Genomic DNA, 143,050 nt, shown 5'->3' on the forward strand with positions numbered 1-143,050 from the left:
AATTAGCTGAACCGTGCCGTGGCTTGAAAGAAAAAGGCCCAGTTCGATGGGCACGACACGAGTGTGTGCCTCTGAACGTGTGTGTTTGTGTGAATGTTCGTGCTTTTCGATGGACTAATCGGACCAGGAACAGCGAACGGCGCACGGGTGGCCGCGATTAGAAAAGAAAACGAATACATTCGTTTGCCTATGCGCTTTTACGCTAAAACATGTCGCGAACCTGAGCGGACGTGTCTGTGTGCTTTATTCGTGTGGGGTGGACCAGCCTGACCAGCCGAGCAACTAGTCTTATCAGTGGGGTCTATCTGTTTTCGGCAATGCACCGTCTATGGTTGTTGTTTTTGGACTGTGTAAAATGGTTTCCGAAAGTGGAATGTTTGAAGCACCGTGTAAATCAATGGAAACATGAAGTGTGAGGTTACTGTACGGGTTTGAGTACGAAAAAAGTATGTCATGAGCCGACGCCGGGACAAAACACGCGTCGTCGCGGCGTGTTTATGTTGCCCTTCTGTTTACACGAGCCGCTGATGACGCTACCGGCGACCGGTGCCCCGGAATGAGAAGCGTGGCAACCGTGACTGGGTAGATCGTACGATATTGCTGCAAGATGTGGCCTGATGTATGAAACGATATTACTGGCTGTTGGTGGTTGTGAGATACGACCCCCCCGTTTCTGTCTGATTTTCTCACTCTCTCTCGCACAGGGGCTGGATTTTGCAGTGCCATTACTGCAAGCAAATTACATTTAAAGTCCTTTCGTTCCTGCGAAATAGGACACAAATTAGGCCGGAGACGCTTAAGTGGTGCTTGAGCAGAGCGCAAGGCAAACGTTGGGCAGTTTAACCTTGACGACGGAGGTTGTAGATTGGATGGGGCAAAATTCATTGCCAAGGTTGCTGTGTATCCCCGCGTATCGATCGTAGATGGCTGCCAAAAAATGTTTGCTGCGTTGGGTTGGCGGCGCTATTTCGCAGCACAATTGAGTCGAACGTGTCCCTTATCAACAATAGCACCCCATTAGCGACCGTCCGCTGTAGATAGACAATGCAATTTGGAGCAAATTAATCTTCGGAAGCCCAACGACAGAGCCAGTATTAATGCTGCGCCATGCGCTCTTCAAAGTCTTCTTCTGAATCACTTGTCTTCTCGACGACGAACCAAGAGCTCCATTATGCAACCATAGATGGAGCGATGACGTCACTGAAATCGTGCCTTTCGACCGTTTTTATTGGTGGTGCAATGAAGTGGTTGGTTTTTATTGATTCGGGTATTCGTGCAAATCTCAACCGGGATCTTTCAGGTCGTTCTGACTGGCGCAGGTTTTCTTATGCTTTATTTGCATTCTTTCTTTTTCTTTCTTCCAGCGAATCGAACAGTTGCTGGTGTGAATGCCTAGATAAAAATAATTATATAATGAATGCTTGGGTCAAATGAGCGACAAAAGTTTACGGAAATGACGCCAACAACCGAAAAGTACATTCATGTGGCGAGTCGTTCCGTTCAGTTATCTTTTAAAAAGAACGATGTAGCCATCCGCCTGTAAAGAATGGAAGCTAAGTTATGGAAAGTTATTCTTTGCTCGTTTCGTGGAGAGCAATTTTTTCCAGTTCTCTTTTGTAGATGCAATTTTCATCAGCCAGCTCTCCAAGATGTTTAGGGTCGCCACCATTGCAAGGGTTATTGCGTCATGAGGACGAGTTCTGAGGAACAGTTTCTAGCGTCCGGCGATGCCGCCCTTATCGATTGACGGCATTGGATGAATCTAGAGGTCACGGGAAGGAGGTGTTGTTTGGAGAATGATAGTGAAATGCTCTCTATTCGAACTTTGCCTTTTTCTCCGCAGTCATGAGTATTTGCTACGTAAATCAACCTGCCGTGCGCACGTGGATACGATACGGTTACCTTTAGGAATGTCCGTGTGTTAGATATTGTTTAATAATGTATGCCATAGACCTGTTTTAATCACACCCAGTTCCGCGTAGCTGCTAATGCTCTAACGGTGCTGACCAACACTTTCACTCACCCTAATGTAAGGTGTATGATGTTCAGAATCAACGTTAATCGCGCGCAATCGGTATCAGCCAAGCAGGAAGAACTATGGCAGCAAATTACATAGAATTAAAATTCATCAGTGTTCTTGGGGTTAAAAAGAACTTACTGGTTCCTGCAGTCCGGTGTGTGCAACCTTACCAACCTGAATTGGACGAAGGTTACTCCCGTACAATCGCCACCAGTTCCTAGACTCCAGCTGGCATGTAAAACAAACACACGCGCACACTTCACCTGCCACTGGGTCAAACGCAGGGGACACACTCAAGGAGCATCCGTCCTTGACAGTGTCCCGATGGGGTATTAAATGGCTCGTAGGTCATAGCGCGTTGCACGCCAGTATCAGTGTTCGTGATTAACGCATGCTGGACGCCTCACATGACTATGACCACCGACACGTACCGACCACCGACCCGTGGGATGATGCTCCTTTCGCTACGATTGCGCGCTGCTAGGCGTTTGCAAAACTCGCGTGGAAACCAGGCGGACCAATCGCCGGCATCAGCTGAGGAGATAAGCGAGGAAATGAGCAATGGTCAGCAACGGGGAAGTAACGCGCGCCCGTCTGTCCAGTGTGGAAAGAAGAAGCTTCCAAGACGGCGGAAACGAAGTAGAAAAACCCTCCCAGCACCGCGAGGCAGCGACCCGTCGTAGCCCAAAAACCGCCGATTCGCGCGCCTCGACCCCGTTCGAATCAGTCAGTCGTTGTTGTACCGTCGATCCGGTTGGTCGATCGTTTTCTCCTGCTCCGGGTCCGCATGCGAGAGGCGCGTTTCGTGGTGGTTGGTTCGGTTTTCGTTTCCCTGTCTCTCTCTCACGTCGTGCCCTTTTCCTGGCCGCGCGGTTCCTTGGCGCGTTCCGTCCAACAATCCGCGTAACCAGTGAGTTTTCCGTCGTCGTCGTTGTTCCGTGAACTCTCTCTCGTTTCGCAGGTGAGAAGAACAGAGAACAAACGTCTCGCGTATTGCGTTGTGCGGTTCCGTTTCAATATATTTTTGGTAGAGAAAGTTGCCGCGTTGACTGCCGTAGTTACTGCTGTGGTGCCTTGACTTGAGTCGGATTGGCCAGAGAGAAAACAAAACAAGATCGATATTTCTGGTTCAACAACGCCGAAACTCCGGTCAATTGATATGGTTTCATTTCTCCCGAAAACCCACAAATATTCCACTCCAGGGCGGACTGCTAGCCGATGGGCCGATGCAACACACCTTAGAGTGGCCGGAAGATTGGTTGCGGAAGAGCTGCAGCAAATGTTAATATGTGCGTGCCAGGAACGCTTATCGCTTTATCTTGGTGGGTGATGTGCTGATGGCGGGGTGGGCAGTCGCCGTATAAACATGCAACCCCAAGTGGCCAATCGAATGACTATCGCGGTTTCTAGGGTCGCTATCTGGGAAGTGTGCTAAACAAACTTGCCGTGGAGGAGAACCGATTCGTGTGTATTTGGTAGCGTGCCCGGCAGACAATATTTATTACACCGATTTACCTGCCCCCCTGCCTGCCTAAGCATGGCTCATTACGGGCTGCATTCGGCAACCTGTCGACCGTCGGGTGTGGTTATTACACTCGAAGGCGATCGGCAAAAGAAAAAAGGGGACGGATAGCGGTGCGCCACGTACGGGGTCGGGAATCGCTGATTATCCTATGCAGTGTGCCGCGTTCTTCTCGCTGCTCCGACTAATCGGTTTCTAAGCGAAAGACATCGGTTCGAACCTAACAATAAATTAATGATATCCTATAGTACAATTGCATTTCGTCTAAATCATGGAATCACGGCTTCTTCATAAATCAAAACCGTCTCAAGCTTCGTTCCACGGCGCAGTGGCACAATAGGATTGGATTGATAAAAAACGGCCCGTTTGAATTGTATTATCTTGTCGGGCAAAGGAACGTGAGATGCGCGCGATCCTCGCGTGTGATGCTTTCCTCGGGAATTTTGTAATCTTTATCGTTCGATGGTCCACCTTCGACACACGTAACCAGCTACATGTTGCTAACCGCGAGTGGCCACCGGTGGCCGCCTTGGCAGACCGCCTTCCATCGATGTAATCACCAAGTCGATGGAACAGTCGCGCGATCAGGCGGCTCAACAAACACCCATCCGAAGCAAACCTCAAGCCAGCCGCCCGCCAACACCAAACATACGGCGGCCTTTCGGAAGACAAACTTCGAAGGCGCGCACCGCATTGTTGTGTCATTAGAGTGAAAGTGAGTTCTCTCTAGGCGTCGCTTAGTCGCTGTCCGGACTGGCCTGCCTTTTCGCTTTAACGTCCGTTGTGTTACGGTAATGGGCCTTTTGGGTGGTTGTTTCTGGTGTCCGAGACATCCGATGCAACCGACGGCTCAGACTGGTTTTGGGCTGTACCCGTGTGTTGGTACGAGATTGTCGCTTTGTAGTAAAACTATCACCACCAGCACTAGGCCTTATAAACAACAGACAAGATATCTCTTCGCGGAAGAAGGGCCCTCCGAATCTGCTTAAGGGTTGAGACTTTGGGCTGCCACAAGGGGTTCCCCTTTTTGTTGATGTAATGCGGGTTTGGGTGCAATACACACGACAGCAAGTGCAAGGGTGTCGGATCACACGTGTGGCGCTTTGCTCGGTCGGGGATGTCGATTCCATCACACCTTGAATTAAAACGGAACCCTGAGCGATAAAGGCTGACGAGTTTTTGTTAATAGACCTCGTTGTGTAATGATTATTTTTCTGAGCGGAATCCACTGAGTGAGGCAATCGCGCGAATCGACAATCGCGAATTAAGGTGCAGCAACCATTATCAATGACATCACTGTCAATTATCTTCGAGATATATTGTAAAAAAAAGATTATTTCAACCGCAGAAAGTAAATTTAACGTCTTCATCTCTTAGGTTGTTTTTAATAAAAAAAATAGATAAGTTATTCTGGATTATCCAAAAGGTTTACAACGTTTGAAAGGACGCACACAAACTGTCTTTCGCTCGACGGACCATAAAACAGGTCATCATAACACTGATAATAATATTTTTTTCCGTTCAGCTTAGGAAGTAACATCACTAACGCGAACCAGTTCATAAGCCCTTTGATTGTCCACGATGTCCGCAAAAGCGATACGCGAAGCCACCGGTAAAGACATCATCAATCGCCTCCTGGAAGGCGATCATGGGGCGGCCAAGTGTCGCTTTGCGACCGTTACTGAAACAACACAGTGGCAGCAGCTGGTGCAGGACAATCCCTGGCTGGAGAAATCGGTGAGTGAATTGGTTTTATTCGTTTCAATAATTTAACAACACATCCTTGATCGTTCGCCCTAAGCACTGCTTATGAACAGAGCATAATTAATTTGAAAAGATGAATAATCTTCAACAGCCATTTTTTAAAAGCTGCATCCCTAAATTAATCAGCAGCTAGGAGGTGTCTGTCTGCCTCCAATGAACTTTAGACCCAGTTCTCGCATACTGTGGTGTTTCGATAACAAAAAACGGTATGCCTTTTTGCTCACCACCACCATCGATTTATGATCTTCATGGTTATTTCTCGTAGCGACGGGTTTGGTTTTTTTCTCTCTGGCCTTCATCCGACGATCGTTTTACGTAAAATGCTTATTCCGTCACACCCCAATGGGACGGAGAGGCACAGTGGTGACGTAAAATGGTACAAACCGGAGTTTCTCCAAGTATGTTTATATACTGGACGATGATTTGCTCTTGGATCGACGCAACAGTGAGAAGATCGGGTGTGTTTGTGTGGATTGAAGAATGTAACGCAAATTCTGCTGATCGTACAGAAGCAACCAGCGTTCAAAGTACGGTATATGATCACGTGTTTTGTTGATTGTCTAGGCTCGCCGAATACCGAATACCGAAACAAATGATCGTATTTATTGTGCTAAATTACACGCAACACTGCCCCGTCGGTTACTGGACTGATGATTGTGGATTAATTTTCAATGTTACAAAAAGAGCAGTGGCAAAATGTTAATGTAAAAATAACACACAAAATGAATTCGCTGCTAATTTCTATCATTACTTTTCCGATTTTTAGCCGCTAGTCGTTAAACCGGATCAACTGATCAAGCGCCGAGGCAAGCTTGGATTGATCGCGGTGAACAAAAACTTGTCCCAAGTGAAGTCATGGATTGCCGAACGGCTCGGCAAGGATCAGAAGGTTGGCAACGCGACCGGCAAGTTGCGCAACTTCATCATCGAACCATTCATACCACACAAAGATGTAAGGCTGTCCCTAGAGGAACTGCGCGTCATTTAGGATCCTAATCCGTACAGCAACTGGACTCGCTCCGTTTCCTTTGCAGAATGAAGAGGCGTACGTCTGCATTTATTCACACCGAACGGCAGACACGATACTGTTTTATCATCAGGGAGGCGTTGACATCGGCGATGTTGACTCGAAGGCCCTGAAGCTGGATGTACCTGTCGGACAAGATGTCTCACTGGGGGACATCGAGAAAGTTTTACTTACGGAAATATCGGGCGCTAAGAAGCAGTGAGTGTCGTGTGGAGCGATGCCTCACTTTTGGCATTGGGTGTCAAAATTGCTTAAATCGTCGTTTCGTTGCAGGAGAATTGCCAAGTTTGTTTACAACCTCTACCGGCTGTACGTGGACATGTACTTCACGTACCTGGAGATCAACCCGCTGGTTGTAACGAGCGATGCGATCTACATTCTCGATCTGGCCGCAAAGCTCGATGCGACCGCTGACTTCATCTGCCGGCCAAAGTGGGGCGACATTGACTATCCTCCGCCATTCGGACGTGACGCATTCCCGGAGGAGGCCTACATTGCCGATCTAGATGCGAAGAGTGGTGCCTCGCTGAAGCTAACGATCCTGAACCGTAATGGACGCATTTGGACAATGGTGGCTGGCGGCGGCGCTAGTGTCATCTACTCCGATACGATCTGTGATCTCGGTGGTGCTACCGAGCTGGCCAACTACGGCGAATACAGCGGAGCCCCATCCGAACAGCAGACCTACGAGTACGCAAAAACCATTCTCAGTCTGATGACCAGCAGCCCAAAGCATCCGGATGGAAAGGTGCTCATCACCGGTGGTGGTATTGCTAACTTCACCAACGTGGCCGCTACGTTTAGTGGTATTATTACGGCGCTTCGCGAATACCAGCAGAAGCTGATCGATCACAACGTGTCCATATTTGTGCGTCGCGCTGGCCCCAACTACCAGGAAGGGCTGAGGAAGATGCGCGAAATCGGCAGCAGTTTGGGTAGGAGTTCACGAAATTTGCAATGCTGTGCGACACGATCTTAATACGAGATCTCTCCATCGTCCCAGGTATTCCGCTGTATGTGTTTGGGCCGGAAACGCACATGACGGCCATTTGTGGTATGGCGCTTGGAAAGAAACCGATTCCGAAGAGTTGCAACGTACACTTTGCCACCGCCAACTTCCTCTTGCCGGGTGGGCAGCAAGCAGCAGAATCGTCCAAGAAGTCATCCTCCGCCAGCGCCAACGATGTCATGAATGGTAAGCAAGCGATGCGACCGATATGGTCCGTGTAGGTGAAGATGGTTTTCGCATTGTGGGTGACAATTTTACATCATCTCGTAGCTGTGCTCCCCGCTAACGCTTTTCCCTGCCTAGAACACCCAATTGGCGAGTCGTACAAGGTGCCACCCATCGGCGCTCCTTCGGAAATTTCCATTTCCAATGCATCATCATCAACATCATTCTCGCGCTTGACGATGGTTGGTTTTCGAAAGTATTTGTTCAAGGTTTTGCTCAGTGCCACATCTTTTGCCAATGCCACCAGCAACAGTAATGCCGCCGAGGGAGGTGAGAGCTCAAGAACAATATTGCTGTGTACTGGAGTGCTTACCGCGAAACCCGCGCATGTTAGCATCTTTGTTTTGCAAATTTAACATATTTTTGGGGGACGCCGGGAAGGACTTTCTTCTTGCTTTCGCCGCTTAAAGCGCGCTTCGTTGTTGGAACGCACATTTATCTAAACTCGCACTCCTCTACATGTAATATTGTTGAGTTCCTATTTGTTGGGCAACTGTTTAGCCGGGGCTGTGTGTTTGGTATTGAAAATGATGGTGGTCTAAGGAGCACCAAATGAATGTCGACCACATTCAAAGTTTGATCGATTTCAAATGCAGACGTAATATATCCCCAGACCATACCTGCAACAAGTATGGCAATTGTTAAATAAGCTTACAGCTTACTGTTGTTAACTGTTAACAGTAATAATAGCCTATAAACTTAGCAAGATCGACATTCAATACCAATTCGAAACTGCTAGAAATTGGGCAAGTCAAACTATGGCCATTTAGAAGGTTTCATCAATGGTATGGACTACAGCTCAACGGCAGCATTAGTGTTCGACTTTGGACGTGCTCGCATGTAAAATTTCCCCGATTGCCACACACCATCATCATCACCAATATCGGTATCGATCACCTATTTTAAACAAATTCACATAATCCATGCTCTGTTCCTTTTTTCTTCTCTTTTTTCCCTTTCCGCACGTCATGCTGTTTATTCGTATCGCTTCATGTGTGCGTGTGTTATTGTTTGACTATTGTTTTGTTGCTAAACCCTACACGCTCACCACCTCACCATATCATGAACTTCCCCTTGATCGTAACTCGTCGATCGATCACGCATGTGTGTGTTTAGCCTCTGGCAGTAGCAGTAGCGTTAGTAAGAAACTTACTTCACCTCCCGGTGCTTCCCCGCTAGGCGGAGGGGCGGTCCGATTCTCGCAGACCGACGTCGCATCGGCCGCGGAGTATCGACAGATGTTTACCAACCGAACGAAGGCACTCGTTTGGGGCATGCAAACCCGGGCCGTCCAATCGATGCTGGATTTCGACTTTATCTGTCGGTAAGATGGCAGAGAAACGCCCGAGAAGTGATCACTGAACGTTAACCCGTGTTTTGTGCTTGTGCTTCCCTGTAGCCGTGACGAACCGTCGGTCGTAGCGATGGTGTACCCGTTCACCAGCTACCACAAGCAAAAGTTCTACTGGGGCCACAAGGAGGTGCTGATTCCGGTGTACGCTAAAATGTCCGAAGCGATCGGCAAGCACAAGGAAGCGGACGTGCTGGTGAACTTTGCTTCGCTCCGGTCGGCCTACGACAGCTCGGTGGAGGTGCTAGACTATCCGCAAATTCGCACGATCGCCATCATCGCCGAGGGTATTCCGGAAAATTTGACACGCAAGCTGAACGTGGCGGCTCGCGAGCGTCAGGTATCGATCATTGGGCCTGCCACGGTAGGTGGCGTAAAGCCGGGTTGCTTCAAGATCGGCAACACTGGTGGCATGTTGGACAACATTCTACATTCCAAGCTGTACCGTGCCGGTAGTGTTGCGTACGTCTCCCGTTCGGGTGGCATGTCGAACGAGCTGAACAACATCATTTCACTGACCACGGACGGTGTATACGAGGGCGTAGCGATCGGTGGCGATCGCTATCCTGGCACGACGTTCATGGACCACATCCTGCGGTATCAGGCCGATCCGGCCGCCAAGATGCTCGTTCTGCTCGGTGAGGTCGGCGGAGTGGAGGAGTACGAGGTGTGCGAAGCGCTAAGGGATGGCCGCATCACGAAGCCCCTGATCGCGTGGTGTATCGGTACGTGCGCTTCCATGTTTACGTCCGAGGTGCAGTTCGGTCATGCCGGTTCTTGTGCCAACTCGGATCGCGAAACGGCTTCGGCCAAGAACCGTTCGTTGAGCGAAGCGGGCGCTCATGTGCCAGATTCGTTCGATACGCTCGGTGATTTGGTTGGCTCGGTGTACGAGAATTTGGTGCGTGAGGGACACATCGTGCCAGCGGAGGAGGTTCCCGCACCGACGGTGCCGATGGACTACTCCTGGGCCCGCGAGTTGGGCTTGATCCGCAAGCCCGCCTCGTTCATGACGTCGATCTGCGACGAGCGAGGTCAGGAACTGCTGTACGCGGGCATGCCGATCAGCGATGTGCTGCAGAAGAACGTTGGCATTGGCGGTGTAGTATCGCTGCTGTGGTTCCAGCGTTGTCTTCCGCCGTACGTTTGCAAGTTCTTCGAAATGTGTCTCATGGTCACGGCCGACCATGGACCAGCCGTTTCCGGTGCTCACAACACAATCGTGTGCGCCCGAGCGGGCAAGGATCTGGTGTCGTCCGTCGTGAGCGGTTTACTAACGATTGGCGATCGCTTCGGCGGTGCTCTCGACGGTGCTGCCAAGCAGTTCTCCGAGGCGTATGACTCCAACTTGCACCCGATGGAGTTTGTCAACTCGATGCGAAAGAAGGTAAGTAGGTGGTGGCTTACACCATACGACTGAAAATCACGGCTACAACCGAGAACCTTTTCACTGCAGGGTCAACTGATCATGGGCATCGGCCATCGCGTGAAATCGATCAACAATCCTGACGTGCGCGTGAAGATCATCAAAGAGTTTGTGATGCAGAACTTCCCGGCCTATCCGCTGCTGGAGTACGCTCTGGAGGTGGAAAAAATTACCACCAGCAAGAAGCCGAACCTGATCCTCAATGTGGACGGAGTCATTGCGACCTCGTTCGTCGATCTGCTGCGAAACTGCGGTTCTTTTACCAGGTAATTTGTGCTGCAAAAGTGTCCGTTGATGGTAGACTTACACGACGACTCCCTTTCGATATAGCGAGGAAGCTCAGGAGTACATCAACATCGGGGCGATAAATTCGCTGTTCGTGCTGGGACGTAGCATCGGTTTCATCGGGCACTTCATGGATCAGAAGCGCCTCAAGCAGGGACTCTACCGTCACCCGTGGGATGACATTTCGTACGTTCTTCCCGAGCAGTACAACTAAAACCGTGCGCTCAAAGCGACAACGGCTGATGCAGAGAACAACAAAATAAGCTACAAAAAACCACAAGCACAACCCGACAGCAGGCAGAGTGTGATGAGGGATGGTCGAGATGCTGCAAGCTCCGCGGATCCATCACGGAGAAAAGGGCACGAAAGTTGCAAAACAAAACAGAGCACGTTAAGGGAGAAACGGAGCAAAAGCAAACCAAAATCGTTAAACACTAGTTGTCACTTCTTTCGATGCAGCATGCAGGGTGGCAACTAGAACTCCAATGAATCTCCTTCTTTCCCTTGTTCCCTCTCTATTTCTACGATTAACGTTTCGGGGCTTTCCTTTTTGCTGTTTATTGTCGTCGCGTGTTGTACCATAACTGTTCGATGTATTTTTAGCATGGGTTGAGCTGTCCATTTTACTCGCTCGACGTGTGAAATGCATTTAAAACGGAGGCAAATAAGCACATCCGGTTCGTTTCCTATTTTCTGCTTTGCGGCGACCAATCAATCTGTTTCATTTTTTCTTACAAAGCAAAAATCTAACGCAAGCCTCATCCTGGATGAAGCGAACGCCACGCGGAACAGAAGCAAACGCAACGTGCGAACTAACGCAAAATGAGAACAAAGGAGAAGAAGGACACAGAATTGAGACCGTCTTTAATTTATTCAGTGCTTTATAACCTTTCCGATCTATCGTGATGAGGCGTTTGAGGCCATTTTTACAACAAACACCAAACGGAACCTGTTTCAAGCGTACTGGCCACAACGGAATGAAAAGCGGCACGCTGTATTCCATGAATATTCTTGACTAAACGAGCCAGCAGTGCGTAGAACAAGAATAGAAATATGTCACAAGTGCGGCGCATTACACTTTAGGTATCAAATTTATGACAAAAAGTTCTGTCTTTATTTTCGATTGTGTTTTTTCTCATTTTTTGACATTTCTGTTAGAACCTTTTTCATTGCGGTTTCTGTTGCTAAATATAAGTTTATGTGGATATGTTTCTTCTATTTTTTATGCGGCCAAAAGCCACACAAGGTTGAGAAATAATAAGGAGTTTTCATTGATTGATTTTGATTTATTGCCTAATTTAACCCATATACATTTTGCATTATTTTTCGTTAAAATCTAATGATGAGACGTTGTGCAGAAACGTTTGCCACTAATACACTAATCATGTGTGAAATTGCACCGCATCAATTGTAGCAACAAACAACATGGTACCCTATTGGGCACTGGCTGCTAAACATACTGCACTTGTATTTTGAACTTGTTGATGGTAGCGTTAATTGATAAGATTGGCCACAGAAAAGATTGGCCACAGAAAAGATTGGCCACATGGAGAGATCACACCATACTACTAATGGACTGCACCGTGTAGCTTGCACTGATTAAAATTACGAATGTTTTGTAAAGGGATATATTGTGGGGTTGTTTTCTAGGTGAGCATAAAAGAGCATAACTGCCGTGGTGGCGCACTGCTGTTCACTTGAACTTGTTGCTGTTGATATTTTGTTTGGAGTGAACCACAGGCGCACAAGAAGTAACATACTGATACTGTGGCACGTTGGACGCGCCTTTCCATCGAATGCCCTACAATCGAAGGTCTTTCGTAAGCGTGGGAGCGTGTGCGTTTGACGGGCAATGATATCCCATTTTTGCACAGCACTTGCACTGTTCTTTCTGCGCATAGCTCCTGCTTTGGCAGAACATGCACCAATATCACAGCTTGACTGATAGCGGACAGTAGTAATAAAAATGAACTAAACCGTATACCGTTTCCACTGCTCTTTTTTATCTCTTTTGTTAGCAAACCTTAACCGTGTTCTGTTGTAGTGCTTTCAGAAAGATGGAGACATTCTAATGAATGCGAATGGTTTTTTTATTTTCTAGAAGAAATAAGATCAACCGACGACGTGCTCAAATTGGTCCCGGCCGGCAATTGTGTCTAATATTAAAGAAACTTTTTGTTTGTTGCGTTCAAATATTTGACAATATTTCCACTTTTCCACAGAAATGAGTTTCCGAAAAAGTAATTAAAAAATGTTCGTTGGCCGTTTGGATTTAAAGAGGCGAGCAACTGCTCGATTGTAGATGGCGCTGAAAGTGCACTGCTCGAATAGCGAACTTCTTCCATTTTTGTTTCTTTGTGTTTTTCACGAAGCAGCAAGTTTCCAAATCCAAAAAAACAAAAACAAAATTAATGCCTCGTTCGAGATTTCGTTCTGAAAATATTCATACCAAACGACCAATCACTAGAAATTTTACAGTAATTTTGCAACTTTCCATGCAAAAAGTTTGATACTTTTATAAGCACTAATGTGTGATGCATTTGGTTGTATAGTTTATGAATTCTTTGAGGCCTGTTAGTGGTTGTATTATACTCTCTTGGAGGAAGTTTAGTCCAAACGACGTTTTAGAAAACTGCCAACCTATTTTCTTGTTTTGTGTGTCTTGTTTGTGCGGAAGCAAAGGCACGCTGAAATCTGTTTTAACATTTTAAATCTTTTTTGAAAAATAGAAACACTCAAAATAGCTCAATATTGAGAGAGAAAAATGATCAAACACCGGGAACCATGCTTCAGCAGCTCTATTCGACTACGTTCGTAGTAGTAAATATTGTCATAACCCGCAGCTGTAAATTATGAAGCAACTTACGTTATCTTTTTCAACTTTAATTATCAATCGCAATGTGGCCATTTTCGTCGGATAATTATTGTCGGTTTTAGTATCGCTCTTGATGCAGTAACATTAAGGAGTGGTAAATATTTTTGATGTCCATTCGCTGGTGTAATTCCGATGCCGGCTATCGGTTTACTAGAGAATGCGACACCAAACATGGTTTTTGCACTCCCTGCGGTGAACTCGATGAAACTAAATTGAACCGATTTTACGAGGAATCCTTTCACCCACGGGGGTGCGTAGGATTGTTAACACGCTGATAACATGTGCGTGACTTTTTGCTTCCGCTATCTGCTCGGCAATGCAGGTCAACGTGATCGGTTTGCCATTTGATTGTCTAAAAATCTTCGAATAGTACTCTCTGCGCGCAGCAAAAAGAGTCTGGCGGGATACACGTGGGCAAACATCAGAGAGATGTCGCTGGAAATGCACGACATATTTCTTAAATTATACCTTGTCGGAACTGGGTGCGCCATTCGACACTGCACCGATGGCAAAGTGCAGCCACGGCATATGTTCTGCCGCATGTCGATTTTTCCTCGTCTTTCCCTCAGCTCATGATTACTCTCCCACAACGCCACAGCGTAGCAGCCGAGATCAGCAGAGGACGACCCCGTCTTCCGGGGGGTGTCGTGAGAATTGAGATCTTAATATGGAGTACCGTTTGTCCGGGCATTGAAAGCACTTTCATGTTCACAGCGACAGGAGGGCGCTTTCCGATTGATGAAACGGCTTAATCGGGTCCACTTGCATTCCGGTCCGGACTCGAACACCGCGGAGCACCGAGCGAGAGGCGCCTCGCTCTTATGGTTTTATTTATTCGCGAGACTCGGCTGGATAACGAAACATTAACTATGCATTTCCCGGCCCGGGAGCGCGGGCGTTTGTTCAATGACCCCCAAATTAGGCATATGTTTGCAATACGTCCTACTAGGTGCCGGAAAAATTCGGAAAGGTCCACCAAAGATGGGCAGCGTCCTGACATTGACTTACTTTTCCGGTCACGCTGCGTCTGGCAATGGCATAGATTTTGGTGGCCCCCCTAATCAAACCACTAGCCATCGCTATTTGATCTCTAGTTTTGAATGGAATTTGGCGGAGCTGGAAATTTTTCGGCCCCTCATTCTTTTCTAGGTGGCTATCACAACGCTCTGCGCCGTTTCTTCTCAGAACCGACCTTAGGACCTTCTCTGTAGCCGGTGTCTGCAAAGTCACATAAAAGGTACGCCCCCAAAAGAAGGCCCCAATTGACGAAAATCTAAGCACTGAATAATTGAGGCAGACCCCGGTGAATAATTAATTTTCCGTTTTACCAAATCCTTTCATGTTGGTCATTCTTAGCCGCGAGCCGACTTCCATAAAGCCCACAGTTATTTCTCGAGTGCCACAGCAACGCAGGGCATGCCTTCGTCTTCATCTGGGCACTGTACAATGTGATGTGCAATGATAGATTCTCCAAGGACAACTCATACTTTTGTTAATTTGAAAAAGTTAATCATTAATTTAAAGTTAATTCAAAGACTCTCTCTGTTAATCTAGCCAATCGAAGGTGATAAATAGCTTCAGTTTGGGAGGTTTATTTCCGAAAGTATCCGCGTGCCAACCTGTTGCTGGCTGTGCAGCGTGGCATTTCAGCGTCAGCTACTACCGTCACCAATACACCGATACACTCGGTAGTACCTAGTGTACCGGATGCCGCCTTCCGATCCAAGTGTGCGTGCAACCGAATCTTCGTTGGAGTTGAAACGGCGAACGCGGTTCAGTCTATAAAAGCGCCAGAAGTGTGGCCGCAGACGAGTAGATTGGTTTGCCAGACGATCGAGCTCAGAGTAGCGTCACTCAGAAGTAGAAGTAGACCGCGGGCCGGCACTTTCGACTGCGATCTCCAACGAACGAAACGAACAGGGAGTGTAGAGACACGAGGGATCCCTTCGCAAACACCGGCGCCGTGTCCTTGCTGTAACATTTCGGTTAATATCACACAGCAAACAGGCCTCGTGGTGACATCGTGAACGCTGCCAGCGGCCCACCGGTGCCACTGATCCTTGCCCACTGATAGCATCCGTGCGCGAAAACCGTGTCGCGTATGATGGATGCGGTCGTCAATAATTGATTCCGCCAAAGGTGTTCCGGCGATTGGGGCGTGATTGCGGTAAATCTCACGAGCCCGCAGGTGAGGTTCAGTTTGCAGGCGCAGTGCATAAAGTGATACCGCCGAATCGAGTGGTGCCTTCGAGCAGGACCGGACACTAGCACAGCAATAGGAAACCGTGCGAAAATGCGACGAGCCGTTCTGCAGATAACGATCTGTTTGTTGCTGATCGAAACGCCCAACGTGTGGTGCAGGCTGGCGAACCTAAAATCCGTGGTGCCACCGCCAAAGTTAGTCAAATCGGACGAGATGGCCAAACTTTCGGAAGTAACCTACGACGACTATCCGGTAAGCGCTCAGTTGGGGTTTCTCAGTTTTTTTCTGAAACCAAAGCCTGGTTATCTGAATGTGGGTTGAAGAATGTAAATAGGACATTTCCAGGCAAACCTACGCGTTGAGTAGCTGTTGAAGGTTATCCATGGTACGTGTTTTCAGTTTCCACTAAACGTCCGGGCTGTGTAACGCATGCTTATTGCATCGTGCAAATTGAGAAACATGATTTACGGTCTTATGCCGATAATTCTGTACAACTCTGATAAGCGCAGATATGGTGCACAGCTTTAGTGTTGTCTCATCGCTGGCTTTACGGCACAATCCGGCTTCCTCCTTACGTTTCTGTTCTGTTGTTGAAAAAAGGAAGATTAGCCGTGTTTTCTGGTCATTCTGATTTCTGGTCTGGTCTATTTTCTATTAATTTTTTTTAAACAATTATTTTTTTAAAGGGGCCGTGGCGCAAAGTTGGATCGATTGAGGTCAAAATCCTGTATTAATCAAAATCCTGAAATTGTTAAAGTATGGCGTTAAATGAACGATGATGAATTTTAAACGCATTAATGGGTGATGCTATTTTTGTTTTTCATTGCCAAATACAGCCGATTCCAGGTTAAATTCGACCACGATCTGGCAACATCAAACTGTACACATCATTGCGCGAAGGATATCTGATCCTCAGCTTCAATACCGCGGAAGAATCCAATCAGCCAAAAACCCGCACCAAACAGTCACTCGTTTTGGCTGTATTGGTTTCTCTTGCACGACTTGTGGGTTTTTTGAACCCCAAAAACGACAATTATGTTTATAAGCCACTGAGGTGAAAATAATCTTAAATGAAATGTGCTTTTCAAGTATCGTTGCGTTTGAGTTGAAGACCTACCACTTTGGCAATAAGTTTTGATTTGAGAATTGTATACATAAATGTAATGAATGAACCTTTCGAATGAATGTTTAACCATCGAAAAATATTCAGCCATTTATAATCAAATTAAAAACAAATATCTTTAATGGACCACCCTGTATTAAGCACCAACACTCAAAGTTTTGCATTCAAGTTGTTGCTCTATCAGGGTTTGAACTGCCTTTCGCTTAGAAACCGATTAGTGGGAGCAGCGAGACAGATGCCCTACGGACGGGCCACATATCCCTGTTGACCGTATGAATTAATATTTGAATTTGAAAGGGTAAATCTCGTGGTACTTTTGTGATGCTTTATCTTGCCACGTGCACTGCAGAATACTGAAGTAAAAAAGAAAAATGTTGCCAAGAATGCAGAAGAGTTCCTTCATTGTAGGAGCGAAGCATTTGCACAAATAAGCGTGAGATTGAATTGATCAAAAGTCACTTTGGCTCCAATCCACAGAAGATGTTGCTGTTAGTAATTAAAATATGCAATCTTTGGGCCTTTCGTTATTTACTTATTTTCTTTAACTGCTCCAACAACCTCCTTAATTGGTTCTAGATCTATGATTCTTATTTTACTTATTCCATTTTCAAACAAAAATTAAATATGTACATAATTTTTTAAACATTGCTAGCATCTTCAATCACAATCAACTGTTACTGTTCTTCTATTAACAGCGTTAATCATAGAACGCTTTCAGTTAGTAAAAGTTATGAAAAACTTGTCGCAAAACTGAATTTACCTGGCGGCAACCACAACCGTGCTGTAAAACCCCAATCCAACTACAGCTTAAACTATCGTTTACTCGTCTATCGTTAGATGGTGGTTCCGAAGCGGGCGGCGATGCTCCTGGACCGGCTAATGGTGGCCCTGCACCATGCACTGGAGAAGGGCGACGGTGAGGACGGTGGTGGTCGGCCTATCAACAAGGTGTATCGCGATGGCCGCTACACCGGCAAGCCCACGTTTTCGTTGGCCCCGGCCAAAATACCGCCTTCCGCAAGCAAAACGGAGCAACTGATGAAAAGCTATTACGCCGGTAAATTGGCCCACCATTGGCTCGCGGTCCGGTGACGTGGACCAAGTTATCCTTTTTCAATCATGCCGCGATTGGAACTTTCCCTGGGACTCTGACCGTGATGTTCTTTTCTTGTCTCCCTACTCCACCCCAGAAGCGGACGCGGATGCGGATGCCGAAGACAGGGTGGCCAACGTGATTCCGGACGAGATTGATGACATTGAAACGCGGAAAGAGCTGCTGGATGAAATGGTAGGACTGGAACACTGAGAAGCCGGAGGCTTTGGGCGCGTGTGACCGTTTAATGATGAGATTGTGCACTTTTTCACTTTCCCCACAGATGGACATCCAGACCAGGGGCACCGAAGATAAGACCAAAAAGGGTCGGTACTGGAAGTGTTACTTCAATGCGGTCAGTTGTTTCTAAGAGCGTGCGCCTAGTGCCGGGAAATGCATCGGGGACTGTAAGGACCTTAAGGCCCTTTGGATTTCTCCCTCCTGGACACTGCACAAACACGAACCCGAAAGCAATGGGGCATTTTTGTTTTGCGTTGATGAAGTCTTTTGACTTGGAAGCTGTCTGTGCACCTCCGAAAATCCTGACTGGAATACACGGAGCATCAACTAGTGGCGTGCAGGACAAGCTCGTATTACTAAAGGACAATGGGCGCCGCAAGCCGTAGGTACAGCCGCAGCCGTGTAACGGGTGCACGTGGTGCCGATTATACTACTACGATTTAATAAACTAGAAAACAAGTAAAATACAATATTTCGCTGTTGGGTGTTTGCAGCGCGTTACATTTCCCGCACCATGCTGGATGACATTAAAAGTTCGCGGAGAAGTTTATTTATTTCCAAACAAATCCAAGCAGCCCAAAAGAAGCCTCTGTGTTGGGCAAAATATGTCCCTCGTCTACTGATGAAATAAAAAAACATAAACACAATACACACATAAATAATGTGCCGTGTTTAATTTAAATACATGAATAAAAGGACTACAAATTTCAACTACTAAATTCAGTAAATGTACAATCGAAATGAAGTGTTCAACTGCTCTACGATCCGACATTGTTAAAATGAAAGTTTGTGGTGGTCAGTGAATTTTAATTAACATCAGAGTATTAAGATCAGTTAGAATTTCATATGTTTTATCTTAAACTTGGAACTTTATAAGACATAAATGCTTGATTACCTAAAAGGTTTAGAACCAGATTTGTTGGTGTTCTCAAGTATAAATTAAGGATCATTTTGAGAATTTTATTCAGTCTGACTTGTGTTGACTGGAAGTTAGTTTTGGAGCATTGTGACCACAGAGAAGAGGCATAGGTTAAGAGAGGGAGCAAAATTGGAAGTTTATTTGACAAGTTTAGTTTTTATTTTCTGTTGATTAAGGGTAAAGCAGTTTGATGAATATGTCTAGTTTTCTATGTAACATTTCCAAGTGTGGACGGTAGTTATGTTATCTAGTATGATATATTTTGACTATCCATAATGATATTTGCCCAGGTAGGTAGATAATTCGCTTGCTGAATTTATATGGAAAATAGCCTGTGCTTTCGAGTGATTGATTTTTATCTTCCAGTTATTGGAAAAAAATTTCAACATTAAGCAGAGCAGAATTGCATTAAACTTGAACCCCATAATTGAGCCGTAATAACATCTGCTTCATTACCCTTTTTTCCACATAGCAATGTGGCGATCAATTGCCCAACCAATGATAAGTTTCAAGTTGATTCCATTGCGAAAAATTGAATTACCGATTTTAAATTATTCCTAGTGACGGTTGTTTTAATTCAAAAATGGTTCACACTTTGGTTGTACATTTATTTTTATATTCATAAAATGATCGCTCGATTTGCTCGATCACTGACAGTGCGTATATTTTAACACAGAAAAAAAATGCTTTTTTTACGGCTCGGTCCGTTCTACCGGACAAGATAATTCAAAGACGACCTGTGTCCTCATGACGACCGTGCTGCTGATTGTAAAATTCGAAACCAAAACCAAACATGGAGGCGCCTGGTCATCGGTGCACTTTGCGGTCCCCAGCTGCCGAGATGCATTTATTGTATGCAACTTTCGTTTCCGTGGACTTTCGCTGCTTGAAACTAGATTAAAGTGATCCCTTCGCTACGGCCCAAAAGCTCCATCCAAAGCTCTCGTTCATTTTGTGACGAGCGAAAAGCACTTCACGCGAAAAGGCGGAAAGCTTTGCGAACGCTTTCTCTCAACAACGCCTTAAGGCGCCGTTCGATGGTGGCGTTTGCAAAATTCAAATTCCCAGAACGGGTTCAATGTTTGCTGCCGGAGGGGAAGTTTACGAGTACTGCTGAAAGGCGAGCTGCTGTCTCGCCCCCCGGCGCCCTTACTGAAATTTTTGGTTTAGAAATTTGTTCGCTCGAAAGTTATCTTCTCAATTACAAATCGAAAACTGTCCACAAATGCCGTTGGCCATTCGCGTGACCTTTGGTGGTTGGGTTGAGGACGAAATCGACCACGTCAGCAGTGTACCGGTTGGGCGGGTGTTGTTTTCGTTACAGTACAATCCACACGGTGACAATCAGTTCCATAAAATTCAATTACAAGATTATAAAATCATGCTCTCCTCGCGCTGTTGCCGGGCGGTGGCCAACAAGCGCTGCCACCGGCAGTTCCTGTTGATGGTGGACAGGATATTTTTTCCAGGACACCCTCCGCAGGACGTTTGCTCGATTGTGCCGCATCATCCCGGGTTCGACCTCGGTTCCTATCGACCCCCAGGAAGAAATGGATAGTTGCGTGTGCTCTCCGTATGTGTGTGTCCGATTGACCACACGCATAAGTGCAAGATAGAATTTCAGGCCAGCTGTTCGGGCCGCCCTGCATCAGAGATTGTTCCGTTTGATGTGCTCCGATGTGTCTTGCCGGCTCCAATGTCCAAGGTCCGTTGTGTAATGTCCGTTGATTAGCAATTTATTTTACGTAAGCAGCTTTCGGTTCCCCCGAGGACGGCACCGAACGGGGTACCCCGGTGCTAATGCCATACGACGGCCGGTGCCAATTTCGGGAAAAATCGAATTCATCACTTCCGGTACCGCCGGTGCGTGAAGCGTGTATCCGTTACATCGGAACCATAAGGCCTGGGTGGTGACTGTAAAGTAAGATAACATTCGTTACGTACCCCCCAACCCCCCACGGCGGCGAGACCGAGGGCCAAAGATTTGCTGCGATAAGCACCTGGAATTGACGAAAGCGTTTGATCGCCGATAATCGGCCAGTGCCTCCCCCGCCCCAGGCCGGGCTGGTACATAAATTATCGGTGCGTATTAATTAACTGCTGTCTCATATAACGCACGCGGCCCGGCCCGGCCCAGCCGGACGTTCCCTGGGTGGGAAAATCCCACCCAGCACCTTGTGCGGCTGTCGGCGCACGAGGTTTGTAGGCATCGAAAAGCTTGGCGTAAGATTAGATAGGTGACTAATCGGGGTTTTTCGGAAGAACTGCGCTTCTCTCTCTAAATAGGGTCCCCGACCACCCGAGCGAGTGCAGCTTTTTGCAACACTGACTCGGGCCGGACCTATATTTCATATCCCCGAGACCCGTGGGGATGGGAAAATGAAAGAGTTGTGTTTCACGTTCATTATCCAATAAACCCGGTCCCACGGTACATGCACAGGCGGGCCCCGCGGCAATCGTGGGCAACCGTGTGACGTCACGCTTCTAAATTTATTCCCTTCGAATCGGCGGCAGCGGAAGAAGGCTGAAGTTGTTTTGCACAAACAACACGCCGGAACAGACGAAGACGGATTTCTTTGGAACGTGTACCGAAAATATTTGGTGCCATTAAGCATTTAGCAACAGCTAACCCGGCGCAGACGGGCTGCTTCGGGGCCAATTAAAATCATCACACCGAGAAACTCATTCCGAGTTTTGATTTCTAGTTCCGCCGGCGGGCCTGTGGCGAACTGGCTGGCGAATTTCAAAACTTAGCCCGCACCCGCGGGTCAGAATAAATTTAATTCGACTTCACGACTCCGACTCAAACTTCAAATACGAACGGGATATCGCTAGGATCAGCGCAGAACCTGTGCTTGAAAATGGGATGTCACGAAGCCGAGTTCGCCGAGTTTAATTGGGAGTGTGGCCAAGACAGGGCCCTCTGCTCGGGTAGAGATACGGGAAGAAAGCGAGCCACAAAAAGGCTACAACTTGCACAAGAGAGCCCGGGGGTCCTGGCTGCCAGCGTCCCCGTTGGCTTCTTACATTAATCTAAATATCACCAGCATAATTTTGAAAAAGACCAACGTCACGGCCGTGTCCATGTGTTTGCCCCACATATTGCACGACGGCACTGGATGGAAAGCTGGGCTACTCAATCGGAAACATCCAGTGGCAGCGATTCCGATTATTCATTGGCGATTGTTGGAAAACGTCAAAGTCACGTTCCCGCGCGCTGCACTTCCAGGCGGAGTGAAGAATGCAATCGAATCGCTCGTGACGCTCGTGGCCTTTTTTGCCAAACTAATGACCCGACACTAAACCCCCAGCGAGAAGGGACCTAAAAAGGGAGGGGCCCTTTAAAGAGTTGCGCCAGCTTCCGTGGGCGCTTTCTTTGATCCCTTCGAGCTCCGTCGTATATCTGTATGCTAATTTGTTTGCCTGGCGTGCGGTCGGTTTTTACCCGCGCTGTCGTTATGACACGTTCGTGATGAATAATGACAGTGCCAGTGCCGAAAGTGAACGGTTCGCTTCCTATCTAGATGTTAGATTAGCGTGGCGGAGTTTTTCATGGCACACGGTGCGATAGACGAACCAGGGATTCCATTCCATCGTCACTGAGGGCTGCTCTCAATTTACGGCCCATCAGGACGGGACTTCCTCAATGGCTCAATGGTCCAACTCAATGGGCAACATATTGACCAAAAAAAAAAAAACAATCGGACATTGTTGTTCCCCAATTAGCAGCCGGAACACCCCCGAAGACAGGATATTCTGACCCTCGTATCTCCAAGTATCACTTGTTGATTGCGGACCGCTTTTCGGCGGAGAGCTTTCCCAAGCCAAAGATGGTGCGAAAAAGGCGCACCATCATCGCCCGCAACCGAAGGAAGCGCCGTTTTGCGCGCGTCACTGACACGATCGTGTGGCGTGGCGAGCGGATGAGCGAGATGCCGACAGTGCGCGTAGGAAGCTTTCTCCAGGACGCCCGACGGGGGTAAGCGAGAGGCGAGACCCGGGCGAGAGAGTGAACCAATCGAGTGCGTGCACAAACACACCCACACGCAGACAGCATGGCCCTTCCGGGGGTCGCTATAAAGGCTGTACCGGCCGCTTCCGGGACGCTCATACCGCAACAGGTTCAGTGTTGGAGCGCCACGGACGTCGACAGAAGTCCCCGTTATCGGAGCCAGCCTGCCCCAAAGCCCAAAGTGTGTGCGAGAGTCAGTGTGGTCCGGTGGTCGGTTCAGAAGTCGGTGAAGTTCTCAAGTGGATCCTGCGTCGGAACTGTCAACCCTTGAGGCGTGAGTAAAGTTGGGCCGAGGCTAGAACGGGCCCGCATAATGCGCGCTGCCGATATGTGGTTCTGCTTGATGCACAAATGATGTACAGGCGAGAGCGACGCGACAATTAATGCCGACAAGTGCCGAGGATTATTGTTTCCGGACCCCTCCCCCCCCCAGCTAGGGAAGGTCCTTTTCCCTTTTGGGGCGCCAGTTGACACGCACTAAAAACGACGGTATTGAGGGCACACGCTGGAAGGCCGAGCCGGGCCCGGGGCAAGGCTAGTTGATTGATTTGTTTGATGTGTTAATCATAAAAACGGCATCAACGGCCGTTTTATGGCCCACGTTGGCCACGTTTACGATACGCTCGAGGGTGTCCCGACCGTGAGTGACCGAGGTTTAGAAGGTGCCTAGGGCCGAATAATTACATTCCAATAGTTAGTAGTAGCCTTTAGGACTCGGTTCCGTAGATTTTTCGCTTCATCGTGTACTAATATTTTGGTAAATCAGAGTCCGACGGCTGTGGCCGTTTCTTGGTCACCAACACCGTGGGTGAATATTCTAAATTACAGGCCACCGTGTGTATGTGTGTGTACACTACCGTATCATGTGACAGGCAAAGTAAAATATTAACCCCGGAAGCAGTCGCTTCCTGGGTCGTGACCCGTGCAGGAACCATTGTGCCACATACGGAAGGAGACGCTTACGGCGATGTCAGGTTGGGCAGGTTTTTAGCCTTAAGGCCTGCCAGTGTTTCTACATACTGACCAGGACTCGTGTCTTGCAGGGGACCCCCCACGGGAAGACATCCTCGTTGTGACATTTTCTGTAACAAGCAATCAAGGTGCAGGGCGAATGAAGTCACCTTCGCCGAGCGGGCGGAGCTGATTTCAATTGTCTCCAAAATGGCCCCATCACTAGGCCCGTGGCTAGAAAAAGGAGCTGGTCCTTCGCCAGTGTACAACCCCCCCGGCCAAGCTGGTCACTGACGCTTGCCCGCGTGGTTTATCGACTTTCCGGCCGCCGAGACAGACATTTTGACAGAAAAATAAAACATCCAAACCCTCGTCAATCATTATGACAGCGATCCATAGCGCGATTTAATAAGCGACCGAAAAGCCGGCCATCATGTGCGGGGCCGTATGTTTGTGTTTTTCATTGCAATAACGAAAATGGTGGTCCGGGTGATGTCCCGGACGATGGGCGTCAAAAATATCGCCCTCTGTTGGTTTAGTTTTGATGGCTTTCAACTCACACGATTGACCCATGAAGGATGTTGGCACGTTTTTTCGCGTAATTATAACACGATTTAAATGCTAGACAGGCAACGAAATCGGCTAGTGAGGGTAACTGCCGTTCCAATACTGGGGAACGGTATCAAAAATCGATGTTTTTTTAGCAGTTAATCCTTAAACAATCGAATCGAAAATTTGTCAAATCATGTCCAACCATGTTGAAAAGAAAGGAAGCTTTGAGGGAGTTAAATAGGGGTGTTAGTTAGGATGGGCTTTAAACCTTAACCCTTAATACTAGGCTGTTCAATAAGTTCGTAGCCTCGATCAGAAAACACATTTTTTATGGTACGATGTACACTTTCGTAATCAGTATGGCCTTCCTGAACATCGATACACTAGTTCCAACGAGACTCCAACGTATAAATTCCATCCCTGAAGTGAGAAACTGGAAGGGCTTCGAAATACGCTTCCATTGATGAAAAACGCTTTTCACGCACGATTTTTTGAGTCTGAAAACAGATGAAAGTCACTAGGGGCCAAATCTGATGAACACGGTGGATACTCCAACAATTCGAAGTTTAATTCATGGATTTTTGCCATTTTCAAAATGCTCTGAGTGACAGAGTGCATTGTCCTGAAGAAAACGCACATTTTTCTTCTGCAAACCGGGTCTTTTCCTACGATTTTTTTGTTTCAGTTAGTCTGAAAGGTTATAACAATAATCAAAATTCTTTTTGTACTAGTTGCCAAGTCAAGTTGTAGTAGCTGACAAACTTCCATACGCATTCCAAAAAAACGGATGCTAATATCTTCCTGGCCGATTCCAGGAGCCGAACTAGTTTCGGAGACGAAGAACCGACTTCACTCTTTACCCTTTTGTTTTGATCCAAAATCATGGTGATAAATTCAAGTTTCAGTGTTGATTCAATGCACAAAATTCACTTTATCTTTTCGAAAAAGCTCAAAATGTTCCCTAGAAACTTGCATTCGAATGCGCTTTTGTTCCATTATTAGCGAATGCGTCACCCATTTTACAAACAGCTTTTAGAAACCCAAAGCTTCCCTCAAAATATTGGTTATACTGCTCAATGAGGCATTATACTAAATCTCTTTTAGTGATTCGACAATTTTCCAATACGATATCCTGTAATTTTTCTACGATCTCAGGCGTTGTGTCTGTTTTTAGGCGTTTTTGACATGCATCGTCTTGAGGACGAGTACGACCACGTTTGAATTCAGAAACATCCCTTTGAGGAATTGAGGACGAAGAATTCTTATACACTTTCAACATTCGTCATTAATTTCCTTTACCTTAAAAAATAAAAATTCTATCCCCTCTCGATACTTGATTTTTTCCGTTGTAAAAATTACTGTGACGTGTCGATACTAAATGGCTTGTAAAAAAAAATTACTGATCGATTGAAATGAAACTTTACATACGTTCATTTGAAGAGTATACCAACATAACTCAAAAAAATAGCCTCGTAGCAATACTCTCTGTTATTTAGAGTACGAACTTATTGAACAACCTAGCATAAAACAAATCGATAACAATTGGTCGAATTAAGCGGAAGAAATAGCCGGAAATGTTGAAGGTTAGTTACAAAACCCAATTACGAAAAGGTTTGTTTTTGAGCGAAGATACGATGTTCCAATTTGCAAAACTGGCCAAGAAAATACTAAACTATCCAAAGAATGTCAAAATAGTTATCTTTGCAAAACTATCCAACCATTGCACGTGATCAAAGTGCCAGGCTCATTGAAGAAAATCATTGATTGCTTTGATCGACCATAAGCTTGTTGGCGTGATTTGACAGATAGATTTTAAAAACAAATTTATGTTTGCCATAAATACATCAACCGTCTTAAAGGACAGTAAAACTGTGTTGCTAATAAATAGGAACAGAATATTCTTTCCCATAATCCACAGTGTTATATTTTCTGTCAGTTCTGTTTCATACTTACTGAAGCATGGTTACAAGTATGTGATCTGGAGTAGCTCCACTAAATAAGTTTCGTTCTGCAGCTTCTTACCACACACGTCGACCATCGTTCGTCATGGCGGTAATCGGTAGGAAAAGTTTCCGTTCCGAATTACGTGGAAATTGGCAGCCAATCTCGTGTCATTTTCCGGGCTGATTATATGCCACTTGCGGACGGGATGCCGCACCGTTTGGGAATAATTACCTCCCGCTCGTTGGGCCACGGAGATAATTACAGCGTTAAAATAGCGAGATAAAGGTCGCTCGACGGAGCGACACGGCGGTTCGAAATGATTCTCCCGACGAGTGCCGTTTCGGTCACTAAATGATTCTCGGGTATCGGGCCGGCGACACAAAGTTTGCCCCTCATTTCACGGTTTACTGAGTTTGAAATGGCTTCCGGTAGCGGCGCAGACGAGCGCACATCCTGCAGCCACAGGCACACACGCGTTCATGGCCTACTGACCAAGCTTGAGGTTTTCGTTGCATTGCAAAAACACGAACCGGGCGACTAGATGGAGGCGCCTGGTGCCTTCAGCCTCTCGGCCGTGATTAATGAAGAACGTTCAAGGGTCGGCCCGTCTTTTTGTCCAACTCCTTGGTCCCCGGCGAAATTAGCATTCCGCCCTTCCGCTCCCGCTTCTGCTGACCGCGAAAACATACCGGTCCACTCTCCAGAGGACTTGAAAAAACCATCGGGAAAAGGAGGCAAAAAGTGCCACGCAGAAAGAGTCGTTTCGTGACACAGTGTCGATGATGTCGACTGGTACAATCGAACTGTCACTGACAGCCGCCGGATGCTGTAATCGACAGCCGGTGGCAGAGGGCTTGCTGCCACCGGACGGACGGATGAAGTCAGTTCTGTTCGCGAGTTTTCTGCCCGGTGGCCTTTTGCCAAAGAAAATATTTGTCTTTCAGTGCCTTTTTTGTGTGTGGCCTATGCAGTGTACGAACTAGCACCGGTCAACCATTTTATGACACGTGTGTGAAACAAGAAGCGAAAACCTGCAGCTGATATGTGGGATGTAAAATAATCAGGTTTCAGTTTGTCGCTGGACAATCCTTTTTGTGGGTTTCGGCCGGAGGTTGTATGTTTAGGCTCGCATGTGTTTTCACAGGCACGTATACGAAGAATTGAATTTTTTTTAGCACCGTGTCATGTCCGGATGCAGTGCGACCTGCCGAAAGAAGCAGCATGGAAGACATGATATGCTATAAAAAATTATTTTGCTAAGTCTTGGCCCTATTCTCTTAAAATAGAAAAACGCCTCGATAAGCTCTCCAAATAATAATATAACATTTCTATGGCTTTTTTTATTGAGCCTAAGTTATTGAATGTTGTATTACTACTATTAATTAGTATTAGTTGTCAATGTCGTGTTATTAAATGTGCTTGATTATACCAAAGTTGAAAATTTTTAACTCTTTAAAGGAAATTTAAATATTCTTTAGTGATCTTGTTATTAACATGTCATAATGCAACAATTTTACAAAGAAATGGTAACGACTTTCCCTTATCTAAAACATAGTTTGTAAACTCTACTCATTCGTCAGATAGATTTAAATTCTATAAGTTTATGCAGGGTGCATAATCACGACAGGGAATATTAAAAAGTTAGACAACTCCGCTCCGTTTTTCAGTCAATTTTGGCAAATGAGCAAGATTTATTTAGGATATAGAATGCCGTTTATTGATAATTTTCTCAAAATACAATACCGATCAAATGATTGCCTCCATTAAATACACAAAAAGACAGAAGAAATTCGGCAACAATAAGCACGCATAGTTTTCTCAGTTAAATGATTATTTTAAGTGTGGAACAACCTCACTTTTTAGTGTAAATTGATTTAGAAATAAAACGGCATAGAATAGCATTTCAAAATCTGGTTGATTTGTAAAAATCCACTGACAGGTGGCGAAGTTATTCAACATTTAAATATCCCTTGTCGTGATTACGCACCCTGTACGTTGGCTAACTTTTAACTAAATTTTATATAAAACAAGTTTAAGAGATAAACTCTTCATCAATAGTAAACGCCTTTTCCATAATAACATCAGGATGTGAAGGGCGTGTAATAGTTGATAAAAAATGTTGGGGCCAAAAATACTGCAATACTTTCTGATGTTTTATGTATCCGCAAATACAATGGTTTGAAGTAGTTATCTTAAAGAAAGCAATAAAAACTCTGGTACGCGAGTTTGTCTTTGCTCGCACGATGCTAAAGAAAAACACGAAGCGTGATGGTTTTGCTGCGGAAACTAGTCATCGGATGCCCGCACACTTCCGTTGCATTATTTACCATCACGAACGGGGGCCAGGGATAAGGACAATCTTGTTTCACAATCTGCCCCCGGCGGGCCGGTTTTGCAACGCTTACAGCTGATAAATATTAATCTTAACTTTTTCCGCGGATCAGCCGGCCGGGACGAGGACAGAATGTTCAATCCATCGCCCGGTGGGGTCGATGATGATATCGCCTTTCCTGCGCGCAGATCTCAAGACACGGCCCTTAGGGCATTCCTTCAAACCCCTTGGGGAAGGTGCTAATTGTATTTCATTTTCATAACACTTGGCCGTGCGGTTTTGCCTATTTACAGCCCCGTTTGACCGAAAGCGTTCGTAGCGCACCGTGAGCAACGTGACCGCCAAGGACAGCCCAGGGAGCTCGTCCTGCCACAGGTGCCAACAGCCACCGTCTTCTGCCCGGCCGTTCCCGTGAGTTGCAATGGCTGCATCGGCGACATTCTCGCGACAGGTCCTGTTCGCCCTGGCACTGCTGTGCGTCCTAAAGCTGGGCGCTGCTCGACCGCAAAATGCAATCGATAATCAGGTAAGCTGCTTGTGGTTAGCTCGGGAGCTTATTGGCCGGGCCAAACCAGCGAACCCATCCAGCGGTTACACACTGGGCAGTCGGTCGGTCTATTGTTTTTCAATTTGTCCCCTTTTATTGTGATCCGTCGAGAACCGCTCGAATGTAACGTGTAACGATTGTTGACTCTCATGTTATGTTTCAATTTCACTGCGACAAACTTGCCAATTTAGTTGCGTGGTGGCCAACGTCCTTTTTTATGCTTTACCTCGGACCTTTTAAACTATCGTCTGGCACGTGATGCCCATTTTTGCTTTGAGTGCCACGGCACGGTCAACCAGCTGTTGTGGGCCCATCGAACGCACCGATGTCAGGCCACATTCCGAGCACAGCGCCCTGGCAATCAGTATGGAAAGGAGGTAGAAATTGGCCGACAAGTCCCACAGGATGCACCTCGTTGCTCCAATCGGGCACAAATGCTTGCAGTTTGCGTTCTTCGGAAGATGGTCCAGGGGCTTCGGTTCCACCGTTCGTGGTGATTTATCGCGTTTAGCCGGCGTATGTCGCCGAAGCCGAGAGCTAACGCGATGTGAATCGCATTTTTCTGCTTCCCTTGCCGTCACGCGCAACAGGTAGGACAAGAAAAGCTTTTATCTTGTCGACAGATATTATCGGGGATCTTTGGACAGAATATGTAGGTTTTTCAGGATCAGCAGCAGCAGAAAGTGTGGGTAATATTTGTGGAATAAAACGAATCTCCATTCCGGCGACATTCAAAGCAGTTTAGGAGGGTCCTATCGAATGTTTGTCGAGAAACGAATAGAATCGAAACTTCAAAGGAGAGCTCTATCAATCCCTTGTAGAGTTTTTGGAGTTTGTTAAATTGAATTACTTATTACAATTATTATCGAATCGAAACTCCATCTTTAAATTTGTTTTTAATTAAAGAAAAAGGCCATGTTATCGAGTAAAGTAATAACAGTAAAGGCAAAACCTGCTAAATTTTCCCAAATGTTATTTCCAACTGTTGTTTGGAGTTAGTTTGAAACCTCCGACCTTACAATATGGGTGGAGCAAACTTAAAAACAACCATCATTTGTTAATAATGTATTATTTATTTAGTAAAACAAAGATTTGTTCTTTCGACTAGAAACTCGAACCCGATACCACAATCATTTTTTTTAATCTTAGAAGAAAGAACCAGGTTGTATTTATATGAGGCTGGGGAAAAAGTAATCCATTATTTTTGGGTGAAATTCAAAACTTTAATTAAGATGCTTCCGATGTTACGATTTACGTCAAATATGCACCGTTTTGTTGGAAAATTTGTTGTCTTTTCAGAAGCAGGCTCATGTCTCTCTTGTGGTTAGTTTTGGTTGTTGGTGAAAAACTGTAGCAATCTTTTTCACAATCATTTTTCATTTCAATTTCATTTTTCTTCCGGATTCGTTTCTGGTTAACCGCTAGCTAAAATGGTCCAATCGTTGACAGTAGAGATCGGAAGTCAGTGTTTGTCCTTACGGAAGCAACTCATCATAAACGGTTCCTTTCAAGTTCCACCATATACCATAGTGGAAAAGAAAATTTCACGTAATTCGCTTTTACAGTATCGATATCATTAGCACCATTCACAATGTCAGGGGCCTAGCTTCAATTTTCGCCATTGTCAAAGAAAAACGGTTAAATGTACTTATTTTTCCGTTAGTTGACTTCCATAGTTAACAGCTGAAAGAACAGTGAAAGCATTTGCAAGCAAAACAAGTATGAAGTATTAGCTTTAAACTTGAAACTGTACAATCGATACTTCACGAGATATCGATCCCTAAGGGCATCTATCTCGAAATTAATGGATTACTTTTTCCTCAGCCTTACATTTATTTACTGAACAGTTTTTAAAAAGCTTTATCTGCTCGAAAGCTAAACATAAACAATCGAAGCGTTTGCCTCTGGCGTCTGCTAATGATTGATATTTCTTGACTGTTTTGTATGCCTCCAAGTGGTTGGATTGATGTCAATTAACTAAAATCCAAACCAGCAAACCGTTGTCCCCGGGCACACCGGTAGTCCGGGTCCACGGATTATTTCCCCGCGTTTGATGAGTTTGGATGTCTTTTACACCGGATGAAATTCTAGTCACCTGAATTCATTTGACGGATTGCGCACTTAAACGAGTTCATCTTAAATTGGATTCACAAATTAATCGTGAGACGTAGGTGTCTGGCGTGTGGCACAATCCGTTTCCATCCCTCTTCGGGAAGCCTTCACAGCTTTCGAGTCGCGTTCGGTGTTTGACAAATTAAGAAAACCCTCCTGAAAGATGAACCACGGCCTGGGCCACACCATTTTCTCAAGGTTCTCGACGCCTGGCCTGGCTCGTCTTCCGACCCGGACGATGACAAATGGGGACGATTATTATGTAGACCGGCTCCCACTAGCACCGGTATTTAAAACCTGCCGATGCCGATGTTTTCTTTTCAAAGGATCTGCCCGAGATAAACCCGAGCGAACTGCGGAAGCTGTACTCGAACTACAACTCGTACGTCTCGAACCAGCTGGACAACTATGGACTGGATCCGTTGCAGCTGCAACTGTTGGCCCAGTACGCCCAGAGCAAGTAAGTTCTCGCCACGCCGCCGTTGTCCGTTTAAGGTTTGTGGTTTTATTTCCCTGTTCCCCGGTTTCTAGTGCCATCAGTGGCGGTGGCGGTGGCGGATGGGACCAGCTGTACCGGGCGCCGGAAATGAAGCGCCAAATTCGGTACCGCCAGTGCTACTTTAATCCCATCTCCTGCTTCAAGAAGTAAGCGTTCCGGCCCCCTATTCTAGGAAGTAAGATCGCGAGCGGTGTGTTTGAGAATGCTGCGTAACGTCGGTGGCGGTGGTCCGGACTGTCCCCAGCGGGTCCTTCACATTTCCACCCCGCCATCAATGCCCCCCTCCTAGCACCCGGGGGGGAAATACCGGGAACCCAACCTCCTCCCCGATCTCCGAAGATGCTGCTGGTGGGTTTGCCGAGGCTGAGCCTGCTGGTGACTGGAAGGATGCGGAAGGATCCGTCATATTTGTGGATTAGAACAAAAAACACTATAAGCACAAGAGAGAAAAATTATCAAAAAAAAAACACAAAAAACATTCCTAGCAAAAACCCACATACACGTATATTTGCGTGAGTGTGTGTTAAGTCTTCTCCGGCGATCGGTTGCTGCTAGCCTAGTATTGGATGTGGACAGGGACTGGACGTTTATTTGCATGTTTAAACGCAAACCGAACATATTTTATTGGGACTGCGCGCATTTTGTGTGCGTGTTCGAGCAGGAAACATAAAGAAATCATAATCATAATGCGCCCAGCACGACGACCGCGCATCCCAAAGCCCTATTGCCATGTTTCTCACCTCACTGTGAACCATTGGAAAATACAATGAATGAATGTACTAACCCGTAACTGTTACCTAGTTGTCTCTTGCGAAAACCGAGCGGTGACCAATGCTTACCATTTTCTCCTCGTTCTCCTCGTTCGGCGACGGAAAAGGATCAGACGGACAAGTCAGGATGATTGAAAGCGATCCCTACATAACCCTATGAGCGTGGTGACGGCTCACGTTTCGAAGCGGAAGCCGAGCTTCCAGAAAGTTAGGAATCAAACTATAATCGCACACATGCATACACACAGAAAGCATGATCGAACGACGCGACCGACCGGACCGACAGGATCTTTTGAATTCCCGAGAGCACAAGCATTTATGTTGCATGCCGCAGACACATATATTTATCGCAAATCTCAATAAACTAGAACTGCTGTAAAAAGGACGTGAAGTATGAGTTGGTACAGGACGAAACAAAAACAAACACGGGTTGTATTTACTACTTACTGTTGTCCTGTTTTCCCGCCTATGGCTTGTAGTGGAACTGCGGAGAAATCAATCAGTGTGTCGGGTAAGTATTCGAGAGTCGTGATCGTGAGAATGGCATTTCTTTACACACTTGATCTTCGAGCAACGTCAGCACTCGTTCGGTACTTGAAACTCGATAGCTCCTTACCGTATTGAGCCAAATCAACTTGCGGCTGATTCGAGGTTTTTCGTGGAGCCCTGCGTACGTCATATTTTCACTGAACTACTGTACTTGTTTCCCAAACAACGTCACGAAGGCGATGTTTGGACAAGTCTCTAGGCCCTCCGGTGCCCCGGAGAAAAGGCCAAAGCTTCACCGTGCATAATTCATCCCACGTTCGTCACGGGTTAGCCTCGGTGAAGTTTTGGCACACATTTTGCCAGCGGAAGCCAGCGGATGTTACGGGACGGAGAATAAGCATTAGAAAATCTTACCCTGGCGTACGAGATTGTCCCTATCAAAGGAAAACTGTGACGTCGTACCAAGAGGGGCGATGAAACGGAACGCTCCACCCTTCGATACAGGTGTTGATGAAATTTTTGCACCGACAACGTTAACAAAGCGATAACGAGCGTGTCACGGGGCGAGGGAGATGGGACGCGCTCCAGACGGCGTGTCTGGTGAATGCAAATATTTGCCCATCGCATCTTCAAACGGCCCGACGGCGTTTGATAGGCTGATGCGAAGTCAGGATCCGGTCAGGTCCGGTAAGATTGTTGGTGTCACGAGAGCTTGCCACGGTTCTTGAAACCGTTTTTTTTTCGCAATTCGAAAACCTCGCGACTCTTTCAGTCGCAGTTCGTTGAAACGGCCTTAGACGGCAAGCAATCGATCGGCATGCGATGCGAGATAAATGTTACTTTTGATTAAGGACGGTCGATAGGATGAAAATTTTTCTTTAGTCAATCAAAGTAAATAATTGCTTTGACAGGCTTAACAAATTTTGTTAAATTAAGTGGGGTCTTTTCACGTACTCCAAGGATCATGGATGGTTTTACATGCTTTCAATGGTTGGCTGGTGTGGAGAACGATGTTGATAGTTCAAAACCAAGATAGTTCACGAGGTGCTGCCTTACTACTTCTGGCTATCCTGTTGTAAGGTGATATCTTCAACGATAAGGCTTGTTGCTTCTTGAAAGATTTTTTCTTTTTTCAAGCTTACGAGTCCCCATGACCTGGAAAGACCATCAACTAGTAAGTTTCATCAATGAGATCCCTGGAGCATAATGCCTTGCGTAATTTGTTTCCTAATGTTGATTTGGACCCCATATAGCAAAGAATTTCAAGAACTCATTTGGCTAATGGAGGAGGTTCAAAGGGTTTGTGGAGGATATATTTGCTATTTTTTTATCAATACGTTTTGGTGTTGATTTCTTGCGCCCATGATCTTTACTATGATGAACACGATCTTCGTTTTCATAACCCTTGATTATTAAGATTTAGTGGAACGGCCTAATGTCTTGGGAATTCTTCACCGTGCGTTTTTCAGTCTGAATTTTGCATTTTGAATATGAAAACATTAAAAAAAATCCCGTCATTATGGTTCATAAGTAACAAAATGTAAATTTGTTTATTATCCTGCAAAACGAAGAAAATTAAGAAAATTGGTATGAAATAGTGGAATCTATGAGCTTCCAAATTCAACTGAACTTGCTTTCGCGGTGCTCAAATTCACAAACGAACCCCTTCACAATTCGTCTACGAGGTTAAATAAAAATATCATGTAATCCTTAGAATTTTACCCTGTTCCCGTCATCCAATGGGTGACAGACTCACCGTCCTTCCGCACTTTCTTCCTACCAGGTTTTATATTCTCCATTATCGATATCGATATATCAATTTTTCTCCAAACCAATCGGTATGAAATTTTGCACAGCGTAGTTTTGTGACACCAGAAAGTGAATACAGAACAGTGCGGCCCTCCCACACCATAGGGTAGGGGGGCTCCCATACAAACATAACATAACATTCAGCATAATTCGGGTTGTTTTGGAACAAATCGAACCAAATTCTGCAGATAGGAGTTTTGCCTTGCATCCAACGGGAAGTGAGAAGGGAAGTCAATCGTATACGTCACCAGAAAGTCCAATCCTCTGAAACGCCAGATAATTGGATAATTGAACAAATATGTTTTCTTACCTTTGTAGATCATTTACATAAATAAATGTTTTGCCTTTAAGAAATTGAAACACCACAACTTTCTTGGTGTAAAAATAGTTTCACATTCGCGATTATGGCTTATTTGGGTTTAGCTGCTTCTTGAAACTGCCACTTATGCTTTATCATGCAGACTACGCCGGATGACATACACTGCAGAGACTTTTCCACCTTCTAACCACCTTCTCGTCTAATTGAAGTTATTGGTACATAATTTTGGCGGATAGATGAGATTGAGCAATTCAATACCAGCTGAACAACAAAATAATGATGTATGAAAAAAATTGCGCAGTTTTAGTTTACAGTGTACGTGAAACTACCGATTAGCCGAGACCCGAACCGTTGAAACCGGTTGTGGATTGTGCCTTGGAAAACATCGCTCACGAAGCGTTTCTCTCGCTTCGTGCGTTTGCGTTTGCTATTCGTTTGATATTTGCTATTCGTTTGCGAGCGTTTGCTATTCGAACGTTTGAATTTGAATCTGAATCACGTTGCTATTGTTTCACTTTCTTACCTTCTGTGCATCGAACAATTTGTCTACATGCCCGATGACGAGTCTGCCTTCAAACGCACAGAATAGAGTCTCTTGACCATTGGAGAATTGGGACAATTTCGAAGGCTCATCGTATTTGATGCAACCGCAACTCAAAGCAATTAAGAAGAATAGAATAAGAAATATTTTCCAAAAGACGTCAGGACATTCAACCTTGCTGCTCGGGTATCCTAAGGCACCCCAAGTGGCCGCACTTTGGATGCGCTTCAACTTACCGTCGAGTTTCCCAGGAATAACGCAACACCCGGTTGGTTCTATTTGATATGTATTATTTCATTGAAATGTCTTTATTTTCCTATATACTTTCACGACCTCACCGACCATCCGCTCATTAAGATGACGATTAATTGCACCGTGCGCAAGAGACCTTCGGAGAGGCGGCACACGTATCCGGTCTATCTAGATTTGCAAAAGTTTTCTTAAGCTCGCATTTTTAAATACTGATACAATTTAAATAACATACTCGCTAACGTGTACTATGTGTCTACCTATTTATGCTGCCTGTTTGTAACGTCTATTCTGCTCGAAGCGCAGAGCAGAGCGCAGAGTGAAATAACCACGTCGTTCTCCTGTGCACGGTGCACGGGGAACACAAATCGAATGAAATCGCCGTGTTTTCGATGAAATCCGTTTTTCTTGAAGCGGGGTGCGCTGCGATATCTCCTGGGTGTGCGCTTAGCTTAGTGGAATTGTTGGAGAGGGACACGTGGGCATTAAGATTGCACTGCCTGCCTGCCTGGCGATGGCGATGAAAGGATGGAAAAAAAAGGATGCCGAAGCCAGCAGCAGCTCTCGGTGCACTTTCGGGTCGGGTCTTCGCACCGGCTTCGCTTGGACCAACGTAACAAAGTCTACTAGCTACACGATAAACTAACAGAATAAATAACGACAAATTAACAACTTTGAGTCGCCGCATCTTACTAAACGTGTCTGGGTGTGTTTGTTTTTCCCCCCTTTGTGTGCTCTATTATCAAGATGTCTTATTTCGCTTTCTTCACCCTTTCTTCGGCTCAGCTTTTCCGTCTAAACAATTCACCAACCGATTGAGGGGTTTTCCAGAATCCATTATCGATCCATTATTGCGCTGGAGAGGATGATTTTGGAGCATTTTCCGCAAAACGAGCGCGCCACACTCTGCGCCGTGCGTCGGTTTCTTTGGCTAGGAGAGTACATCACCGTGACGTTGTGACGTTGAGTTGCCGAAAGGAGAGCCAGCCAGTGGGTCTTTGCCCATCCCGGCTTGATGTAACGTTAAAAAATAAACGTAACTTAAACGTAGGTATTGTACATGTCCCGGCTTGCTTGTGGAGTGTGTGGGTGTGTGTGTGTGGATGATGTGGAGGAACCCCCACCCCCGCGTGGGCCGCCCATCGGTGTGTAAGTACGTCGCGATCGCTTCTGTTTCGATGTGTTTTTTTTCGGGGCCCACAGGCAGGGGCTCCTGAATCCAGAAGGAGAGAAAGCCCGATCTCCCGATTAACCGATCGAGCCGTTGCTCGGGGGCCGATTGGTGGGAGTTGTGTCGCCTTTGCTGCTACCGCTGCCACTGCTGTTGGTCCGTGTCGGCGGCGTCGGAACGGCACAGAGCGTGCAGGGACAGGGACCACCCAGCTTTTTGGCCAACATCGAGCGCAGCTTGAGCGCCGGGCCCAGCTTCATGCCGAGCGAGTTCGTCAGGTGTTCCTCGGTCAGCAGCGGCAACCCGGCACCGTCGATGCTTTGATCACGAAAGTTCTGCAAAGGAATAATGGAACAGGACCAAAAAAAAAAAAAACGGAGTTTAGACAGGAGGGCCAAACATGCGCAACGATATCCGGCTCGCGATCGCAACGGTGCCCCGCGTGTAAACCAGAAACGAGTCCGATGTTTCGAGCTCGGTGCAGATCGTGCAAATAGAGAAATAATCGGACTCGGTGACAGGAAAACAATCTCTCCTCCAACGGGCTGCTGCTGGGTGGACTACCGGGGGGAGTGGACACATAAGTATATATTTTCCGATAGTTCACGATCGACCTTCGAATTGGCAAAGGGAACCAACGAAACATTCGTTTCGCTCTCGCAACAATCCCACAAAATCCGTTACCCATCGCCGGAGACCCACTTTCCAAGGGGCTACGGAACATAACGGAAGGACAGGTTAGATGCCGACCGCCGTCCTGTAGGGTGAAGCAAAGTTGAACAACTTGCAGGCAGGAAATCAGGGCAACTTGGCTACGCGGGGGCGATTCCGCCATTTACATCGCTCGGCGCTAGATTCATCGGCCCCGGCTCGAGTCCTCATTTGCGCACTGCACCGGACCCGGGGTAGGACTCCCTCACTCGAATAAGCCCACGGCCAACGGCGCGAGAAGGGAAGCAAGCAAAAAAAAAAACCGGCCACAAGATTATGCATATCAAACATCAGGCTCCCGAAAGATGCAAGGAGGCCCGAGGTTGGAGTCATGCAGTCAAAACAAGCTAAAACAGAGCCGGAGAGAGAGAGAGAGACTCATGGCACGCGCCCCCGGGCTGGTGCCGTCACGATCCTACCATTAAAGTTTCGTAATGATGGGCTGCAGCAACCGGACCCGGCCCGGGACCATTGTGGAGAGAAGGCCGCGCGGCCCTTCAGGGACGCGGGCCCTGTTGCGGACGGCGGAGGTGGGGGGGGGCACAGGATTCGCGGCAAGATTCTAATGTGGTTTTGATGAGTTTCGTGAAAAGGCGGATTCGTTCGAGTTCTTCGCCTCTTCGGCTCTCCGGAAGGTGATTCGGGAAGGATACTTTGCGAAAATCGGACCCTTGTCAGTGGGCAACTCGTGGATGCGAATCTGACAGTCATCAGAAATTTGATTGGCTCGGCTCTTTTCGATGCTAATTTTTAGTGATATTTCTATCAAATTGTTTTTTAGACGCTAACATTCGCTAACCAATGCTCCGAATTCACCGAACAGTGTCCAAAAATGGGCGGAAAGTTAGCACAGGCTCTTGCGAAGGGCTTCAGGCAGCTGATGGATATGTTTGGCTTTGAAGAAATACATTATTTTCTATGTAGATGTCTTTAGTGATCGATGTCTCGCGAAGTATCGATCATACAGTTTCAAGTGAAAACGAGCATTAAAGCTGACGCTTCACACTTAAAACAAATGCTTTCATTGGTCTTTGTTTGTTCCATTCATTTATGAGTTACAGGGTGTTAACTATGAAAGTCGACGAAGAGAAAATTCGATACATTTTACTGTTTTTCTTTAATTTTTAATTTTATTTTTTTTAATAATAAAGTCTAGACAGGCTCGTCGTCGAAAATGTCGCTAAAATCACAGAAATAATCAAAGTTAATCGGCACGTTAGTAATCAGAGCATCGCCAAGGAGCTAAAGGGTAACCATCAAATAGTTTTAAGCTATTTGAGCAAAGCTGGTTATTAGAAAGAAGCTCGATGTTTGGGTGCCACACAAATTAACAGCAAAAAACACGATGGAACGAAGTTCGATCTGCGAAACCTTGGCCTAACAAAAAGAACCCATCGACCCATTTCTCAAACGGATGGTGACTGAAGATGAGACATAGGTTACATAGGACATAGGTATATTGTGCGAGAACAATTGTAGTGAAGCAACTCAAACGGTGACCAAACCAAGAGTATCGGCCAGGAAGGATCTACTGTGTGCATGGTGGGACTTGAAAGGAATCGTTTACTACGAGTTGCTTCCGTAAGGACAAACAGCGACTTCCGATCTCTACTGTCGACAATTAGACCTTACGAAGCTAGTGATTGTCGAGAAACGACCAGATTTGACCAACATAAGAGGTGTTATGTTCCAACTCAAGGGCACTCACGCCTGTAGTGACTGACCAAAAACTCCGGAAGCTCCGATTGGGAAGTTTACAATGCATTCACCGTATGGTTCGGACCTTGTACCAATCGATTATCACCATTTTTGTGCATTGCAAAACTTGCTGAGTGATAAGAAATAGATTGCTACAGTTTTTCGCTTATAAGGAATAAGACTCCTGTAAGGGAGGCATTATGAAACTACCTTTAAAATGGCAACAAATGTCATATAATAGATTTCTTTTTAGCCAAGCATATACGAAAAAAAAACAATCCTGCAATTGGGCGGTAAGTATAGGAAAAGGAAAACAAGACTCGAGTGCTGAAGCAATTAATTTGACAGCAAAAGAGTGAAGTATGTGCCACCGTAGTGCCTAATTGAGTTATTATTGTTGTCCTAACAGTCGAAGACAATTTCATGCCATACTCCACATCACGACGAGCCCCATTTCCACCAAAACGTGTCGTCTTACAATCGTCACGGCGAGGCCTTCATTTAACGCGCCTTGTTCCGCATCCGAGATCACCTGTTATTTTTTTTTTCTGAGTTTTTTCTGAGCCAACTAAGAACCCGCCCGCCGTAGTGCACGATTCGAAGTGCGGATAAGAAAGGCGCCCTTGAAAGAATAAACTCTCTCAAGGCAAGCGCAGGGCAGGGAAATGAATTTGATTTGAAGCATAATTGCCCCCTCGTTTGACTACCGGCCGCCGACACGTAAACCCGGACAGTGTTTTACTATCCAGCAGGCAGGCAGCAGCAACACTCCAGTCCGGTTCCGGCGCACTGCACACTGCACACTCGCTGGAAGCGTTAACGAATAGAGGAAGCATAAACCATAAAGTGCATCGGTAATGATGCTCCGCGCTAGGCACGCGCGTGCCCTGGATGCGGACCGCGCTCTTCGACATTATCTTCAGGCTCATCGCCGGCAGTGTGTGGGCATGATACAAAGTGTAGGGTATAACTAGCGAGGCCGAGATCAGATTGCTTGTGATTTAAGAGTTCCGAAAAAATGGCGCCACGAAGGCCAGTTTGAACGGTGTCCTTTCCGTTCTCGATGTTCTCGAGTGAGAGACCTCACACAAGGTCCAAATGAAGCTGGCCCAGGGTCCAAGTCAACCATTCGGACCCCAAGCTAATCCTTGCGGCCACTCCGAGCTGATGGTTGAAGAAAGTAAATAAAACTAACGAGCACTAAAAATAGCAAGCAGCAGAGTCCACCGTCGGAACACTACAGGGTGCCTCATCGGGACACATACTGTTAAGATGTTAAATAAGTCCGCCACTTTTCACTCGATTTTGACAAATCAACCAGATTCGGAAACATCAATCTACGCCGTTTTAGACGTAAATCAATTTACGGCAAAAAAGAGCTGGAACGCTGTACATTGAAAATAATCTTTCAACTGTGAAAACTGTGCGTGCTTAGTGTTGCCGAATTTCTTCTGACTTTTTGTGTATTTAACGGAGGCAGTCATTTGATCGATATTGCATTCGGAGTAAATTGTCAATATACGGCATTCTGCACGCTAAATAAATCTTGTTCATCTTTCAAAATCGACTGAAAAATGGCGGAGTTATTTAACATTTCATTGATATGTGCCATGATGAGGCGGCACCCTGTAGATTTCTAACTCCCTAACCCAAGACCCCTGGGGACCTCAGGATGGTGGTCGACTGTGACAAATGTAACCGGAGTCCCTGAGTCACTTTGCAATTGATTACCTCGGCACGGGGGTGTTGTTTGGCAGGATGGTGGGCCAGCCAGTCCGCCAACCCGACGGATGCGCCGTAATTAACGCGCGTTCACCGTCCGCGGACGAGTTCCGCGTGGAACCGTTCCATCAATTTGCGAAGGCCAGTGGCAGCGGTGGCGGGGGAGGAATTGACACCAAGCCGGGCCTAGCCCGGGGGGGGGGGAGCCCCACGAGGAATCAATCTTAGCGCCCGTCGCATTCTAAGACCTTGGATCCGCTCAGTGGCAGTATCGGGCCGGGCATTTCTTTTCCGGCCGGAGGACCTGGTGAGGCCGGGGGACGGGTCCGGTTGGGGGGCAGGTGCGAGCACGCGCACACGAGCGCCCTTACACACGCCACACGCCTGCACTGCAAACGGCAATTATGCGCGAGGTCTAGCGTGCAGCCCGCGCATCGGTGCGCCGAGCGCCACCGGCTCATTGAGTATGAGTGATGGCCCGGGACCGGGTACCGTTTTGCGGTGCGGACGCGGCCTGTTTGCCTTCCCTCCCCAGGCCCCAGGGGGCGCGTGTGTGTGCAGGATAGCGGAAATTCCCTTCACCCTGGCCGCGGCTGCGCGGGTTCCTTCCAAAAGAACACGCGGGGAAAAAGGCACCAACAGCAACGCCCCCTAAAACGGCGGCCCCGGCCAGGGAGCGACGGGGAACGACGGGGAACGACGGCGAACTCAATCAACCGGTTGGAAACGATCCTCGCCGACTCGCCGGCCGCATAATTTCCCGCCCGGGCGTAGAAAACCGGGGGCCTCCTGCCTACGAAAACCGACAATTTGTGCAATTGAATGCTTACGCGATTTACTCAATGAACCCCCACGGGACTGGGGGCGCCGGGCGAGGGGAAGAACGTTTACTATCGGCCCACCCCCCCCTGCCCACGTGGGGTGGGTGGGTTTCGTTCATAAATCTTATCTCGCACGGGCCATGCTCGGCGGTGGCCAGTGTTACAAATTGCACCGCGCGCAATGCCAGCAGCCTGCGGCAGCCCGGAGCCATGCAATTTGGAGCCCTGGCCCGATCCTGGCCCCGTCTGCCAGCGAGTGCACTTGCAGCAGCAGCAGCAGCACCAGTTCAACGGCTAATCGTCAATTATCGTAATAATCATATTCAATTCGGCTGTTTGTCTTGATGGGCGAACCGATCTGCGCACACGCCACCTGAGCTTTGAGGGCGCGGCTTGTCGAAGAAATCAATTTCGAGCGATCGATCCAGTGGGCCTGGGATTGTTTAACAGGACGTTCTTTGTGCGCGAATTGTTCGTGCTCTCGTGACTTGATCGGTAGCGCGCGTTGCTGCTCGACAGGTCGCTGGTTCGAATCCCGTCCGTGACAAACAACCCACAGAGAAAAAATGTATTTTAGGTGGATGAATTAATTCGTGCGGTTTTACAATAGATGGGCATTACACTCACTAAATGTCATTTTTGTTTTTAGTGTAAACAACAACTTGTTTAAGCATGTCATGTTTTGTTTCTGGTAGAGGTAGAGTTTTTGCGGGCAGTACTTTTTCATTACTTCAATATGAAGAAAACTGCTGACGATAGTCATCAAATTTTAATGGTAGCTTTTGGTGAACTTGCTCCTACTGACAGAACGTGTCGGATGTGGTTTGCACGGTTTAAAAAGTGGCGATTTTTGCTTGCAAGACCCAAAAGTGACCTGCACAGTCAAAAAAGGATGATGATGAAGGATTGTCAACAGTTTTCCATCGTCTGACTGCCGTGCGAATGGTAAAAAAATGTTTTCTGGGTTGAAAAAAAAAACAAGAATTGAAAAGAAGAGACATTGAAAGACAGAAAACCATTTGCGAATTTTTGCTTGCGCGACAGAAAAGAAAGAGCTTGTTGTACCTAATTGTCACTGGTGATGAAAAGGGGAGTTATTACAAGAATCCTAAACCCAAAAAAGCCTGGCTACAAACTGGTGAGCCAGTTCCATCGCAACCAAAGCGAAATATTCATTGCGCTCACGGTTATGCTGTGCATATGGTGCGATATGAAAGGTGTGGTGCACTATGAGCTTTCAGAACCTAATGAAATTATTGATGGATTATCCTATCTATCCCAATTAATGCGTTTGAATCTAGCTTTGGCCATAAAACGACCAGAATGGGATAAAAGACATGATAAGCTGATTTATCAAAATGACAACTCTCTACCCCATATCGCGGAACCGGTCGAAACCTATCTTTAAAATGTCGGATGGGAACTTATTTCTTCTGTTCACTTCTTTTGGAGGTATTGGAAAAGAGGGGTTCTGTGGGTATCGCTGATAAAGATAAAATATTCTATTGACACGGAATCGAGGAACTACCTAAAACAAGGCAGAAAGTAGTAACTAACGATGGACAATACTTTCATTAAGGTGGCCGTACGTTTTGTTGTTAGATTAGATTTAGATTTTAGTTTGATTAGATCCCAAATGTCGAATGACGAACCGCAAGAATTAATTCATACACCTAATATCAGATCGTCTTTTCTTCTTTACAGGACGTGTTGTTGGCAGTGATCATCGACCATCGTCAAAGAAAATGGCGGCGTTTGGTCGTAGTATCGCGATCCTGTCACCCCACGGAAAGGAAAATGCTTGCGTGAGCTCTCGTAGCCCCGACGACGGAAGTCTCTTTTAATGTGTTTCGTTTTCCCTCCACCGTGCTGCACTTTGACGCCTGCGGGTCAGGGTCGCGAGATGCCGCGCCTGATTCCGAACCAGCCGGAGGCAACAGACTAATTTATCATTCCCCTATGAAGCTACGCGCGGGCGCCGATGCAATGTTGCAGTGTGCCTCTCGGTCGGCCAGGAAGATTAGAGCCAAGACGGATCGGTTCGCCATTTTGTAGTGCTCATGTGGTAGCGCCCTCCGGTAATCAGCCCTTTGATTGAGGCTCCCTCTTTTTGTCCCTCTCGCACACACCCATTCGGTTGGCATCGGTTAATCACCGACCGTTTCGCTATAAAAAGCAATAAATCAAAGAGCCTCAATGCAACGACGGCTGCCGGCGAAAAAGGACACTCTCCGCGGATGGATCCAAAATGTGTTACAATTCAACGCACACACACACACCAAGGCGTTACAATGTTGTACGGGGTTCGAAACATGATACACCTCGGCGATGGCAAGATGTTGAACATTGTTTCATGACGCTCCACATTACGCGCTGCTCGGTTGATTTCGAGTTTTACGGTTCATTAGGCGCCCCGGTGCGAGGTGACGGCTTCGGCGAACGGAATTATTATGATTAAGGCCCCCGCGCGTGTGCCATATACACATAAAAGATTATGTAGCATCGCGCGTCCTGTTCATCGATGCAACGGGGGTCCCCTCCAGGGCTCTCGCAGGTTAGAAGCAGCCCCTCGGGAAGGGTGGCCTGGTGCAGTTTATTATTTTTATAGAATGGCGACCATCAAAGCTGCTTCTGCCACGAAACACCGAGGATCGAGTTGCTCCTTCTTTTTGAGGTCCAGCGTCCAGCTCGGGTCGATCGAACACGGAGTGCAACGAAAGTGTGTGCAATGTATATTTGTGCCTGCTCCAATCAAGACAAAAACGCAGCATTAAACATTGTTTCGGGCGAGCGAGCGAGAGAGAGAGAGAGAGAGCGAGAACGAGCGAGGACCGGAGAAGAGCAGACCAGCTCCCGTACCAGACCCGTGCGCCTGGGGGGCACATTTTAATTCCGGCTCCAGCGCCCCTGTGTCGTCCCTGCATCGTCCTGTTGCTAGAGGTCGTAAAAGGTTAGGATCGAACGTCTAAATTGACCGTGATCGAGCTGGCGGGCATCCAACGCTGCTTCGGTGGCTGCAGCGGACGATCCATGCGGGGCACAGTGGTCGCCGCTCAGCAAGGCAGGTGGCCAAAATGATGCCGGACTCACTGAGCTATCGTTCGCCTTAGTCTATAACATTCTAAGCGTTGGTCTTTTACATTCTACTTCAGATTGCGCTCTATCATTTGTTCAAAACGCACTCACTTAAGACCCCTGCGTCCTAGGACCTAGAGAGAAGCATAGTGATCAATGTGAAGCTCCGATGCTTCCGCCGGTCCGCAAGCAAATCACAATCCGCGACAGCGTGGACGCGGCCTGAAACATTATCGATCGCCCGGGTCGCCCGCGAAAGGTGTAAAGCCACGGCACGGTACGGCCAACCCGCGGCCAACACTCCCGGGTGCACTCCTCAGGAAGCATAATGCCGCAGTAATTCATCGGAAATTACAATCACCGGAGCATACATCCCCACCGTGTCGGGGCATCGCTGGGTCTGCACGCGAATCTGGAGCTGGAGGAACGCAAAAACCGGCGAAGAGTTGCGTGTGTGTCTTGCGCGGACCATGGCCGCAGCAGCAGCAGCAGCAGCAGCAGCACCGGGCGAAATAATTGATCCCCGCGGCTACTTGAATAAAATATTTGCTACACATTTCCCTCCACCGTTCCCCGGTTCCCGGGGCCCTGCTTAGTATCATCATCTCGGGGGGGCCGGTCAAGCCCTTCCTGGGTCCTCTGACCCTCGCGGTTCTTTCGGGATTCCTGGAATAGCTGGGTAGCCTCCTGCCTCTCCCTAACCATGGGGATAAAATAAGAGTGGCCAGCGGATGGCCTCGGTCTTGATTAGAATCCCCGCCGCCATTTTTTTGCTTCCTTTTTTTCTGGTCCATTTTGCAGCCCATTTTCTCCGGACCTCTCCGGAGATCCGCAGCGCACTCGGCGGCGAGACCTTTGGCCCGGGGCCAAACGGCCAACGCCGACCCTGCAACTCTGCAACACGCTGCCTTTTTCAGGATCGATAGAATTTTTAATGATCGTCCGGAAAAGAGCGTCCCGTTTTTGTTGCCCCGGGTAGTTTCGTCGCCGAAGATTGACGACCTTGGGACGAGCCAGGCGCGGTTTGGGCATCGCCAGGTCCAGGTTCTCTGGAGGCGACGCCACAAGACAACAAGACACCGGGGCCCCGTCTGGGTATCATTTTCGGAAACGGTCCATCGGTTGACGGATTTGGTGGTCCATTCTGCCCGCCCGCCGTTGCTTAGGAGCTTCTGCGCGACGTCCAAATGGACCCTACTCCAACCAGAGGTCCAGCAGAGAAAGGAAAAGAATGGATCGCCCCAAAAACCAGTCCCAAAAAGGAACAGTTAGAACACCGGCGAGCGTTTTATGCTGATAATATGTTTCCGATGCTGGGGCCAGCGATGCTGTAGTAGTGTGTGTAGTTGTGTGTGGCGCCCGAGGACATTATTAAATTCGCTGCCGCCGCCGCTCGCCACGACGGCGCTCGGAGAAGGATGCGCGAACCTTCACCATTCGCGTTTTGCTCGACTTTATTCGACTCCACAATCGAAAGACTCGCGAACGAGAATTGGGTCTCGCGGGATCGGCCCTCCTTTTACTTTCTGGTCGGTTGTCGCCCGGGTTTTTTGGTTTTTATTTTCGGACTCTTTCCGGGGGGGACTCTTCTTATTTAACGCTAACGAAATAAGAAAGTTAATCGCTCGCCCCGAAACGGCTAATGGAAAATCGGATTTCAGGACTTTCGGCCCGGTGCGTCCCGATTGCGCACAGTTGAATCGAAAACAACTTAAGTTCTTAATTAACTAGCCGACGCCGAGCGAGAGACGTCGAGTTCGGAGTCGGAACGGTCGAGTTCTTCGCTTCGCGTCGAAAAAAAGCAATGCACCCGACGAAAGGGCTCGAAGACAAGCAGCAAGCAGCTATGTGGAGCGCAACAAAAGCGTTGCCTTTCCTTTTTATTTGGGAAAGCTCTCCTTTCGCGCGGTCGAGGCGTGGTCCTGGGGCTCCTGTGGCTCCGGAATATGACCGGGGTCGCCCCGACATGATAGCCCTGATCCCCGTCCACCGATGTTTGTCGTCTCGTCGCTTGCACTTTGCTCTTGGCGGCTTCTGCGGTCGGTTGCTTAATTAAGGTGAGAGCAAAACACTTGTTAACCCGTCGAAACGCATTTCGGTAATTAACTTCTCATTCGCAGATGATGGAAGCGAATTAACAGTTATAGCTCGGCAGGGAGAAAGAGAGTGGTAAGTGCCCGGTGCTGACCGCGCTTCGCAGCTCATTGTGTCCAATTTAATAAATAAACATCTTAACGCACCCGAGGACAGGGGACCGACACCGGCTGGAAAGTTCTTGTTTAACCATCGTCTGCCGAGGGCCCAGCAAAACCAAAATAACGCACAACTTTATGAATACTGATTGCACAGCTGGGGTGCGCCACTGCCACCCGCCAGGCACACCAACCCGTTTGGCTGCAAGTAGTGCAAAAAGGAACCACTCCCCGATTCAATCGTAATAAAGAATTCGGCAAAGTGGTTGTGAGTTTACCGAACGGTCTCGACCAACTCAAGGGAAAAAAGGAGATTTAAGAATGTTTTTTACAGTGGCTCATCAGTTCGATTCCTGCACAGTGCACCGAATTTGAACTTGGTGTTTGATACAGCCCTGTCCGTTCTATGGTAATAATAAAACCAGTAGTAGAATATTTTAAAATATGTAAAGGATCGCAATACGAATCGAATTTATGAACTCAAACGACTCACTGCTTGAGTTCGTAAGGCATGGACAGAGTAAAACTTAGCACAGCACAGCGATGTGCTCTGTAAGCAATGTCTATGGAAAGTATGTCTTTTGAAGAAGAGATATTTTGTTGTCTCAAATATAAAATGCAGCCATAATTATTAGTCAGTAACATGGTTTGAAAGATATGTTCTTCCTCTTTCAAACACATCCAGATTCATGCAAATCGGATTAAAAAGATACGCGCGTTCCAGTGTTACGAAAAAGTAAACATGGAGCTCATATTAAATTTAGTTTAAAACTTAGTGAAACATTTGCTAAGGCCTATAATTTAGTTGCAACAAGTTTATGATGATGAGTTTATCAGTAGAACAAGAGGTTTTTTGTGGTATAAACGATTTCAACAAAACCGTAAGGACTTGGAAGATGATCTGGGTAAGGATAGAAAGGCCTGGGCATCCACAAGATCGAAATCATTCAGAATTTTTGAAAAAAGTTCGTTAAGTTATTGCCGAAGATGAAAATTTCACTGTAAGGATGATGCTTGAGGAGTGTAATAAATTAGGAAAATTGTACGTAATGATTTGAAAAAAAGAAAAGATTGTACTGGTTTGGACGGCTGAACGACCAAAAGGACGCTCTTATGGCACATTCGAAAGACATGATTAAAACAATCAAAAAGGCCAACAATTCTCTGTATTCGCCTGATCTATCAGCATGTATTTCCTGTTCCCTAAGCTCCAATTTCCCATGAAAGGATCCTTCTATGAGAACATTCCAGCTATTTTTGCGGCTGCAACTTTATAATCTATCGTCGGTCTAACTAACAGATGGAACTGCACTTATATATTTTAATAATACAATTTTGTTATTTACATAAATTTATAAAAAATAAGATGGTTTTGAAAATGGAGTAAAATAAAAGGGCAATTAAATTGACCAATTCTGCAGACAAGTTTTAAAAACGCTTTTGTGTTCCTCACTATGACCGTGCAAAGTCACTCGGAAGCGCTCGATCGCTGCTAAGTTTAGAAGAAGCCTCCAAAAAGTTGAACATGTCCCACTTTGTTGGTGAAAAAGTAAAGAAAATTGTAACAGTATAGCTCGTATACAGTTTTTAAGGCAATGAATCCTTACGATAAGATGTAAACTACAGCAAAAACATGCGCACACGTGTCGTGGAATATAAATTCGACTACATTCGACTTTGTGAAGTGTCGTTCGTCAATCATCGATCAGCGATCATTTCCTAATCCTAAGAAGAGTGAACATAATTATCAACCATTTATAGCTTCGCTCAATTCGAAGAGCTGAGCCAAACACTTCAACTAAAAACATGATGAGAAAAACAAAGTACGGATAGAGGAGGAAGTTAAACATGACAAATTAACTGGTACGAGTGTAAAATAAGGGGTGCAATATGCGAACATGACTAAAAAAATTACTAAAGATGAATCCTGGTTTACAGATAAATTGGATCTAGCTCGCGCACAGATGAACTGGGTCTGGGATCTATTTGGCTAAACGCATCGCTGTTGATCCGCTCTATCGATTGCATAAAAGGTAGAACTGCCCGCAAGGCCCGCAGGACTCACCAAGCCATCGTTCGGTGCGCGGCCAATTACTAAATTCATGATAATCACAACCCCCACACAGCATCGGCGATTGGCGGAGTTGCTCGATTCGACACGGAAGCATCACACCCTGCCCGGTAGCATGGCGCTCCAAAGGTCAGATGCAAGCGCCGGGCCCTGCTGCTGCGGCCGCCGCTGGCCAACGAACAATTACCTCCGTTGACGGCTGACGGCTGCGCGGCACGAGGGACAGATCGGCGGCAGTGAAGAATGCAGCCCTTCTAATATCGCCGCAAGATATCAACGCTCGCCTCTCCTCGATCTCCGTCTATCGACGGCTTGAAAACCGGCACCGACCTCCCGGGTCCACCCCGTCCAGGTGCAGCGCAAGGAAGGAGCAGCGGCGGATGGTGTGTGCGCAGTAGCCGCAAGAAAAATGAGAAGCGTACTTAACCCGGGCCCCGTTCGCTGCCAACCGGCGGACCTATCGCTAGTTCCCCATCGCGGGCGGAACGATCGCAGCCGGGGCAAAGGTGGATTGCCGGTGGTCTGCGCCCCAGAAGGTAGCTGATCTTTGTGGCCACCGAGAAAAGCCATAGAAATATAATGAATCTGTTATGCGTATCTGCTGTGCCCGTCGACGCCCGTCAGCACCACGGCCCACCACCAGTTCGTGGGCCGATCGGATCGGAGCAGCCACCAGGCACGGCACAATGCAACATAATACCACCTCCCGCCAGCTGGTCCACCGGGTGGGGTGGCCCAGAGGAGTCCGGGTCCGGGATTTCGGAGTCTGCCACCTAGATAAGCGCTGCTCATCGCAGGGCGCACAATGCAGCCACGCAAAATAGTTCATTATGGTCGGCCCGGTCCGCTCATCGATCGGCTCGCAGGCAGGAAATGAGATAGTTTTGCGGATAGCACACCATTACGGTCAGGGCGGCGGCGGTGGCGGTGGCGATGGGCAGAGCACAAATTGCAGCTGCCCAGATCAGCATCAACGGCCACACTCCACTTCGACGTCTTTATCCCGTCCCGAAAGGTTCTTCCGTTGCAATTCTACAATTCTTCGAGGGAAGCGAGAGATGCGATTCAGACTGGCTTGGATGGCTTGGGACATGACAAATACACTGACAACATCGTAAACCAATAGCCTCATGAACTCTATTCAATGGATTTATAGACCGATCAATGGTGAACAAAATTTCAGAAATCAATACGTCAAATAGCCTGTTCAAAAAGCATCACGAAAATGTGAATTTCCGTGGTCTACGTATTTTCGCTTCTTTTTGTGACATTATGCTGATATTCATGTTCCTTAATTACTACCGACAAGTTCGGCCATTTTGTATGTTCAGTCAAGTTATGGCAGTTGCTTTTTTTGAATCGGGTCTCAAAGTGACGGATGATTGAAAAAACAATGATTCCAAGAGCGTACCGGACGCCCGAGCATGTCATCAGCAGACGAAAACATTTATGAAATGAAGAAAATGGTGTTGGCCAACCATCGAGTCTCCGTTAGAGGCTAAGACCTTAACATATTGGGGCTAAGGAGCTGTTTGGACTCTTGCTCCACATGGTCTCCACATGGTCATAACTAGTGACGAATCATGGATTTTTGATCTGGCTTCTTATGACTTGATTTGATGAGAAAATGATTTTTTGAAATGCTTCGAGGATTGAAATTAAATCTTCGGCACAAGTGTATGATATGATGCGAATTATTTTGAAGGCGACAAAATACTGGACTATTGAATAAGTTTGTAGCCTCGAGTATTCGGCCGTAGTCCGAACTGAGGGCGCTGCTACGAGCCTATTTTTTTGCTGCTGTTGGTGTTAGTTTTTTATGTTGATACACTCTTCATATGAACGTATGTGAAGATTCATATCAATCGATTACTTTATTCTTATTTTACAAGCCATTTATTGTAGAAGTGTCACAAATCAAGTATCGGGAAGTGATGGAATTGTCTTTTTTTAACGTTTAAAAGCAAAGGAAATTTATGAACGAATGTTGAAAGTGTATAAGGACTCTTAGTCTTCAATTAGTACATAAAATGGTGGGTTTCTGAATTTAAACGTACAAGTCTAAAAAACGATCCACGTCAAAGACGCCCAAAACAGACAAAACACCTGAAATTGTAGAAAAAAACACAAGGTACCGTATTGGGAAATCGTCAAATGACTGAAAGAGATTTAGTACAAGGCTGAATAATAAAGTGCACTGAATAATAGAATGTGTTTCAAACCACAAAATTGAGTTTTTTTTTATCGAGGCTACAAACTTATTGAACAGACCAGTAGATATTCATGAATGAAACAATAAATTTTGGAAAAAACACAAAAATTGGCGATACTTTTGGAACGGACCGCGTAAGTAATTTGAAGCGGAAATCAATAGTAAATCAACAGCAATATAAAGCGGGAGACTTTGACAGTTCAGCTAACGGTACGTGGAGACACTTATGGGGTTGGTTGATTCCTCGCTGAAAACAACACCAGCGCCAAAGGTTCTTCAATATTTACTTCAACGGAAGATGCATCTTTCTTCGTCACGAGATAATTATGCTACAACAGCATTGAAATTCCTTTCGGGCGAAACCTACTTGTGGACACTTCATAGGGAAACTTCACTTCAGTCCCTCCGCATGTTGAGGATCCGATCAATGGCGCAACTGAGCCGGAGTAGCCTTCGCTCGTCGGGCGGACATACCAAAATAGCATAGAAAGTGAACAATGAGACGGAATGGACCGAGTCTTGTTGGGATAAATAAAACATGAAAATTTGAGCAATACAAGGAAAAGTGACAGATGATGGTTCAACTAAAAGTTGATCACTTTAAGTAGTTTTTGCTGAGCTAAAGCGGAAGGAGTTGCGAAACTAGCGTCAACAGTCGCCATTCTCTCTCCAGCGCTATGCTCCAGCGCATATCTGGCTCGGTCCATCACGCGATCACCAACGAAGAATGGGATTTTTTTCCGTTGATTATGTTAATAACTTCACCATCTATCCATCTTCACTTCTATCCATCGCAACAGTTTGATTGCCGTGTCTCATTTGTTTATATCGCAGGATGTAGATGCCGCAGGATGTAGAGGCCAAGTGTCGTATCGCAGGATGTAGAGGCCAAGTTCCGGGTCCGGACATCAGCCAGTATTTGGCTAACCGCTGGCCCATTCCGCAAACCATCCTAATTAAGTATTCCAGCATAAATCAACACATCGGCATCACACGACTAACCCACTTCTGGATGCTCCTTCTTTCCGGCCCGTTCGGAGCATCATCTTGCGCCGATCGCGGACCAGGGGATCCCAGATCTGGGCGAGTTCAATGAACAGTTCATTGGCGCAGGCGCACCCTAAACTCGGCTCGCCAATCGATCGCGCTGATGACTTCTCGGACTGGCGCGTAACACCCCACACAAACATGACACAAATCCCCCGATGCCCGATGCCCCGTCCCCCTGCGTGCCTCGGCTGGAGGCTGATGACCACCTGACGTGGTTAAAATAGCATTCCCAGCCAATAGCGAGAGAGCGACGCGGGAACGGTTTTCCCACCAGAGCATCCCACCGGCAGATTTCGCCCAAATCACCCCGCAAGGAACAGATGTTCCGAGGAACCGTACCGTATTTCGGGTGTGTCTGCGTGTTCTTTCTTCCTCCCGACCGGGCCTCTGGCCGGTCAGTTTGCTGGTTTTGTTTTTATTTCTCCGCTCCTCGAGGCCGCCAACGAGCCGTTTTTCCAGCTGGCGGTGCGGTGCGCGCCGGCGATCGGAAGACGAATTACTTACTTTTGCCTCATATTCTGTACCGTTCTAATTTCCCCCAATCACCCCCCAGGCGGCGCTGCGCACACATTACACCCCGGTTCCCCGTTCCGTCCAGCCCCGAGCCCCCCCGGGGGGAAAAGCTTGACCGGAGTCAATCAAGGTTTTTAAGACGAAATCACACCGTTTCGCTACCATTGACGACCTTTGACGGGCGGTCTGGTCTGGAGGGTGGGCAGTCTGGGTGGGCGAGGTGTCCTCCTCCCGGGAGCGCCACTTTTGTTTCCCAGGCCCCGCCCCGGCCGGGGGGACCCCTCGAATCGGAGGAATTCCCGGCACCGTAACGAATCCAATTAATGAGAACTAATCCGCCGCCGGAGTCCGGGGTTGGCCACGGCAGGGAAGCGGCAGGCCGTAGACCACCGCGCACCGAATGGATCCGAATGGTGAATTAATAACAGGAAACGCTTTGTCGATTTATATTTTGTCTAAGCGTTGGCCACGGAACGGACGGAATCCCTTCTCAGGAGAAACGTCGGACCAGGCTCTCTACTCCGTCTCGGGAGACCGCCCAGAAAGCCCACAGAAGTGTCGCAGAAATGGAGCGTCCGGAGCGTTCTGAAGTCTCCTCCGAAACCGCTCGCCCGGGACCGTGGACCTGTCGCGATCGCTGTCACCTGCGCCGCGGCGCGGATCGCCCGCTAGGTCAGAGGCTATAGGCACGCGCAAACCTGTTTCACTCTGCGCGTAGAACTTATTTCGAGAGCTGTTGAATTATTCAACGGCTCTCGGAAGTTATTTTCGACCGCGACGAAGCCGTCCAGCGTTCTGATTCCGGTCTGCGACTACGCCTGCGATAAATTAAACATGAAACCCCGCAGCCACTCGGAGTGCGTCATAGGTGTCCGCCGCGGACCAAAGAGCAGAGGTTAGGTTGGCCAACCCTACGTGAGGTAGCTCCGAATCCGGATGGCCTTCGGCGAGGTTCTAATCCCGCCCGTGGCTAATGACCTCCCCGGTCGGAGGCGCCCTCGACCTGAGAATCGGCCCCGGGTTGTCGTGTCCTGTGACCTGCGCCTCTCTCACCAAAGCAAAGACCCTGTGTCTAGAGGCCACCGAACTGCCTGTGTTGATTCCAATCAAGGTTCACGACTATTTTCGCCACGGATTATAATATTCCGGAGTAAGGCAGACCCCGAGTGTGGCCGGGATTTGCATCATGACCGAGACGATGGCGGGCAGCGACGACCCGACCACAGGCGGCACCGAAACTGGTTAACAATAAATAGCGAAAAAGGTTAGCATTTGCATAAAACTGTTTCTAAAACACGGAATGGAACCAGAAACAAAAATAACACGGGTCACAGCGCGGCTGAGGGGAGACGGGCACCGCCACCACCACCACCACGACCGGCTGTAGTGTTTTGTGAATGGGTCCCCCCCATAAACCTGTAGCCAATAATATGCTGCGAACCAGTTCGCGAGCGTTGGGATCGCGCGGATCAAAGGTATTTTGAGGACGCGTCTCTCTCTCTCTCTCTCTCTCTAAAGATAGAGACACGATACAGGATGGGCGGCAGATATTTTGAGGCGGTTTCGAGAGTTTAGTGTCGTCCATTCGAGGTTCTCCGTAAGCTAATGTCCTAATGCCAAACAAAAATAAATGGGTGATCCGTCAGGTGATTGGATTTTAAACTACATTCTGGAAATTGTAAACGGCTCCGTAACAACACTTTCATATTTACGAAATGGGACGCTCTATGAAATTGGGGAATATTATAAGCTTATTTCCTGCTGGTTTAGCTGTCGTTTAGCGATCGCGTCCCTGGCACCGGCACTACTATCACAAGCAGAAGACCGTCGCCTCGAGCCAAACAGGGATTCATGAAAACACAATTCTCATGTCTAGTTTCTCCCAACAGAATAACCAGTGAAGTCACTACCAATAGAATCGCTACCATTAGCTACTGAAGAAACTACAGGGTGAGCAATTTAACGTGTACTTTTTCATTTGGTTATAAAACAAAAAAGGGCTTAATGTTTTTCGATGCTTGAACTTTTATATAACTTTATCAACCTTTCAATCTTGACATTTATGTATGAAATACAATTTTGGTTGCAGATATGATAGAGATATGAATTTATTTCGAGATATATAATTTATTTCCAAAGTGGTAGGACGTTAACTAATTCATCAAAAGCACATTTAATTCAAGCTCATTTCCCCCCTCGGTGGCTACATTCATAAGCAGAATAGTAATTCGGAAAACCCACATATTGTGCTAGAGAATCCAATGCACCCAAAACGAGTGACTGTTTGGTGCGAATTTTTGCTGAGTAGTTCTTCAGCGAAATTGAAGCTGAGAACTTGGGCAGCATTTGATTTCAACGGGACGGCGATACGTGCCATACAGCGTCAGCCACAATCGATATTTATGTTAGGCGAACATACCAGAAACTATTGGCAACATAAAGAACCAAATTCAAGTTGCAATTGACGAAATAGAATTAGATACAATCGAAAATGTACTCAAAAATAGGTCGACCGATAGGCTACTGTCAAGCCAATCGTGGTGAACATTTGACCAAAGTTGTTGTACATAAAAAATGTTAAAAATCAACCTTTCAAATAAAAGTTCAAAAATCGAAAAATATTCAGCCGATGGAGCTTTCGTCCACCATCATACAAAATTAGTTATTGGCTTTACAGAACTTGGCACCCATTGGCAGTAAAAACATCCACATTCGGGCAACGGCAATAATAATATTACAACCTGAACCGACAAACGTACAATTACAACCGAGTTAGCCCCCGGGATAAGGCTATTCTGGAAGTGGAGTAAATGCCACATATTGATTAAGATAGATTAACTATTAAGTAAATTTAACCCAGGTCCACAGTATGAGAAACTTGGTAAAAATGTTTGGCAGGCCAAGAAACTATTCATCTTTTGCTAGAGTTCCGTGAGTTACTTTGAGTTGCTTTTGAGCGCCTTATGTTTACGGGATATTTTCCCGTTTCGGGGGTATTTTTTTTCAATTTGACAGTTTACTGCAAATTTCGGCAAATATTTTTTGCTTTCCAAAAATATGGCTAGTTTTTCGACAGCAGATCAAATTTAGACAAAAATAGCACTAGAAGGAGAAGGAAAGGAAACTGCAAAATCAAAGCATAAACAAACGAACTGTCATTTCACTCACTGGAGCTCACGGAATTTTTCGCCCAAAAGCTACTAGTGTGGACGCTAGCATATCAAAAAACCTGTAGAGAAAACTCATACTGTGGACGAGGCGTAATAAATACGACCCGGTCCGTTCTTCTAAGATTAAAGAAGAAAAAAAACTTTCAAGCCTAGTGAGCTTCAACTAGAGCAGTACAAAATTCCAAAAGCTCATATCCCACATATCGTGCAAGCGAAGCCAATGCACCCACAACGAGTGACTGTTTGGTGCGAATTTTGGTTGGGATTGGTTCTCCGGCGAAATTGAAGCTGAAAACTTGGACGACATTTGGTTTCAAACAGGACGCTCTCTTCTGGGAATTCGGCTCTCGAACTCTGACGTCTGTCCAGCTTGCGGTCGGTCCAGTATGTTATTGGACAATAACAAACTCTCGGCGCGGTCGTCCAGAGACGGAAAAAAACGCGACCAGATAAAAGCGCGACCAGGTCGTCTTAAGCTCGGGTCCAGCTACTTCTCTCTCTCTCTCTCTCGCATCTCGATCGCTATCTTTGGAATCTGTGCTCCCCTGCGCCCCTCGATATGGACGCCTGCATAGAACAGGAATGTAACGAGACTAGTAGATCTCGAGAGCCGGCGAGATCCGGCGGCTGTGGCGGCGGCAGCGGTGCAGTGTCAACGGTAAAACGGGATCATGCGCCGTGTATGGCGATGGCTTCTCGCGCACGGCGAAGATCATGATGCTTGATGCTGTTGCTGCTGCTGCTGTTGCTGCTGATGATGATGATCGTCCGGAGAAACAAAAAAACTATCAACAGCGATGCGGAGCGAAGGGAGGACCAGTCCAGCGAGCCAATGCTGAAAACCAGGCCCTGAAAACGAGATCAAAGTTCTCGCTCCACAGCGCCATCACAGCCCCGGCCCGGGTCCTACACCGCAACAGCTGCACCAACCACCGGCGCACCAGTCAACCTATCCTTGAACTCGCGCCACCGTCGCCGCTGCACTTCCACTTCCTCCCTGCCGACCGGGTTCGACCTATCCGCGCCCCCGGGAAGTAGAGTTGACTTCTCTAGCCGGAGCCTTCAAAACCGAGAGGCCAAACGGGCGGAACTTGTTCTCATTCTGGCCTGCCTTTCCTGGGGCTGGGGCTGGCGGTGGGTGCGTGCGGCGTAGCGTGGCGGGCGAATCTTGGCCTAGCGATCTACGGACGGCAGGTTGGAGCAGGTTCGCCTCTCGCGCGACCTGCCTTTGGGAGCCGGGAGCGCGCGCGCGCGCGCAAGATCAAGACGTGGCCATAGTTCGAGACGGGATCAATGACATCTATCGTGACATCGAGATCTGGTGGATCTTGTTCTTTCTCCTTCCGCCGCTTCCTCCTTCGGGTTGGCCTCCTCTGCCTTCGCTCCTTCTTCGCTTCTTGGGTCGAAGAAATGGGGATTTTTTGCCCTCGGACGTGCTCTCGCGCACGCAACTCGCGATCCAATTCTTCGCCCCGGGAATCAAATCATGCGACCGGTCACAACCGGAATGTATCTCTTTCCGCTGTTTAACCTTTGGAACCCGCCGACCGACCGGACGGTCCCATCCCAAATTAGATAGGGAGGCTCTTTTTTCCCCCCTCCCCAAAAAAAAAACGTTGGGTCGAAGTCGGGTGAAAGCGAAGGGGTCACGCAGCGCGGACCGGTCGGTCGGATGTCGGCTCGGAGCCAGTCCCGGCCCAGGGAGTGGCCTTTCGGGTGGTTTCGGTTTGGCCGTCGTCGCCGATCGACATTTTATCATCCGCCCGGCTCTAAATGGACATTTAAATTCATTCGCACGCGCAAACCTTTCGTTGCGTCGGACTGCGTTGCGAAATGGTCAATGGGTCGAAAGGCAATTTGGGCGACCGAAAACCGGACCACCGGTGGCCGGCGAGCTGCGGACGATTTATTTGGTGAGAAAAGGTACAACTTACACACCAAAGAGTGCCCAACAAAAAGGGGCGGTTGCGAAGTTAATTGACGCGTTTTGAATGCCCAACGGCACACGATAAGATAAGCGTGGCGAAGAGATATGCGCGTCAGTACCTATTAATGGGTCGAACGCAGTAGCGAATGGGGGGTCAACTGGGAATGTAAATTTTGCAAACTGCTTTGGCAAATCAAACAACCTTTTCGCGAGCATGCTGTAAGCTATCAAATCGGATCTCAGAACTCCTGCAATCGAAGACCCTTATTACCGAGATCATCGGCGATTCAGAATGGAGCGTCCAGCACAGAGATGCGTCTATTGATCGTACGTTTTATCATCTTTATCAAGGTTCTTCGTCTTGCTTAATTCTTCATTTTCACGAAGAGATTCTGGCTCCATTTGGATCCTCTACGCGACGGATTGGGAATAGAAAACCCCAAACTAAACCACTTGCTTTGATCCTTCAGACCCCTGAACAAGGTATAATACAGCTTATTACACTAATCTGATGGTAATGTTGAACCTAAACAGTAAATAATCATAGCCTAATGACAGTCAATGATGGACCTGCTTGATAATCAAACATCAGATGTAAAAGTGTCCATTGATTGTATATACAGATTGCTCTCCTCCTAATTATGCTTTTTGGGAACATTACCTTCCTCTGACATCAGGCAAATGTTTTCATGTTGATTAGTTGGCAACTTATCTTTGAAAAAGTTAGACCATGCTTGTCGCTTGTCGAGGTTTGCTTGTCGAGGTTTGCTTTTAGAAGATTACAGTGCTCTAAGCGGTTTTAAAAAAATACAATGGTGATTTTGACTTTAAACGGTGAAACAGAGAGCGTTGGAGAGAGAGCCAACATAATCTAAGACGCTAAACTACAAGAACTTGGACGAAAATGACACTTAAACGCAGCAACAACTAAAGGATCAGCTAAATGTGTCTCAATACGCCATATCTCTACGTTCAAAAGTCCTGGGAAAGATCAAGAAGATTGGAAAATGAACCGAACGAAAGACAGCAGGAAAGAACGGAAAAAGCAAATGTGAAATTCTGCTCGGCGTGTACAAAAAGGAAATCATTTCACCATCAGATCGTGATTGACGATGAAAAGTGGATTCAATATTAAAAAAAAAGAAAAAAAGGAAAAAATCATGGATCATCAACCGTGAAAACCATCAATTCTTAATGCAAAACCACATCGGTTCGGCAAAAAGACAATGCTGTGTGTCTGATGGGACCAGAAAGGTGTGGTATACCATAAGCTCCTAAAACTGTGTGAAACCGTTGATTCAAATCGCTACTGACATCAGATGATCAATTTGAACCATGCATTGATCAAAAACCGACCAGATCTGCCCAGAATACACGGTAAGGTAATGTTGCTCCATGATAATTCGCCTAGACACAAAATAAGACTGCTTCAAGATACAATCAAAAGCACTTGCTATAACTTGGCTATATTCACCAGACTTGGCCCCTTCCGATTATCAATCATTTTCATCAATGGAACACATATTGGTTGAGCAACACTTCGATTCCTACAAGGAAGTCGATAATTCGATAATTAGTTGATTTGCGTCAAAAGATGCAGAATTCTTTCGGTGTGGCATCCACGATTTAGCAGATAGATAAGAGAAATGTATATTTAGCGATGGAACATACTTTGAATAAAATTGATTTTTAAGCGCTTAAAGATATGACCCAACAACCAATTGTGCATTGCGAATACCTAGAACCCACTAATTGTGCCCTAAAAGAAGGTAGTTAAACGAAACGACATCCTCCAAACATCTCTGCCCACTTACAGCTAGTTTTATTGCCGCACTCAAAACTGATAAGCCGAGGAGGGTGTAATCCACCGGCCCAAGGCCCTCCGCCGTAAGCCGATTGGGAGCACGTGTCGAGGACTCAACACCACCCGGCCACCGGTTCCAGCAGGCGTCGTAGCCCAACCTGCCAAAAGAGCTGTGCCCATGCCCATGCGCGATAATTACATTTGACAGCTCCGTGTGTCCGATCGGCGCACAGGAGGTGCCGCCGGTCTCCGAGTGGTCAGCCGTCTCGAGTGGCGTCAACTGCCGTTCGTGATCTACAACGGCCGCCCGCACCCGGCCTATCCAGGTCCGCCGGCTGTAAATCATGTGCAGGCGCTAATCTTCGCCGATTAATCTCCCTGCGGCTTGCGACTTGTGTGACCACGGAACCCCAGAAGGTGCAGTCACTCGACAGCGACGACGACGACGACGACGACTGCACGATGGGAGCGTTTGCTGACAGGAGCCAATTTTCCGACTTCCAAAGTGTCATTTGTTTACGACACCGTGGCCTTGCCCGCGTCGTCGTGAGCGTGTGCGGAGGCGGACAACTCGCCCGAACCGACTGGCCTGGCCTGGAACTGGATCGACGACGGCGACGACGACGACGCGGAGGAGTTGCAGGAAATGTAGTGCACGGCGCACAGCGCGTACGACCGGCCACACTTGGGCCGAGGGCGACATAGCATGACGAGAGACGATTTTCTGGTAGCTCCAGCCGAGGAATGTGCGCGGCCGCGGCCCGATCTAGGCGATATCATAATTTTTCCCTTTACTGGCTATCGGCCAGTCGCCGGGGTACGTGCGGAGACCACAACATATACCGGATAGGGCAGAAATGATTGGTCCGAACTGGAAGCGCACCGGGAAAAGGCTACCACGCAGGGAAGCAGAAAAAATACGTTGACCGACTGCGTGCCACCATAACGTCATTTGCGGGCTGCGGTCCGAATGGAAAAGTGCATGCCGTGGTCACAAAGTAACGGCTTCTGCTACTTCCCACGAGAGCGCGGCCAACCGACGACGGTACGGGCAGGTCGCCGCATTTGTCATCGATGTGCCCTCATCAGTGATCGATCGGCCGCTGGTTATTAGGTGGACCGGTGGACAGCTTGGAAAAGAGGAATTGCTTGAAATAGAGTGCTCAGCGTCAGAGCCACCAACCGTATTCTTGGCCGTAAAAACCTCAGCCGTCAAATAGAACCATTAGGTGGACAAATGCTTACCATCAAATCTCAGCCGTAGCTGGATTGTTGTAACGAATATTTATAGACATATTGTGGTCTAAAAGTCGCAAATGAGACTTTTTTCAAAGAAATCAAATGTCTATTATTTTCAGATAAAATACCTCTATTTTATTCAAAGTATGTACCATCGCTAGATACACATTTTAATCTTCCTTCTGCTAATTGTGGTCGTGCTTCGATTCAAATCAAATCAAATCACGGTTCAAATCGATCATTTGTTGTCAGTAGCAATCTGTATTAACGGATTCGCCAGGTTCAAGGAGCTTATGATACAACACACCTTGCTGATCTCATCAGACACACAGCATTGTCTTTTTGCGGAATCGATCTTGTTTTGCAATCGAAGTTGATGGTTGATCTGGACTGTACCTTGTTTTTCTTTTTAATTTAAAAAATTAATCCACTTTCCATCCTCAACTACGATCTGATGAAGAAATGATTTCCTTTTGTACTTGGCGAACAGAATTTCACATTTGAGTTTTCGGTTTTCCTGCTATCTTTCGTTTAATTCGTTACCCAGTCTTCTGAATCTTTCCCAGGACCATCATAAGGTCGAAGAAGACCAATGATATCCGCATTTCGTATTTTTCAGGCACAACAGAGGACATGTGCAAATGTCCTCAAACGTAAGTTAAAACTAAAACATGTTTCGTTTTAAGTATAAATCTTTTGCCAGATGTCAAAGCAAGGTAATGTTACCGAAATAGACTAATGAGGAGGATTTTCGACTTAGAAGAATTAGAACTGGTTGCGTTAACAATAATAATTACGTGATGAATCAAAACGACAGGATAAGAATGAAGAATGAAACAGTAAACCCGAGTGAATCCCAGACTCAGATTTGTGGAGAGACAATTCTTGGTTCAAATTCCTCGGGATGGTTTCGCTTCACATTTTCGTGATCATTTCTCAGATTCATAGAGTAGCGATTATTGTAAAGGTAGAAGAACAAAGAAAGATTTTTCGAGTTATAAGCAAATTCCCGACAGTTTTTGTCCACCGTAGTATATCTCAAGTACCACTTCAGCTGCGCTTGACCGACGGTTGTTGGGGCTCTTAAAGAGCAGAGCCAATCGCAAGAATGCCAGCACTGCTGCCAACTACGAAATGGTGTCTTTACCGTCACACTATCATCACCGGCCCCTAGCCCTCGACTGCCGGTCAACCGCCATTCGATTCGCGTCGGTTTCGGTAGCAAGTGGTCTGTGGCGTGGCGTGATAAATTAATACTGTTACCCATGGCACGGCATTCCATGGTGGCGAAAAGCCGCCCGGTGCAGGAGATCAAACCACTGCTACCAGCTCTATTTGTACCTCATTTCCTTATGCTGACGGCTCGGAATGATCCGAGATTCCAAGGCGCTACACAAGGCGGGGACATGGGTGGGATATAATGCGTGCAATTAGTCGTGCAAAGTGCAGCACGTGCACGCACCCGCAATGCGCCTGACGCCCGGAGCTCACTTTGTAACGCACCGGGCGCGCCCGGGGGTTCATAAAATTTGAAATTCAAATTCGAAAATACCAGACTCGGCGCGCTGATAGCTGACCCGATAATTAATGTAATCCGAGCCCGGTGCGACCAACGGCTCATTTAACGCGACCGTGGCGCTCAGTGATAAGAAAACGATCAAACCCCAATCAGTGTCATTACCGAGTGCATTATCACTTTATAATGGAAGCCCTTTCGATTATCGCGCCCAGCATCTCGCCAGATGAAAAGCTGGTCCGCGCAAAAAACGCAGTGAATTAGATAATTGAAAAAACGGCCACTATGACGGGCTATTAGACAGCGGTACCATTTTTAGCTAATTACATTCATCAAACATTACATCAATTTATCAAACCGTGCCCGCCTCGGACCGTTGGGACAGCTTTTTGTGTAAAGGGTGTGATCGCAAAAACTTGTCTCCGAGGGCTCTCTCACCACGCTGTTCACGCGGCCAGTAAACAAACACGGCGCAGTCACGGGCAACTCTTTTCCGTGCAACTTTTTTATGCTCCTAAGCGTCAGTAATTGGTTGCCCGCGCCTTCAACCTGTGCACGTAAAGCTCATATGGAAATTTTCCAGCTCGCCACCTCGGCGAACCAGAAGCGGTTAAAATACAATTTAAATTGAGAGATTAACCGCCACGGTTCGGAGAAGGCTCCGAGTCTCGACCGAGACCGCCTTCGTGTGAAAACGTTTCACGCAGTCCCCACGATGGCCCCCACCAGCCAGGCAGCCAGCCAGCGAATGTTAATCTTACAAATCGATAATAAATGTGGTACGAACGAGAGTATAATGGTAATAATGCTGCGGCGATCGTAAAACGGGTGAAACGGGCACGACCGAGCCGGAGCTGGGCAGCTTTCGAACGGCTCCACATTCATATCGAACCACTGCGGATAGCAGTGGCAGTGGTCTCTCTCTCTTTGCGCTGCTCATTTGGGCGTTGCATTGGAAAGAATTAATACAACGTGGCTCCTCTCATTTGGTTACGGGAAAGTTTTGGGTGGAAAAGGTGCTCAATTACAAACAGCTCCGCTGTAGATGGGTAGAATCCACTTAAGTATCATGTTGCGATCGTGTGCAAACGGGTAATAAACATTTATTAGGTAAAAGGTATCGTTTCGACTTTCGACAACGACCGCCAATGACGGCGGTAATAATATTTTTTGTAACCTCTGCTATGGTTCTCAATTTGATTCGATGATCGTCTAGCATCATATGATGAACTTTGACGAACGTTTTCATCGTCTCCCAAGCTCTCAAGGCCACGTTCAAATTTCGTTGTCCAAAGTATCACATTAGCAAGGGACTCCAACCACATTATAAAAAACGTTTGGATTTGACAAAATAGACTTTACATTTAATTCCACGAGGGAAGGTTTAGTTTTTTTTCTGTCTACTACCGTATCGAATTGAGCCCTTCATCTCGTATGCCAACATCCTGTTTGAAACACGGTTGTTACATTGAAAAATATTTTTAAAATCTCTTTAAAAAATTTAAAATACAAAACTCAAAACGCCATAAATGATTGCTGATTATCTTGTTTGTGTGTCTTTTGTTAAATGATGTTTGTTTGTTTACAATACTCTTAAAAACTGAGCAACTGTAACAACATTTGAACTCCTTACAGATCTTTAAAATCATCATTGCTCAAAGGAATATTCCAAAGATGGAAATCACACACCTCGACGAATGACGAATTCTATCGAAGCTTGTGAGCTATCAGGCGATGTAGTGCACACGGTAGTGGGTTTGAAAGGAGCAATGTCAATCTGCTGTCAATGGACCCTATTCCTTTCCTACAAAGTGTCACCATACACAAAACCCATCTCATCTCGGATTTTCGTAGGTGCGTTGCCTATGCAAAAACAAATATTTAGTGACTCCCCGATACTCGATTTTGTTCATTTTCTAACATCAGCTTAGTGAACCAATTGTTACATAAAAACTGTCCATCTAAATTGGCTGAAATGTTTGTGAATAACAGAAAATAGACAATCAAATTCACTAGCTTTCATTTACCAGTGTTGCCATTTTCATGTTGAGTTCGGATTTCCATGATTCCCTTCCTTGGTTCCGACTCTGACACTCAAACTTCAATGGAAAAAACTTCTAGATACCATAACTTTTTCCGTTCTCATATGTGACATGTTATTAAAAATGTTTAAATTGGGTTCCACGATACGTTATATGGCTATTGGCTATTATTGGCTTAGGGAGTTACGAGCATTTAAAGGTCTGAAGTCTGAAACTCCTTAAGGGCAACTATAAGGAGCAACTATTTAGAAACGTTAGACAGAAAGTCCGTTAATCAAACGATTTGCCAACGAACCTTTACAGCTCCTTATATGCTAGGGTGATAAATTTCGTCCGGTCGTTTCAGGTTTATTAGCAATCACGTGTGATTGGGACAGTTACATCCGTAGACCACAGTTGATTTGGACGTTCACGAACATCGATGATCAAATCAACCTTCTAGCGGACCCGACCCTTAATGCTCGATAACAGAACAACTGTTGAGAGTAATGAACGGTTGCCGTTACTTCCCAAAACCGCCAGCTTTCGGCAGAACCCCCGATTGATGGCCCTGTGGGATCGAGAAGAAAAAGAAATCGGCCGCGAATCGCCACCGCCAGTTGTCCCCAATTGGCGGTGGCTCACGTGCGGGGCGCGCAATTGCGCAAAGCCAAGAATCACGAGCATCATCGATCTTCGCTGAAGCTCGCCTGTGGAAACGTGTCGAACGTGTCGTCGTGTGAAAGGCGTTGCGGCGGGTTGCCCACTTCCTCTTCGAGATGCGCTCGACTCAGCTCGGCTTGGCGCATCAATTTGCAATGCAGCGTGCGCACACGCCACGGATGCAACGGATCGATTGCACCAGGGAACTCCGCCACGCGGCGGAGGGGCACCCGCGCGAAACGCGCCACTTTTTGAGGTCAGTGCGCGAGAAGGAAAAGCAAACAAATAACAACCGAGCGAACCGCACACGGCGGGGACACCGAAATGGGAACAATTGGGCCAGGGCACTTGAGAAGGCTGGCCGAGCTGGGCTGGGAAACAAAAGGTTTAACCGGGGAGGGCGCCGGTGTCGCAAATCGCTCCTAAGCAGCGGCCCAAATTGCCCCCCCCCAAGAGAGATCGATGCCCGAACGGAACGATTTCCACGGGCCACTCACGATCAGAGGGCCGATCGATGACACTCTCGGCTTGATGATCACGAAACGTTTCTCAACGATCGCTCTCGCGTGTCACGAGCCGCGCTGTGAAAAGCGGGCATCCGCACCCCGAAATGAACGAAAGACTTCAACGGTGGCGCAAGACAGGAACCCTCTCAGAACAAACAGCGCCATGAAAGGTGTCAAGGAGACCAGCTACGGGTGCCGTAAAAACGGCCAAATAAACCTGTCCGCGCGGATGGCGAGCTAATTGACTAACTAGTTTTATTGCTCCCCCCGCGATGCCACCAAACCGTTAGACGGTCACTCACCTGGACGTACTCGGCGCAGATGTCGATGCTGGCGACAAAGTCGCACACGTGGTCGACGGTCCAGGCCGCGATCTCCTCGATCCGTGCGTGACACTTCCGGCTCAGCGTCGGCTTCAGGTCGAGCAGCGAATCCGAAGGCTGGCTGTTGGTGGAGCTGGGCGCTGGCGACGCTTCCCGGTGGCGGTTACTCGGCGACAGCTTTATCCGCTTGCTTGGCGGGGTCGGCGTGGAGGCGCTCAGGTCGAGCGGGAACGTCGTGGCCAGGGTCGGTTCCGGTGCCCGCGATGGGGACTTGAGTGAGGCACTTGCCGACGGCGGCACCACCACCGGCTGGGATGGGAAGCTGGCGGCCAAACCATGGTGGTGGTGGTGGTGGTGGCTGGGCAGCAACCCCGGCAGGTACCCGCCGGTGGCCGTGAACGGGAAGTGATGGTGAGCGCCCGCGGAAGGGGAGGAGCTGCGCGACAAGGACACCGGTTTCCGGTTGAGCCCACCGCCCGTGTCCGTCTTGAGAATGTGGTGAATGTCGGACTCTTTCGCTGCCCGGGCCTGCCGATCGAAAACAGGAAGGATCTTAGTATGGAACGGTTCCCTGAGGAGCGAACTGCTGAGGGGCCAGGACCTACCAGCGTGACCAGTGCCTGCGTGCTGCTCATGTCGATCAGGGGCGGGAAGACGGCCGATTGGAATGGAAGTCCCGAGAACAGTGACGTCATAATACTTGGATTAGGTACCTGTGGGGAAGGAGAGCCAAACAGACGACGGGGGTCAATCAATCGAAGGACCACTAGGTGGCCAGGTGCGAACTTACTTGAGTGGAGGTAAGTGGGCTGCTCTTCTTGCCGCCGCCGCTCAGCGAGCCCTCGATGAACGATTTCGGCTGAGGGAAGCGCATTTTTGGTTCAAGAAAGGAATTTTTCATATTCTGCGATACACTGCGGAAAGAAGCGTGGCAAAGGGGGGCCGTGTTACACAGGGGTCTGGATCTGGCGCCCCGCTGCTGTGCACTTACTCATTAGAGTTGTTGTTGTTGTTGTACTTGGCGGCCAGGCTGCGCATGAAGTCGGAATAGTTGCGCGCCTGGAATTCGGGTCGCCCAACGGTGCTCAGCGAGTTCGGCGACGGAAGTAAGCCGCTCGCGCCCGGGAACCCGTCGCTGCCGCCGCTGCCGCCACCGCCCCCGGGGTGCATCGTTTGAGGTGGCGTCCCGGAGAAGGACGACGGGGTAGCGCTACGCGACCTGCCGCCCGATGACCGGTGACAAATGGGAGAGAGAGCGAGAGGGATGCGGGGGGAGAATCGTGGAAAGAAAAATATAAATTACTTGACTAATTACATCAATCCCCCCTTCGGTTGGGTTCCTTGGCAGCCCCCGGGGGCCTTCATCAAGATAAACAAACGAAATCTGGAGGAACTGTAAACAAATTGATAGCCCTTTTCGCGGACAAGATAATCAGCCGTGGAGCGGCGGAGTGTGCGAAAGAGGAGGCAAAAACACGCTCTCTCTCTCTCACTCGCACACACCTCTTTCCTTTCGCGGTGCACGATGGGATCGAGAAAAATTAATTTTGCCCCCGTGGCGTTATATGGCCGCTCGCGGATGGGAGAGAAGGAAGGGCACACACACCGACACACAGAGACACCCATGCCCATAATGGGTGTGTGTGTCAACTGACAAAAGAAAAACATCGACCACCAGCACCATCATCATCATCATCTCCGGAGCGCCGAAGAACCGAACAGCCTAATGAAATTAACGATCAAACTTTCAAGTTCAATAACCGAGACTGATGGGCCAATGTGACACCGCGTGCGATACGGTTCGGCGGCGGAGTGGCGTGACGTTCCTGACACCTGCGCTGTGGTCGCGATCGCGAATGGGATTTGATACACTTTTAATTATGTGTCACCCTTAGTAGGTTTTGGCCGCAGCATAGTTATGATGGGGTTCGCGTGACTGACTGACAGCGGCGTGCGACATCGGGCCAGGCGTGCTCGAAGAAGAGATTGGGAATGATTGGGCGTTTCACGCCACGGCCACTCGAAATTATAGGCCGCATATGCCCTGCTGCTCCAGTTTGACACGTACAGCGCAATTAGTTGAGGTCAATTAGCGAACATGTTGGCATGGACCAAGGAGGTGTTGGCCATCTAACAAGACTTTGCGAACTGGTTCGTAATTCGCCAATTCTCATGACATGATCAGCCCACCTCAGTCTGGCGAGGCGTATACACTGTTGTAGCGACTACTACTTTGTTCCTCTCCACGTACGGGTTTAAAAACGAATCTGAGGATCTTCCTATACGACTTCAAAAAAAGTCTCGTCAGTTTTGGACAGAGTTCATGTCTCAGATGCGTATGGAGGTACTTCGATTATAAAGGTTCTACAGGATGTCCAAAAAGCGTTCTTTTTTTATTTGGTTATAAAATAGAAACGGCAGAATATTTGTTGATGCTTGACCATTTATTTGAAAGGTTTATTCATCAGATTTATGTATGAAATACAATTCTGGTTGCAAAAAATTGGGAAATATGAAAAACTTATTTCCAAAGTTGCAGGTCTTCAACTTAAAAGGTGCGCTATTTGAAAAGCTCATTTAATTGAAGCTCATCTCCACCTCGGTGGCTGTATTAATCAGTAGAATTGTCGTTTTTGGGGCTCGGAAACCCCACCCGTCGTGCAAGGGAAGCCAATGCACCCAAAAGCAAGTGACTGTTAGGGACAAACTTTGGTCTGCAAATGTTGCGCCTTAATCGGCTGCCGTATGAATTAATGAACGCATCTTTGGACAGCGAATAATCAGCAGAAATGGTGTTGTGAGTGGTGGCCTCTAAAAAGTTGCGATTAAACACCATAGGACTTTTGTTTTTGGGGTGCGGTGAAAGATTATTATTGTTCAAATTTTTCATAAAAAAAATTAAGAATCAACCTTTCGAATAAATGTTTAAGCATCGAACAATATTCAGCCGTTTTGTTTTGTAACCAAATAAAAAAAGGGCGCTTGTTTGGACACCCCGCAAGAAACTGCTCAGTTATGCCGCTAGCAGTGGAATGAAGGAACCTTCTACTTACCTCAGGAACCTTCAAGTCCAGCCAGATCCTGGCCTATGCTGAAGACATAGACAATACAGGTCGAAGACCGAAGACGAAAACAAGACCAACAAGTCCAACGAAGAATTGGCAATTAGTAATTTCAAAAGTTTCAAAGTAATTCAAGACGAAGACCCAAACGTTTGGTTTGTAGCTGCCGCTCTCTACAGCCCCAACCTACTCGATCGTGCGATCGAGTTCCGTTCGGTTCACATTGATTTGGTTTCCAACCTCGGCACACGCGATCGTAAAGTGAACGTAGGCAATATCTTGTAACGACCGGCCATTCCGCCGAGTTTGCACAATAAATCTGATTATACGGCCGTAGAGGTTTATGACAAATTTTCGAAATCGCCGAGGCGCTCATTAGGCCGCGCAGTGTGGCTGGAGAAGGATGGTAGATTAGCCCAACCACACTGAACAGGGCGAGGACATGCGGCCAGGACTCGCGGCTTAGAGTTGGTCCAGAAGGCAATGCTCGATAAACAACCCACCCAACGTTGTTGGCGGAGGAAGTGAGCTTTAAGCTTCACTTTGGTCCGGGCGCCATTCCGGTGGAAAGCAGGAAGTAATGAAAATCAATCGCACCCGCGTTCAGGCGTGCCCTCAGCACTCCCTGCTTCCCCCCCCGGGGGGCACATTACTTCGAGACGAATGCAAGATAAATGGCCGCCCGTAACATGGTCTGCCCGCCACCGTATGTGGGTCTTCAGTCCTGTCCCCACTACTCCGGTAGCTCCAGACAATCAGTGCGTCAGCGAGGTACTGGAACCACCTGGCCAGCCGCCTGCACTCAACACGATGTAGTGGGAAAAAGGGTAAAAGTAATCAAACATGGCCATCGCGCCACCAACCAACTGTTGACGATGCAAACAGCACCAGCGCGCCAACCCCGCTACTGGTCCGCTCTGGTCCACCGGAAAGGTCGTTTCACGCATGTCCGTGTCAAGCTTGTAAATCAAATTAGTCATAAATTTAACAGTCCGGGCGTGCGCCAGTGGCTGCTGCTGCTCAGTCGACTGACACCAGCGGCAGCCGGCAGCCAGCAGCAGCCGGACGTCGGACGGATATGGACACTGCCCGGGCCGATCGTTCAGACCACGGACCGTTCGCTGACAAATGATGTTAGAGTGCTGTCAGGAGATCGGTGTGTGATGGCGGACCACGATCCACGACGGACGGTGGCGTAACTCAGTGGGGTCAGTACGCGTAGCTCGACCCACTCCACTCGATGTCTCCTGGGTTTGAAGCGGTCCTAGAGGCTCACTGGCGCTACCGAGAACGTGATGGTCCAGATGACAGGCCGGGCGAGAGAATAGAGACCCCGGCGCAGCAGCCTAGCGACGTGTTTGATCTTGCGCGATCCTTCCGCACCCCTGCGATTGAGCTGTCCTCGAGTCCCCGTTTTATGCTCGAGTTGGGTTAATTATGCATAACACATGGAATGAAGAGTCCCAAGCCTGACCTTCAAAGGAAAGCTGCTCAAAATTCATTATATTCTTCTACTAATAACTGGGCGAGTAATTGTGCTAAGAGCTGCACTTTTTTTGTTATTTTCCAAATCGCCAATTTTTCGATCAAACACAATTTCGTGTTTTAATTGAATGATTTGCTACTGATGGGGAAAAATCCCTTTCAAGCGAAACGATGGCTTGAAAAGGGCGTTTAATTTGCTGACTTCAAACGTGATCCGATAGAGACACCGATGATGCAGAACGCAGTGGACTTCCAAATAGGGTGGTTACACCAGAAAATATTAAAAAATCCACAATATTGATTTGAATGATCGAAAAGTGAACTTACAGTTAGCTGACATTGTAAAGATATCAAAAGAACGTGGGAGCTTTCTATTGTACGAGCATTTAAGAAACTCTGGGAAAGCTCTGTTCAAAGTGTCTGCGTTGGTATGTGACAATGTACAAAAGTTGGATCCATCTCTTCAATCTGGAATCAAAACGATCGTCATCTGAGTGGACTACAACTGGCGAACCTCGTCCAAAGCGCTGGAAAGCATAACAATCGGCTGGAACGGTTATGGCCTCGGTATTTTGGGATGTTTGTGGTCTAAAATCGACTATCTTGAGAAAGGACTATCAATAGTGGCTATTATCAATAGTGACTATCAATAGTGACAATACTATCAATAGTGAATATTATATAACGTTGCTGGAACGTTTTAAGACCAATACTTGACCAATACTAACAATACCAATACCTTTTAAATTGTAACTTTGACTATATATCACATTACGCTCGTCGATTACCTCTCACTGGAAACTGCTGTGAGCTACAAAGTATATCTAACGTTTTTTTCTAGCTTAATAAAATTGAAATAAAAAAATTGGTACTTCACTCCGATAAGTGTTCAAATGCAGTTGTTTGATTTGTTTTAAATTGTTCCGTTTAACACATGGGATGCAAAGTTTTGGGCCTAAAACATAGATGGGTCTATTCTTATAGCATTTTTCACTTTTTCTGCTAGATTGCTACCTTCAAAAGAAAGCTGCTAAAATTTTAAGATAGAGTAATACTACTTTTGTGATTTTCAAAACAGGCGGATCAAAACCAACTTCGTGTTTTAGTTTCACACTGTGGCTTGATGGGAAAAATACCGCCGTTATGTGCATGGTAGAATATTCTTGGGAAGGGAACCAATTAAGACCAATGGCGGAGTCCATCATTGGGGAATACCAATTCAGATTGGGAAGATTAACAATTGATCAAATATTCTGTGCCTAAAATATTCTCCAAAAATGCTGGGTCCAAAGTCGACGTCCATCAAATTTTCGTTGACTTCAAACAAGCCTATATAGAGAAACAAGCAGCCCATATAGAGAAACAGGCTCGTAGAGTTTGTTAGTTAAGTTAGTTAGTAAAGTTAATTAGAATGATTCAGCTTTGTTTGCACGATACCTCGGCGAGCATTCGAATCAACGGAGAATTATTGACGAGCTTTCCGACAGATAGCGGGCTGAAACAGGGAGATGGCCTTTCTCCTATATTAGCCAACCTGGCCCTGGGACGAGTGATCTGCATAATTTCAGTGGACACAAAGGGGACACTCTGCACCAACGGAGTACCAATCGGAGAACTGGGACCGGATTCAGTCTCAAGAACGCAGATTAAATGCTTTCGAGAGAAAGATCCTTAGAAGAATCTTTGGCCCAGTGAAAGATGGGGAATATTGGAGGATCGGATATAATAGATAAATTTATGTAGTATTTATGAAAATGATGATGATGATGATGAAAAGGGAACCAAGATCTTGGGAAGAGAATCAATTATCTTGAGGAGGGGAAATACCATCAACAGTGAGTATTATGTAGCGTTATTGAGGCGTTTGAAGGCCGAAATGGCAAAAAAAACAAATGTTGTTTCATCAAGCCAATCCACCCCCATCACAAGTCAATCAAAACAAAGGCAAACATATAAGCACTAAACCTCAAATTGCGCCATCACATCCACAATATCGGTCAGATTTGGCTCCCAGCGAGTAATGGCTGTTCACAGATAACTGGTCACTGCTACAAAATTTCGCTCCAATAAAGAGGTTATCGCTCAAATAAAGCCATATTTTGAGGCAAAAGATAAAGATCGTTCTCTAAAAATGGTATAAAAATATTGAAGCAACACTGGAATGATTGAGTAGCTCTTGATGGAGATGCCGTTGAAGAATATAGCCAATTTTGAACAAAATCAAAACGCAATCGCGTCCTCAGCTTCGAGACTTGTCAGCCCACATGCGCTACGTCACTCTCCCTCCCTCCGCTGGGTGTGTCACGGAAGTGGCCAGGGAGCTAATCCCGGAGTGGTGTGCGGCCCCAACAACCTACCTCGACGCCATCGAATGCGCATCGGTGTTGGGAGGGCTGAACCGCTCGCTCTTGATGCTGCTACTGTTGCTGTGTTGGTTGATGCACTGCCCACTGCCAATGTTGTTGTTGCTGGCGCTACTGTTGTTGTTGTTATTGCCACTAGGTTTGTTGCTAGTAATTTGGTTAGTGTTGCCTAAGCTGCCCCCGGCACCGGCGCCATTACTATTGACAGCCGCCGCCGCCGGAGCGACGTCCCCGGGGATGCCGCCACCGTTCCCGCTGCTGCTGCTCCCATTGCTACCGCTAATGATGCTTGCCGCTATTGCACTGAGATGGGCACTGGAGCCCCCCACACCGTTTATGCTGCTTCCACCTCCACCTCCGCCTCCCCCGGGCACCGTTCCGTTCTTGATCAGACTCAACTCGATGACGGCGTCACCGCTGCTCCCGTTGCGATGGTGGTACTTCTCGTAGAACCCCGTGCGATCCCCGCCATGCGTTCCCGTGGGGCTCCCGGCCGTACCACTCACTCCCCCACCACCCCCGCCGCCGGTGGGTGAGTTGAGATACTTCTTCCTGTCGTAGATCCGTTCGCTCAGCATCTTGTCGAGTGAGTGGAGCGCCGCCCGATGCTGGCGCAGGACGCGGCTATCGATAGCACCGAAGCGATAGCACTCGTTCTCCTCCGCCGTCCGGCCCACCGCCTTCCCACCGTCGCTGTCGCTCGATCGGCGTCGTCCTCCGCGGCAGCCGGTTAGCAGCTGCAGTGAGGCGGCAGCGGGGCTACAACGGCCATCGCCGTGGTGCGCCGGCGGCAGCAGGCTGGTGGTGGTGCTTCCGCCCAGCTCCAAGGAACTGGCGGCCTCGAGAGCGCCCCCACCGACGGGACTCCCGCCGAGTGGCGTCGTTCGGGTGATTGATTTCCGCTTTCCGCGGCCAACGAAGACCGAAGACGGTGGCGACGGTGACGACACGGACGCCGATGATGACGAGCGGCGATTCGATTGATTCGATGACGCTCGCTGCTGATGGGCCGACTGAGGCTGCGGAGGCTGCTGTCGCCGTCGTCTTCTGCGGCGACGCTCCTTCTGCGTCGATGGCGCAACGGTCGTTGTGGCTGCTGCTACTGCTGCCGCGGCCGCCACCAGCCGTTGCGGTAAATCTTCATTAACCGTTGTTTCCCCTGTGCGTGATGCGTGCCCAAAGGACCGCCGATGTGCCGATGATGCAGATGGGCCGGAGGGCCGCGTGGAACGGGAAAGGGAAGAGAAAATTTCAAATTAGCTCGATTTATCGTGTTGGCCGAGGCAACGGCCGTTTGCCGTTTCACAGTTGTCGTAAGTCAACCCAACAAAAGTGCTCACTTACGGGACACTTTTGTGAAGGTCCCCCCCCTCGTCGATTAGACAATTTGGACAGTTAGAGAAATTAGACGCCGAAAGCGTCGCCGAGAGGCGGAGATTTTCGCCGGTCCCGCTGATTGGTGGCGAAGTGAGGGAAGCACGGAAACGCTAAGTTGATCTACATAACTCTGAGGCCATCGATCAAGCCGCGTAAAAAGGGTGACCACAGAAACCAATGCTACCAGAGCAACGGTACCCGCTTTTCGCGCCACTTCGCGTCGCCATCGTCATCGGTGGCCACTTTTATGTGGGGTTCCAATTTTCCTCTCTGTCTCGGTTTGAGTAAGCTTTCGTCGGAGCGGTGCCCCAGCGGTGGACACATTTCGGCGTTCATCGAGCAAGATTATGAAAGATGTGAGACGAAGATGAGAGTCGGTGAGCGACGACGAGCCACGTGGCTCATTCTGAGCCAGAGAGCATGGGACGGATACTACAAATACCACTAAAAAATGAAATAGCGATCCCTTCAAAAGTCTTCAAATGAGAAAGTCAAAAGCAAGCCAAAGACTCAAAAAAGGAAGCGAGATCGGATATGGTCGGCCACAGTCTTAAACTTGCACGAGCAAACAACAAGAGAACAGGGCTTAGAGTTACGTTATTAAAGGCAACTCCAGCTTGTACAATGTCTCTATCGTGTCCTTTTTTGGAAAAGACGCGTAGAACACACTAAAACGACTCGTATATCGACCTTATTTCCATTCCATGACCATGTAGAGAGTTTTCTGTTTTGTTTGAGCACTTATTATAATAAAAAAAAACAGGAATCCTTTTGTTAAAATGTTGATCCCATTATCAAAAAGCTTGCAATCGCATTCAAAGCATTTTCCAATCGTTATCAACTATTTGAAGCGTCTTGGCCACAACACAGACCTTTGGGATGATGACGAAACGAGAAACAGCATGGACCATTCACCGCAATTGACCGATTAACGAACTCTCGATGTGTTGCAACGGTTTTATTTATTATTATTAGAACGGACAGAGCCGTAGTCAGCCACCAATTGCCAGGGTTCGGATTAATATCTTTCTCACACGGATGATCTACGGACGAGCGACCAGTCCAGGCTCGGACTCACAGTTCAGCAGTTCAGAAGTCTGGAGTCCTACTGGGACTCGAAGTCCATAAGAAGTTAAGCTAATCGTGGTCCACTTAATTAGAGACCAAATCTAATTGTCGCTCGCAAAAGCACTACACGATAAAAAGTGCCAAAATAGTGATCTCCATCCATCGTACAAGTGGACCTGATTCTACCTCTAATGACTGCAGCATCTTTGTGAACTTTGAAACTACTATTCTTCTTCTTCTTCTTTGGCACTACAACCGCTTTGCGGTCTTGGCCTGCACCAGAGACAATTGTTATTGTCAATTATCCCTGGTGCTATCTGTAACATCGTTTTTACGGACGGGGTTGTTGCTCCCGCGCCAACCCCCTCTTTGTCAGCGCCGGGTATCGGGAATCGAAACCATGGCCGGTTGAGTGACAACCGATCCCGGGATTCGAACCCTGGTCATCTGCGCTGACAACGAAGAACGTCACCGACTACTCTATCAGCGGGGGTTTGAAACTACTATAATAACTAATAACTTCAGATATATTTTAAACTACATACTACTGTGGTCAAAAACAAACGGGAAACAGTTCAGGTCTGTGATGCGTGTTTGCTGTGCGCCCAAAAAGACCAGATTTGTGGAAAGACAATTTGTTCCATCATATTTTCGATTTCGTGATCATTTCGGCACAAACTCTTCACCCATATCGTTTCATAACCAGTGTATTCACCGCGTGACTTCTGTGGTCAATCGCTAAACTCAAGAGGCCGCTCCGTGGAAGGGTATACCGTGACGTTGACATGATATTTACTAATGTTACAACTATTTGAGAGCGAAAAAATGCTCAATATTTGAAACGTATAACTACCATCGCTTGTGGCTCGGCCGTAGATCATCCGTCTAAAATAAATAAACCGATCATAAAACTGACAAGAACCAGATATCAGATTTTAACATAAATATGTATCATCATTTGCGTTTCGAATTAAGGGGCTAAATCATACATAAAACAGCATAGAAAATGGTATTTAACATAAATGAATCGGAAAAAGCATAATCGATAAACAAAGTAAAACATAAAAACAATGTAACTATCTTTTATCTGTTTTAAGACTAGCTTCATTATTCAGTTCACTGAACCACCTATTAGAACCGAATCAGAAGAAGATAGTAATATTTTCTAAAGCTCACTTCATTCGCGTTGGAAAAAGCTTATTGTTAAGGGATAACGGCAAAAAACGCGGTGTCCATTCATCCAACAAGCTCTTTACATTTGTCAATCTGAGTTCTAATTATTATTCTAATTTTTCTTTTGACAAAGTCATAAAAAACAAAATTCAGCTCCCACCAGATCGTGTGATTAAAAGGCGTTCATTTGGATAGTCTTACGCCTCGCCTTGCCTTGCGTAGAGGAGGTCGGTCCGCTCGTAATCCTTTGATACATTCGAGGCGTGTAATCCGCTGCGACCCGGAGATTAATCTCTCGCGCAACAATGTGTCCTGCCGCACACCTACGGACCCTCTCGAGACGGACCGGCCAGGGTCAGAGCCAGCGCCTGCCGAGTAACGGATATCCCGCCCGGCCGGTCAGAATCCAGCCCAGACCCACACCACAGCGGCCGGGTTTCCTCGTTCCAACGCCCGGCAGCAGCATCGTTTGCATATCATTATGCATCCGACACGTTGGCGCACACAGCGAGCCCTCGCCGAGAACGCCGAGCCCTCGCCGAACCGGCGCAGGAATGCACCACACGGCCTACTCTACAACTTTATTTCGCTATTTGCTCTCCCCGAAACCAAGGGTGCGGAGGGGTCCCAAAGTTCAGCGCAATGCCGCGATTAAATTTCTCGATAATGCTAATTTTGTTTAATACAGTCCTCGGCCGAGACCGCGAGCGGCGCACGGTGCGGGTCCGTGGGCTCCCCCGCAGTGCTAGAGAGAGACCTTGATACGATCTGGCGTAGGATCGGGCTGGCCATGTGGGAGCCCTGCCGGGTCTGCACGCTCCACTCCTGATGCATCGCGCGTTTGCCACGTTACAAGTGCACTGCATTAACGTGTCACAACCGGGTGCCCCGTGCGGTCCGAAAAGTCCAGCCCCTCCGTTCTATTTTTTGAGTTGCTCAAACGAGCTTTACAACCGATCGATTCCGAATACGTCGTTGGCCAATTCCGCGAGCTTTCACAGGCGGACGGAGACAAAACCTTGGTGCATTCGGAAAAGGCCGTTAGTTTGCGGTGTCTATCTTTGGCATCGTGAGCAGTGAGCCTAACACCAATGGGCAAAAGGTTTTGGACGCCAGTTCACAGTATCAATATTTATTGAAAATAGTTAAATGATGTTGCTTTACGCAAATACTTTATATATTCTCAATGCATCAAGCCTTCAGACCATGTGTATCATTTCTTTTGATAGTTTACTATTGGTTCTAAGTAATTCGACAAAATGCTCGGCCGCTATTTAGCTAATGAAGAAGTTAATGTCCATTGGCTTGTGGAGGAAAGCTTTGGAACTATTTGTTCAATTCTTGGTGTCAATAGCTGTCAACATACCTAATTGGACGGAGTTACAAAGTAAAGATTTCCTTTTACTAACATTTCTGGAGTTCTGCAAGGCACCATCCTTGGCTTGGTCCGTGGCTGTCTATCGTTTTTCTCTACGAAAACTGTTCTCTGTGATTGAGAATGACTGTTAGGACTCCCAAAAAGGTCCTCAATGTGTTCGTAAGCGGTTGTGCGAAGAATAATTTAGAGTGTTTAATTTAGAGTGAGACTGACTGTGTCCGGAATCAAGATATTCAACTAGACTCTAAGCTACGTTTCATCCCGCACTTCGAACTTACTCTCTCTCTAAAGCATATAGACAATTAGGATTGGCTATAAGAATGGTCAGGGATTTCTGCGATTTCAGAGGTCTCCTGCTAGGACTAGAATTTCTCGGACTCCAGGCGTGGATGCGCTCAATGTGTATTTGTTTGTGTAGGGTTCATGGCCAACAACACTGACTCTCCAGAACCTCTCCGACATCTCTCCAGCTTAGGAACTTTTCATTCTGGAGTCATAAATTTATTCAAGTAATCATCAGTTCCTCGGCAGTTCTTTGCGAACTTCAACAGCTCAAACCAGTACCAGTAACATTTGAAAATAGTACTTGGCCGTGAAATGAAGAACATTGGAATGTGTTGGGAAATTCTTCTTCATGTTTTATTTCTAGCTTATTTAGGAGACAATTTTGGACAAGTGTAAATGGATCCTTCCTAAGCACGTATTCCCCGGTCCCAATTCTTCTGACCTCCAGTGTTGTTGTTTGCGGACTGCCCAGTAAAGCGTGGAACGGCTGCGGTCCCGCGCGCTAACGCTTTGCATTCACCAGCACGCTTCGAACGACGCGGAAACACAGTTTAAGTGCCTTTTCTGTGTGTCCTCCAATAATTCGGCGAGTGCCGTGCACCGCGCTAGTGGACCGCGGCCACGGCCTAATCAAATCGAGATCAACGGGCTGCCGTAGCGCCGGGCCTCGTAAATTGTCATTAAAAGCCTGGCGTGGCGTGGCCGCGTGTGTCCCCGTCGCGTCGCCGTGGTCCGTACCGGTCGGATTTTACGGCCCTCCCGGCGAAACTGCCCCTCGCGGATCCAATTTACCTTACTTCCACCATCAGGCGATAGCCATCGAACGTTTTTTCTTTCTGTTTTTTTTTTTTTTTTGGTAGAAAGTTTTCCTAATAACGCTGCGCCATCTTGCGGCCGGGTCCGGGTTGGCCTCCACGCGGATGTGGACGGCCGGACTCGGACCTGGGGTACCGCCGGAGGTTCAATTACGCGCCTCTCTCGGGGCCTCTCGATCCGGTTCCAATTACGACGATCTGGACCAAGGGGCCATCAAGAACGGCCACGACGCCAGGTGGAACGGAAGTACCCGGCCCCTGACGCATGCGTGTTCGGCGGAGGTGAAATTCGACGTGAAATCCACCTGCCACCGGTCCCCGGGCTCTGATGATCCCGCATTTGCTGCTGGCCACCGCCACAGATCACTTCATTATGGTCGCCGATGGCCGCCCAGCCAGCCAGCCGGCCGGGCGGTGGTGTGTGGCAAATGGATTGGATCTTTATCGAAAAATTAAAAGGTGTGAGAAAGTAATTTCCTCCGATCGCCAATCGCTGGTCCGGAGGGTGGCCCACGGTGGCCGGTCCAGTCCAGATCCGTCCGGCGAGGCGCGAAAGATTGGAGAAGCTCAAAAAAAAAAAACGAACCGTAAATCACAATTTTTCGCTACCCAACCCTTTTCGGGTGGGGAGGTCGTGAGGCACGAAGGGGGGGGCCCTCCGCACACCCGACACTTCCCGTGTCCTTTTTAACGGGTTCCACATGGCGAGCGGCGCACCGGCGTCGGAAGCATAGCTCAATTTCATTTGATAATCATAAGCATAATGGCGTCCGCCCGTTTCAGTTTGCTTGCTTCTTGCGCTCTGCGCCCTGCGCCTTTCTCTTTTCCCCTGCGGCCGGGGCTTGGCAGGTGCTTGGCCCACGGAACGCTCTCCAGGACGGACGGACGGCCGGCCGGCGGTTCCGGTACAGCTCCGGCCGGCCCGGAGAGGCTCCACATTGTTTACGTTGGCCGTTCGTTCCGGAGATCTGAAGTTCAACGGCGTTGTTCAACCGCGGACAATCGGCCACCAGCCAGCAAGACACCGGGCCACGAGTTGCAAGTCACTCCCATCGGCGCGAAGGGGCGGTTATCCACAGGTTATTACTGGTACGTCATTGTGACCACTCCATAAAGTGTTACAAGAGCTGCTCCCGTCCGGGGGCGCCTGCATCGATTACCAGTTCCGTGGGGTGCCACCAAGTGGGACGCACCCCGGGGAGCCCAAATATTTCATCTACTTTAAACGGCATGAAATTTGAAGGCACGATTGGCCCGCCCTCCCTCGATGGTGCTTCTGGGTGTGGTTCGCTTCTTGACGAGAACTATGCTCGGAATGCGGGAAAAACCCTACAACCACACACTTCGGCAATTGAACAGTAATCGAACCCTCGGCATTTTTGAGACGCTCCTCGCGGCGCCCCACCCTCCCGTTCTCGATAGCCTATCGATTGCATCTAATCGATTACCTCTTGGCGTCCCGGAGTCTCTCGGAGTAGGAGGCTCGCAACATTCCAAACCATGGGCTGTGGGTGCTGTGCCTTCGTGGGAATGCGCATCCAGCTACTTCGGGGGCTCCCTGCGTCACAGGCTCCTGGTGGCTACTCTGGTTTCCCTTTTTGTTTGTTTGATCACCATCAACAGCTTTTTCATGTTCCAGGAAGCTGTGGCAGCTTTAATTAGACAACTGGCCCAAACAGACAACTCATGTGAAACGTCTAACTGCAACTTCTAGGTAAAAGATCAAATTGGAATAACTCATCAATTTTTTTTTATTCCTCTTCAATTTCAGACTCTACTGACCCTGAAGCATACGTTATCGATGACGATCGGATCGTCCATAAATTGATGTATTAGCTCAATGTAAGTGATCGAAATTAATACTTCGTTGGAAATGTTCCTTGAATTGGCTAATTTGTTTAACAGAGTAGAAAGACGCTACAGGACACCATATCTCTGGAATCACTGACCCACGTCAGTTCCTCTTTCCTCTTGGCTCAACCATTACGAAAATGGCCAATCTTCCCAGAGATGGCTACATTGTACCTCACAGGGCTGGCCGACCAAGTGGTAGACGAAATTTCTGCTTAACTGGCCGAAATAGACATCATTCGAAACGGAACTTCTCGATAAAAGACCAAACTAAAATAACTAATCCAATTTTATGTTAGTACTTTTCAATTTAAGATCCTGCTGACCCGAACACGATATCGTTCTGATTGTCCATAAATTGATGTATTGAGCTCTATGAGGATTTGACTTTAACATCTCGTAGGAAATGTCCTTCGAGTTGGTCAGTTTAGTTAGTGGAATAGGAACACGCTACAAAACACCATATTTGAAGAAGACTGGTAAGTGGAATTACTGACTCAGAATTGTACTTGTCACTTGTGCCGAGTCTCCCAAGCTATGAGAAGGACTTGACAGCGACAGTTCATCTTTGGTCTACGAAAATCTCCAATCTTCTTAGAGATGACAACCAAGTGGCAGAAAGAATGTCTGCTCTATAGAGTTACCAAAAATTAAATTACGATTTCTTGGGCAGTTCTATGGCAGAAATGCTTGGAGTGGTCCTTGCCTTGCTGGTGTGCAAGTATCAACTCCAGCATTCGTACGCGAGAGTTGTTGTTTAGTTCCAAGCAACTATTAAGTATGTTTCTTTAGCCACTTCAATATGATAACCATCCGATTCGATTCGAGTACTGACGACTTTCGGTTCCCAGACGAGCTTGAGCGAATTTATCAGGGATAAAGAACATCCGATGCATCGGATAATTCATGAAAGCAATTGAATTGATGATGGGGTAATCGATTTTGGGATGAAGAAGAAGGCTCAAACAACCGATGAAGTAAAATTGTACAGGCAATTAATTAACGCCCAGGTCGTTAATTGATTGTTCCTGCAAAATTACTACAAGTCTAGTCTATTCAACTCAATTCCCTTTTCTTGCGAGTCCAAGAACCGGAAATATGCAGAACGAATGGTTGCACAAAAATAGGAATCAAAGCTAAGAACTGCAACTATCAATTAGCCAGCAATTAGGAAATTGATGTTGCTGGCGCTGGTTTCAGCTAAAGGTTTCGTCCCGTTCGGGCCAATCGAGCTTCGTGTTTTCGAAAGCTTCAAACCCGCACAGAACAAAGAGAAGCATTTTTATGATTCGGTTCACGTTGCCCGTTGGCCGGCCACGGGTCGCGACGTCGATCGGTGTTTGTGTGGGGGAGCAATAGTGAGTCACTTAAAGTCCCAACGCCAGTGTGTAGGTGTCGATTCGAAATAAAGCGATAAAAATGAGTGAACGGGTAGGGTTAAACGGTTTGAAGGTGGAACACCCTTACGCGGGAAGAATTGGGACGGAAGTGTCGGAAAAGGCGGGAATTATCACCGCCATGAGCGTATGATATGCTTTCCGCCTGTTCACTTATGCATTTGTTATGCACTCCAAACGCACCATGATCTCTGTGCAACCCGGCTCCCGGCAACCTTCACATTGCAAAACCCGAGAATGGAAATGGAGCCCAAAAGAAGCGAACCCACTTCTCTGACCGGCGGTCATCAATAAATAATTTATCGGCGACGCAAATCCCGTATTGTATGGGGTTCGTGCTCGTGTGTATGTGTGCGATTGCCGCGAGTTGACATCGGGATTGTCCTCCAGAGTCATGCTCGATTGACGATCGCCGAATTCAACCTGACGTATCCGAGTGAACGTCTTCGGTCGCTAACGCGCTCCCCAGTCTCACGTTTCGTCGGCGACAGCACCTACACCGTATGTGGCCGGGGTCGAGGCCTGTCACGGCCCCAATCACTCACTGCACCTCGCGCAGGGTCCACCCGAAGACGTGCGCAGCGTATCGCGAACCTGCGGATGGCGCATAGCGTCACGTACGCGACGGAATGACCGATCAATTTTGGAATAAATTACCGCCGACCGGCACCGGCGACGACGACGACGCAGACGCGAGACCCGCGCTGACTTCACCCGTCGAAATCGAAGCCAAAGTCCAGTCCAGTCGAAGGCAGTGTGCATCACACCGTCCATTAAACGATTCGCCTGACCATTTCATCGAGCCACCTCGCGCTACAAGAATCCTGCCATTAGCCAAATCCAGCGGCTGATGAGTGAACCCTTGTGCCAGATGACACCAAGACGACGACAACGCCCCCAAAATGGTGGCCCCCGCGAAGGCCAAACAACGGCCGGGCGATAAATGGCTCCCCCCGGGCCAACGAAAATAAACCTCCACCACGCGAAAATGGATACGCTGATTTGGGCGTGAGATGCAAACGATGGGCGATTTGATTAATTTGTCGACGATTCGGTGTCGGAGGGCTAGGCCCCCGTCGGCTCGATCGAGCAGCTTGTCCAACAACAACAACAACATTGGTCATAAAAATATTAATATCACCATCGCGGGGCGCGCTTCGCTTCGGGAATATCAAGGAATATCCACTCGTAATATTCTGGACCCCGTGGAGCGCAAGGTAATACGAGTTTGTCGTATTTTTCCGTATCCCGCAACGCAACAGAAATCAATAAGCGAGCCATCGCCGGGAACGGATTACCGAGAAGCAGGTGGGCAACGAAGAAACAGTTTAGAACAGGTATTACATAAAATGTGCACAACATTTCTCTCGTCATGGTTAATCAATTGGCCTGTTAAACAAACTTTTAAAAACAAACTTTTAGATGAAGATAGTCGGAGACTCCATCCCGGAGTGGCCCGGAGAGGCTCTCAGTTCGAACAATTCTATTACTAACTTGCGTACTGAAACATAAGTTTGGCTAAAAAGTAATCCATTATTTTCTCGGTAGATGTCTCTGTAGTCTTGTATTGATATCTTGTACATTATCGATCGAACAATTTATATTCATGCTCGTTATCAAGGTTGTCATTATCATGTGTGAAATGTCAACACTGAAGAATTTCTTTTTCTGTTTTTTTTGTTTATTCCATTCAGTTGCCAGTTGCAGCTTTAACAGCTAATAACGTATGAATTCGAATTTGGCGAGTCCGTTCCGGCATTTTTGTTGTTAATGATACACCTCGCACAGGTGGGCTCGTCGTCGAAAATCACAGAAATAATCAAAGATGATCAACATGTTGGTAATCAGAGCATCACCCAGAAGCTAAAGATCAACCATCAAACAGAGTAAAGCCATTTGCGTAAAGCTGGATTCATAAATAAGCTTGATGAATTTAATTTCGTGTGTATGTGATGGGACTTGAAAGGAATCATTTATTATGAGTTGCTTCCTTATGGCCAAACTCTAGATTCAGGAAGATTAGGTTTAGGAAATTTTAATTCATCTCTCGAATAGCCTGGATCTTGCTCCAAGTGATTATCATCGTTTTCATGCATTACCAAATTTCCTGAGCGAAGAAATTCGAATCAAGAAAACATTGTGAAAATAGATTTGCTAGAGTGTTTCACCATTAAGGACCAACGCCAATAAGCCTTCGATGAGAGAGGCGTTATGAAGCTACTTTTAAAATAGCAATAAATTATACACCAAAAAGGGGCATATTTGACGCAGATCGGACCATCGGAAACATTTTAAATTTATTGAAGTGCATTTCATACCCTTTTGGTTTGAAATTCACGCAAAAATAATGGATTTCGTTTTAGCCAAACTCATACATACTTTCGTCTGGAAAGTTGTACGTAAAACAAGACTTTCAATGAAAGAAACCATCAGAAAAATTAAAATGTCTCACTTTATTGGTTAAAATTTAAAGAAAATCGGGAAAAGTTTTAAAACGGTTAAAAAAAAAACATTCGTACAAAACCTGAGTGGCAGAAGGCGCAAATCTGGCTATGTGGAATTCGAACATTCATCGATCATCGATTAGCGAACATTTTAAGACCAATATACTGTCGAAATTTGCTTAAAATATATTTATAATATATAATATATTTACAAATATAAAATATATTTACAAAGTACATCCATAATGTGGCCAAACGTGATGCGAGAGACAAAGATAGCCAAAGTAGACGTGATGAGTATGATTTTGTTAAAAGCTGAAAAAGCAAATGACCACAGTTTCTGTGTCAGAATTTAAAAAAACCCAAAAAAGCGAAGTTTCATTATGCTAAATATAATGTAAAATTTCTCAGCTTTATGGCACCGATGGCCGTTCCGTTCTGGCTTTGGTGGTTCAAAAGGACATCCACAAGCAAAGGATGCGGAACGAGGAACGGCAGCCATTGCCCTTCCGCATCATTTCACCGATCGACACAGACACAGATGACGTGCCACAACAAAATGGTGATTTACCGGTGGCCATCCTTTTCGTCCCCCACGAAACCTTCCATCACGCTCAAAACAAGGCGTAACAGGACAAGGCACCGGAAAGGAAAGAAAGTAACACAATTAAAGTTTTAAGCAAACAGGCCGGCCGACCTCACGACAGCCCCGCAGTTCCCGCGCGCGTGGAAAACCTTCCTCCGTCTCGGGCGATTAACACCCTTCGGGCGACATTGTCGTGTGGCGAGGGCACCGAGAGAGCCTACAACAATTTGCCACGGCCATCGGGATCGACACAATGCACATGACCGACACGCACACCACACCAGGCAATTTTCCCCGGTGCGACAAACGACCTTCCGCGGATTCCGACGCTGCCGCGACCGGAACCAATCAGTTCGGCCCAGGTCCCAGCTACAAACGGTCGTCCATCAGCGTCGAAGGGGGGAAAGGCGGTGGGAAGGCGGGGAAAATGCCACCGCATGCACTTTTCACTGCACCGCCGCATCGGGGCCCCTTCGCCGCCGTGGCTAACGGTTCCGTGCGCGCGCGCAAATACCGCGATCGATGATGCATCGACCGATCGCTCTCTCTCTCTCTCTCTTTGTCCTTCTTTCTCTCTCTTCCTCTGTCGCTCTCTCTATCGTCAAGGAAGGTCATGTTGGGGCGCCGTCCCCAGGCGAGCTCCTCCCCGCTCCGGTCAGCATCCGCGCGGCTCGCTGTTCCCAGCGACTAACGCAAGAAGCGAAAGGTCAATAATTCCACCTTTCCCTACCGTATTTATCGTTAATTGCATTTCGCTGAATCAGCAATTAATCAAAATTATTTCAATTCAATTCTGCTCCTTACTGCGACTACTGCTGCTGCCGATCGACGCCACGCCGCTCGGCATGGCGCAGGCGCAGCCAGAGCCAGCCCAGCGCACAGTATGGTACATCGGAGGCCCCCCTTCTTTCATCGGACGACTTGTGAGCAGCGCCGTCTTGGGCCTACGGGCGCTACTCTGCTGGTCGCCTTCATCAGCGTGATCTTTCCTGAGTGGTGCCGCCGCTGCCGCTAAGGATTCGCGCGCGCGGTCTCAGTGCTTTGTGCGGGGTCCACCGGCCAGAGAGAGGTCCCCCGCGGGCGGCGCGCGCACGCGGCACATTAAATAATAAATTACACCCTCCACAACGCAGCCTCCACAGGTCGCCTGGCGTGGTCGCCCCTTGGCCCCCCGGGGGTGAAAAGCGAGGCTCAATCGGTATCGGCTCGCCACGGTTCGCCTCGGCACACCGAGAACCTACCGAGGCTTGCTGGCTCTGGCTGGCTCGCTGGCTAGCTGATTGTAGGAAAATGATACCGTTTGCCTCACGGGGATCGGAGCGAACTTCCTGCACACCGTCTGTGGGCGGCGTGATCGTGGCGGGAACAATGCTGCCGTTTCGTGGAGGACTCCACACACACAGCCGGAATGCTCGGCACGTCGGCGTAGATCATCTGTCAACGCGACAGCGACGGCCGTCGAAAGACGTCAGTTCGAATCCCCAGACAGTGTGTCCCAGATCAATGGAAAACTTTAAATTGTTGCTAACTGTGTACGGCTTTGTTCGTCCGTTCGGACAGTGGTCTTCCTGTGTAGCCAGCTTCAAAACGCATTTCCCACGTCTCCAGAGAAAGTTGGGAAAATGTAGAAGGGTTGTGATCAAAAAGTTTACGGAATTTTGGATTTCCGCCGGAAAGGTATATCCGATTTTCGATTTTTTTGTGGCATTATATTGCTACTCATGTCACTCACTTATGGTGATAATTTCGGCCATTTTAAGTAATCAGTCAATTTGAGACAGCTGTTTTACTTGGACAAGATTTGGCTCATCGGCTCTGCCGTCTTTATCTTCTAAATCGTATCGTAGCTTCGTCCTTTTATGGCCTACTTAAGATTCTAGAATAAGAAAAAGTCTCAGGGGGGGAGATCTAGAGAATTCGATGTGTTATTTAGTGTTAAATTAGTGAATGGGAAAACAGAGCCTAGTTAACAAAGATGAACTTAGCTAACTTAAACAACACCCTAGCTAATCTAACACTGTTAACAGGGGCACGACATCCAATTTTGGGGTTTCGCACAAATCTAGGCGTTTGTGATGGATTGAAAACTTGGCATTTCGACGTTCACATCTTCTCGACCCTCTGAGAACATTTTGAAACACCGAAAAACACTGCTTTGGGTCATAATAGCTCCACCATAAGCCACAGTCAATATTTCGATTTCGTTATTCACACAAAATATGATAAAGATTCTTTGTCATCAGTTTTTTGCAGCCGTTGGCTAAAATAAGTCGAAGCAATACAGCTGTCATAAATTGACTGATTACTGAAAATGGCTGAACTTAGTTAGGGGAAAGTCGAAAGTTAGTGACTTGTGTAGCAAGCTAACGCAAAAAAAAATCGAAAATCGCAAATACGTAACCCGCGGAAATTCAAATGTCTTACTACTTTTTGAACAGCCCTCGTACAATTTGGGGTTCTCAGATTCCAGGTCTAGCAGGTCTATAACAGGCCTAAAACCATGGAATGAGATTTTTTCAATAAAATTACATGTTTATGGCATTGAAATGCAAAAATCTATTTTGTTCCAAGTATGTGGTGCCGTGGAAGCCACGCCTAAAGAATTGTTAGTCTTTTGAAGCAGAACCAATAGGTCATCCAATTTCGACTTCCTCGTGGGAATCGAACTGCTGCTCAGCTAATGCGTGTCCCGTCGATGAAAATGAATGATATTTGGTAAGGGCCAAGACCGATGAATATAGCGAGTGTGGTAGCAGCTCCCAGCCAAGGACTTTGATTGTATCTTGAAGCAGTTTTGCTTTGTGTCCAGGCAAATTGTTATGGAGCCAAGTTACCTAACCATGTCTCTGGCCCATTTGCCTGTTCGTTTCTCGATCAATGCATGGTTCAAATTGATCATTTATTGTCAGTCGAAATCTATATTAACGGTTTATATTAACCAGGTTTTAGGAGCTTGTGATACACCACACCTTTCTAACCCCATCAGAAAGTACTTGTTTGGAACCCTCCGACATTTTTTGCTTTTCAAATTTTGTAAACCGCTTAAAGCACAGCAATTTTCCAAAAACAAGCTTCGACAAGCCTTTGATGCGATTTTGTAGCAGTTTTCTTCAGGAGATAGCAGGAAAACAATGATCCCCTCAAAACATGATCTCTTCAAAGATAAGTTGCAAACTAAATTTATTTTTGTATTCAACCTGCAATCGAAACAAAGTAATGTTATCAAAAAACCCAAAAGCTTGATTAGGAGGTCCAAATTAACAGCTAGAGCCATCTGTTTACAAATCTCCTTTCATAGTTTTAGTTTTAGTTTATTATGGTCTCCTGCCATTACTCTCAAACCTACGGGAATATTGGGTGAACTGTGTCCAGGCTGCGACGGCAGGAGTCGATTGGAAAGCCTTATGATCAGCCAACCTGATCATAAGACGCGGGCGAATCAATTTACAAAACGGAAACGCACCCAACGCCCCAACAACCACATAATATGGCTGGCTGGATCATACGCGGTGGCAAAAGGTGGTGCCACGGCGTTCTTAGCGGCTATAGCTAGAGAGAGGACCATAAGGAGCGATGCAACAAGCTGCGCGTATCAATAGATCATAAACAGTTACGAGCAAACGAAACGCTGGCTTGTCCGCCGGCCGGCTGACGAGCTCGCTCGCAAGTTGATCGCTCATTCAGCAGCAATCAGCGAGGTCAGGTCCGCTCACTCCGCTCGACCGAAAACGAAAGCCGCGAAGTCGAAGCGGGCGAACGAATGATATAAGGTAGGCGCATAATAGCATATTTATCATTATCATGATCATGAGACGATCATCGGCAGGATGATGATCCTGCGCACCGCGAAGGGCACCGCAAGATGTGCGTAGAGGCCTCGGACAGCTCGGCAGGCATCCCAGCAGCAACTCGGCTCCGTTGGGCTAATCAAGCCACAATGATGGCGATATTTATGACGGTACCGTACCGGGACGCTATGGCCTGTGCAGCATTCTAGAGAGTGCGATTAGGATTCGACTTCTGCCCACATCGACGGAGACGGAGTGCAATTCTCCATCATATAACCGAAGGGATTCGCAAGAGGCGCCTGTGGTTGCCACGGTGCCACTTTGCACAGGGAGTTCAGTCTTCCGCTTCATTTTCCGTTCACCACTTCACTCGGCGGACGAACGGGCTACAAAACACTACAAAGCTATCAACACAGAGAGAGAGATAGAAAGAGAGAGAGCTAATGAAGGAATTTCCCTAAAGCACCTGGTTTTGGGGGGTGTGAACGGCCACCGACAACAGGGGAAGCTAAATAGCCTCCCCCCAAAACCATCAAGAGAGGCACCCGAGAAGTAATCATGTTTTCAACACTTTACATTTAATGAGCCTCCCCGTTGGAGTTGGCCGTTGGCGCTATTTGCCTGCCCCGGCCGGCCGGGCTCGTTTCGCTTTTCCGGAAACACCCAACGGTACGCTGCACTGGAATCGAACTTTAAGGCGCTAAACACCTGTTAGAGAATTCGGTTCTTCTGTTTGTCCATCGGCCCGGCCCGAGTGGGCGTCAGAATAACTGCATATCTCCAGTCCAGTACCAGTTGCTACAAATGGGCGATTAACAATTTCCCCATAAATGGTTCTTGCCTCCTGGCCGCGCTCCGGCGCTCGTTACAAAGCCCCGAAGTAGTAGGTGCTTCAAGATGCTCTTGCGAGGTGATGCTCATAAGCATATTCCAACCAAGAATAACTCCATCTTCGGGAGGGGCTTGGGAATTAGGTACACCAGTCCCTCTGTTCTGTTGTTGAAGAGAATAAGAGAATTCTCTTGCCGGTACGCGTCAAGATTCTTGATCGTAACGTTTACATTCCCAATCCGAAGATAACTTATTTTGTTAGTTTGCTTTTTCGTAAATTATCTCTCTTGGTCTGATTTTTTTATGGTGAGTTTAAAAACGGAAACTTATTTTTTACTTTTTTTCAGAATACATATAATGGCTGGAAAGGTAGAAGGCCCTGCAACTCAAGATGTATGACAAGACGTATCTTGCCAATTTACGCGCAGCTATTCCTATTCTCGAGAGAAACAAGATTATCGAACCTATCAACCAGTACGCTCTCCCCGGCTACTGAAGTATTTTCCACTTAGAATCGAGAACAATGGAATTTGCTCTATCTCGAGGTTGCTTTGACTTAGGAAACATGTCAAGGTGTCTGTTCGCGGCGCTAGCCACGATTTCGGAAAGAATACAATTTTGGATCTTCGCTCTTCTTAATGCGGATCAAAATCCTGTATTTCTCCTGTATCCCGGTTTCCTCTGTCCTCCTCGATAGTCCAAACGGAAAGGACCCGTTTCTCTTCTCTGCTGGCGCTTGTCACCTCACCGCTGATTATCTCGTGTTTTCGATTCTGGATCCGATACTTCAGGCTATCTCCGTTTTGGACGTCGGATCCAGTTCTCTGGCTCTAGCTGTTCGCAACAGTGTCAAAATGAAGGTATTTTATTGTACTTTAAAAGAAAAATTTCATAAATTTATTTTGTTGGTCGTCGGAAATTTTGGTCCAAGAAGCATCCTTTGTACCTCGTCAAAACCTTATCGTACAACTTTCTAGCGCGTGTTTTAGCAACTAGATTTTACATAACTGTCCCGTTTGTATGCACACAAGGAAAAAAACAGTAGTTTCTTCGTGGACAGATCTTCTGGACAGTACTTTTGCTGGCACCATATTTTTTTGCAACATGCCGAACCGAAAGTCCAGGATTTGCCTTGATTGATCTCAAAACCTTCCAGTTCAGCTGCCGGACGTATTTTCCACTTTCGTTTTACGGTATTGCGTTCCCGAAAACGGTGCAGCAGAGCATACACAGTTGATTTTGCAAATTTTTGTATTTTTAAGATTTTTATAGCGAATCACGTGGGGTTCTCGACGTGAGTGTGCAGAATTATTATTTCTTCTTTTGAGTTCCATTAACTTGATGAAACTTTCAGCACTGAAAGTCGAATGTATACTAAAGATATGACCATCAACACATTTAAAATCCGACCACCAGGGGCGCTGCTAGAAATCATACAATTGTTCCCGATTCTAAGTGGACAATACTTTAGTGAGTTGAAGTAACAGCATCGGCATATGTTGGCACTGTTTTAGCAATCGATATACGATTACTGCGGTCGGCAGCTCAAGCCTAACGCTGATGTCCAACATCTACCAATGAGCCGAGTAGCGAGGGGGAACTGAACTTCCGGTATATTTTGCACGCAGTGGCTAGCGGTGGTCAGTATCGGGATGGTTCGGGAAAACGGGAAAAATCGGGAAAATGGTCGAAGGACTCGAAGTTGGTTGCGTGTTACTTGAAGTGACTGGCAATCGCTTAACTACTACCGCCAAGACGGTAATAACATACATAATAAATGTGATCAAACAAAACATCAAACACGAAAGCTAACATCAAACATGCAATTATTAAGCAATTAAGTGCAGTTTGTTGGTGTCCCATGAAATGCGTTTCTTATAAAAGGGGACCGACTATCCGTGCACAGGAACTCAGTCATACCTAGTTGCTGGAAGTTAACACAAGCGGCTCTTGAAAATGGTAATAAAAGATAGTGAATTCGAGGATTCGTTCGGGTACGCGCTGCTCCGCGGTGATATGGGAACTGTTTGGGACACATCGAAGGACGAGCGCTTAGTGAATGGGACGATGAATCCGGAGCTTATCCAGCGTGCCAAGGAGCGGGCCGCTCGGGCACAGCTCAATTCGGCCGACGGTGACACCTGTGAAATGCACGACCAGTTCTACCGAGATCACAAACTGTTGCTGGTGCTTTTTCGAGCACTGGCCGTCATGCCCATTACCCGGTCCGCCCCCGGCAGGATTACATTCAGCTGGCGATCGTCTGCTTCAATCTATGCGTTCTGCTTCTACATCGTGACCACGGTGATCGTGCTGGTTGTTGGGTACGAGCGGATCAAGGTGTTCCGATCCACCAGCAAGTTTGACGAATACATTTACGGCATTTTGTTCGTGATCTTTTTGGTACCCCACTTCTGGATCCCATTCGTCGGGTGGGGCGTGGCGAAGCAGGTTGCTATCTACAAAACGATGTGGGGCGCGTTTCAGGTGCGCTACTATCGCGTCACCGGCACCTCGCTGCAGTTTCCTCGCCTTCGGATGCTTATCGTTTGCTTCTCGATCGGGTGTTTGGTGTGCGCGATAGTGTTCCTGCTATCGCTCAGCTTTCTGCTGGAAGGTTTCGCCTTGTGGCACACGTCCGCTTACTATCACATCATTACGATGCTGAACATGAACAGCGCCCTCTGGTATATCAATAGCCGCGGTATCCGGGTGGCATCGTCCAGCTTATCGCGCTGCTTCCGGAGCGATGTCGCTGTCGAATGCACGGCGGCCATGATCTCCCGGTACCGGTTTCTCTGGCTGAACCTTAGCGAACTGCTGCAGTCACTGGGCAACGCCTACGCACGGACCTACTCAACTTACTGTCTCTTCATGTTCGTCAACATAACTGTCGCCATCTACGGCGCACTGTCGGAAATCATTGACCACGGATTCGGGTTCTCGTTCAAAGAGATTGGACTGATCGTCGACACGGTGTACTGCTCGACTCTACTGTTCATCTTCTGTGACTGCTCACACAACGCCACGCTGCAAGTGGCGCAGGGTGTGCAGGACACGTTGCTCGGCATTGACCTGCTGAAGGTCGATCAACCCACGCAGAAAGAGATCGATCTGTTTATTCAAGCGATCGAAATGAATCCGGCCATCGTTAGCTTGAAAGGATACGCCGAAGTCAACCGGGAGCTTTTAACCTCAGTAAGAAACTGTGAACTTTCAATCCAATTCTGCGATGTCAATAACTTGGGCTATACCTCTCCTTTTTTACAGAGCATCGCGACTATTGCCATCTACTTGATTGTGCTGTTGCAATTCAAACTGTCGCTCATCTCGCAGCAAATTCCGGTAGAATTAATAGAAAATGTGAAACTCTTACAGAAAGGTTGAAAGAACGAATGCTTCTTGATAATGCTATTCAGAAAATTGGAGTCTCCTTGGAACGGAAGTGTATTGCTGTTCAGGGAGACCATACTGAATAATAAAGTGTATTAATAAGTTATAGAACTAAATATTCACAAGAAATCAGTTCATATCACGATAGCGTCCAACAGACCAAGCACCGTGCTTTATGGTGCGCTTCATCAATATAATTTCAAGAATTACCCCAACTGGTAAACATTTGCCAAACCTGCAAACCGCAAACAATCGATTAGCAGCGAAGCCGGGCGTTAAAACGGCCAGCCAGCCGGTCAGCTATATCCGGACACCGCTACTCGCGCCAGGAGGCCCCCGCGTGGTATTGGAGAACCCTCCGGAGAACTGTTACAACTACTTCCCTTCCACCGCGTAATGCCGAGCAGAATGGCCGGGAACGGGAAATATTAATAATGGCCGCAGTGGCCAGTGGCTACGAAGCATTCGAGCCTCCCGTCGAAAGGGATCACACCCGGTTCCATCAACTCAGAAACACATTACACGATGGGCCCCGTGCGTTACAGTTTACGTTAAAATCGGAGCAACCATCAACTGGACAGGCCGGCTGGCTAGCCCGGCCGGTGAGCAGATGGCGGCAAATGTTTTAATCAATTTTTCAATTAATTTCCTTCCGCGCGGGGAGAGTGCGCGCCACGCATATGGCCCCTCAACAACACCGCGCTTAGGCCATCCCTTTTGCGGCTACCCCAACCCCAACATCCGTAACCGGTAGGTGCACCCCAACATTGGAAGGCCCGAGGCCCGGTCCGGCACGGAAAAGCAAATCTTCCAAATCGAACTTTCACGCTAGGTGGCCACTCCGGTTCCGGTGGACGAAGAGTTCGCGCGTTCTAGGTATCTTGACGCGCCGCGATCGACACCTGGACAAGCCGGACATCGAGATAAACCGGCCGTAAAAGTGTAGGGGTCCCAGGTGTGAAACTGTGGTCTTAGCGCCCCATACGGCACCACCACGATTGGTGAAAATGATCGTCGTCGGGCAGCCGGAAATGCTTACCATATAATATCGTAAAATCAACGATCCCATTATATGGTCAATAAAAATCAATCCCAGTTGGTTCCACGCCGGCCAACTCTTAGATCGCTCTGCTCTGGTGATGCAATCTCCGTAGAAGACGAAGAAACCGATCATCTCGCACACTCACGGGGTTACGCTTCTAAAGCCGGCCATTGCTTCGTTTCATTAGGAGCGTTACTTAATACATTTGTTTGCGTTCGTCGGCGTCGGCGAAAACTGCTTTCTTTGCGAAATCTGCGGGAGCATCCTCAGCAGAGCGTCCGACACTGGCACTGGCACATCGTAGCATTGTGAAATGGTCCTTTTGAAATAAATTCATTTTAAGAAATGATCTTGTTTTACCAGGTCTAGAACTAGAAGATCGAATTATTTCACTGATCGCTGTAGCATTTAGTAACATTTTTCTCCTCTTACTACGTTGTTCATTAAGTTCAGAGCTTCGGTAACACAGGTTTCATTTAAATCAGTCATTAACTTTTTTTTCAAGCCATTTTGTATCGACGCGTTACAGCATTTTTACAAAGGAAAAAATCAAATACCGTGCAATGATTTTTTTTAAAGGTTTACACCACTTTTGCTTTCAAATCAAATTTCTGAACAAGTGTTGAACATGTGTAAGGACTCTTCGCCTTCAATTAGTACAGTAGAAAGATGGGTTGCTGAACTTAAACGTGGTCGTCAAACCCTGAAGACGATTCACGTCAAGAACGTCCAAAATCAGTAACAATACGTGAAATCGTAACAAAAATATACGATATCTTTTTGGAAAATCGTCGAATGACTGAAAGAGATTTAGTAGAAGCCCTAGGCATCTCATTGGGCTGTGTAAGCAAAATTTTAACTGAAATATTCAAGATTTCAGTATTCAGTATTAGAATTTCAGAAAGCTGTGTGCACAATGGGCATTTACCAGATAGCGCCCCTAGCGACTTCCATCTGTTTCCAGACCTAAAACAATTCATTCATGAAAAGTGTTTTTCATCAAATGATGAGGCCATAACCGATGTGGAAACATATTTTGCAGCCCTTTCAGATTCAAACTTCAGGAATGGAATTTATAATTTGGAATCTCGTTTGAGCAAGTGTATGTGTTGGAGACCATACTGAATAACAAAGTGTATTTCAAACAATAAAACTGTGTTTTTCTTATCGAGGCTCCGAACTTAATAAACAACCTAGTAATTATGCTTTTTTGGCAACATTACATTGTTTTGATATCAGGCAAATGATTTCATGTCGAAAACGAAATACGTTGCTACACATGTCAGTGACTTATGAGAAAAAGTTTGGCCATTTTGAGTAATTAGTCTATTTTTGACAGCTGTTTAGCTTGGACAATATTTGGTCCATCGTAGATTTTTCTCTATTGGAAGAAAAGGAAAAAATGGATGACAAAGAATCTTTATCAAATTTTGCGTGAAAAACAAAATTAAGAGCTCGGGCGCAATCGAAATGTTGACTGTGGCTTATGGTGAAGCTTTACTCAAAATGGCCGAACTTTTCACCACTAGTCACTGATATGTGTAGCAACCTAACGCTATAAAAAAAATCGAAGATCGGATATATGTAGCCCACGGAAATTCAAAAGTTGCGAACAATTTTTAGCACACCTCGTACATTTGGTTTGCAACTTATCTTTGAAGAAGTTGGACCATGTTGGTTTTTGTGCCTGAAAATTACGTTTCGCGGGGATCATTCCTTTTCTGTGACTTGCTGAAGAAAACTGCTAAAGAATCGCGTCAAATGCTTGCCGAAGCTTGGTCGTGGAACATCGCAGTGCTTTTAGCGGTTTACAAAATTTAAACATGGCGATTTTCACTTCACAAACAAAGAGCATTGAAAGGCTCCAAAAAGGTTCGAGGACACTGATCTAACACCAAGTTACAACAACTCGGCTACGAGTTTATAAAAACTAGCGACCACAGATCTCCATGTTAAAATAGTGACAAAATGACAGATCGCTCCTAAGTTGGTGAGTTCCTTGCAAAATGCGCTTCAGCGATCTGCGGGAGCATCCTCAGCGTATGGAGCTGACCGGTCACGGGATAACCTGGTCTGGTTGGTTTACCATGCCACGTTTCGGCATTCGGCACAACAAAACAACAAAAAACGCAGACCCGCAATCCACAACTATTCCGCGGTGTGGGCACAAGTAAAAAATGAAAGTAAAGCAAACCCACCGCATATTCCGCCCGGGGAGCCCGCCGACGGTACAGTTATATCCGAACCGCATCGGAACGGCTAATTTCCTAATACGAGCGAAACAATTTAATTATAAAATTAAGCTGCGCGCGCGTTGAGCGTTTTCTTCGGCGCTCGGCTTCGCCTTCGTCTTCGCCGGTCGGTCGGTCTGTTTGTTTGTTGTACTCTCGACACTTTCCGGTGCGGCCTCTTCTTACGCGATTCCGCAAAGCTCGCCGATCGAACCGTGCCGACTCATTTCTCACACTATAACCTGACTCTGGGGGCCTGTCGAATAGAGCGGCCTGTTTGTGTTTGGGGCCGATTGGTTCATATTGTTTTCTTCCATTTACGTCACAGAGACCATGATCTCCATCGTGATGGACTGGTTCCGTGTGGAGTGTCTGGGTTTATAACTTTTCTCCAGGCAGCGCGGTCATCAAATGGGACTAGGTCGATGATATGGAAGAAGATAGACTGAGAGCTCACTCCAAGAGCTTTAATCAAAAGTTCAGCACCAAGGAGCGTCGGAAGTCGAACCTCCCGAATCGATCTCACCTGTTTGACACGAAGTAATGGAACCTGCCACCTGAACCAGCGCTACAATCCAGATCACTTTCATTCACATTCACCTACCATGCGATGCGTGCTGTATTTTTAACCTCCCGAGACGGCGAAAGGACACTTTCCAAGACCTTACGAAACAATCTCCACCAGCTCCGACCACCGACAGATCAAGATTTGGTCCGGCCGCCACCGATCAGAAGGAATCTTCCGAAGGGGCGCTTGGGTCGGGTTCCTTTCTCTTCCCGGCGGCTGCACCATCTCGAAGCTTACGAAACGTGTCATTTCGGTCACCCGGCCGATCCGTATCCTGCGCCCCGGCGCATCCTCTGTAAACCCCGGAGTGGAGTGCATTTAGCGGGGTGCAATCGTTACACGACTCTCTCTCTCTCTCTCTGACCCCGACCGGCGTGTATATGTGCAGGTGAACGAGTTATCCGTGGGGCGTCAGGACATTCGAAAGGCGCCTCGGCGGCAAGGGAACCGCATGATTTGGCGTATTTGCCCACCGTAGGGAAAAGTAGATGTCGGTTCAGGGAAAAAATGGCCCCGCTCCGCCCGCCCTACCCGAGCCCTTCTCTCTTGGCGTTCTTCCCCTTGTCACCCGAGCGGGGATCCCGTTCACCCAGGAGGCGCGTTCCTTTCTCTTCTTCGGTGGGCGGTGGCACCGATCCACCTGCCAGACCAGGAGGAGGACTCCGATCGCAGATGGTGCCAAAAAACCCGATGGTCCCAAGCGACCCCCAGGTCGAAAAGTCCCGATTTCCAGGGAGCTCCCAAAAGCTCCCAAGCCCGGGCCGGGCGTCGCGTCACCCACGTAACACACCCACGGTAGGAGGGGTCCTTCACTCCGTCGAACTCCACACCGAATGAAGCAGTAAAGAGACACAATTTATTGTGGTCAGCGAGATCCATTTTGTTACGCTTCCCGTCGCCTTGCGCCCGTCGCACCAGTTACGCGAAAGTCAGAGCCCGCGCGCTCTGAGTTTTGCTCCATTTTGCCCCATTTTGTCCAACGTGCTCCAGGCTGCTGGGCTGGGCGCATTTTCGGCCCGCTTACTTTCGGGAACTGGCGGCGAAAAGGATGCACCTTTCACCGTATGCGCGGCCCAGGGGGGGGGGGGGTACTATCATCCGATGCATTACGCCCGGTTCACTCACAGCTACATTTATTTGTACCTTCCTGGGTTTCGTTTCATCATTGATGAAACTGTAACAGCGAGAGGCCGGTCGCATTTTAATGCTCCATCATTAAACCAGAAACCACCGGTCGGCTCTGATCGGGCGGGCGTTCCTTTCACTCCCCAGCAGCACGTGTGGTGCTCCCGTTTTGGGTGAAAGAACTTCGGCGCCGGGCAACATTCTGAACCCGTTGATTGAGACGTGCAGCCCTGGAGAACTCGCCCGCATGATTTTGAGCCAAAAAAGGTCCCCTTTGACACTTCTCGCCAGCCGCAAAACTTACTCCCGAGAGTGCGGCAAGGACTTCTGCTTTGCACGGCGCCATTATCTGGCACGGGCTGGTGTGTCATAAAACTGATTGCCATAATCATGACACACCACGCATACACACAGGCACCCGCAATTAATCAGTCAATTTGCAAACCATATCGGAGTTATAATTTAATATCTTCCAACAGAGGGCGCGCCCGCCAAGCGACTCCCGTGGCGGTCCTTTCGCTTCCTGCGGGCACCGACGGCGACCGAAGAGCGAGGACACAAGGATGTCGCGCACGGGGTGCCCGCTGGACAACATTCACTTTTGCCCTTCGCCTTCGATTGACGTAACCCTCGCTCGGTGCGCACTCTCGGCGGGTCCAGAAGAAAAGTAAAAGGAATCCCACGAATCCCGCCGTTCGCCTGGGAAGGACAGCCCAGAAAGGGACCTCTCCCGGTGGCTCTTTCTCGAGCCACCTCTCTTGAGGTTCGCCAACATGATCCAGATCACGACGATCGAGTCGAAAGTCCGCTCGACGACGACGACGACGACGAGATCCCGCCGATCAATCCTCGTTCACCCTCGATGGGGTGCGTAAAACCATAAAAACCTTTCTTTCATATTCATATCACTCCGCGGGGTGATTTCGTCGTAAAACGTTCTGTTCCCCCCAATGAAAAAAAACCAGCCTTCCCGAGGCACCCCCCGAAAATTAAATGGAACCGGTACTCCCGGGGCCCGAGGCCGGGTCGGATTAACAGGCCCAATTTTGCCTATGGTCACCTTATATTAAGATGACCTTTTCCGACGAGAACCGGACCCCGATCGAGCGGTCGAAATCGGCGGTTCTGGTTCTAATTTTAACATCTCCGCCGCGGCAATCAAGATGCGTGGAGCTTTCGCCTGGCAGCTTTGTGTGTGAGAACCCAGCACACACACACACAGAGGGGAGCATAAAACCGGGCCAAACAAGCCCACTGAAGGCGCTGAAGGAGGAGATACCGCGCATGAAATGAACACATTAAAATCGTCATCGAATACAGCGCATATTTGGAATACAGAAAGAGACAGAGAGAAGCGTAGAGAGAGAGCGAGAATGAGAGGCAAACCCAAATTAGGCTGCCGCCAGAATCGGTTCTCGGGGGAACCGGGGAGTCCCGGGAGGCGATCGGGCGCGGTGAGCCGTGATTTTATTGCTTCACTTTACGTTCGAACTTGTTTGTCGCCGTTTGTTTGGTGCTGCGGCCCAATCATCCCAATGGCCCCGATGAGAGGATGGCCCGGGCCCGGGTGTGATCCTGCCCCGCAACGCACCGCAACAACCCGGTTGATGCTGCTGAGATAAAGCCTGATTCTTGTTTTATGATCGCTTATTATTTCTGACGAGTTTTGGTGTTCGCGCGCGCTGCTCTCGTTTCGATCGCCTCGAAGCCTCCGATAAAACGGTTGTTCGCCACCGGCCCCAACATCCTTCTGGTTCCCCCCTTTCTCTCCCTCTCTCTCTCTCTCTCTCTCTCTCTCTCTCACGCACGCGGGTTCCGTATTTAGGAAGAAAGTTTGATTGTGGTGCGTTTTTATGGAGGCACACGGGAAAAACGCGGCATTATCCACCGAATGCCGTCCGGGGCCCTGCGGGCCAATCACGCACCGATCCACCTGTGGCCGCCGTGGGACACACAAATGTCGATCCGCCGTCGGTTCCTCGCGGGACAAATAAACGGTCCAACGGGATCCGGGATCCAATCAGAGGGAAAAGATATTTTTATGGTGAACCAGATATGCTTAGCCGTGGCTTTTTGGGGACATCGCGTCGCAGTGGCCGGCGAGAGACAAATCCAATCCAGGGCGATTGGGGTGCCGTCCAATGGGACGAAGATTAGCGCGATCGGTTCCGTTCGTTCCCAGGTTGGCCCCGGTTGGTTTTCGGGAGCGGGATACAGTTATCCAGAAGCATCTTAATGCCGAGATTACAATAGGCTTTAATTTCAGGCGTTCACGAAAGCCCCAAACGGAGGGGTTGAAGTTGGCCGCGGACAGCCGAGAACACGGGCGTAGCTGGCCGACTGTGAAATTAATGTTTTCGAAGCATGAAATGTCGAATCAATTACAACCTGCATTCTAATAAGCGCGAGGGTCCGTAGTGATCCCCGGCCTCTGCTCCGGCGGGGGGGATGACAATGCAACGTGTTAAACGTATCTGGAACGTACTTTGAGCGGGCTCAGAAAAAACTTTGCTTCCGAAAGCATAATACAAAAATCATCCACATTAATCCAACTTAAAGCTGAACTTCTTTACATTGAAAAGCTTTCAAACTCAACAAAACTTCCAAATATTTAATTAGCGACGCAGATCTTGGTGGATTTTCCATGGAGAATAAAGAATCAGAATAAAGAGCGTGGCAACGTTGTCAACCCAAGTAAATAAGTGGTACGCCGAACCCGGATTCAGCTAAACTCAATTACGTACACAACGGTACACCGCTATAGAGCGTAGCTGACACTGTAGCGTAAAATTGATTCAACCCGGTTCGATAAAAGTAACTCGATGAGGAACACAGTATTTGACACATTTACCGTCATCAGAATGCAACTTACAGAGTGTAGCAAGATGAGTGCAATAACGGGTTCAAATGGGGAGCGAATAAAATTCCCTAAAATCCCATCATAAACAGCCTTCGCCATGATGTCCAGAGCTCCGACATTGCTCGATCTTCACAAAGAAAAGGTGCGGCGGCTTCAACTCAGCATTTACAGTATACTCAATGATGAATTGAGGATAAAGCTTTTGGAACTTAGGAAGTCGCAAGAATAGGAAGGGTCGCTTAGGAAGGGTTTTTTCAATGTTAAGCTATGTAATTTTCATTTGCACCGCTCTAGAAGGACCGGTTAGCTTCTTTGATAAACACGTGGATCCATCACAAAAGCAGTTTAAGCTCTCGAATCCTTTCAATACGACTAAGGGACGATCCAGCTTTTCATCCTCTTCAACATCGCGTTAGACTTTGGAGTGGAAACCCGAGTGACCATCTACTTCAAATCCAGCTTGGTAATTGAGATGTTGGTATGTTGTTCAAACAACAACATAGGTAATTGAGGAGATTCGCGCTAGGATGCTGACAGCCAACAATACATTCTACAGCCTGAGCGAAATAGTTTCCGATCTGATTTTGGGACATGAACTCTGTCCGAATCTGACGAAATCCTTTCTGCCGCATCTCAGAGCAAGAAACTCAAATTGATATTACCACTACAACAGCGATCTGCTACTGACGTACAGCTTATACGCCTCGCCCGGCTCCGGTGGGCTAATCATGTCATGAAGAGGGCGAATTTCGGACCAGCCCGCAAAGTCTTGGTCCGTCCAGATGGCCCAACGGAACAGTAATGAACGTTTGCTCCACTTTTATCTGGAACGAGGTTTGGCTAGTTCGCTAGTACTAAATAAAAGTTAATTACTAATGAGAGTAAGATGAGACGGCAAAGCAGATGCTTCAACCCCAATAAAATTAGCGCCAAGTGTCAAGAGCTCGAAAGTTCGCGAATTGGTGAAGATTGCGTATTCCCAAATTAGAGCTTCCCAAAATGTAGTTCAAATGTATCCTAATTAACCATCAATTAAAGTGAATATAAAAGCAAACAGCTTCACCAACAACGTGGTTCGAACGATGCGAACCCACCTAAATGGCACTCTCGATTCCGGCATCACACCCAAGCTCCGCATCGTGAGGATCAAACGCAGTGATGGCAACAGTAGCACAGCGACGAGTTGATTCTCGTAGTGAGACCCACTCACTCCGCAGGACCTCGGCCGGCGGAATTAGCGAACGGCAGACAGAAACGGGCAAAGTTCACCCATTCGCCCGGCGACGGAACCCCACCGGTCGACATTCGGAGTTGGTGCAAATTTTTGGGATCTTCCCAACCCGGCGTAGACGTGGGCCAGCCGGCCAGCAACATCCACTCCCGACCGACAGCGAAAAGGTTGCCGCGGTCGTCGCGGCGGCGTGCGGTGAGTAATTGTAATTGCCTTCGCGAATCGTGACCCATGGCTCCGACGGCTCCGCCAAGAACCGGCCAAGGGGACCTCGGGCCGGGGTTAACTCGAGGGAGCACCGTTGTTAAAAGTGTGTGATGCCTCTCCTTTGCTGCGCGCATAAACCAGCGCAGCAGCGGACGCCGCCGGTGCCAGGCACGCAAACGCGATCCAAATGTCAATAAATGTGACCTGACCGTACATCAAACGGCCAAACGGAACGAACGCATCGGAACGATGGGGTGATCCAGTGCAAAAAGTGCTGCTCCCATCCCCAGGTTCAAACTGGCGCAAACTGTTCGCCCAAGAGATTCCAAGAATTGGCCACTATTTTATTATTAGTGTCGAACTTTGAATGAGCCCCAAAACGTGTTTGAATGAGCGCCCCCGTGAACCAGTCAATGGACAGCAGCATCGGTCCCCCCCACATCTGTTCTCTAAATAGCAACATCCAGCCAAAGGCCCGCGTGGCGCAACAGAAATTCCGCGAACCCACGGAACCGGCGACCGAATGATGTCCCCGAAAAGCGTACCGTTTATGCAAATGCGCCCACTTCGCTCGCCCGACGGCTCGACCTTAAGCCCGATGGAAATCTTCACACCATTCGAATGCGAGGCCGAGGCCAAAATGTCACAACGAACTAATGTGTCTAACACGCCCGCCACATATCTGGCTTCTTGCTGTTCTCTGTGTCGCTGGTGTCTTTAAAACGGCTCCTTATCGAATGGCCCGAAATGCTAGATGTCAACAATTAGCAGGGCGATGTGGCCCCGCGGCTTCCTGGAACCGGAATTTAATTTCGGGTTCAAATCCCGCCGGACGCCACGGAATCCCTGGCGCACACAGCTGGCCGTTTCCAATGCCCGGCTGGCGCTGTGGTGGCTTAAGTCCACCCCAGCGTAACATCCTGGCACGCTTCGGTGCAGTGCTGGCAGGAAAGGACGGAACCGAATCGGAACATTCCGCCGAAGCGAAGCGTAATTAAATTGTGTCGGGGACGGTGGCTACGATGCGGCGATTGATTTTTGGTGTAATGTTTCGTTCCGACCACCGACCACCGACGTTTCGTTTGTTCCACGAAATTTACCAATTACGCCACGCCGCCCGACGCTGACCGACGACCTGTGGGATTTCGTTTCGTGGCGCGCTACGGAGGCTTCCGGACGGACTTTGCGATGCCGCCAGAAAGTGGTTACAACAGTGGTCAGGATTCAATTTCCCGTTAATTGCTAGGAAGGATTAGCGGTGAAAGCTTTCACGGTGTAATTGTTCTTCGCAGCACAGCAGTCTGTGGAACATTACGGGAGTTGAGAATTTGGTTGCGGAATTCGGGAACTTCCCGACAACAGACAACAGATTGATATGTCAGCATTATCAACAGCTGGACTTGTGACTCCCAACAAAGTCCCTAGAGTCTGTGAAGGCCTTTTTTACACGAACCATGATTAGAACCGATTAGAGTCAATCCCCAGTTGAACGCTTTAATGCCGCGGCACCCTTCAAGAGTATCGCCATCATCACCGGTGCATCAACCTTAACCCTAAGCCTGACCCCACAACATAACACATCGTTCAAAAAGTCCCGGGACTAACATAGAGATGGCGCTAATAATGCCATTTATATACCAAGGTTCAGAAGTACCAACCTTCAGATGAGGTGTGTCAAAATTTGACGTAATTCGAAACATAACCAAGAAAGTTATAGTGGTTAAAGTGACGCTACTTTTGCAATCGTGAAAAAAATGAGACAAAACGAGTTTCGTGTGTTGATAAAACATTGTTTTCTAATGGAAAAAGCACTGTTTAAGCTCAGCAAACAGGCTTGAAAAACGTTATCCGGAATCTACTCCGTCGAAAACAACCATTTGTCGTTGGTATGCAGACTTGAGAAAAGGTCGTGCTGATACAATTGATGCGGAACGTTCGGGTCGGCCAAATGAGGTAGTAACTCCCGAAAACACCAAGCAAGTATTGAAAATCGTGATGGGTGTCCGCAAAATGAAAGTGCGCGAGATAGCTGAGATATTGAACATATCAACTGGTAGTGTATTTACTATTTTGCACCAAAAATTGGCTATGAAAAAGGTTTTCTCCAAATGGCTGCCGCGTTTGCCCACGATGGAACAAACGATCACAAATCAAAACGATGACCAAATTCAACGAATTAGGCTTCCAACTGTCTTCTCAACCTCCGTACTCGCCGGATCTTGCCCCCTAGCGACTACTGGCTCTTTGCGGATCTCAAAAAGATGCTCCGGGAAAAAAGGTTTGGCTCAAATGAGGTGGTGATCGCTTCTACTGAGGCTCATTTTGAGTCAAATAACAAATCGTTCTACAAACATGGCAATGAAAAGTTAGAGAAGCGTTGGAATGATTGTAATACATTTGAAGAAGATTATCTTTATGATAAAGAATTTGGTCGATAAAGCGATGTTTTCATAGTTGGTCCCGGGACTTTTTGAACGATGTGTTAGGCTTGAAAGTTACTCTGAGCAAGTTGGGATAACTTAGCCCCTGCTGATAGCGTGGTCGGCATGGATTCCATACCCGAGACCGGCGTATAGAACCTTTCCATAGTGCAGCGCTGCCCTTTAACACGGCTTTTATCGACACTCACCTGAGTAACACCATGCAGGCCATACGACGGATGTTTCCGAAGTGTCCACTTCCCTCATGATATCACCACCGATGGCGATGGCGATAGCGATCACTCATTGCCCCGACGCCCGCCGCGATTGACAATCTGCCTCTCCCGATTGGGACACCACGACCCTACGTCCCTCGTCCCCTGTTCCGAGTTTCTCGTGAAGGCGCGAACCTCGCACGTCTGCTGCAACGGATGTAGATAACGGACGGGGGTCACTTCACCACTCCAGACACACCGCACGTTCCGCACGGTTCTCGGGCCGGGACACACACAGAAAGTGGTTCACGGCGCAACACACGGCAACCCACGGATATATCACACGCCGAGGCCACTCGGACGAACACGAACACACACCGTCACTCTGGCAAGAACCGCACCTCTACTGTTCAACCACGGCCGGCTACGTGACACTTGTTCACAAACTTCACCGACGGCACATCGAGCAGAGAGGTTCATTCCGCTCAGATGACCGGGATTTCGAGCTAAACGCCCGCACGGAAATCCCTGGATCCAGAGGCCGTGGAAACACTTGTGGATCGCTCGTGTGGCCACTACTACCTCCGGTGTTAGCCTCCGTCTGCCACTGTGTTCGTTATTGGTGGCGGCAGCCGAACGACGACAACCCGTTGACTGATACCTTCACGGGCACCACCAACACCACCAGCACACGACTTATCACGCTGAACGCTGGACGGTTGACAATCGGTGACTCACGGCAGGTCTCGGGCAGAAATGTCCTGAGAACGATAAGATGGAAGAGAGATGGACCACAATGAAACATTTGGAGAAAATTCCGACCGATGGCGAGCGAAAACGAGTATTCGGTCGTGTCAGATTAGAGGATGTATTTAGAAGCGAATTATGCAGACGAACCCCGTTCGCATCGTGAACCGCACGGAGAGTGAGATAAGGTGCCTGGACCAGGTCTTATCTCCAGCTCCGCACACCAAGCGACAGAGCAGCCGCTACAGAGTGACACCTGTCCGCCGAAGCCTTCCGATACTTCGCGGGCGTTAGGTAGCCTCAACGTACACCGGTGGAAGGCGTTATCGGCTCGTTACTCGTTGCCGACTCGTAGTTTTATCGGTGACCCAGTTTCCCGACAATGTCACTCCCGAGATGCCACAACTTTTATAGCTTCGACCCTTCGGGCTGCTGGATGCGAAAACTACCGGGGAATTGACCAGTGGTGGTTCATCCAGTTTGTGGATTCCTTAGCGCCTACAACTTCAATTTCGTCGAAGAACCAATCCCAGCCAACATTTCTCGGTAGTGAGTTAAACACTCACTACTTCGGAAATATTTTTTTAAATAATTCTCAATTCTCTGTCTCTGAAATTTCCAGAATGAAATTAGACTTTTCAGGTAAGGTTCAAGGTAGTTTAAAATCTAAACACTTGATGGATCACCCTACACTGGGGAAGCAACTGGGGCTACACCGGTTATCCTGTCGCACCACGGGAAGGATAATCGCGGCGGATCGCAACCCAGCCCAGGACTGACTGTTGATCGTGCTAATGGCGCACTTGAGACATCGTCGGCCGGAGATCCGGATCCAGACCAGACTCGACAAACAGTCGACCGCCAAGCAACCATTTAGCGCAGCCTCTTCGAGCGCGCGCACAGCAGTGGTCAAAGGTTGATCAACCGTGCGTTACACGGCACGCCGTCGCCGTTCCACGCCGTCTTCCCGTGGCCATATGACCGCGTCAACAACACACACACAGACCAGCTTGGTTCAGCAGTAAAGGAGGCCATGACTTCTACGACACACTAAAATAACAGCTTGCGTCGGCGAGAGCTCACTCCGGGAGCACTGAAGGGTTGCGCCGAAGGGTGATGTCCGAGTGCGCCTCACCCCGGGCATTCCTGGCCAAGCCTGCCGCCGTCGGCTGATCTCGACTCCGCGATGCCCTAGCATCCGGGCGAAGGCAGCAGTGCACCAGTGCATACACAAGCAGCGAAAACCTCAAAGGGCAGGCCAAGTGGCAAAGTGCATCAAAGTGGCAGAGGAGATAAAGCGAACGCTGGTGCTGGCTAGAGCGCTGCGCCCGCGTTAGCAGTAGCCGGCCGGTGGCCTAACTATTTAGAAAACGGTAGTTGAGAAAGTAGTTGGCAAGGTAGCAGAAGCGGCATTACGACTTGATGATGATCTGTGCAACGAATGTAAAATAAGCCACGCAGCTTACGAGCGGATCAAGAATCTTTTGTGGGGTGTAATAATGACACACGATGAGGGAGCTAATATGCCAGGACCATTCACCAAAGATTACAACTAAATTTGAAGAAAACCATAAAATGCAAGAGAAGGACTCTGACAAGGCATTCCGCCTGGAACTATGGATGGATGGCTGAAGCTAGCGTGCAATTGTTGCTTAAGAATATTTGGGCAAAAAAGCAAGGAGGCCCTAGGACGAAAGAATCCATTTTTCGCTGGATTTGAAATCCCATTTAGTAGTCAATCCCAGGAGGCCTCGATTCGGAACATCAACAAATCATTCAAGCAGATAGTTCGGTCTGAATGGAGTAAATGGACAACTGGAAGCGAAAATTTGACACAAAACTGGGAGAATCAAAAGAGCTATTTGATGGGTTGAAAAGTCCAGAGCCTAATTAAAAAAAATTGACTCACTAAATGTCACAATTTTTTTTCATGAAATATGTGTTTGACAGCTACTGTCATTACGCATCGAACGCAGTATAGGTTTCTTGGTTTAAAGTGTAAACAACTCCCTTTTTTAGGCATCTCAGCCATGTCTAGTTTTGTTCCTGGGGAGTTCCTGTTTTCGTGGGGAGTACTTCTTCATTACTTTAATGTGAACAAAAGTGCTACCTAAACTCATCATACTTTAATGTCCTGGTGAACCTGTGCATGTGGTGGGATAGGAAAGGTGTGGTGTACTGCGAGTTTTACAAATGTAATGAAATTTTTAATGGACAAAACTATCGACACCGATTAATGCGTTTGAAGCAAGCTTTGGCCATAAACCGACCAGAATGGGATAAAAGCAATGATAAACTGATTTTCTATCGACACCGAATCCGGGAATTATTTGAAATATCGGAGAAAGTAGTAGCTTAGTAGTCATATGAATGTATCCAATGAATAAGACTAGCGCTACTTATCGACTACTGTTAGGCTCGCAACTTTTCAGCCCATGTATTATTAAGCAAGTGCCTGTGCGCATTTGTCCTTCACGCGCCGGAACAGTGTCACGAAAGAAGTCATGATTGAGTCTTTGAAAAAGACAGGAATTTCGAATAATCTGGATTGCACTAAAGATGAAGCAATTTATAAAGAGACCTTCGCTAATCTATTCACTATCGTTCTAATAGTGAAGGAGTCTGATAAGGACCATTATGAACAAAGGCGTTATTGAATAGATTCCAAACCTACCAAGAGCTTAGTGTGTTTGAAAAGGCGTAAAGGGGTAAACAGGGGTTAAAATACGGTACATGTCACAAAGTCATGACCTTGAGGTTTTTGTTGGTCCAAATGGGAGAACCTTAGCCAGGGAGAGGTCCGCTGGTTGTTGAAACCGTTTTCGAAAGATGACCAATGCGAGAAACTTCTTGCCGTTGAAAACTGTCAGAAGTGTAATGCCCAATGTTCCGTTCTAAGGACTTATTGGACGACCACGCACGCACCTCGAAACTGTTTCGTATCTCATAGCGATCACACCTTCCATAAATTAACAGCCCTGCCGTCACCGCCGCCCCGTATTCCGCACCCCTGCACCCGGCAAAGGCAACGACGCGACCCCCGGGCCCAACTTTGTCCCCGCGACCGACGATCTTCCCGTAGGGCGTTCTAGGGGGGGCGCTCGACGCGGAGGTCGTCGCCGGTCAGATCGGTGGGATCGATGGTGCCCCCGCTCCGTCCCCCTACCGTCCACTTCGCTCCGTCGGTGTTTGTCCACCGCACACTTTGACCGCGGCGTAGGTCGTGAGAGTCATCTTCGTCGTCGTCGTCGTCGTTGTCGTCTTCGGTTTTGTCCACCTCATCGTCACCTTCCGTCGTCATCGGCCATTCGAATCGCGTCCCGGTCCCGTGCCCCCCCCTCCCAGGGCCCCACCCGGCCCAGATACATACGCTTTACTGGGCAGAGGCGTGTGGAGTCACCACTAACCCATGCGCACCGCGCGGCAGACGCACACAGCCCTGCGCGACGGTGCCACGTGTGTTGGTGCGTCGCTGCGTTCAGAGAACGCCGCGTTCTGCGCAGTTCTGCTGAGCGCGTGGAGAGCGGCGCGGTCACCAAAGTCACCTGGGCGGGGTTGCGGGGGGGGGTTCACAACTTGACTCTGTTGACTCATGAACTTTTCCCTCTCGCTCGCGACCGACCCCCGGCTGCGCGTACCTTTCTTCAAGGGGAGTACTGATTTGGCCAGGCGCCGATATTTTGGCGTTGTGTCGTCCCGCATCAGGTTTTCGAGCAGAACCCTCCACATCCGGTACATCGACGCCCATTGCCCATTGCGATTATTCCAGTGGCCGTGCAAAGAGCCTGTGTTTGTTGTGTGCGTGGTTACATTGGCGTTGTTGTTCTTGGTTGTTGTCTTGTGTCCTGTCTGCCAATTTGCAACACTTTCTCCGGCGACCTTGGTGGTGAGAACTGTTAAGCGCAGAGAATCACCACCGAAGATCGTCCCAATGTCTCGAGGGTAGCGTGTGGTGGTAATTATATTAAAAGTCACACCCTGACACAACACACTGACACTGAAATTACAGGTCATTAAAGCCATTCAACCTATTAAAAACCAGAAGTTCTATTGGACGAATAAGGCTCGCCATCGTAGTGGCCGATAAAGGCCCGGAACCAACTGACCTGGATGACCCGATGACCTGTGTGGCTTTGTTGTAGTGTCGGGGATTCACCGCAATCTCAAGTCTTGGTGTGTGCAACAGAGACTACTGTTAATCTCTGTGTGTTGCTTACTGTAACGTTGTGTTTTTTACGGATGCATCGAACCCAGACCAACGATACCAGGTCGAACCCTATGAAAGTAGTTTGTGGAAACAGATGGTTCTAGTTATAAAATTGCTCTTCCTACTTATGCTTTTTCGGCAACATGATCTTGTTTTGACATCAGGCAAATGATTTATCGACTAATTAATCGACTTTTGCGCCAGAAAATGACGATCCATGGGGATCATTGTTTTTCTGCTGAGGAAAGCAATCAGCTATCAACAATTCAGCGGATCATCTCAATGTGTCGCAATACGCCATATCCCTCTCCGGACATAACGATCCGTTACCCGAGCTCTCTGTCGAACGCGTAACAATTGCTCGCCACTTCTTTACTTCAACATGCTCCATGTCCAAGTGTCTTGATGTTTTTGCTTTCATGCCTTCTTAGTAACTGTTTCATCCATGTTACTGTTTAATCCTTGTACTGTGTTTATGTTTCCCTTTCAAACATTCAAGTGTTAAAAATATATTAACTGGTAAATGATCTACTTGGACACTTTGGAGGATTCACTCAAAACAATGACACAGTCTTACGTGAGTCTGTAGTAGTCGGAACACTCGACCCTGATTTATCATAAGCACACACGGGGGGTGAGACTAGACTGAGTTCTACATCTGGGAGTTCGTTTACTTGAGCCCTGAAACCGGAAAGCTGATGCAAACCGAAGCAGCGCCCCTTGTTGGTTCGGAAAGAACGCGATTCTGTGTTATATAAACATTGGGCGAGTGTTGGGCTTGATACGCGAATCGATCCGGGTAGAGATCGAGCAACCCAACTGCCAAAGCGCTAGTCGCCCCTGCGGTCGCTAGCTAGCTGTCACTTTGGTCCAGCATAAGCAAACAACGCGGATCACCGAGAAATAGTGACGATAGATTCGCATTTTTCTAAACCTAAGCCCTACGCCACCGGCCGCCCTCGACTTCTCGGGAGCTGAGCTGGATGACCGTTTGTTTGGGATGAGGCCCGTGTCCGGAAGTCGCGCCGAGGCACGACGAAGTTCAAAAACCAGACCACACCCGGGTCTGATCGCGCTTCGGCGACCGCCGCCGTCAGAGTCGCCTAACATTTAAGCCCCCCCCCCCCCCCTCTATTAATGGTTTGACATTTGCGCGGTAGTTCAAACTCAAGAATGTCAAACTGGCCCGGCCAGACGGGTGGCCGGGGCGCGGGGGCGGGGGTAAGGCCACGGTTAAAGATCGTTTTCGCCGCCCCCCGCCCAGCACCACCCGACGCCAGGCAGAGAACATTAGAACTTGCGCGACCGAAGCCGCCGCCGCCGGCCGAATGGAAAAGAATGCTGACAGGGCGCACCACCACCACCACCACCACCGAGGGGGGGCACCTGTACGTGTGTGTGTGTGGTGGCCCACAATCGCCCACAGTGCGCGGCATTACCGCACAAAGATCGATTGGCCCCCCCCCGGCACACCGCACCGCGAGAGAATCAGCTGAACAACGGCGGAAACGGCGGTGTGATCGTGAACTGGCAAATGGCACACAACACTTGCACGCGGGGCGACTGAGAGAGAGGGGGGGGGGGGGGGGGGGGGGGGGGCAGTACGCGCGCGTGTCGCCGGTTCCTGGTGTACCTCCCCCCCCCGCCCCGCGGTAATAATTGTCATTAGAAATATTTCAAACTCATAAATAAAACCGGAGCATCGCGGCGGCGGCGACGATGATCGTCAACAAGGAGTGGATGATGCAGTCCCTTTCTCTCTCTCTCTCGGCGTGGTTCTCTCTGTCTCTCTTGGCTAATCGAGTTCGCGGACCGTAGGGCGGGTGAAAAGGGGGCTAGCATGAATCACCAAAGGTCACGTCACGGTGAGGCCCCCTCGTGAGGGGGACGTGCCATAGCAACCACAGATGATGATGATGACGATGATGGGTGTCACACGGGGTATTTCGGGTAGTTCTGACCCCTCTGACGGGCGGCGTGTTCTCAACTCTCACCTCGATGTCTCCGTGCGATGTGATGTGCGTGGCCACACACGTGTTGGTGAGTGGCCGGTGGGCGGACGTACTGTCACCGGTGTCACTATCGGGCCCCGGGAAGGCCAAACAGATAACAGAGATGGGACACCACACTCCCTCGCACTCCTCGTCACCCCTCGGCAGCCCCTTATCGGCGGGGGGAGCCGGCCACTTGACACCCGGACCGCACACGACACGTGCAACTGACCGCCGCCAGGGGGCCTAATCCGCCGGAGATGTCAATCGATCGAAATTTCTTCGCTCTGTTTTCGTCGCGCTTCTTCACGAACTTAGAACCAGCCCGATATCGTGACACCTCTCTCCGCACTCTCTCTCTCTGTCGCACTCTACACCGCTCACACGCAAAGGTCAAAACAAATCATCACATACAGATCGGGGCCCCCAACACACGCGGAGAACGTTTCACACTCGTCACACACGGCACGGTGAATATCATTATCATCCGCTTCCCGCGATGTCCGCGCGAAGGGGCAACCCTTTTTCGACGAAGGCGCAACGCAAACGTAGCCCTAGCACCCGGACACACCGACGACGACGACCAACCCGTCGTCCGTAACTCGCTACTAGCCACCAGAAGCTGACTGATTCACTTGCCGCGACGGAAACGGTCGCGAAGCGGCGTGCGCGCGGTGGTTGCTTTGTTTTTCTCCGCGGTCCGCGCTGTTGTTTCCTCTTTTTTCTGTGCTTCTCTCTCTCTCTTTCTGGGGCGGTTGGTAGGCGCGTACACCTTGCACACTTTTTTCCCGAGGTTCGCTCTCATCTCGTCGCTCTATTATGCGGCTCGATGATCACCTTCTCTTCCGGGCGGGCTCTCTCTCTCTCTCTATCGCTGTCTCTCTCAGCTCTCTCGATCGCGAGATTCTTCACCGCCGAATGATTATGGATCGCGCTTTCCATCTCCCTCACACGCTCTTGCTCAGAGAGAGAGCTTAGAACATTTGCTGGTGGCGCGTTCGTTTCCACAACTCTTTCTCTCTCCTTCCTTCTCTCTCTCGCGTACGTCCCTGTCCCACTCTAGCGCGCGCTGATCTGATCGGAAAATGATGCTCAAACACACTCCGGCCGCAATTTATGCCGCAATATCATCACCTCGTAATAACTGTTTACTGGTACTGGCCCGCGATCCTTAGCCACACGCACGACACGATCCTGCTGGTGGAGCGGTGTGGCGATTCATTCATTCATACCTAGGGTTCCCGGTCCTGATTCTGTAGTGGCTTTTTCTTAACGAAACCACCACGAAATAGTTGGTTAATTTAATAAAATAATAATTCACCAACCGCTGGTAACGGTATATTCATTTAACGGCGGTTCACCTATTTTGGAGTTACTTAAAACATAATTAGATCGAATATTTACCGATAATATTTATCATAGGCGGCAATTTGTGTTCAGCCTTATCCGGTTTGTTGACAATTACTCATGATGATGACAATTATGATGTTTTGACCAGGCTGATCAATAAGTTTTACGGTTCGATAGGATTTGAAATACACTTTATTATTTAGTATGGTCTTCCTGAACATCAATGCACTTGTTTCAACGAGATTCCAATGTATGAATTCCATCCCTGAAATGAGAATTTGAAAGGGCTGCAAAACACGGTTTCCCAACTGCTTTGACCTTATGGTTTAATGAAAAATTCTGGTCATAAGTGTGGAAACAGAGAAAAAACGCTAATTCATGGATGTTTGCCATTTTCAAAATTACAGGGTATATTGTCCTGATGACAAAGGATATTTTCTTCTGCAAACCGGGTCTTTTTGCACGAATTGTCTCCTTCAGCTGGTCTAAAAGGTTGCAAAAGCAATCGGAATTTATTGTTTAACAAGTAGTCCACTAACAAATTTCCATTCGCATCACAAAAACTGATGCTAACACCTTCTTGGGCGATTTCTGGACACGAACTCGTTTTGAAGCGAAAGATCCGCTAAAATTACTCTTTAGCCTCCTGATTTGATGCAGGAGTTCAGCAAATTGATTGATTTGATACATTTAATCGAATGTACAAAATCCACTTTATCCTTTCGAAAATCCAATCCTTTAAATGTTGCCAAGAAAAATGCATTCGAATGTGTTTTTGTTTTATTGTTAGCGAATGCAGCACCGATTGTGCACACAACTTTCTGAAATCCAATACTTCAGTTAAAATATTGTTTTCACAGCCCAATGAGATGCTTAGGGCTTCTACTAAATCTCTTTCAGTCATTCGACGATTTTCCAATACGATCTTGTATTTTTTCTACGATTTCGAGAGTGGCTACGGTTTTTGAATGTCCTTGACATCGATCGTCTTCAGGGCTTGTACGACCACGATTAAATCCAGCAACCAATCTTTTCACTGTATTAATTGAAGGCGAAAAGTCCTTATACACTTTCAACATTCGTTCACAAATTCTCTTTGTTTTAAGGCTTCCAAAAATATAAATTCAATTGCTGCACAATACTTGTGTATCCATTGTAAAAAATACTCTCACACGTCGATACTAAATGGCTTGTAAACAATGAATGAATTGACAGCTTGCAATTAAACTTCAAATACGTTCATATGAAGAGTGTACCAAATAAATTAAGTCTACTGGGAGCGCTCTCTTTTATTGAACCGCAAAACTTATCGAACAACCCCGTATCGTCTCATCGGAACATTGCAGAAAAGAATTCTTACGCACTTGCTGCTTGGCTATAATTGTTGCTATCCCCTGAATTTGTATGAGCCCAGTAAAAGGACCGTACCAGATGAATCCACACGTAGGCCCAGGAAGTATTGAGCCACCCCTGTCTGAATGCCCTTCGGTTCTTGGTTATACTGTCGATTAAGCAAAATCACTACCGATTGCCTACGTGGGTAACATACTCACATGACGGCTCATGACACGACCACAAGCGGCCACGCACGCCGGTAGCCACAACATGCTCTAATGATGATGATACCAACTCCCGTTGCCCGATAGCGCGGGCCCGCAAAGGATGGCCCCACAGCTAATGCGTGTCGCAGTGTTTTGGAAATGCGATCACGTTTCAATTTGCAACCGCCATGAGCCGAGCGCGCCGACCGGCTCGATCGGATTCCAATGCGCGGTTCGCTCTCCGCGGCACTGCGCGACTCTCGCGTCTCGCGAGCCGCGGGATCGCGAGATCGCGAGTGTCATTCGGCCGGGCCGGCGTTCGATCGCGACGACATTTAGCGATCGTGCCGCGGCCGTTTCCGAGCGACGACGAAGCGAAGAGCCCGTTCCCGGCCGACGGGCGGGCGGGGCAAATGCCATGTGCAAACATTTACCAGCGATGAACTTTTCGGGCCAAATGTTACTGACACGGGCCCCCGCCGGCCCTTCCTGCCGTCACCCTCCCCTTTTCGTTCGTCTATCGTTGGCCGCGCGGGCATGGATTATCGCCACACGCTACCACGAGTGGGAAAAGCAAACCAAACGCGATCGCCGGGACGACGACACGCGAGAGAAAGCGAGAGAGAGAGAGGCTGAGAGGGGGGGATATTGGAAGAACAAACGGGTCGGGCTGATGACGGTGGGGATGGTGATGATACCGCGTGGTCTAGCAATCATGTGCGCGACCTGCGAGCAAATCGTTTCTCGATCGTTGGCCGCCGGTGTTAATTATGTTAATTACATCTACATTCGACCGAGCACACCAACACTCCGACGGGCGGGAAGGTTGTCGTTTTGGTCACACGCACCCCACCGGAAAAAACCTGCGACGTTTCGGGAGTGTCGACCCTCGGCATCGTCAGGCTACTACTCGTTATCTGTTTGGGAGAGTCACCGAAAACGGCCTACAAAACGGGTCAGCCACCCGAGACGCTTCCTAGAGCTGGACTTACGGTGCGCAGGGACGTGGCAAGAATGCTAGGTTCCGGGTGACCTTCTGGCGTTGTTGTGAACAGAAGGATTGGGATATTTCAACTCTACAAAACCCCCGTTGATAATGTTTTGAACGATTCTTGAGCGACCAACAAGTCGGAAATTATCACTGTTTTTTGCAGATATTGCAACACGAATATTGCGAGATATTGCTCTTTAGCGAACTTCGATGAAGATTCCGATTGATGAGCATTGATATGGCGATTTAGCGCTGAACAGTTCCAACATTGGGCGGCACATGGGCTGAAAAGTCCCGAGCTTAACAAATAGATGACGCTAGTATTATTGCATTCTCCATTTTATTCAGTTAGTACTAACCTTCGAAAGAAAGTTTTTTAAATTTCATACTGCTCATCTGTATGTGAGATATTGTGCTAAAAGCGACACTATTTTTGTTACTTTCTAAACAATGGATCAAACACAATTTCGATTTCTTATTTTGCACTGCTTCTTGATGGGAAAGAATCCCGTTCAAGCGAAACAATGGATTGGAAAATGTTATAAGGACTCCGTTCCATCAGAAGCAACAATAAAACGTTGGTTTGCTGACTTCAAGCTTCATCGAAATGAATTTTTCGATCGTGATGTTGCGTAAGTTAAAATGTGTTGGTTTAATATTGCATGAGAATTTGACTATGAGAAAACTCTGTCTAAACACCACAAACCAGAACGTGTTATTCATCCTCAGCAGTGTTCAAAAGTATGAAACCATAAATATTGTGCTGATATGTGACAATAAATAAAGTATGGATCCATTACTTCACTCAGAAATCACAACGATCCAACGATCCATACTAATCGTCTCGGTATTTTGGGATGGCCTCGGTATTTTGGGATGTCCGTTGTGAATATTATATAGATCAGGATCAAGAGTGAATATTATATAGACTTACAGGAGCGTTTGATGACGGAAATAGTACAGACCGCATACGGCAAAGAAGCAAATATCGTTTCATCAAGACAACGCATCCACGCGTCACAAGCGAATCAAACCGATGGCAAAGTTATAAAAATTGAACTTCTAATTAAGCTCCTTCATCCACCATATTCGCCAAATTTTTCTCCCAGCAATTACTGGCTGTTCCTCGACCTAAAACAAATGTCCACCGGTAAGAAGTTTCCCTTAAATGAAGAGTTTACAGTTGAAACTGATTTGAGGCCAAAGACAAATCGTTCTCCAAAAGTTGTATTGAAATGTTAGAGATGCGCTGGAATGATTATGTTGATGAAGATGTCGTTGAGGATAAAATCAATTTTCAACAGCAACAAAAAAGTTTCATGTCTAAGGCCCGGGACTTTTTAGCCCATGTGTTCGTGCTCCGCACATTGGCTCAAATTATCGGCGCTTACTTCTGGGGGTGTTGCAGTCATTGTCGCGGCAGTTGCGATTCTAACCACGCCAATGCCGACGGTTCCGCTGGATCTGCCTCACACTGTGGCAGTGGCGTGGCGACCGCGTTCCGTCCTCGAAACACGCACACCGACACTGCGGAACCGCGGGGCGCGCTCAAGCGGCAAGAGTGTGCGGATCGGAGGGGGGTCACCGGTACGGTTCAAACTGCGACCGGGCCGCCCGTATCAGGTCGGACACTCGCGCGCCGGCCGGTCGTGTCGGGGTCGCTTGAGTTGGGTTTTTATGAGTAACCTATTTTAAATATAGATTCTATTTGTAGCAAAAAAGCGCAGCAAAAAAGGCGGCGACTCACCAAATAATGTAGGAGAGCGGAGCGACTGGGGAACGGATGTTTCGAGCTGAAGAAGTTCCTGGGACAACACCACGGCGAACCCCCGACGGCCAGGTTCGCTTCCCTTTCTTACCGAGCAATCGGTGCGAGAGCAAGGCGCGAGCGAAGCGAAAAGGGAAGATCGATGTTCCTACAACCAGCCGGGGGGCGGATGGGAAGTGGGGTCGAGGGGGTATGTTGCCCCAAAGATGTTGAACCGATCGGCACGCTACGGAGGTGTTTGTGTAGGTCGAAAGGTTGAAGATCGTCCGGGTCCCTGGGCGAGAGCGAACGAGAGCTCAGGGCGAACGCTGTGAGTGCGGACCCCAGCTATGGACCAGCCCCAGGGACCGTTGATGATGATGATGGGTTGGTGAGCATGGCGGGGCGCCAGACCACTGGAGCCGATCCCTAGAGTGGGCCGACTGAAATGGTGGCCCCCCAGAGACCAGGCGGTAAAGTTCATCACATCTCCAATTGCTCCGCGACCAAGGTGATCGACTGTAAATTGGTTCAGTTTTCCTCTCACGAGGCGGAAGGAAAAACGAAACGGGGTTCCAACAGGTGCGTCAATTAACGTTGAGGTACCTCTGTCCAAATCGGTTCTGCACTTTGTTGCGCAATGCCTAGCCCTATTTAAAGCCCTCAAAATGTAAGATGCTCAATGTAGGACACTCGTTATCCAGAACGGAACAAGAAGATCCCAAGACCATAACTCATTCCCAGAAATGCATGGTCTGCAGACTCACTGCGCAATAGTGTCCGAGTTGATTACTTGATCCTCGACCAGATGTCGATCAATAATGTCCTCTAACAAAAGGCCAGGGCCCAAGAATTGAAAGACCGTGTTTTAGAGATGGTGTGATGAAGTTCAACGCAACACCCCATACAGTCGGTTGGTTGGTTGGTCACCGGCACAAGAACTCACCTGCCGGCTATCAAGCTATCTGGTTCAAGTTCTGCGTCAGGACCTGCTGCTGCGTTCAGACTTTACGCAGCTTCTCCCAAGAACTACAGAAATGCCAACCAGAATCCACTTTCGTCCAGCGGTGACCGTTTGACGATTATCGTCACCGCCATTGCCGCCGCTGTCGTCGTCGCTGGCAAAAGCGACATGCTGCTCCGCACGTGCCCCGGGTTTGGCCCAGAACGTAACCACTTGACAGCCCCAACAACCCTCCTCCACCGAAGGAGACGGTCTAATTAAAAGGTCAATTTTTTCCGCTTAAAAGTTCGATTTCCGGGTCTCGTTGTCTTTGGCCAAGTGGGAAGCACAAGCAAACGACAACTCACTTCTCCCGACAACCCCCAACCTGACCCAACGAGAGTGACAGGGACGAGCGAGCGAGAGAGAGAGAGAGAGAGCGAGAGGGAAGCAAAAGGAACGTTCAAGTGAGGCCTGGCCTGATCGAAACCGTGATTCCGAAATGGGAGCAACACGAAATGAATGGCGCAAAGCGGCGAATAAGCGGTCGATCAACTGAACCCCTGGCTGAAGGCTCCAGGCGGAGCAGCATCCAGGCGGAGCGGGTGGTCATTTGGACAGTTCGATTTATGCGGAGCGGAGCGGACCAAGAACAGAAGCAGCACACGGGGGCCAGTATAATATCCACAAGTCACGGTCATACCTGGCTGGGGTATCGTACTCTTCACATCGGAGGTGACCGTGAAGGTGAAGGTGTTGTTTCTCGAGCCCCCTGCGAGCCCCCCGGTGATTTTTTGAGTTTCGCTTTTCGATGCCCTCACCAGGACACGATCGGACAGCGTCGACTGCTGCACTCGACACCAACGGGTTCCTGTTTTAAGAAGGCTCCAGAATTGCCCAATTACAAAACCAAATGTCAAATGTATCGACCGCGATAAGATGGGAATCGCGCTGTATGCGAATGATCCGATCGCACCGTTTCTTAGTCACAAGTTCTGACAAAAATAGCACTTCAATTAATTAGGCCTAATCTAGGAAATTCTAAGAAGTCAATCAAAATCAGTAACGAAGCATTTATCCAGTATTTTACTTGTTACAATAAATTTGTTAAATTTACAGAAGTATCTAGAAAATATGGACCTTTCAAGAAACCTGTCTGAACCGACATGTTTGCTAGAGGTAAAGAGGAAGTTCGTCATATCAGTACTAGGAAAACGAACTTTCACCACGAAACTTAGCGATAGTGACCATATTCTTGAGGTTACGCTAGCAGAAAAGTCTTACGGTAGTAAGTATGTAGAGACGTCCCTCTTTTATTCAATACAACTCGAATCCCACGCCTGGAACTGGATTAATACAGTGAAATGTGAAGAGAAGTTTAGCTACTGAAAATTTGAATAATATGTAACAATATGAGTTTGTCGTGTTACAACCTATAAGGGCGAAATTCTGATGATTAAATGAGATTTTTTTTTAATCTCGTAGACTGGAACAGCCATTTGTGGCGCCACAGCTGAATTGGAGTATCTCGAAAGTAAGTTTAGTTGAGTTGAAGTGAAAGCTTGAAGTTTTCAGTTTTTCACACCTTCTTCGTTGTGCTCGATAATAAAGTAAATAGATTAGGTTAAATTATCTATGAGTAGTGATAACTTGATTTTTTTTACAGGTTATTGAATTAATAATGCATAATGAAGGCTGAGAAACGCGCCGTGATGAATTCACAAGGATCGGTTAAATAATCAAGAGTTTTTAAAACGAAGGTCGTATTCATCGTGTTGAAGCTCGTGGGTCCAAGAAATCAATTTTTATCCGCATCTAACTATTGCCAATTTAAAAAAAAAAGAATCGTATTTTGGAGGAGTTGAAATGTTCTACAATATGAGGTCCACATCAATATTGGGAAATAAATTGCAACGGCATTATGCTCCAGGGAATCATTGTTTCCACCAAGTTGGTGTTTTTCCGGGTCATTGGGACTCGAAAGCTGGCCAGACCTTGATGAAAGCAAAAACATTCATCAAGAAGCAAGTCTTATTGGTGATGATTTTGCCACACCACAGGATAGGCAATCCACAAGCCAGTGGTAGTCAAAACGAGCCTCGTGGATGATGGTATCATGGTTTTAGGTTATCAACGTTTTGAACATGGCGATTCATGAACCTTGGAGTATGGGCAGAGAATTTAAATTAATTAATTAATTAATTTATTAATTCAATTTAACAGAATGCGCTAAATTAATACAAAACAATCTGGACCAGCATAATACCTGAGGATTGCAGAAAAGATCGAGAGGATCTTATGCATCAATCATTATGTAATGGTTTTGGTTGCTTTATGATTAAATAAAGTAAATTTTTTATCCTCGTATTTAAAAAAAATCTGTTGTATTCGTTAACTAAACTTCTTTCCGCCAGCCACTGTATGTAATAGGAGTTTTTACCTCCCCGGAAATAAAGTATGCAAAGAAATGGGAAAATCTCACCGTGCTCAATCTGATGTGAGATCGAATCAATCCAACTTCTTCAACATCAGACCCAATGGCTGTTGTTCGGAACGCAAAATGGCGCCAGAGAACCCCGGGTCCAAGTTGTCGCGACACAAAAAAGGCATAAATCCGGCAGCGGTAGCGCGGCTGGCAGTTCACAGCTAATGACAGTTCATCACCTTCTCCGTCGTTTAATGTGAAACAAAAAGCAACACAACCCGGCTGGCGGGGGGGAGCGACTGGCGGCCAGGGGAAAGGTAAAAAGTCGTCTCCTGGTCAAGTACCGCAAATTGTGGAACAAAGAAAGCGATTGCCTATGCTGGTGGCGGAGCAGCAGACGAAGGGCTCGAATGGTAATGAAGTGTGCGGGAGGGGAGAGGGGAGAAGGCGGTGGACAGGATGATGACGACCTGAAGCGAGATTGCTGCCCCTGGAATGCAATTATGTGGTCAACCAGTCCTCCGGTAGCGCAGCAGCATGGCGCATAAGTGCGCGGCGGCGGTGGTTCCTGTGGCGACAAACGGTGGCATATCATCGTGGCGGGTCAGATGGGTTGAGACCCTCCTCCGGACCCACCTTACCCTTACCAGCGCCACCACTCGCCACCACATCCACGCTTCCCGTGTTGGGCTAGGAATGCGCCCGACCTATGTTCTGATGCGCCGCTAATGCATCGCCAGCCCCACGTCACTCGGCAGGGGGAACGGCAGCAGCGGCGGCGATGATGCTCTCCCCGGTGGCCTATGGGAACCCGAGCTCTAGGCACGCATCAAGCGTACTTCCGGTGTGTCCGAGCAGCAGAGCGGGGTCTGGTCAGCGCAAGTCCCACGACGATGTCAGCGGTTCACGCCGCATCGTAAGGCACCCTTTTGCCTTTCGCTCTCTCGCTTTCTCTCACCCTTTATCTCTCTCTCTCTCTCTCTCCCTCGGGGCAGCCCTCGAAAGAAGGGCATACCTTCTTGGTGACTTCTGGGCACGTCTGGCCAAGTAATCACATTTATGCATTCGGTCTCTATGATTTATCTACGGTATCTGCACTGTTAATAAGCACCGTCCTCTGGACCCTGGTCGCTTTCCCCGCAGTAGCGCCAGCAGCGGTCGGAAACACCGTCAGCAAAAGAAAAAGGAACACCGAAGCGCAGGAGTCGCGCGAGAGTCCGCGCACCGCGCGTCTCACTAACGTGGCGCACCCTTCCGCGCGCGGGTGTTTGTGCTGAATTTTCAGCCACTTGAAGAGTGCAACGAAGGGCGTAATTAATATACGAATGCACCGCTATTTTGGCTCCTCCTAGTGTTCCTCCACGGTGCTCAGATTTGCGCATAAATGGTGCAAAGGCAACACTAGTATTTCCTTACCGATTGAGCAGTTGCAACCCCCCGCATAAGTATTGTTCGATGGTTGAACAAGGAAATAAAAAGCTTTCTGATACTGTAAAATTACTCCCGATATGTATTATAAATCGCTGCTCGACAGAAACGATGTATGTAAAACTGGAAGAAGCAAAATGGCTCTAGAACTCGAAGATGTGAAAATTAATTGCATGAGTTACAAGAACTACCAACAGCTATTAGACCAGTGTTTGCGGGTCCTTTTGTAAATAGTTAAAAGAAAAACTTAAGCTTAAACTGTTCAGCAAAGCAGTTCCATTTAATTTTGTGCGCAGAATGAAACTTCTGCTGCCAAAAAGGCTGAAAATGGTGCAGAAGGCCTTCGGTGAGCAAGTTCTATCGAAAACCAAAAGTTTATTAGTTTATAAGGTTCAAAATGGTCGAAAAGTGTCTGGGAGGCGTTGAAAATGAGGATGACAGGATGACCAGCAGCATCAACTTAAAACTCAACCAGCAGCATCAACTCTTTTTAAAATTTGTGGCTAAATATCGGTTGATTGACACTTCCAGACCTTGATGACCTTGTTTGCGTACCGAAGGGATCAGTGAAAACCATCCTTAGCGACCGGTTGGGCCTCAAAAATCTAAATGTGCCAGAATGGTCATAAATAAACAGTCTTAAGTAAGCGATTTCTCGTTAATTTTTGGCAGCGGTACTGTAGAACCTTTTGTAATTAATTTGCTTTTTAAACAATTTTTGACTAGTAACGATCACCGGATCTTGAATCCATCTGCTGAATGGGACGAGCTAAGCGTTTAGACACTCTTTTTTGGCTCGCAGACTCGCATTTATATAAAGGAATAAATGTGTGGACCGATGAAAGACGACTACAAAACTTTTTTTTTCTCAGTAGACGAGGTCGCCCTGCTGCCTTCTTCCCAAGGCGATGCGGTAGAGAGCCATTTCAAGTTAGGTGCAAAGCGAGTAACTTGTAGATACTTAGTAAGTAGCTTTGAATTAATGAAATTTTTTTTTGATTCACGTACATTGAACTAATTATAAACTTTGCCAAATTTAAAAACTTTACCTAATTTTACCAACGATCATCTGCCAACTTTACCATTTCGCTCTGCGTAAGTGGGAATGTTTGCTTAAAACTTGTCCCATATTCTCATGTTGTATATTAGTTCTATATAAACCAATACGATAGAAACAAACTGTTTTCAACCATCTTGAGACTTCCCAAAACTCTGCAATAATGTTCAATTTTTATGCATTCAATAAAAATTCAAAAGTTGTTTCAAGACTGTTTCTTGAACAAGCTATTAAATGTAGCGTAATTCATAGCGGGCAAACCAAACAGTCAACCATTGTGATCATTATTTGATTTTCTGAAATAAAACCTATCCCTTAAAGAGTTTGAACTTAGTTATAATTGTACTAGTAAAACACCGTATCATTTGCTTGTTTTTTTAATATTTTTAATCTATTCTCCACATGTTTCGATGCTTTCGCTACACTTCTTCTAGTGAAGCAAATTTATAGAGTACAGGTTTACCTTAGAGTTTTAGTTGAATGCAATTGAATTAACTAATTACATGTGGCCTAGGGGCCTAGGGTGTACTATCTTCTAATTAATAGCAAAATTCGGGAAACGTTGAAAACTGGCCGCCGGTGGCCGTGGCCTGCGTAATGGGCTCCTAGGTATCTGACCAGATCCGCTTGGAAAATTCGCCAAAAGCAGAACCAAAGCACTGCTTTCTGCGTTCATTGCCCCGAGGTGCATTTCTGCCGTGCAGCGCCACTTATTCTAAGCTCGATGTAAGTAATGTTTGTTCGCTGTTATGGTTTTTTTACGGTTTTCTTCCTAGTTCTGCACATTCTGTCTGCCCACGAGGACCACCAACTGCAGCTCATCATAAGCCACCGGTGCTTCTGGGTTCTGATCGTCTATTAATTACTCTCCGTTGCATGTGACTGCACCTCCTCCGTGGCAGAACGGTCGAAGCATATACGCCAGAGCATTTGGGCAGGCAGGGCTCAACACGCAACCGCCAGCCACGGCCCCACAGCCACAGCGCGGGCCTGATCTAGTCTAGTTCCTGCAGGCGAAGAGGAAGAAGAGTGCAAACCCGCACTTCCTTGCGGCGCAAAGCATTTTTCCAGTGCCCCTTTCCGGCCCGGCCCGACTGCTGGAGAAGGTGTTGGCGGAGTGCGAACACACCGCAGCGTATAGTATGCACCTTGGGCCACCCAATCCCTCACGCCGTCGTGAACGTGAATGCAAAAGCGCGCATCGGAACGATCGTTTGCAAAAACCCAGGGGCGGCGGCGACGGCGGGTGGAGAAATTTGCACCACCCACTGCCCCACCCTGATGATGCTGCTTCTGCACCACCCCGCACCGCAGCGCAGCGCGATGCGTTGCGCTCCGGTGCACCCTCCACTCCGGGTAGAGCACCCACTGATCTTTTCGCAGGTCAACTGCATCCGTTTCGCTTATTATTTTTATAACATGAAAATTATGCTCCCTTTTCCCTATCCTTCGTCAATTAATTAGCCCATGTTGCACCAGATGCTTCGCGATCCGCTATGATCCGCAGGGAAGGTGGCGCATGCAGTACCCTTTTCTATGATAATGCTAGGCCCATCGCACCGAGCGGGCGCGTGTGCATGTGTGTGTGGTTGGGGTGTTGCAATTGCAATTTCGTTCGCCACCCGGCGAGTGGCAAGCCCACCGCACCGCAGAGATGATGGGTTAGGTCTTAAGGTTCCGCTCAAGGAATCAATGAGGGCTACCGTTCGAGGCGCGCGCCCGCGCATAGCGCCAATGAACTGATCCCTTTGCGCTTTGGTGGTGCTATCTTCACCACCGGCTAACGTTTTATGCTGCAAATCGCTGTTTGCCGAACGATTTACGGTGCCCCCATTTGAATAAGATATTTTTCTCCACCTTTCGTTGTGATTGTGTTCGACTAAAAGATACCAGAAGACAATCGGGGTATTTCCGATTTATTTCAAAGAAGGGAAATAGTAACAGTTAGCACAGCATTACCCCGTATAAGAATAAGTTTTCGGTTCGGTATGTTTCCATTTGAAAAAAATATTGTTAAAAATGGCAGAGTCGTGTTAAGAACGCAAAAGATGTAGTTCGTGTGTGGTTATCGCCGATTGCGTAGTATAGTGATTGTGATTGAAACCTTTTAAATCGAAATAAAATTTGTCCTCTTGTCCCGTTAGATTGCTTACGGTTCTTGGATGTTTTTACTCTTAATCGATCATTTTATCACAATGGCGCAGTCTAATCGAAGCCAATGCTTTACGATGCTCTCGTCAATAACAATTTACTACATTAAAAAAACGTTACGTTCTGTTTTCACCATATACAAATAATAGGACACGGATTTAACACGGCGATTCCAATGTTCAATAACGGTTGCGGCATGAAACCGCCATCAAAACAAATAATTCAATTCACATCAGTTGCTTGAATCATGCAGTGAGTGTTAAATTTTCTTGGCATTTCTCTCTAGCGCGCCAGTGTTGCCAAAGAGTCTTTCAAATGATCCTTTTCCTTTTTTTGACATGTTACAGCGGCACCGTTTGACAGGAAGCCGCTTTTGCGCCATTTCGCGCCAGTTGTGTTCGATCATCATTTACAAAACGATTCGTTCTACGTTGAGAGTCTTCGTCCAAAAGTATATTTTTACAATGCCAGAAGCAAAGTGTGTTCTTAAATTCGCAAAGTTGAGTGAGCACGCCTTTCCTCCCACTAAGGGATCCGCAAAGGCGGCAGGATATGACCTGAAAAGGTAATGGGGAATGCAAATGTGAGACCGACAAGCGGCAAACGATTGATCCTCGTTTTTACTTGCAGCGCTCACGACTACACGGTTCCTGCGCGGGGAAAGCAACTGGTAATGACCGACATTCAAGTACACGTGCCGGAAGGATGTTACGGCCGGGTGGCACCGCGTTCTGGGCTGGCCGTGAAGAACTTCATCGACGTTGGTGCCGGAGTCGTGGACGAAGATTACCGCGGGAACGTCGGTGTCGTGCTGTTTAACCACGCCGAAACGGACTTTGTAGTCAAGAGAGGTGACCGAATCGCGCAGTTCATTTGTGAGAGGATTGCCTATCCGGAGTTGGAAGAATTGCCAGCTCTCAACGAAACGGAGCGCGCTGCCGGAGGATTCGGTTCCACCGGAATCAATTAAACATACATTCCTGTTCTTTCCACAATCTGTTCTGTTCCTTCTGCATATCTTGCGAATAAAAATAAATATTTTGTACGATACGTTTAAAGTTTATCCATGTTGGCAAGTATATGACATTGCGGCTAAGTTAAGAGTTTAAGCAATAGCCAGTCTTGTAGTTTGATAAATTAATTTCTTCGAATAGAATGTTCCCAATCGCCCGATCATGCGGCAAACTGTGTAATGAAGAAAGATAATACTTACTTATTCGGCTACAACCGCCGATCGGTCTTGGCCAGTATTCAGCACCACCTTCATCTACCACATCGTAATTCCGGCCGTTTTTGCGTCCCTGTCGACGCATTCTCGCCATCTCAAGTGGGCCCACCAAGTCCTACCTCTGTCCTAAGGAGATTTTGCGGACTGGTTCGTCGCTCGCCTCCACCCGTGCGTCGGGCTCCACACATACGGCGGCAAATATCTGAGCATCTTCCTCTTGGACGCGGCTAAAAAGAAGCAAGATAAAAGTGTGACGAATTGTTGTTTAACGTTTTATAATCACAAAACACCAAAAACATTTTTTTATTCATCATCTTAACAAATGAACCGTTTGCTAGTGGCAAACTTCGACGTCCTGTAAGCTGTAAGCTTTAAATAAAATGATTTATTTTCCGGGTAAAATACAGTGTACACATACATTAGTGATTGTACGTTATTTGCCATAAATCGTAGAAAAACTTTCGTTTCGTTACCCCCAAAACTAACTCCTAATCATGAAGTACTTATTTATTGCTTCTATCACTTTCAAAAGGGACAGTTTTTTTTCTGCAGAACCTTTGTTTTGGGTCACCTTTATTTCTCGTTTTCTGTGCAAAACGCTGTTCTAAAAAAGGCACCTTCGGTCTAGTACAGTTCGCTGAAAAAGTAGTTGCAGTCGCACGAAACTTATTGGAATGAAATGCAGGAACAAAAAATGAACAAAAAACAAAAAACTAAAATTTTCAGCACTACCAAAAACACCATACAAGTAGCAAAAGAGCTATAAAAAGAAACGCTAAACTAAACAACAAGGAAAGGAAACAAACGACGATACTGCAAAGGTTGCACCACGACGATGGCGCAAATATTCACATTGGCGTGAGAATACTCACAAAAGTACTGTTCCTTTATCACATATAGTTGCTGCTGAGTGCACAGCCGCAACTCTCGATCGCCATACGGAGCACGTAAGCAACCGGCACGTAGCTGAAATCCATGAACCATTTCGACGTTGGAAAGCGGTTTTCACCTACTCCAGAATGGCACTTGCGTTTCTGCTTTACCCCCTTCGATACTCCCTAATTAGTAGCTTCGTGGTAACGTGTTCTGCGGTATTTCCCCTGATTCCAGCGGGCTAGCGTATGCTGGCGGCACCTTGTAGACAATGAAGGAGCCCGCATAAGTGAATTCTGGCATCTCTTGACCAACGGCCGCCTCAATGTTGAGTGAGCGCGATTTATTTCCCAGACGCAGCGGAAATGAAGGTGCCACATTTACTGGAAGTTCCTGCTGAGTAATCCTGCGAAACACAAGAAAACGACACGAACGTCAATCACTACACGTTTACGCGAGGTTTGAGCCTAATGCTACTCACGCTAAATGTCGCCTTACGACGTGTGCCACCAGCTCCCCAATACGATCCTCCTTCAACTGTTGGTGTTCACCTTGCAGTGCCACGATAAGATCGTTGTTATGATGTGAGTGAAACACTGCCAGCTGATCGCGCCCCGGGCTGACGCTTATCGAGGTAATCTGATCCAAAGTACAGAAAAATACACATTGAATCCATTTTTGTTTGCAAGTTTGTTTCCACGGAGAAACCACGACCTACCTCTCGAATGGCAACGGTACGTTTCATGTTGCGGAACTTGTTTTTCGGGCCATCGAGCTTGTAAATGCTGCTGTCTGTGACGATGATCGCCCGATCAGCCGATTTGTTGCATTTGTTGAACTTTTTGACAAACGCCGAAAACACGATGGTATCGAAGTGATCGGTGTTTTTGATGTTCCGCACGCTCGCATTGTACGACGAGTAATTGCTGTTTTCCGCCACGATCGAAAGATAGTTACCGAGCCACTTGCGATCGTGACCCCAGAATTTGCGTCGCTTACGGAACGCACTGGCGGCGATGATTTGCAGACGCAGTTGCGGCCACTCTTCGCGCGGATACTTGCGCAGTATCATGGCCGCCCGCCAGCGTGAGAACAGCATTCGCAGTTGCCGTTCCGCTTGCCGACCGACAAGTGGAGGCTGTGGCCACTGTATTCCCCGTCCGTAATCTCGTAACGTGCGTGCATTCCGGAACCGCACAGCCAAATCTTGGACGTAGCTCTTCAGCTTGTACTTCCGATAATGGCGCATGATGACGAGAGCAGCCTTCATTCTTCGATACTTCTGTCGTGCGATCCACCCACGGACCTGCTTTTGTAGCAGAGTCACAATGTGCGGCAACATATCGTTTCGCTGCTGCTCCAGTGCAAACAGTGTCTGGGGCGAACGAATGAAGATCTTCGTTCGCCCGAACCGTACATCGTGGCTGAAGTTTTTCTCGTTCATCAATACCTTCACACCATCCCGATCGCTGCCGCCGCGAAAGTTGGGCCAAGTGTACTGTGAAATCATCTTGTAGCGCAGCAGAAACTTGTCATACCGCTGGCGGTGCACGAACCCTGCCCGCCGGACACGGACGTTTTCAAGCAGTCCCAGATAGCGCACCTGATGCTCGACCCGTACGTCATCGAACACGGTTGGACTCTTGATATCGTTCGGTTTGATGCATCGCACGTACAGTGGCTCTTTGCGCAGCAGCGTCGCAACCAGCTCGGCCATCGACTTCTGGAAGAGTGTACCAGCAGTCAAGGGACGTTTCGTCGTCTTGGCGATATCTTGCGCACCCTCCGGCCACATCTGGCTGATGAGGGGGTCCTGCGAGCGGTACAGCAAGCGCTTAAAGTCCTGGAACAGTGTGTCGCGATTCTTCTCGATGAATCCACCGATCGAGTAGATCACGTCTCCTGCGTAGTGTGTGATACGGAAATCTTCACGGTGGCGCAGCTCCTTGTCCATCGGCTTCAACTGCCTGCTGGTGTAGTGTGGATGATGCGACAACTTCTTGTCCATGTCCTCCAACAGCATTTCGTCGGTAATTTTACCCACATTGAGGCACGCTTCGTTCATTATCGCTATTACGCCCTTATCCGGTTGCTCCACCAGTGCGCAAATAATCTAAGGGAAAAACATGGACCTCGGTTAGCGCTGTTTCCCAGAAGTACCTAACGAACAACGCACCTGATTGTTAAAGTACTCGATGTTCGTCCACTCGATCCCCTCTCGGTTGTATTCTTCCTGCTCCTGTTTGAGTACCAGTTCGATAAACAGTTGCTGTAGCTTTTCGTTGCAATAGTTGATGCAAAACTGCTCGAAGCTGTTCCGATCGAAAATCTCAAATCCGTAGATGTCTAGCACGCCGATAACACGGTTGTAGCGCTTGTGAGTGTTGCTCCCGGGCACCAGGATTGCCTTGTTGATGCGCTGAATGATCCAGCTAAACATCCGATCGTAGACCGCCTTCGCCAATGCATCGCGCCCGAACTCTGCCTGGACCGTGTCGTGGGCTTTAGTCATGATTTCTCCCCTCGCCGCAATGACACGTTCCGTCAGCGAGGTACGCATTTCCTCGACAGTAACCTGCAGCAGCCGGGCCACGTTATTCAGCGTTTGCCCATTGGCCACCTCTAGCTGATCGTTTTGCACTGGAAACAGAACCGCCAAGATGTTAGATTAACTGGTCCTTTCGTAAAGCGTTCTCCTGGGACCGAAAGTCTCCAGAAATGCCCAATTACATTGGAAGTTGATGTTTCCCAGGTGCAAAATAGCTGCCACCGTACGCCACACCATAGAGATCTCCTCGCTACTGAATCCAAGTGCTTGCAGTCCACCGGTGGTGGCTCGGTAGTCCGATTTTTCCGATAACGTTTCCGTGCTGCCTTGGTTGGTGTAATGATACGATGCCGGGTCGCGCGATAAACCAAACTGCTGCAGCTCGCCATTGCTACCACCACGCAGAAGCTACAATGTAAGAAAATCGAACGGTTAACACGAACAGTCAAACAGATGGCAGCCTAGTGGCAGAACGGTTAGTACCTGGTAAAAACAATGGAAATTCCGCTCGCCGCTCTGTTGCTGGATAACACGCGATTTCTCTAGCAAATAGTTCGTGATGATGCCGCCAACCGGATCACCTTTGTAGTCGAACTCGATGTCCATGTACTTGCCAAAGCGACTGCTGTTGTCGTTGCGATTCGTTTTTGCGTTGCCGAAACATTCCAAAATAGCGTTGCTTTTGATGAGCACATTCTTGACTCTGCAAAGATTGGCATGTATTGGGAATAAATTATTCGTGTTCTGCTGAAAATTCGCTGAAATTGCTGAATGAATTCGTGTTAAAATTCGTGTTCTGCTGAAACAAATAGTCCTCGATATGTAAGCCGAATGCGGTGATTTGAGATTGATTAAGTTTAATAAACCCGCTACGTTCCGAATGTCCAAAATTAGCAGGCGAGTGCAGATTATCGAATTGATTTGCTTTTCTCCGAAATACGGCCAATGTAGTAAAATTGTTATTAATTTCTACTTGAAGAAACTGAAACCGAAAGGCCTTTATCAAAACATTTTCTAAGACTCAGTTGACTTGAGAAATTATTATGAAACTAATCATTCATGTTAATTTACCGACCATTCATGTTTGCCGTAATACACGAGACATTCGAACACAATTGGTTTCATGAAGTTATACATAGTTTGGCCGACTTTTAATCAGCAGGTGGAATGAATGAATGAAGCTCGATGTTAATTGTTTTAAACTTATACATTCTGAACCGCGCCGCCATTTCGTGTCATCATTCAGCGCTGGTCTGTCCGTAGTCGATATTATTTTTAATTAGACTCAAGTAAAGCAAATAATTATAATAAAAGTAGTCATTCGTGTCAAATTTTTCATTTCGTTGCAATGCACGACACATTTGAATACAGTTGGTTTCATGAATTTATTGAACACAACGTTCGGTCGACTTTTAATCACCGGATGGAATTGTGAATGAAGCTCGATGTAAATTGTTTTAAATATGTACATTACGTACTGAACCGATATAACACCGTGTTACCGTGTCATCCAGCGGTGGGCGAATCATAGTTAATATTACTTTTAATTAGACTCAAGCAAAGCAAACAGCAAAAGAGCTTTATTTATTTATTGATTAAAAAACTCTGGACAAAGTCGAATTACACAGAGCAGCCTTTGATGTGATTCGCAGCATTATTTAAATCCGGTTTAGTACAGTAACTCCTAACAACGCATAATAAAACATCAGAAGGGTGCGGTTTATGCTTTTGTGAAATAATTATGGGTTTTTTGAGCCAAGCCATCAAGTCAAGCGACTTTCTTTCTTAATCGCCCATCATTTGTTACATTTTACCAACTGAACATTGCTAATTAAAAGCGCTCCCTGGGACTAGAGATTCTTTTTGCATCGAAATTGTGATCCTTGTCGGTCCTTGTGGGTTTCGGAGGGCTTAACAAACCTGAAGGATGTGGTCCACTTGATGTAATATGCTTACCGCTCTATCTCGCCCTGTTTGCCTTGGTTCGTTACGGCTGCGATGTATTTCATGATGATCTTTGAAGCTTCCGTCTTGCCGGCCCCGGACTCGCCGGAAATCATGATGCACGTATCGCTGTTGCGCTGCTTCAGCACACGATAAGCGGCATCCGCGATAGCGAAGATGTGTGGCGCATTTTCGAACAACTCCCGCCCTTTGTACCGGCTGACGTATTCCGGACCATAGATGTTCATCTCTCGGTACGGGTTCATGGAAATGCATACTTCGCCGATGTATGTGTAGATTTTGCCAGCCTGGAACCTGCGAAGGAAAGTAACAGTAGAACACAGTGAGACGGGGATACAACGCCATCAATCCAAAGTAACTAACTTCTAATTTCCCATGGGCATCACTAAGCTAGCGCGCACAATTAAAGACTCGCTGGTTCGACTGTATGCAAATCGCCATGACGTCATGGTCCGGAGGTTAAACGGTGTGCAGTACACACCTTGTCCGTTTTGCCGGCTCTGTCTATCTTACCTAATGGTCAGTGGCTCTCATTTTGCGATCCTCTTCACACTTTCGCTAAATTGTCAACAATTATGTCTTATGAAAGCAGAAAGATGATACGTCCGTTGATGTTAATTAAAATTTACAAACACCCGGCCGCGGGTGTGTTCCGGTGTGCTGGCGGTAGCATTAGTGTTACCTCATGGTGGGGATGTTGTGTAATTTTGGTAGCGATACCAACCGCGTACCGATGACCTCCTATCAATTTCGTAGGGTTACAAGTTACACCAGCGTATGTCAAAAATTTCTATAAATATTGATAAACCGGATATACGGATATACATCATGTACATTAATGAGTTGTTCGAATAGCCCAATCATCTCCGACTAATGGTTGCGATGTTGAAAGCGTTTAAGTCTGAAGCAAATGTATTTATTGAATACAATCAGTTATGAAACCCTAATAATCGCCTTTGGTGAACAGATTTGATCCGAAGATTTTAAGATAAGGAAAAAGGAAAATAACACGAACAAGAACAGACAAACACGAAGAAAAAACAGAATAATTAATAATTAATTAAAGATTAAATAAAAAAGGATTCCTTGTACATTGTTCGTTAAAACATTGGTTAACACAGTAAATGAGCAGTGTGCAGAATTAACGACAAGTAAATGATGCTAAGCTTCTGATAAAGCTTCGAATCGTTGCTAGTTTTGTTTTTCCAACTCTCAATTTAAGGCACCTGAAGAAAGCCACAAATGTGATGATAGTTAGCATCAAACTAACCGCTGATCGTGAAATCAACGACACCTCCATGGGGAACCGCAAATCGGTGGTGTTGATGGGTGGTGATGATGATTGGTTTAAAGGATAATTGACAAAAAGGTATATGCTATATCAGACGACAATAAAAGCGCATTTATTAGAATTTCATTAAAAATATGATTTGCCGCTTTTTTATCTAGTAGAAACGCTTGAAGTAACATTGAATTAATTCATTTTTTCTCTAAAAAAATCATTCAAACGTTTCGTATTAATTTGCATGATATGGTTTTATCATTTAGCGTGTTTTCCAGTTTTTAAAGCGTGTTAAAAACTAACTGACAATGGAATTTTAAGTTGCTCATTGCATTTGGTTGCTGGAATGGAATTCTCGGGACCAATGCAACATTTTGTATCGTTTTCCAATAAAATGCAAATGCATCAAAAATGTTTCACATTAACCATCGTAAAACCGACGTTGCCGCGACACTAAAGACGTCGTAGAAAGCGGGGTTTCAACTATGAAAATAATAACTAAACAATTACCACAGTTGGTTAACCGTTTAATCCTTGCTACCGCTATCGGACAGCGATCTAGATTTACAATAATACACTATCAGTTATTTACAGTCGTATTAGATTGCAATATTTCTATCTTGTAATTTTGCCAAACAACGCCGAAGGTGATACAAAACCAAATAAACAATAATAATTGTAACGATAACAAATGTACATTACAAAAATGTGACCTGAAGCGATAAATCGCATACATTCGTCACAGAAACATCCATAAGCCTCAGTAACGATATGCCTCGCTTTCATACGAAGTGGAACTTAACCCTTCCTAACGAACACCATCCTTAGCACTCAACTTGAGAAATACTTGTGAGAACCAAATGGAATCTTCTTTCCTTTCCCTATCTCTATAGACCCAAAAAGTAACAATCCCAAATTGACATGACAACTGTTGAGAGCAATATGAACGTCAAGTTATTGCAAATGTCTTCACCGGTTTTGTGACATGAATAAAAGGCGACGTCAATCTGTACTCTGAATATTATTATTTTATTCGTCTTCATTCCAACATGAAAGAAATGATTCATTCAATACATACAAATGCCGGAAACCCCTTCGTATAAAATACATAGGAGTGAAAAGCATAAATCATTACCTAAAGCAATGCTTGACTATTTTAAAACAAGAAAATAAAACAATAGTATGCATTGGTAACCTTTTATTACATCAAAATTTGGAATTATTTACTACGAGTGACTAGAGGTTTCGATTAGTTGATTTATTTTGAGAGAATAATGAATAATGAAGAATTTTTTTATAGGTTTCTAATCAAACTATTGCCGTTCCATTGATTGTTGGCATGACTCTTTGGTTCGACAAATTGCCACAACACATAGACTATTCAATGATAGATCGACCATATAGAATGATTAAACCGAAATGAAACAAATTGTCTCTACGTTTGACAGTCACTTACACCTTTATCTTAAGCATTGCATTCCGTTTTTCAATTCAATTTTATATATGTTCAAACTTCAAAAGGAATGCATCGGTTAACGTGTTCAATGGGACCTTATTGTACACCTAATATGAATTTATTACCAGCATTGCAACGTTAGCAACAATGCGTGTGAAGAATTTGCAAATGGAACATAACACAACAACGATGAACTGAGCCACACTATAACAACATAAAATATTTAGCAAAGACAAAAAATTAAGATAAAATTAGTTAGTTTGAGTCGTAAGTTAATTCGTATTCCCAACCGCTCCAGTGGGACCGTCATGACCATTCGTAGTCTGTCACCCACGGCAACGTACAGCAAGCGCTCAACTCTACTTTGAGCGTAACGCAATGGCCTTACGGCGTCTTCGGTCCTGCTTGCCACTCCGTCATCCTTCAGACTGGTGCCAATCCGCAGTCTTACGACTCGGCTCTGACATCATCATCATCATCATCGTGGCCCCCGAAGCCTCGCAGGCTGCCCTTGGACAGTACCGACGGCAGGCAACAGTGCGTTTTAAATCGTAGACGCTGTTTGCCGGCTCGTGATGTGTGCCATCAATCATAAAGCCCTGGAGCATTAAAACACACTGCTCACAGTCAATATCTCGTATCAAACAATTGCCTCATCGTGCTCCACCCTTCGAGTGGAGACGGAGATAAGATTTTCCTTCGTTTTCGGTGACACCATTCGAAGGGTGTCCTCAACATAGGCTCATCATAGATGGACGTTGACTTGGGGCTTTGGCGGGAGTCCTAATAGGTTTGGAAATTCGAGATAGAGTTGCTTTAGTTTTACTTTATTTCTTGCCTCATTATGACCGACGGCTACCAACACCCTGGAAAAAAACCCTGGAGCCAGGAAATCACAGCTAGCAAATGGTGTGAAGTTTCACCCACTTTAAAACACCAACCTGGGCATGGGTTCACTTAGCAGTGGCATGATAACGGCAAACCGATAAAGAGTAATCGCTAGGCGTCGGTATTGGTTAAAGGAGCCACAAGAGTAAACACCTCTTGAACGACTGTGCGCGTCTTTGCGAATTCCTTCGTTAATTAAGTTCTTTTTTTTTTTGGATGGTAAAGTAAACGCTAAACGTGCTTCAATGTGCTCGGTGGTACCGTTGGTCAGGTGGTACCGAGCTTTGTTGACTCTACCACGAGGCGCCCTCTTACATCCCGGGCACTGCGCCAACCCACATGCTTGGAATTTTCACACCCAACGCCCGGTTGCGGTTTCGAAGGAAAGGAAAAAGGTATTTTACTATCCAAATTAAGGTGCTGGTTGGCAAGACCGCCTGAAGCATCTGGTGTGTCGATGACTAATCAGATGGGGCAAGCGCGTTCCAAAAACGGGGCCACGAAGGTTCCGGCGGCAGCTGTTGGATTGATCACCGAGACGGTCTCTTAGATCGTTTGTTCAACTTCAGCGCACTTCTTGTGAGAAATCGACGTGCACGGCTGAATCAATCTATTTCACAAACTTCAGCCGGGCCGATAAGAACGAGTGTTTCTTATCACATTGGGCAACGAATCAGATGATAATGCCATTGACTGGAGGACGATGTAAATCGGAAAAGTTTACAAAAGGTACAAAAGGTAGGGCAGATTCATGGCAAAAAATGCAATTTCCCAGCCGCCGCCATGTTCACGCTGCTATAATACGACACAAATTTGCATCGTTTGACTCGTTTCACGCCGAGCTCTAGCGATGACGTGATCGCTTAGTTACACTGTCGATGACTAACAGCGTTTACACGAATTTATGCACGCAAATGGAACCGGCTGATTAATCATACCATTCAAGCACAACGGTGACACACTGGTCAACGAAATATAAAAAGAATATGGATATCCTTAGCATTGGCTAGATTTTAAAATGTTTTTCTCAACACAACACTTGGAATTAGTCCTTTAGTTTACCCACAGTACAGAAAAACTTGCAGTTGGCATCATCGAGATGGGGAAATGTTTGTTTTCGTTTAAATAGTATACATTGGGGTCAATCAATAGATACGTCGTTCGTTGGCAGTTCGGACCTACTTCGGAGCTACTTACAACTAAAATACTAACAACCGAAGGGAGCTTGCTTGGTTGAAAAGTTTAGCCATCGTGGTGTGGTCGGTACGTTACCTTCGTTGCAGATTGTCCATAAAGTTCTCCTGCGTGACTGAGTCCAGCAGTACAAAGTCTTGTACGCCAACCTCTTGTCCTTGATGATGCGCCATCCTGGAACGTGTTGCTGAATTTACGAGGTACGGTTCCGGCGGTGACAAGTTTCACTTTGGGTATTTTTTTACACTTTTCCGTTCGGACTTCGGACAATTTTGGACCGTACACTGGAACCGAGCATCGGACGGGTCAGTACAAACAATACGCTTTCAGAACGGGAAATCCGTTCATTCTTTTGCGGATGACACTTTCACAAAACCACAACACGCCAACAACTGCACCTATTTTGGAAGTAAATTGTGAAATGTCCGTTCGATTGCAGAGACACAACGCCACGACACAGAAATATGTAGGGTTAATGAATACACCGAATGCTAATTAATGCTGCTATCCACGGACCAGCGATGACACCGATTCGCGTTTCCACAGCGACAATGAAGTACGACCAACGACAGGCAACAAAGAAGAGACCACGGTGTCCAACTCATCACTTATGCCGACGAACCTGATGAAATGTAACAAGTCGCCAGCGCAACCAAACTGACCACACTGGTGCGTGCACAGAAGCCGCGTCTTGTGGCCATCGATCGGACCATTTAAGAACCGGCCAAGGCTTCCGCTTGCCGTGGATTATGTGAACGGCGATAATCGGCGTCAATCCTTCCACGAGCGAAATGTCATCGGCTCGCGGTTCAAGGGAAATATTCCGCGGACGCCAAAGAACAATAACACCAACAACCACAGACGGGTGAATCGAAAAGAAAACAAACGCTCCGGAATGCGGCTAGTCCACAGATTGTTGTGTGGGAGATGTGGAATATGAACTTTGACAGGTGACTTTCTCTGCGCAAGCATCACCAACTCTTCTGTACCGTTCGCAGCGCCTTCACACGCCAAGGTTGAGGCAACCTTCGCGAGCCGTTGCTGACGCAGAGTAGAAAGGTAACAACATTTGGAACATCACACAACGGAGAGATGGAACAAAAAATCACCGCACCATCCGAAGGTTAACAAACAAAAAAGAAGCTAACAAACCAACGAATTGCACGCCGACCGGTTGTGCTGAAATTTAACTCTTTCTGTGGTCGCAACTAAACTCGTCACTGTTTCTGTTTTTCTGCGTTCCCGGTCTCCGTTTTTCTATTTTCGACGCACGGTGGGTAATTTGTATTCGCAAAGTGAACATAATTGTGTTTAGGAAGCATAGGACTCTTTTCAACACATTCTTTTCTACTAACAGAAATTGCTCTCGCAGCACCGCGGCTCGACTCACAACACTATCAAAAACTCGGTCAAAAGTCATCTACAACAACTGAGGGTTTTAGTTATATTAGCCGTGTTGGAGACTGAGTGGGTTTATAATTTAACAGACGGAACTTTATTAGAACACAAGAATAACAAACACGTCTTTACGCTGCAAGATTACGCACAGAAGAGAGAGAAAGTCGTTTTGACAGCTACAGTGCTGTCAACATTCACAGTGCTGCCAGCATTCACAGTGCTGCCAGGGCTGTATATTCAACAAGCCGCGCACGAAAATCTTTCAGAGAGGACAATTTAGAAGACATTTTCATGTTTCTTGTTCATGTTCATGTTCCATGCTTCTCGATCATTTCATGTCATTTTTTACACTCCTTAGGCATTCGTTTTTTGTCAGAAATTCGATATTGGCAGAAGATTATGCATTAAAATATTTGCGTGTAATGCAGATTGCATAGCTCAGGCGTTTAAAAACTTTAAAATAACGAAAAAAGCTTATTTATTATACTTGAACTAGTGTATTATACTTAAAAAGTTGAGTTCAATCAAAACACATGCAAAGAAAACAAAAACGTTGAAAATAGTCCATAGACTGCTCCTAAAAACAAATATGTCCGCCATTACCAAACAAATTCCCCACTGTGCCCAGGTCGGAGAGAAAATTCGTACTGGAGTGCCAGACGAAGCGGAAACACTCGATTTGACATTTCAGATAAATGCTAAATTGTTTGCGCTGATGTCAAAACGCTTATGAGTTGGCCGAGGCGTTAGCCCAAGCGTAAAACCTAGCGTAAACACTAGCGTAACTAAATATATTTAAAAATCAACTTACCTGTTCGATTTCTATGTAAACACGTTTGATATTGGCTTATATATTTTAAGCCTGCCACACGAAGCATAAGCGATTTGACATTTCTCCGCTCCGATTTGCGCTTCGTTCAACCGAACACGGCCACCCCTTGCCGCTGACTCATGCTTACTCGGGACATTTGAACCGGCAAACCATTGACATGTAAATTGTCGCTTATCAAGAAAATTTTTCTAGTTGAAATTAAGACCCTGGACTAATTTCGATATTGAACAGAATCATACCAAATCCGCCTTGAAGCTCTTTCTCATACGCCGAACTTGCATTTGGGTCATGATTATTTCGAATTGTTTAATACTTAATCACATGTTGTCTTTTGCCCTTCTGGCTATTTTTTATCGCACGTGCTGTTACCAGAATTAAGTAATGCAGCATTAAACAGCATCCTTTGATGTGGTAAACATATCCTGTAAATTTACGGTCGCTTGGCCGTATTTTTAATCCATTGCGACTTCAGCCATAAGGTGGCGAAAAGAAATACATGGTAATATGAAGTAAACCTTTTTAACCCTTTTATTTGAGTCATGATTATTTTTCAATCGTTCAATACTTATTGTCACATATTGTCTTTTTGTCCATCTTTATTTCTGTTTCGTAAATGCTGCTATCCGAATTATGCAGAGCGCCAGTACATAGCAACCTGGTAAACCTGGTGAAGTGGTAAACATATCCTGTAAATTTACGGCCGCATGGCCGTATTGTTATTTTTATTATTCATTGCCACTGCAACCATGAGTTGGCGAAAAGAAGCACATAGTAATGTGAAACAAACCACCAAGATTCATTGTTCAAGTACCTATTTTTCACTAACAATACAGCACATCTCAACACTCTCTTACAAGACTCTGAGATTAATTTTTACGCTTGGTAAGATGCTCGAAATGCTTCATATTCCTTCCATTCGGAGTGCGTTTTTTGTCTCTTTGTAAATAATGCAATTCGCTTTGTAGAACACATTTTAAAGAACGCTTTACCGTAAACTTAGCCGGCTCCGGTACGCGGCTCTCATGCATTTTCATGGCAGCAGAACAGTCGCAAGATATACAGCGAACGGTTTCCCTGGTTTTTACACCCGATTTAACTCCAGCAGCAATTCGGTTGCCATTAGAGCCAAGTTTGGGCGCAAGTAGCATTAACTCATCCCGCATCTCTGCAATAGCAGTGCGAATTTCGATGACGAATGCGTGAAACGAATCCTTATCATCTTCGGGATTCGCGATTTGAAAAGAGGTCTTCGGGATTGGGTCAGTCACTGAAATTCGTTCCTGAAGTTCATGACCAGATCTGGCCTCTGCTCCATATTGTGGAGGGTTTTCGACGGATCTACCATCATTTTGTTGTTGTAGTACGGTTCGCACGCACTGCAACACCGTTTGATCAATGTTCAATTCCAAATGGTTTAATCGTTCGACATGTTGTAGCAGACCGTCGACCATATTCGAGAGGCAATTTATTTTGCCCATGCATGAATTCTCATGTTCTGCCAAATCCTTGTTTTTGTCAATTGCTTTACCGTTCTCAGCTGTTCGCAGTGTATTGTGGTCTAGATTCACGTGACTGATGTTCCTATCGTCATCTATTCTATCCGTTGACTTATTTGGGAATGCGGACTGAGATGACATCAATTGTACATCCGATTCCCGCAGATACTCCATGGTCTGGGATAGATTTGTATTCAAGCTAATTTCTGATGTTTTCCCCACCGTTGATTGCTTACTTGTGTCGTCGTCCTCTTTACATTGCGATGAAAGAGTTGCGCGGTGCACATCACATGGACCAACTATTTTACTTTTGGATGTATCTTGCTGTGCAGCTGTGTCGTCCAAACATTCATTTCCTGATGATGGTTGTTCGAGTTTCTCGACCTTTGCTTCAATTTCCGCCAAACGTTTATTGATAGCTTCAACCTGTGCCAAAAATACGTTACACTCTTTACATGTACGAATAGTTTTATGAGTTTTATTGTTTTTTATCAAGTCCCTAACTTATGAAGATGCGAACTAAAAACATACCTTACACAAAATTTCATTTAACACGACTGAGGATTGCTGTTCGCAATTTGGTTCACCATTTTCAACTGTAGGTGAACTGGTTTCACCTACTTCATGATTGGCAGTTTTGGAGCTTCTGTTTGCCTCCGGTAATTCTAGTTCTTCTAAGGCCACCCTCGAATTTCCCTGAGCCACCAGAAGGTGCAATGCTTCGCGCAACAGATTGAGATTTACTGCACCATAAATTTGCGGATGTTCACACGATATTGCTTGGTTTATTAATTGTACGATTTCGTTTTCTTTGTTGGCCATCTTGAAAACCATTTCTAGGAGCCACTGCCAAATGATAACAGTTCGGACGAAACGGAATAGCTTACTGCGATAGCATGTCACAGCAGATTTGAATTAATTACACACATCAAATCATAGCACACCGAACATCGTTCACTATTCGAAAAAGTACATTTTTTAGTTGCCATCCCAAAACATTTAAAATTCATTTCACAATGCACAAACAACTTGATTGTTGTAACTCTTGATTCGACAGGAAATTGCAAAAAATTGTAGTATTTTCTAACCGTGCGTGTGTTGCAATCATCTGTGAGCTGTAGTTACAATGAAAATGGGTCGTGAGGTGTGCAGTACGAAGAAAATATCATGCATGGCAAGCATAATTGTTTACATTCGAAAATCGATCAAATGGTCTTTTTCCTTCCTCCTTAAGCCACATGTTTTTTTTTCCTGTGCGAGCGAATACACGGCAACAGGATCAATCATTTCTGTTGCCAGTAGCAGAGTATCAATCAGTGTGGCAGATGTTTGAAAAAAATATATTCTGAAAATGTTACAGTCTTACGAAAGCAGTGTTGTTGATGCTTGCAGCAGTCAAATGGACCATGCAAACTTGAAGGCAATTTTGGTGGTTGCTAACTTTTTGTTGCTAATCACATATTTATCTAGGAAGTGTTTTGTTAGGTTGTTAAGTTTGTTAACA

The 143,050-nt window shown here is 47.2% G+C and overlaps 7 protein-coding genes across 11 annotated transcripts in view; 5 read left to right on the forward strand and 2 right to left on the reverse strand.

Moving 5' to 3' along the window:
- Nucleotides 1-11,293, forward strand: part of LOC131211913 (ATP-citrate synthase) — an 11,810-nt gene extending 517 nt beyond the window's left edge. The window contains exons 1-10 of one of the 4 annotated variants that reach the window (XM_058205593.1): nucleotides 2,768-2,981; nucleotides 5,068-5,279; nucleotides 6,073-6,258; nucleotides 6,341-6,531; nucleotides 6,607-7,268; nucleotides 7,337-7,528; nucleotides 8,684-8,891; nucleotides 8,967-10,305; nucleotides 10,375-10,610; nucleotides 10,675-11,293. In XM_058205593.1, coding sequence (XP_058061576.1) covers nucleotides 5,124-5,279; nucleotides 6,073-6,258; nucleotides 6,341-6,531; nucleotides 6,607-7,268; nucleotides 7,337-7,528; nucleotides 8,684-8,891; nucleotides 8,967-10,305; nucleotides 10,375-10,610; nucleotides 10,675-10,843 — 3,339 coding nt within the window. In that variant the 5' untranslated portion in view covers nucleotides 2,768-2,981; nucleotides 5,068-5,123 and the 3' untranslated portion in view covers nucleotides 10,844-11,293. Of the gene's footprint in view, nucleotides 1-2,767; nucleotides 2,982-5,067; nucleotides 5,280-6,072; nucleotides 6,259-6,340; nucleotides 6,532-6,606; nucleotides 7,269-7,336; nucleotides 7,529-8,683; nucleotides 8,892-8,966; nucleotides 10,306-10,374; nucleotides 10,611-10,674 lie in introns of those variants that run through there. The other 3 variants (XM_058205596.1, XM_058205594.1, XM_058205595.1) reach the window with 3 other exon arrangements.
- Nucleotides 11,294-15,797: 4,504 nt separating this feature from the next.
- On the forward strand, nucleotides 15,798-18,293 carry LOC131210572 (uncharacterized). Its single transcript, XM_058203841.1, has 4 exons — nucleotides 15,798-15,959; nucleotides 17,668-17,887; nucleotides 18,021-18,118; nucleotides 18,207-18,293. Exons 1-4 carry the CDS (start codon nucleotides 15,798-15,800, stop codon nucleotides 18,291-18,293), a joined length of 567 nt encoding a protein of 188 aa, XP_058059824.1.
- Nucleotides 18,294-29,172: 10,879 nt separating this feature from the next.
- LOC131210098 (uncharacterized) lies at nucleotides 29,173-33,163 on the forward strand. The gene is made up of 3 exons (XM_058203296.1): nucleotides 29,173-29,399; nucleotides 31,859-31,992; nucleotides 32,064-33,163. The coding sequence occupies exons 1-3, from the start codon at nucleotides 29,295-29,297 to the stop codon at nucleotides 32,179-32,181; spliced, it is 357 nt and encodes a 118-aa protein (XP_058059279.1). The 5' UTR covers nucleotides 29,173-29,294; the 3' UTR covers nucleotides 32,182-33,163.
- A 4,127-nt stretch (nucleotides 33,164-37,290) lies between these two features.
- Nucleotides 37,291-105,929, reverse strand: LOC131207693 (uncharacterized). The gene is made up of 7 exons (XM_058200319.1): nucleotides 105,803-105,929; nucleotides 73,518-74,682; nucleotides 67,605-67,832; nucleotides 67,404-67,527; nucleotides 67,219-67,326; nucleotides 66,593-67,141; nucleotides 37,291-37,714 (listed from the first exon to the last, which is right to left on the reverse strand). Exons 1-7 carry the CDS (start codon nucleotides 105,858-105,860, stop codon nucleotides 37,457-37,459), a joined length of 2,490 nt encoding a protein of 829 aa, XP_058056302.1. The 5' UTR covers nucleotides 105,861-105,929; the 3' UTR covers nucleotides 37,291-37,456.
- On the forward strand, nucleotides 92,473-93,928 carry LOC131212006 (gustatory and odorant receptor 22-like). The gene is made up of 2 exons (XM_058205719.1): nucleotides 92,473-93,714; nucleotides 93,787-93,928. Exons 1-2 carry the CDS (start codon nucleotides 92,473-92,475, stop codon nucleotides 93,901-93,903), a joined length of 1,359 nt encoding a protein of 452 aa, XP_058061702.1. The 3' UTR covers nucleotides 93,904-93,928.
- Nucleotides 105,930-126,790: 20,861 nt separating the features above from the next.
- LOC131210585 (deoxyuridine 5'-triphosphate nucleotidohydrolase) lies at nucleotides 126,791-127,426 on the forward strand. The gene is made up of 2 exons (XM_058203854.1): nucleotides 126,791-126,951; nucleotides 127,017-127,426. Exons 1-2 carry the CDS (start codon nucleotides 126,851-126,853, stop codon nucleotides 127,354-127,356), a joined length of 441 nt encoding a protein of 146 aa, XP_058059837.1. The 5' UTR covers nucleotides 126,791-126,850; the 3' UTR covers nucleotides 127,357-127,426.
- Nucleotides 127,427-127,979: 553 nt separating this feature from the next.
- Nucleotides 127,980-139,227, reverse strand: LOC131212398 (unconventional myosin ID). Of its 2 annotated transcripts, none has more exons than XM_058206253.1 (9): nucleotides 139,176-139,227; nucleotides 137,899-138,218; nucleotides 132,992-133,294; nucleotides 131,519-131,738; nucleotides 131,218-131,443; nucleotides 130,664-131,127; nucleotides 129,206-130,600; nucleotides 128,969-129,126; nucleotides 127,980-128,893 (listed from the first exon to the last, which is right to left on the reverse strand). In XM_058206253.1, the coding sequence occupies exons 2-9, from the start codon at nucleotides 137,991-137,993 to the stop codon at nucleotides 128,677-128,679; spliced, it is 3,078 nt and encodes a 1,025-aa protein (XP_058062236.1). In that variant the 5' UTR covers nucleotides 137,994-138,218; nucleotides 139,176-139,227; the 3' UTR covers nucleotides 127,980-128,676. The 2 variants fall into 2 exon arrangements, with proteins under 2 accessions (XP_058062236.1, XP_058062235.1); XM_058206252.1 differs by lacking the exon at nucleotides 139,176-139,227 and adding an exon at nucleotides 138,443-138,977.
- Nucleotides 139,228-143,050: the final 3,823 nt, after the last annotated feature.

The sequence above is a fragment of the Anopheles bellator genome, chromosome 2, assembly GCF_943735745.2.
Source record: "Anopheles bellator chromosome 2, idAnoBellAS_SP24_06.2, whole genome shotgun sequence".
NCBI lineage: Eukaryota > Metazoa > Arthropoda > Insecta > Diptera > Culicidae > Anopheles > Anopheles bellator.

Excerpts from the sequence above, each read along its gene's own strand:
- LOC131210572 (XM_058203841.1), top strand. The coding sequence starts at position 15,798 with ATGCGACGAGCCGTTCTGCAGATAACGATCTGTTTGTTGCTGATCGAA. Across the intron at positions 17,888-18,020 it reads GATGAAAAGCTATTACGCCG|AAGCGGACGCGGATGCGGAT; the intron begins GTAAATTGGCCC and ends ACTCCACCCCAG. Across the intron at positions 18,119-18,206 it reads AAGAGCTGCTGGATGAAATG|ATGGACATCCAGACCAGGGG; the intron begins GTAGGACTGGAA and ends CTTTCCCCACAG.
- LOC131210098 (XM_058203296.1), top strand. The coding sequence starts at position 29,295 with ATGGCTGCATCGGCGACATTCTCGCGACAGGTCCTGTTCGCCCTGGCA. Across the intron at positions 29,400-31,858 it reads AAAATGCAATCGATAATCAG|GATCTGCCCGAGATAAACCC; the intron begins GTAAGCTGCTTG and ends TTCTTTTCAAAG. Across the intron at positions 31,993-32,063 it reads GCCCAGTACGCCCAGAGCAA|TGCCATCAGTGGCGGTGGCG; the intron begins GTAAGTTCTCGC and ends CCCGGTTTCTAG.
- LOC131212006 (XM_058205719.1), top strand. The coding sequence starts at position 92,473 with ATGGTAATAAAAGATAGTGAATTCGAGGATTCGTTCGGGTACGCGCTG. Across the intron at positions 93,715-93,786 it reads ACCGGGAGCTTTTAACCTCA|AGCATCGCGACTATTGCCAT; the intron begins GTAAGAAACTGT and ends CCTTTTTTACAG.
- LOC131207693 (XM_058200319.1), bottom strand. The coding sequence starts at position 105,860 with ATGAGGGAAGTGGACACTTCGGAAACATCCGTCGTATGGCCTGCATGG. Across the intron at positions 67,528-67,604 it reads AACAACAACAACTCTAATGA|TGTATCGCAGAATATGAAAA; the intron begins GTAAGTGCACAG and ends TTCTTTCCGCAG. Across the intron at positions 37,715-66,592 it reads TCTGCGCCGAGTACGTCCAG|AACTTTCGTGATCAAAGCAT; the intron begins GTGAGTGACCGT and ends ATTCCTTTGCAG.
- LOC131210585 (XM_058203854.1), top strand. The coding sequence starts at position 126,851 with ATGCCAGAAGCAAAGTGTGTTCTTAAATTCGCAAAGTTGAGTGAGCAC. Across the intron at positions 126,952-127,016 it reads GCAGGATATGACCTGAAAAG|CGCTCACGACTACACGGTTC; the intron begins GTAATGGGGAAT and ends TTTTACTTGCAG.
- LOC131212398 (XM_058206253.1), bottom strand. The coding sequence starts at position 137,993 with ATGGCGCATCATCAAGGACAAGAGGTTGGCGTACAAGACTTTGTACTG. Across the intron at positions 130,601-130,663 it reads TCGAGTACTTTAACAATCAG|ATTATTTGCGCACTGGTGGA; the intron begins GTGCGTTGTTCG and ends TTTTTCCCTTAG. Across the intron at positions 128,894-128,968 it reads GTCGTAAGGCGACATTTAGC|GATTACTCAGCAGGAACTTC; the intron begins GTGAGTAGCATT and ends TGTGTTTCGCAG.